Source organism: Schistocerca cancellata, unplaced genomic scaffold (assembly GCF_023864275.1).
Source record: "Schistocerca cancellata isolate TAMUIC-IGC-003103 unplaced genomic scaffold, iqSchCanc2.1 HiC_scaffold_1144, whole genome shotgun sequence".
Lineage (NCBI taxonomy): Eukaryota > Metazoa > Arthropoda > Insecta > Orthoptera > Acrididae > Schistocerca > Schistocerca cancellata.
Genome location: NW_026047143.1, coordinates 877,549 through 1,021,727, shown reverse-complemented (window position 1 = coordinate 1,021,727; position 144,179 = coordinate 877,549).

The following is a 144,179-nucleotide window of genomic DNA, read 5'->3' as shown; positions in this document are numbered from 1 at the left end:
AAGGTGCCCGAGGCAGCAATAGACCCATGGAGTCAACTCGGCTGGAGGACGATGTATTGAATCGGGACGCAATTTGCGTGGTCCATCGTCATTAGGTGGCCCTGAATGTTACAATTCACCATCAGTTTTTCGTCCGTTTCGAAAGTCTTTGACTCACAGCAGAACGGCCATAAGGTGCCCGAGGCAGCAATAGACCCATGGAGTCAAGTCGGCTGGAGGACGATGTATTGAATCGGGACGCAATTTGAGTGATCCATCGTCATTAGTAGGCCCTGAACGTTACAATTCACTATCAGTTTTTCGTCCCATTCGATAATCGAGACTCACAGCAGAACGGCCTTAAGGTGCCCGAGGCAGCAATAGACCCATGGAGACAAGTCGGCTGGAGGACGATGTATTGAATCGGGACGCAATTTGAGTGTTCCATCGTCATTAGGAGGCCCTGAACGATACAATTCACTATCACTTTTTCGTCCGATTCGAAAATCTTTGAGTCACAGCTGAACGGCCATAAGGTGCCCGAGGCTGCAATAGACCCATGGAGACAGTCTGCTGGAGGACAATGTATTGAATCGGGACGCAATTTGAGTGATCCATCGTCATTAGGAGGCCCTGAACGTTACAATTCACTATCAGTATTTCGTCCGATTCGAAAATCTTTGAGTCACAGCAGGCCTGCCATAAGGTGCCCGAGGCAGTAATAGACCCATGGAGACAAGTCTGCTGGAGGACGATATATTGAATCGGGACGCAATTTGAATGTTCCATCGTCATTAGGAGGCCCTGAACGATACAATTCACTATCACTTTTTCGTCCGATTCGAAAATCTTTGACTCACAGCAGAACGGCCATAAGGTGCCAAGGCAGCAATAGACCCATGGAGACATGTCAGCTGGAGGACGATGTATTGAATCGGGACGCAATTTGAGTGATCAATCGTCATTAGGTGGCCCTGAACGTTACAATTCACTATCAGTTTTTCGTCCGATTCGAAAATCTTTGACTCACAGCAGAACGGCCGTAAGGTGCCCGAGGCAGCAATAGACCCATGGAGACAAGTCAGCTGGAGGACGATGTATAGAATCGGGACGCAATTTGAATGTTCCATCGTCATTAAGAGGCCCTGAACGTTACAATTCACTATCAGTTTTTCGTCCGATTCGAAAATCTTTGAGTCACAGCAGGCCTGCCATAAGGTGCCCGAGGCAGCAATAGACCCATGGAGACAAGTCTGCTGGAGGACGATGTATTGAATCGGGACGCAATTTGAGTGATCCATCGTCATTAGGTGGCCCTGAACGTTACAATTCACTATCAGTTTTTCATCCCATTCTATAATCTAGACTCACAGCAGAACGGCCATAAGGTGCCCGAGGCAGCAATAGTCCCATGGAGTCAAGTCGGCTGGGGACGATGTATTGAATCGCGACGCAATTTGAGTGATCCATCGACTATAGGTGGCCCTGAACGTTACAATTCACTATCAGTTTATCGTCCCATTCGATAATCTAGATTCACAGCAGAACGGCCATAAGGTGCCCGAGGCAGCAATAGACCCATGGAGTCAACTCGGCTGGAGGACGATGTATTGAATCGGAACGCAATTTGCGTGGTCCATCGTCATTAGGTGGCCCTGAATGTTACACTTCACTATCAGTTTTTCGTCCGATTCGAAAATCTTTGACTCACAGCAGAACGGCCATTAGGTGCCCGAGGCAGCAATCGACCCATGGAGACAAGTCTGCTGGAGGACGATGTATTGAATCGGGACGCTATTTGAGTGATCCATCGTCATTAGGAGGCCCTGAACGTTACAATTCACTATCAGTTTTTCGTCCCATTCGATAATCTAGACTCACAGCAGAACGGCCATAAGGTGCCCGAGGCAGCAATAGTCCCATGGAGTCAAGTCGGCTGGGGACGATGTATTGAATCGGGACGCAATTTGAGTGATCTATCGTCATTAGGTGGCCCTGAACGTTACAATTCACTATCAGTTTTTCGTCCCATTCGATAATCTAGATTCACAGCAGAACGGCCATAAGGTGCCCGAGGCAGCAATAGACCCATGGAGTCAACTCGGCTGGAGGACGATGTATTGAAACGGGACGCAATTTGCGTGGTCCAACGTCATTAGGTGGCCCTGAATGTTACAATTCACTATCAGTTTTTCGTCCGATTCGAAAATCTTTGACTCACAGCAGAACGGCCATTAGGTGCCCGAGGCAGCAATCGACCCATGGAGACAAGTCTGCTGGAGGACGATGTATTGAATCGGGACGCAATTTGAGTGATCCATCGTCATTAGGAGGCCCTGAACGTTACAATTCACTATCAGTTTTTCGTCCGATTCGATAATCTAGACTCACAGCAGAACGGCCATAAGGTGCCCGAGGCAGCAATAGACCCATGAAGTCAAGTCTGCTGGAGGACGATGTATTGAATCAGGACGCAATTTGAGTGATCCATCGTCATTAGGTGGCCCTGAACGTTACAATTCACTATCAGTTTTTCGTCCCATTCGATAATCTAGACTCACAGCAGAACGGCCATAAGGTGCCCGAGGCAGCAATAGACCCACGGAGACAAGTCGGCTGGGGACGATGTATTGAATCGGGACGCAATTTGAGTGATCCATCGTCATTAGGTGGCCCTGAACGTTACGAATTCACTATCAGTGTTTCGTCCCATTCGATAATCTAGATTCACAGCAGAACGGCCATAAGGTGCCCGAGGCAGCAATAGACCCATGGAGTCAACTCGGCTGGAGGACGATGTATTGAATCGGGACGCAATTTGCGTGGTCCATCGTCATTAGGTGGCCCTGAATGTTACAATTCACTATCAGTTTTTCGTCCGATTCGAAAATCTTTGACTCACAGCAGAACGGCCGTTAGGTGCCCGATGCAGCAATCAACTCATGGAGACAAGTCTGCTGGAGGACGATGTATTGAATCGGGACGCAATTTGAGTGATCCATCGTCATTAGGAGGCCCTGAACGTTACAATTCACTATCAGTTTTTCGTCCCATTCGATAATCTAGACTCACAGCAGAACGGCCATAAGGTGCCCGAGGCAGCAATAGACCCATGGAGTCAAGTCGGCTGGAGGACGATGTATTGAATCGGGACGCAATTTGAGTGATCCATCGTCATTAGGAGTCCCTGAACGTTACAATTCACTATCAGTTTTTCGTCCCATTCGATAATCTAGACTCACAGCAGAACGGCCATAAGGTGCCCGAGGCAGCAATAGTCCCATGGAGTCAAGTCGGCTGGGGACGATGTATTGAATCGCGACGCAATTTGAGTGATCCATCGACTATAGGTGGCCCTGAACGTTACAATTCACTATCAGTTTATCGTCCCATTCGATAATCTAGATTCACAGCAGAACGGCCATAAGGTGCCCGAGGCAGCAATAGACCCATGGAGTCAACTCGGCTGGAGGACGATGTATTGAATCGGAACGCAATTTGCGTGGTCCATCGTCATTAGGTGGCCCTGAATGTTACACTTCACTATCAGTTTTTCGTCCGATTCGAAAATCTTTGACTCACAGCAGAACGGCCATTAGGTGCCCGAGGCAGCAATCGACCCATGGAGACAAGTCTGCTGGAGGACGATGTATTGAATCGGGACGCTATTTGAGTGATCCATCGTCATTAGGAGGCCCTGAACGTTACAATTCACTATCAGTTTTTCGTCCCATTCGATAATCTAGACTCACAGCAGAACGGCCATAAGGTGCCCGAGGCAGCAATAGTCCCATGGAGTCAAGTCGGCTGGGGACGATGTATTGAATCGGGACGCAATTTGAGTGATCTATCGTCATTAGGTGGCCCTGAACGTTACAATTCACTATCAGTTTTTCGTCCCATTCGATAATCTAGATTCACAGCAGAACGGCCATAAGGTGCCCGAGGCAGCAATAGACCCATGGAGTCAACTCGGCTGGAGGACGATGTATTGAAACGGGACGCAATTTGCGTGGTCCAACGTCATTAGGTGGCCCTGAATGTTACAATTCACTATCAGTTTTTCGTCCGATTCGAAAATCTTTGACTCACAGCAGAACGGCCATTAGGTGCCCGAGGCAGCAATCGACCCATGGAGACAAGTCTGCTGGAGGACGATGTATTGAATCGGGACGCAATTTGAGTGATCCATCGTCATTAGGAGGCCCTGAACGTTACAATTCACTATCAGTTTTTCGTCCGATTCGATAATCTAGACTCACAGCAGAACGGCCATAAGGTGCCCGAGGCAGCAATAGACCCATGAAGTCAAGTCTGCTGGAGGACGATGTATTGAATCAGGACGCAATTTGAGTGATCCATCGTCATTAGGTGGCCCTGAACGTTACAATTCACTATCAGTTTTTCGTCCCATTCGATAATCTAGACTCACAGCAGAACGGCCATAAGGTGCCCGAGGCAGCAATAGACCCACGGAGACAAGTCGGCTGGGGACGATGTATTGAATCGGGACGCAATTTGAGTGATCCATCGTCATTAGGTGGCCCTGAACGTTACGAATTCACTATCAGTGTTTCGTCCCATTCGATAATCTAGATTCACAGCAGAACGGCCATAAGGTGCCCGAGGCAGCAATAGACCCATGGAGTCAACTCGGCTGGAGGACGATGTATTGAATCGGGACGCAATTTGCGTGGTCCATCGTCATTAGGTGGCCCTGAATGTTACAATTCACTATCAGTTTTTCGTCCGATTCGAAAATCTTTGACTCACAGCAGAACGGCCGTTAGGTGCCCGATGCAGCAATCAACTCATGGAGACAAGTCTGCTGGAGGACGATGTATTGAATCGGGACGCAATTTGAGTGATCCATCGTCATTAGGAGGCCCTGAACGTTACAATTCACTATCAGTTTTTCGTCCCATTCGATAATCTAGACTCACAGCAGAACGGCCATAAGGTGCCCGAGGCAGCAATAGACCCATGGAGTCAAGTCGGCTGGAGGACGATGTATTGAATCGGGACGCAATTTGAGTGATCCATCGTCATTAGGAGTCCCTGAACGTTACAATTCACTATCAGTTTTTCGTCCCATTCGATAATCTAGACTCACAGCAGAACGGCCATAAGGTGCCCGTGGCAGCAATCGACCCATGGAGTCAAGTCTGCTGGAGGACGATGTACTGAATCGGGACGCAATTTGAGTGATCCATCGTCATTAGGAGGCCCTGAACGTTACAATTCACTATCAGTTTTTCGTCCGATTCGAAAATCTTTGACTCACAGCAGAACGGCCATAAGGTGCCCGAGGCAGCAATAGACCCATGGAGAAAAGTCTGCTGGAGGACGATGTATTGAATCTGGACGCAATTTGAGTGATCCATCGTCATTAGGTGGCCCTGAACGTTACAATTCACTATCAGTTTTTCGTCCCATCCGAAAATCTAGACTCACAGCAGAACGGCCATAAGGTGCCCGAGGCAGCAATAGACCCATGGAGTCAGGTCGGCTGGAGGACGATGTACTGAATCAGAACGCAATTTGTGTGGTCCATCGTCATTAGGTGGCCCTGAATGGTACAATTCACTATCAGTTTTTCGTCCCATTCGATAATCTAGACTCACAGCAGAACGGATATAAGGTGCCCGAGGCAGCAATAGACCCATGGAGACAAGTCTGCTGGAGGACGATGTATTGAATCGGGACGCAATTTGTGTTTTCCATCGTCATTAGGAGGCCCTGAACGTTACAATCCACTATCAGTTTTTCGTCCGATTCGAAAATCTTTGAGTCACAGCTGGACTGCCATAAGGTGCCCGAGGCAGCAATCGACCCATGGAAACAAGTCTGCTGGAGGACGATGTATTGAATCGGGACGCAATTTGAGTGATCCATCGTCATTAGGTGGCCCTGAAAGTTACAATTCACTATCAGTTTTTCGTCCCATTCGATAATCTAGACTCACAGCAGAACGGCCATAAGGAGCCCGAGGCAGCAATAGACCCATGGAGACAAGTCGGCTGGAAGACGATGTTTTGAATCGGGACGCAATTTGAGTGATCCATCGTCATTAGGTGGCCCTGAACGTTACAATTCACTACCAGTTTTTCGTCCCATTCGATAATCTAGATTCACAGCAGAACGGCCATAAGGTGCCCGAGGCAGCAATAGACCCATGGAGTCAACTCGGCTGGAGGACGATGTATTGAATCGGGACGCAATTTGCGTGGTCCATCGTCATTAGGTGGCCCTGAACGTTACAATTCACCATCAGTTTTTCGTCCGATTCGAAAGTCTTTGACTCACAGCAGAACGGCCATTACGTGCCCGAGGCAGCAATAGACCAATGGAGACAAGTCCGCTGGAGGACGATGTATTGAATCGGGACGCAATTTGAGTGTTCCATCGTCATTAGGAGGCCCTGACCGTTCCAATTTACTATCAGTTTTTCGTCCGATTCGAAAATCTTTGATTCACAGCAGAACGGCCATTAGGTGCCCGAGGCAGCATCGACCCATGGAGACAAGTCTGCTGGAGGACGATGTATTGAATCGGGACGCAATTTGAGTGATCCATCGTCATTAGGAGGCTCTGAACGTTACAATTCACTATCAGTTTTTCGTCCCATTCGATAATCTAGACTCACAGCAGAACGGCCATTAGGTGCCCGAGGCAGCAATAGACCCATGGAGTCAAGTCGGCTGGAGGACGATGTATTGAATCGGGACGCAATTTGAGTGATCCATCGTCATTAGGAGGCCCTGAACGTTACAATTCACTATCAGTTTTTCGTCCCATTCGATAATCGAGACTCACAGCAGAACGGCCATAAGGTGCCCGAGGCAGCAATAGACCCATGGAGACAAGTCGGCTGGAGGACGATGTATTGAATCGGGACGCAATTTGAGTGTTCCATCGTCATTAGGAGGCCCTGAACGATACAATTCACTATCACTTTTTCGTCCGATTCGAAAATCTTTGAGTAACAGCTGAACGGCCATAAGGTGCCCGAGGCTGCAATAGACCCATGGAGACAGTCTGCTGGAGAACAATGTATTGAATCGGGTCGCAATTTGAGTGATCCATCGTCATTAGGTGGCCCTGAACGTTACAATTCACTATCAGTTTTTCGTCCGATTCGAAAATCTTTGAGTCACAGCAGGCCTGCCATAAGGTGCCCGAGGCAGCAATAGACCCATGGAGACAAGTCTGCTGGAGGACGATGTATTGAATCGGGACGCAATTTGAGTGTTCCATCGTCATTAGGAGGCCCTGACCGTTCCAATTTACTATCAGTTTTTCGTCCGATTCGAAAATCTTTGATTCACAGCAGAACGGCCATTAGGTGCCCGAGGCAGCAATCGACCCATGGAGACAAGTCTGCTGGAGGACGATGTATTGAATCGGGACGCAATTTGAGTGATCCATCGTCATTAGGAGGCGATGAACGTTACAATTCACTATCAGTTTTTCGTCCCATTCGATAATCTAGACTCACAGCAGAACGGCCATAAGGTGCCCGAGGAAGCAATAGACCCATGGAGTCAAGTCGGCTGGAGGACGATGTATTGAATCGGGACGCAATTTGAGTGATCCATCGTCATTAGGAGGCCCTGAACGTTACAATTCACTATCAGTTTTTCGTCCCATTCGATAATCGAGACTCACAGCAGAACGGCCATAAGGTGCCCGAGGCAGCAATAGACCCATGGAGACAAGTCGGCTGGAGGACGATGTATTGAATCGGGACGCAATTTGAGTGTTCCATCGTCATTAGGAGGCCCTGAACGATACAATTCACTATCACTTTTTCGTCCGATTCGAAAATCTTTGAGTCACAGCTGAACGGCCATAAGGTGCCCGAGGCTGCAATAGACCCATGGAGACAGTCTGCTGGAGGACAATGTATTGAATCGGGTCGCAATTTGAGTGATCCATCGTCATTAGGTGGCCCTGAACGTTACAATTCACTATCAGTTTTTCGTCCGATTCGAAAATCTTTGAGTCACAGCAGGCCTGCCATAAGGTGCCCGAGGCAGCAATAGACCCATGGAGACAAGTCTGCTGGAGGACGATGTATTGAATCGGGACGCAATTTGAATGTTCCATCGTCATTAGGAGGCCCTGAACGATACAATTCACTATCACTTTTTCGTCCGATTCGAAAATCTTTGACTCACAGCAGAACGGCCATAAGGTGCCAAGGCAGCAATAGACCCATGGAGACATGTCGGCTGGAGGACGATGTATTGAATCGGGACGCAATTTGAATGTTCCATCGTCATTAAGAGGTCCTGAACGTTACAATTCACTATCAGTTTTTCGTCCGATTCGAAAATCTTTGACTCACAGCTGAACGGCCATTAGGTGCCCGAGGCAGCAATCGACCCATGGAGACAAGTCTGCTGGAGGACGATGTATTGAATCGGGACGCAATTTGAGTGATCCATCGTCATTAGGAGGCCCTGAACGTTACAATTCACTATCAGTTTTTCGTCCCATTCGATAATCTAGACTCACAGCAGAACGGCCATAAGGTGCCCGAGGCAGCAATAGACCCATGGAGACAAGTCGGCTGGGGACGATGTATTGAATCGGGACGCAATTTGAGTGATCCATCGTCATTAGGTGGCCCTGAACGTTACAATTCACTATCAGTTTTTCGTCCCATTCGATAATCTAGATTCACAGCAGAACGGCCATAAGGTGCCCGAGGCAGCAATAGACCCATGGAGACAAGTCTGCTGGTCTACGATGTATTGAATCGGGACGCAATTTGAGTGATCCATCGTCATTAGGTGGCCCTGAGAGTTACAATTCACTATCAGTTTTTCGTCCGATTCGAAAATCTTTGACACTCAGCAGAACGGCCATAAGGTGCCCGAAGCAGCAATATACCCATGGAGACAAGTCTGCTGGAGGACGATGCATTGAATCCTGACGCAATTTGAGTGATCCAACGTCATTAGGTGGCCCTGAACGTTACAATTCACTATCAGTTTTTCGTCCCATTCGATAATCTAGACTCACAGCAGTACGGCCATAAGGTGCCCGAGGCAGCAATAGACCCATGGAGTCAATTCGGCTGGAGGACGATGTACTGAATCGGGACGCAATTTGTGTGGTCCATCGTCATTAGGTGGCCCTGAATGTTACAATTCACCATCAGTTTTTCGTCCGATTCGAAAGTCTTTGACTCACAGCAGAACGGCCATTACGTGCCCGAGGCACCAATAGACCAATGGAGACAAGTCGGCTGGAGGACGATGTATTGAATCGGGACGCAATTTGAGTGATCCATCGTCATTAGGTTGCCCTGAAAGTTACAATTCACTATCAGTTTTTCGTCCGATTCGAAAATCTTTGACTCACAGCAGAACGGCCATAAGGTGCCCGAGGCAACAATAGACCCATGGAAACAAGTCTGCTGGAGGACGATATATTGAATCGGGACGCAATTTGAGTGATCCATCGTCATTAGGTGGCCCTGAACGTTACAATTCACTATCAGTTTTTCGTCCCATTCGATAATCTAGACTCAGAGCAGAACGGCCATAAGGTGCCTGAGGCAGCAATAGACCGATGGAGTCAGGTCGGCTGGAGGACGATGTACTGAATCGGGACGCAATTTGTGTGGTCCATCGTCATTAGGTGGCCCTGAATGTTACAATTCACTATCAGTTTTTTGTCCGATTCGAAAATCTTTGACTCACAGCAGAACGGCCATAAGGTGCCCGAGGCAGCAATCGACCCATGGAGACAAGTCTGCTGGAGGACGATGTATTGAATCGGGACGCAATTTGAGTGATCCATCGTCATTAGGTGGCCCTGAAAGTTACAATTCACTATCAGTTTTTCGTCCGATTCGAAAATCTTTGACTCACAGCAGAACGGCCATAAGGTGCCCGAGGCAGCAATAGACCCATGAAGTCAAGTCTGCTGGAGGACGATGTATTGAATCAGGACGCAATTTGAGTGATCCATCGCCATTACGTGGCCCTGAACGTTACAATTCACTATCAGTTTTTAGTCCCATTCGATAATCTAGACTCACAGCAGAACGGCCATAAGGTGCCCGAGGCAGCAATAGACCCATGGAGACAAGTCGGCTGGGGACGATGTATTGAATCGGGACGCAATTTGAGTGATCCATCGTCATTAGGTGGCCCTGAACGTTACAATTCACTATCAGTTTTTCGTCCCATTCGATAATCTAGATTCACAGCAGAACGGCCATAAGGTGCCCGAGGCAGCAATAGAACCATGGAGTCAACTCGGCTGGAGGACGATGTATTGAATCGGGACGCAATTTGCGTGGTCCATCGTCATTAGGTGGCCCTGAATGTTACAATTCACTATCAGTTTTTCGCCCGATTCGAAAATCTTTGACTCACAGCAGAACGGCCATTAGGTGCCCGAGGCAGCAATCGACCCATGGAGACAAGTCTGCTGGAGGACGATGTATTGAATCGGGACGCAATTTGAGTGATCCATCGTCATTAGGACGCCCTGAACGTTACAATTCACTATCAGTTTTTCGTCCCATTCGAGAATCTAGACTCACAGCAGAACGGCCATAAGGTGCCCGAGGCAGCAATAGACCCATGGAGTCAAGTCGGCTGGAGGACGATGTATTGAATCGGGACGCAATTTGAGTGATCCATCGTCATTAGGAGGCCCTGAACGTTACAATTCACTATCAGTTTTTCGTCCCATTCGATAATCTAGACTCACAGCAGAACGGCCATAAGGTGCCCGAGGCAGCAATAGACCCATGGAGTCAAGTCGGCTGGAGGACGATGTATTGAATCGGGACGCAATTTGAGAGATCCATCGTCATTAGGTGGCCCTGAACGTTACAATTCACTATTAGTTTTTAGTCCCATTCGATAATCTAGACTCACAGCAGAACGGCCATAAGGTGCCCGAGGCAGCACTAGTCCCATGGAGTCAAGTCGGCTGGGGACGATGTATTGAATCGGGACGCAATTTGAGTGATCCATCGACATTAGGTGGCCCTGAACGTTACAATTCACTATCAGTTTTTCGTCCCATTCGATAATCTAGATTCACAGCAGAACGGCCATAAGGTGCCCGAGGCAGCAATAGACCCATGGAGTCAACTCGGCTGGAGGACGATGTATTGAATCGGGACGCAATTTGCGTGGTCCATCGTCATTAGGTGGCCCTGAATGTTACAATTCACTATCAGTTTTTCGTCCGATTCGAAAATCTTTGACTCACAGCAGAACGGCCACAAGGTGCCCGAGGCAGCAATCGACCCATGGAGACAAGACTGCTGGAGGACGATGTATTGAATCGGGACGCAATTTGAGTGATCCATCGTCATTAGGTGGCCCTGAAAGTTACAATTCACTATCAGTTTTTCGTCCGATTCGAAAATCTTTGACTCACAGCAGAACGGCCATAAGGTGCCCGAGGCAGCAATAGACCCATGAAGTCCAGTCTGCTGGAGGACGATGTATTGAATCAGGACGCAATTTGAGTGATCCATCGTCATTAGGTGGCTCTGGACGTTACAATTCACTATCAGTTTTTCGTCCCATTCGATAATCTAGACTCACAGCAGAACGGCCATAAGGTGCCCGAGGCAGCAATAGACCCATGGAGTCAAGTCGGCTGGAGGACGATGTATTGAATCGGGACGCAATTTGAGTGATCCATCGTCATTAGGAGGCCCTGAACGTTACAATTCACTATCAGTTTTTCGTCCCATTCGATAATCTAGACTCACAGCAGAACGGCCATAAGGTGCCCGAGGCAGCAATAGACCCATGGAGTCAAGTCGGCTGGAGGACGATGTATTGAATCGGGACGCAATTTGAGTGATCCATCGTCATTAGGTGGCCCTGTACGTTACAATTCACTATCAGTTTTTCGTCCCATTCGATAATCTAGACTCACAGCAGAACGGCCATAAGGTGCCCGCGGCAGCAAGAGACCCATGGAGTCAAGTCGGCTGGAGGACGATGTATTGAATCGGGACGCAATTTGAGTGATCCATCGTCATTAGGTGGCCCTGAACGTTACAATTCACTATCAGTTTTTCGTCCGATTCGAAAATCTTTGACTCACAGCAGAACGGCCATAAGGTGCCAGAGGCAACAATAGACCCATGAAGTCAAGTCTGCTGGAGGACGATGTATTGAATCAGGACGCAATTTGAGAGATCCATCGTCATTAGGTGGCCCTGAACGTTACAATTCACTATCAGTTTTTCGTCCCATTCGATAATCTAGACTCACAGCAGAACGGCCATAAGGTGCCCGAGGCAGCAATAGACCCATGGAGACAAGTCGGCTGGGGACGATGTATTGAATCGGGACGCAATTTGAGTGATCCATCGTCATTAGGTGGCCCTGAACGTTACAATTCACTATCAGTTTTTCGTCCCATTCGATAATCTAGATTCACAGCAGAACGGCCATAAGGTGCCCGAGGCAGCAATAGACCCATGGAGTCAACTCGGCTGGAGGACGATGTATTGAATCGGGACGCAATTTGCGTGGTCCATCGTCATTAGGTGGCCCTGAATGTTACAATTCACTATCAGTTTTTCGTCCGATTCGAAAATCTTTGACTCACAGCAGAACGGCCATTAGGTGCCCGAGGCAACAATAGACCCATGGAAACAAGTCTGCTGGAGGACGATATATTGAACCGGGACGCAATTTGAGTGATCCATCGTCATTAGGTGGCCCTGAACGTTACAATTCACTATCAGTTTTTCGTCCCATTCGATAATCTAGACTCACAGCAGAACGGCCATAAGGTGCCTGAGGCCGCAATAGACCCATGGAGTCAGGTCGGCTGGAGGACGATGTACTGAATCGGGACGCAATTTGTGTGGTCCATCGTCATTAGGTGGCCCTGAATGTTACAATTCACTATCAGTTTTTCGTCCGATTCGAAAATCTTTGACTCACAGCAGAACGGCCATAAGGTGCCCGAGGCAGCAATAGACCCATGGAGACAAGTCTGCTGGAGGACGATGTATTGAATGGGGACGCAATTTGAGGGTTCCATCGTCATTAGGAGGCCCTGAAAGTTACAATTCACTATCAGTTTTTCGTCCGATTCGAAAATCTTTGACTCACAGCAGAACGGCCATAAGGTGCCCGAGGCAGCAATAGACGCATGGAGACAAGTCTGCTGGAGGACGATGTATTGAATCGGGACGCAATTTGAGTGTTCAATCGTCATTAGGAGGCCCTGAACGTTACAATTCACTATCAGTTTTTCGTCCGATTCGAAAATCTTTGACTCACAGCAGAACGGCCATAAGGTGCCCGAGGCAGCAATAGACCCATGGAGACAAGTCTGCTGGTCTACGATGTATTGAATCGGGACGCAATGTGAGTGATCCTCGTCATTAGGTGGCCCTGAATGTTACAAATCACTATCAGGTTTTTCGTCCGATTCGAAAATCTTTGACTCACAGCAGAACGGCCATAAGGTGCCCGAGGCAGCAATCGACCCATGGAGACAAGTCTGCTGGAGGACGATGTATTGAATCGGGACGCAATTTGAGTGATCCATCGTCATTAGGTGGCCCTGAAAGTTACAATTCACTATCAGTTTTTCGTCCCATTCGATAATCTAGACTCACAGCAGAACGGCCATAAGGAGCCCGAGGCAGCAATAGACCCATGGAGACAAGTCGGCTGGAAGACGATGTATTGAATCGGGACGCAATTTGAGTGATCCATCGTCATTAGGTGGCCCTGAACGTTACAATTCACTATCAGTTTTTCGTCCCATTCGATAATCTAGATTCACAGCAGAACGGCCATAAGGTGCCCGAGGCAGCAATAGACCCATGGAGTCAACTCGGCTGGAGGACGATGTATTGAATCGGGACGCAATTTGCGTGGTCCATCGTCATTAGGTGGCCCTGAATGTTACAATTCACTATCAGTTTTTCGTCCGATTCGAAAATCTTTGACTCACAGCAGAACGGCCATTAGGTGCCCGAGGCAACAATAGACCCATGGAAACAAGTCTGCTGGAGGACGATATATTGAACCGGGACGCAATTTGAGTGATCCATCGTCATTAGGTGGCCCTGAACGTTACAATTCACTATCAGTTTTTCGTCCCATTCGATAATCTAGACTCACAGCAGAACGGCCATAAGGTGCCTGAGGCAGCAATAGACCCATGGAGTCAGGTCGGCTGGAGGACGATGTACTGAATCGGGACGCAATTTGTGTGGTCCATCGTCATTAGGTGGCCCTGAATGTTACAATTCACTATCAGTTTTTCGTCCGATTCGAAAATCTTTGACTCACAGCAGAACGGCCATAAGGTGCCCGAGGCAGCAATAGACCCATGGAGACAAGTCTGCTGGAGGACGATGTATTGAATCGGGACGCATTTTGAGTGATCCATCGTCATTAGGTGGCCCTGAAAGTTACAATTCACTATCAGTTTTTCGTCCCATTCGATAATCTAGACTCACAGCAGAACGGCCATAAGGAGCCCGAGGCAGCAATAGACCCATGGAGACAAGTCGGCTGGAAGACGATGTATTGAATCGGGACGCAATTTGAGTGATCCATCGTCATTAGGTGGCCCTGAACGTTACAATTCACTACCAGTTTTTCGTCCCATTCGATAATCTAGATTCACAGCAGAAGGGCCATAAGGTGCCCGAGGCAGCAATAGACCCATGGAGTCAACTCGGCTGGAGGACGATGTATTGAATCGGGACGCAATTTGCGTGGTCCATCGTCACTAGGTGGCCCTAAATGTTACAATTCACCATCAGTTCTTCGTCCGATTCGAAAGTCTTTGACTCACAGCAGAACGGCCATTACGTGCCCGAGGCAGCAATACACCAATGGAGACAAGTCGGCTGGAGGCCGATGTATTGAATCGGGACGCAATTTGAGTGATCCATCGTCATTAGGTTGCCCTGAAAGTTACAATTCACTATCAGTTTTTCGTCCCATTCGTAAATCTTTGACTCACAGCAGAACGGCCATAAGGTGCCCGAAGCAACAATAGACCCATCTAAACAAGTCTGCTGGAGGACGATATATTGAATCGGGACGCAATTTGAGTGATCCATCGTCATTAGGTGGCCCTGAACGTTACAATTCACTATCAGTTTTTCGTCCCATTCGATAATCTAGACTCAGAGCAGAACGGCCATAAGGTGCCTGAGGCAGCAATAGACCCATGGAGTCAGGTCGGCTGGAGGACGATGTACTGAATCGGGACGCAATTTGTGTGGTCCATCGTCATTAGGTGGCCCTGAATGTTACAATTCACTATCAGTTTTTCGTCCGATTCGAAAATCTTTGAGTCACAGCGGAACGGCCATAAGGTGCCCGAGGCAGCAATAGACCCATGGAGACAAGTCTGCCGGAGGACGATGTATTGAATCGGGACGCAATTTGAGTGTTCCATCGTCATTAGGAGGCCCTGAACGTTACAAATCACTATCAGTTTTTCGTCCGATTCGAAAATCTTTGAGTCACAGCAGGCCTGCCATAAGGTGCCCGAGGCAGCAATAGACCCATGGAGACAAGTCTGCTGGAGGACGATGTATTGAATCGGGACGCAATTTGAGTGATCCATCGTCATTAGGTGGCCCTGAACGTTACAATTCACTATCAGTTTTTCATCCCATTCTATAATCTAGACTCACAGCAGAACGGCCATAAGGTGCCCGAGGCAGCAATAGTCCCATGGAGTCAAGTCGGCTAGTGGACGATGTACTGTATCGGGACGCAATTTGTGTGGTCCATCGTCATTAGGTGGCCCTGAATGTTACAAATCACTATCAGTTTTTCGTCCGATTCTAAAATCTTTGACTCACAGCAGAACGGCCATAAGGTGCCCGAGGCAGCAATCGACCCATGGAGACAAGTCTGCTGGAGGACGATGTATTGAATCGGGATGCAATTTGAGTGATCCATCGTCATTAGGTGGCCCTGAAAGTTACAATTCACTATCAGTTTTTCGTCCGATTCGAAAATCTTTGACTCACAGCAGAACGGCCATAAGGTGCCCGAGGCAGCAATAGACCCATGAAGTCAAGTCTGCTGGAGGACGATGTATTGAATCAGGACGCAATTTGAGTGATCCATCGTCATTAGGTGGCCCTGAACGTTACAATTCACTATCAGTTTTTCGTCCCATTCGATAATCTAGACTCACGGCAGAACGGCTATAAGGTGCCCGAGGCAGTAATAGACCCATGGAGACAAGTCGGCTGGGGACGATGTATTGAATCGGGACGCAATTTGAGTGATCCATCGTCATTAGGTGGCCCTGAACGTTACAATTCACTATCAGTTTTTCATCCCATTCAATAATCTAGATTCACAGCACAACGGCCATAAGGTGCCCGAGGCAGCAATAGACCCATGGAGTCAACTCGGCTGGAGGACGATGTATTGAATCGGGACGCAATTTGCGTGGTCCATCGTCATTAGGTGGCCCTGAATGTTACAATTCACTATCAGTTTTTCGCCCGATTCGAAAATCTTTGACTCACAGCAGAACGGCCATTAGGTGCCCGAGGCAGCAATCGGCCCATGGAGACAAGTCTGCTGGAGGACGATGTATTGAATGGGGACGCAAATTGAGGGTTCCATCGTCATTAGGAGGCCCTGAAAGTTACAATTCACTATCAGTTTTTCGTCCGATTCGAAAATCTTTGACTCACAGCAGAACGGCCATAAGGTGCCCGAGGCAGCAATAGACCCATGGAGACAAGTCTGCTGGTCTACGATGTATTGAATCGGGACGCAATGTGAGTGATCCTCGTCATTAGGTGGCCCTGAATGTTACAAATCACTATCAGGTTTTTCGTCCGATTCGAAAATCTTTGACTCACAGCAGAACGGCCATAAGGTGCCCGAGGCAGCAATCGACCCATGGAGACAAGTCTGCTGGAGGACGATGTATTGAATCGGGACGCATTTTGAGTGATCCATCGTCATTAGGTGGCCCTGAAAGTTACAATTCACTATCAGTTTTTCGTCCCATTCGATAATCTAGACTCACAGCAGAACGGCCATAAGGAGCCCGAGGCAGCAATAGACCCATGGAGACAAGTCGGCTGGAAGACGATGTATTGAATCGGGACGCAATTTGAGTGATCCATCGTCATTAGGTGGCCCTGAACGTTACAATTCACTACCAGTTTTTCGTCCCATTCGATAATCTAGATTCACAGCAGAAGGGCCATAAGGTGCCCGAGGCAGCAATAGACCCATGGAGTCAACTCGGCTGGAGGACGATGTATTGAATCGGGACGCAATTTGCGTGGTCCATCGTCACTAGGTGGCCCTAAATGTTACAATTCACCATCAGTTCTTCGTCCGATTCGAAAGTCTTTGACTCACAGCAGAACGGCCATTACGTGCCCGAGGCAGCAATACACCAATGGAGACAAGTCGGCTGGAGGCCGATGTATTGAATCGGGACGCAATTTGAGTGATCCATCGTCATTAGGTTGCCCTGAAAGTTACAATTCACTATCAGTATTTCGTCCCATTCGTAAATCTTTGACTCACAGCAGAACGGCCATAAGGTGCCCGAGGCAACAATAGACCCATCTAAACAAGTCTGCTGGAGGACGATATATTGAATCGGGACGCAATTTGAGTGATCCATCGTCATTAGGTGGCCCTGAACGTTACAATTCACTATCAGTTTTTCGTCCCATTCGATAATCTAGACTCAGAGCAGAACGGCCATAAGGTGCCTGAGGCAGCAATAGACCCATGGAGTCAGGTCGGCTGGAGGACGATGTACTGAATCGGGACGCAATTTGTGTGGTCCATCGTCATTAGGTGGCCCTGGATGTTACAATTCACTATCAGTTTTTCGTCCGATTCGAAAATCTTTGAGTCACAGCGGAACGGCCATAAGGTGCCCGAGGCAGCAATAGACCCATGGAGACAAGTCTGCCGTAGGACGATGTATTGAATCGGGACGCAATTTGAGTGTTCCATCGTCATTAGGAGGCCCTGAACGTTACAAATCACTATCAGTTTTTCGTCCGATTCGAAAATCTTTGAGTCACAGCAGGCCTGCCATAAGGTGCCCGAGGCAGCAATAGACCCATGGAGACAAGTCTGCTGGAGGACGATGTATTGAATCGGGACGCAATTTGAGTGATCCATCGTCATTAGGTGGCCCTGAACGTTACAATTCACTATCAGTTTTTCATCCCATTCTATAATCTAGACTCACAGCAGAACGGCCATAAGGTGCCCGAGGCAGCAATAGTCCCATGGAGTCAAGTCGGCTAGTGGACGATGTACTGTATCGGGACGCAATTTGTGTGGTCCATCGTCATTAGGTGGCCCTGAATGTTACAAATCACTATCAGTTTTTCGTCCGATTCTAAAATCTTTGACTCACAGCAGAACGGCCATAAGGTGCCCGAGGCAGCAATCGACCCATGGAGACAAGTCTGCTGGAGGACGATGTATTGAATCGGGATGCAATTTGAGTGATCCATCGTCATTAGGTGGCCCTGAAAGTTACAATTCACTATCAGTTTTTCGTCCGATTCGAAAATCTTTGACTCACAGCAGAACGGCCATAAGGTGCCCGAGGCAGCAATAGACCCATGAAGTCAAGTCTGCTGGAGGACGATGTATTGAATCAGGACGCAATTTGAGTGATCCATCGTCATTAGGTGGCCCTGAACGTTACAATTCACTATCAGTTTTTCGTCCCATTCGATAATCTAGACTCACGGCAGAACGGCCATAAGGTGCCCGAGGCAGTAATAGACCCATGGAGACAAGTCGGCTGGGGACGATGTATTGAATCGGGACGCAATTTGAGTGATCCATCGTCATTAGGTGGCCCTGAACGTTACAATTCACTATCAGTTTTTCATCCCATTCAATAATCTAGATTCACAGCAGAACGGCCATAAGGTGCCCGAGGCAGCAATAGACCCATGGAGTCAACTCGGCTGGAGGACGATGTATTGAATCGGGACGCAATTTGCGTGGTCCATCGTCATTAGGTGGCCCTGAATGTTACAATTCACTATCAGTTTTTCGTCCCATTCGATAATCAAGACTCACAGCTTAACGGCCATAAGGTGCCCGAGGCAGCACTAGTCCCATGGAGTCAAGTCGGCTGGGGACGATGTATTGAATCGGGACGCAATTTGAGTGATCCATCGTCATTAGGTGGCCCTGATCGTTACAATTCACTATCAGTTTTTCGTCCCATTCGATAATCTAGATTCACAGCAGAACGGCCATAAGGTGCCCGAGGCAGCAATAGACCCATGGAGTCAACTCGGCTGGAGGACGATGTATTGAATCGGGACGCAATTTGCGTGGTCCATCGTCATTAGGTGGCCCTGAATATTACAATTCACTATCAGTTTTTCGTCCGATTCGAAAATCTTTGACTCACAGCAGAACGGCCATTAGGTGCCCGAGGCAGCAATCAACCCATGGAGACAAGTCTGCTGGAGGACGATGTATTGAATCGGGACGCAATTTGAGTGATCCATCGTCATTAGGTGGCCCTGTACGTTACAATTCACTATCAGTTTTTCATCCCATTCGATAATCTAGACTCACAGCAGAACGGCCATAAGGTGCCCGAGGCAGCAATAGTCCCATGGAGTCAAGTCGGCTAGTGGACGATGTACTGAATCGGGACACAATTTGTGTGGTCCATCGTCATTAGGTGGCCCTGAATGTTACAAATCACTATCAGGTTTTTCGTCCGATTCGAAAATCTTTGACTCACAGCAGAACGGCCATAAGGAGCCCGAGGCAGCAATCGACCCATGGAGACAAGACTGCTGGAGGACGATGTATTGAATCGGGACGCAATTTGAGTGATCCATCGTCATTAGGTGGCCCTGAAAGTTACAATTCACTATCAGTTTTTCGTCCGATTCGAAAATCTTTGACTCACAGCAGAACGGCCATAAGGTGCCCGAGGCAGCAATAGACCCATGAAGTCAAGTCTGCTGGAGGACGATGTATTGAATCAGGACGCAATTTGAGTGATCCATCGTCATTAGGTGGCTCTGAACGTTACAATTCACTATCAGTTTTTCGTCCCATTCGATAATCTAGACTCACAGCAGAACGGCCATAAGGTGCCCGAGGCAGCAATAGACCCATGGAGTCAAGTCGGCTGGAGGACGATGTATTGAATCGGGACGCAATTTGAGTGATCCATCGTCATTAGGAGGCCCTGAACGTTACAATTCACTATCAGTTTTTCGTCCCATTCGATAATCTAGACTCACAGCAGAACGGCCATAAGGTGCCCGAGGCAGCAATAGACCCATGGAGTCAAGTCGGCTGGAGGACGATGTATTGAATCGGGACGCAATTTGAGTGATCCATCGTCATTAGGTGGCCCTGTACGTTACAATTCACAATCAGTTTTTCGTCCCATTCGATAATCTAGACTCACAGCAGAACGGCCATAAGGTGCCCGAGGCAGCAATAGACCCATGGAGACAAGTCCGCTGGAGGACGATGTATTGAATCGGGACGCAATTTGAGTGATCCATCGTCATTAGGAGGCCCTGAACGTTACAATTCACTATCAGTTTTTTGTCCCATTCGATAAACTAGACTCACAGCAGAACGGCCATAAGGTGCCCGCGGCAGCAAGAGACCCATGGAGTCAAGTCGGCTGGAGGACGATGTATTGAATCGGGACGCAAGTTGAGTAATCCATCGTCATTAGGTGGCCCTGAACGTTACAATTCACTATCAGTTTTTCGTCCGATTCGAAAATCTTTGACTCACAGCAGAACGGCCATAAGGTGCCAGAGGCAACAATAGACCCATGAAGTCAAGTCTGCTGGAGGACGATGTATTGAATCAGGACGCAATTTGAGTGATCCATCGTCATTAGGTGGCCCTGAACGTTACAATTCACTATCAGTTTTTCGTCCCATTCGATAATCTAGACTCACAGCAGAACGGCCATAAGGTGCCCGAGGCAGCAATAGACCCATGGAGACAAGTCGGCTGGGGACGATGTATTGAATCGGGACGCAATTTGAGTGATCCATCGTCATTAGGTGGCCCTGAACGTTACAATTCACTATCAGTTTTTCGTCCCATTCGATAATCTAGATTCACAGCAGAACGGCCATAAGGTGCCCGAGGCAGCAATAGACCCATGGAGTCAACTCGGCTGGAGGACGATGTATTGAATCGGGACGCAATTTGCGTGGTCCATCGTCATTAGGAGGCCCTGAATGTTACAATTCACTATCAGTTTTTTGTCCGATTCGAAAATCTTTGACTCACAGCAGAACGGCCATTAGGTGCCCGAGGCAGCAATCAACCCATGGAGACAAGTCTGCTGGAGGACGATGTATTGAATCGGGACGCAATTTGAGTGATCCATCGTCATTAGGTGGCCCTGTACGTTACAATTCACTATCAGTTTTTCATCCCATTCGATAATCTAGACTCACAGCAGAACGGCCATAAGGTGCCCGAGGCAGCAATAGTCCCATGGAGTCAAGTCGGCTAGTGGACGATGTACTGAATCGGGACACAATTTGTGTGGTCCATCGTCATTAGGTGGCCCTGAATGTTACAAATCACTATCAGGTTTTTCGTCCGATTCGAAAATCTTTGACTCACAGCAGAACGGCCATAAGGAGCCCGAGGCAGCAATCGACCCATGGAGACAAGTCTGCTGGAGGACGATGTATTGAATCGGGACGCAATTTGAGTGATCCATCGTCATTAGGTGGCCCTAAAAGCTACAATTCACTATCAGTTTTTCGTCCCATTCGATAATCTAGACTCACAGCAGAACGGCCATAAGGAGCCCGAGGCAGCAATAGACCCATGGAGACAAGTCGGCTGGAAGACGATGTATTGAATCGGGACGCAATTTGAGTGTTCCATCGTCATTAGGAGGCCCTGAACGTTCCAATTTACTATCAGTTTTTCGTCCGATTCGAAAATCTTTGATTCACAGCAGAACGGCCATAAGGTGCCCGAGGCAGCAATTGACCCATGGAGACAAGTCGGCTGGAGGACGATGTATTGAATCGGGACGCAATTTGAGTGATCCATCGTCATTAGGTTGCCCTGAAAGTTACAATTCACTATCAGTTTTTCGTCCGATTCGAAAATCTTTGACTCACAGCAGAACGGCCATAAGGTGCCCGAGGCAACAATAGACCCATGGAAACAAGTCTGCTGGAGGACGATATATTGAATCGGGACGCAATTTGAGTGATCCATCGTCATTAGGTGGCCCTGAACGTTAAATTCACTATCAGTTTTTCGTCCCATTCGATAATCTAGACTCACAGCAGAACGGCCATAAGGTACCTGAGGCAGCAATAGACCCATGGAGTCAGGTCGGCTGGAGGACGATGTACTGAATCGGGACGCAATTTGTGTGGTCCATCGTCATTAGGTGGCCCTGAATGTTACAATTCACTATCAGTTTTTCGTCCGATTCGAAAATCTTTGACTCACAGCAGAACGGCCATAAGGTGCCCGAGGCAGCAATAGACCCATGGAGACAAGTCTGCTGGAGGACGATGTATTGAATCGGGACGCAATTTGAGGGTTCCATCGTCATTAGGAGGCCCTGAAAGTTACAATTCACTATCAGTTTTTCGTCCGATTCGAAAATCTTTGACTCACAGCAGAACGGCCATAAGGTGCCCGAGGCAGCAATAGACGCATGGAGACAAGTCTGCTGGAGGACGATGTATTGAATCGGGACGCAATTTGAGTGTTCAATCGTCATTAGGAGGCCCTGAACGTTACAATTCACTATCAGTTTTTCGTCCGATTCGAAAATCTTTGACTCACAGCAGAACGGCCATAAGGTGCCCGAGGCAGCAATAGACGCATGGAGACAAGTCTGCTGGAGGACGATGTATTGAATCGGGACGCAATTTGAGTGTTCAATCGTCATTAGGAGGCCCTGAACGTTACAATTCACTATCAGTTTTTCGTCCGATTCGAAAATCTTTGACTCACAGCAGAACGGCCATAAGGTGCCCGAGGCAGCAATAGACCCATGGAGACAAGTCTGCTGGTCTACGATGTATTGAATCGGGACGCAATGTGAGTGAATCATCGTCATTAGGTGGCCCTGAATGTTACAAATCACTATCAGGTTTTTCGTCCGATTCGAAAATCTTTGACTCACAGCAGAACGGCCATAAGGTTCCCGAGGCAGCAATCGACCCATGGAGACAAGTCTGCTGGAGGACGATGTATTGAATCGGGACGCAATTTGAGTGATCCATCGTCATTAGGTGGCCCTGAAAGTTACAATTCACTATCAGTTTTTCGTCCCATTCGATAATCTAGACTCACAGCAGAACGGCCATAAGGAGCCCGAGGCAGCAATAGACCCATGGAGACAAGTCGGCTGGAAGACGATGTATTGAATCGGGACGCAATTTCAGTGATCCATCGTCATTAGGTGTCCCTGAACGTTACAATTCACTAACAGTTTTTCGTCCCATTCGATAATCTAGATTCACAACAGAACGGCCATAAGGTGCCCGAGGCAGCAATAGACCCATGGAGTCAACTCGGCTGGAGGACGATGTATTGAATCGGGACGCAATTTGCGTGGTCCATCGTCACTAGGTGGCCCTAAATGTTACAATTCACCATCAGTTTTTCGTCCGATTCGAAAGTCTTGACTCACAGCAGAACGGCCATTACGTGCCCGAGGCAGCAATAGACCAATGGAGACAAGTCGGCTGGAGGACGATGTATTGAATCGGCACGCAATTTGAGTGATCCATCGTCATTAGGTTGCCCTGAAAGTTACAATTCACTATCAGTTTTTCGTCCGATTCGAAAATCTTTGACTCACAGCAGAACGGCCATAAGGTGCCCGAGGCAACAATAGACCCATGGAAACAAGTCTGCTGGAGGACGATATATTGAATCGGGACGCAATTTGAGTGATCCATCGTCATTAGGTGGCCCTGAACGTTACAATTCACTATCAGTTTTTCGTCCCATTCGATAATCTAGACTCAGAGCAGAACGGCCATAAGGTGCCTGAGGCAGCAATAGACCCATGGAGTCAGGTCGGCTGGAGGACGATGTTCTGAATCGGGACGCAATTTGTGTGGTCCATCGTCATTAGGTTGCCCTGAATGTTACAATTCACTATCAGTTTTTCGTCCGATTCGAAAATCTTTGACTCACAGCAGAACGGCCATAAGGTGCCCGAGGCAGCAATCGACCCATGGAGACAAGTCTGCTGGAGGACGATGTATTGAATCGGGATGCAATTTGAGTGATCCATCGTCATTAGGTGGCCCTGAAAGTTACAATTCACTATCAGTTTTTCGTCCGATTCGAAAATCTTTGACTCACAGCAGAACGGCCATAAGGTGCCCGAGGCAGCAATAGACCCATGAAGTCAAGTCTGCTGGAGGACGATGTATTGAATCAGGACGCAATTTGAGTGATCCATCGTCATTAGGTGGCCCTGAACGTTACAATTCACTATCAGTTTTTCGTCCCATTCGATAATCTAGACTCACAGCAGAACGGCCATAAGGTGCCCGAGGCAGTAATAGACCCATGGAGACAAGTCGGCTGGGGACGATGTATTGAATCGGGACGCAATTTGAGTGATCCATCGTCATTAGGTGTCCCTGAACGTTACAATTCACTATCAGTTTTTCGTCCCATTCAATAATCTAGATTCACAGCAGAACGGCCATAAGGTGCCCGAGGCAGCAATAGACCCATGGAGTCAACTCGGCTGGAGGACGATGTATTGAATCGGGACGCAATTTGCGTGGTCCATCGTCATTAGGTGGCCCTGAATGTTACAATTCACTATCAGTTTTTCGCCCGATTCGAAAATCTTTGACTCACAGCAGAACGGCCATTAGGTGCCCGAGGCAGCAATCGACCCATGGAGACAAGTCTGCTGGAGGACGATGTATTGAATCGGGACGCAATTTGAGTGATCCATCGTCATTAGGACGCCCTGAACGTTACAATTCACTATCAGTTTTTCGTCCCATTCGATAATCTAGACTCACAGCAGAACGGCCATAAGGTGCCCGAGGCAGCAATAGACCCATGGAGTCAAGTCGGCTGGAGGACGATGTATTGAATCGGGACGCAATTTGAGTGATCCATCGTCATTAGGAGTCCCTGAACGTTACAATTCACTATCAGTTTTTCGTCCCATTCGATAATCTAGACTCACAGCAGAACGGCCATAAGGTGCCCGAGGCAGCAATAGAACCATGGAGTCATTCGGCTGGAGGACGATGTATTGAATCGGCACGCAATTTGAGAGATCCATCGTCATTAGGTGGCCCTGAACGTTACAATTCACTATCAGTTTTTCGTCCCATTCGATAATCTAGACTCACAGCAGAACGGCCATAAGGTGCCCGAGTCAGCACTAGTCCCATGGAGTCAAGTCGGCTGGGGACGATGTATTGAATCGGGACGCAATTTGAGTGATCCATCGTCATTAGGTGGCCCTGAACGTTACAATTCACTATCAGTTTTTCGTCCCATTTGATAATCTAGATTCACAGCAGAACGTCATAAGGTGCCCGAGGCAGCAATAGACCCATGGAGTCAACTGGGCTGGAGGACGATGTATTGAATCGGGACGCAATTTGCGTGGTCCATCGTCATTAGGTGGCCCTGAATGTTACAATTCACTATCAGTTTTTCGTCCGATTCGAAAATCTTTGACTCACAGCAGAACGGCCATTAGGTGCCCGAGGCAGCAATCGACCCATGGAGACAAGACTGCTGGAGGACGATGTATTGAATCGGGACGCAATTTGAGTGATCCATCGTCATTAGGTGGCCCTGAAAGTTACAATGCACTATCAGTTTTTCGTCCGATTCGAAAATCTTTGACTCACAGCAGAACGGCCATAAGGTGCTGAGGCAGCAATAGACCCATGAAGTCAAGTCTGCTGGAGGACGATGTATTGAATCAGGACGCAATTTGAGTGATCCATCGTCATTAGGTGGCCCTGAACGTTACAATTCACTATCAGTTTTTCGTCCCATTCGATAATCTAGACTCACAGCAGAACGGCCATAAGGTGCCCGAGGCAGCAATAGACCCAAGGAGTCAAGTCGGCTGGAGGACGATGTATTGAATCGGGACGCAATTTGAGTGATCCATCGTCATTAGGAGGCCCTGAACGTTACAATTCACTATCAGTTTCTCGTCCCATTCGATAATCTAGACTCACAGCACAACGGCCATAAGGTGCCCGAGGCAGCAATAGACCCATGGAGTCAAGTCGGCTGGAGGACGATGTATTGAATCGGGACGCAATTTGAGTGATCCATCGTCATTAGGTGGCCCTGTACGTTACAATTCACTATCAGTTTTTCGTCCCATTCTATAATCTAGACTCACAGCAGAACGGCCATAAGGTGCCCGAGGCAGCAATAGACCCATGGAGACAAGTCGGCTGGGGACGATGTATTGAATCGGGACGCAATTTGAGTGATCCATCGTCATTAGGTGGCCCTGAACGTTACAATTCACTATCAGTTTTTCGTCCCATTCGATAATCTAAATTCACAGCAGAACGGCCATAAGGTGCCCGAGGCAGCAATAGACCCATGGAGACAAGTCTGCTGGTCTACGATGTATTGAATCGGGACGCAATGTGATTGATCCATCGTCATTAGGTGGCCCTGAATGTTACAAATCACTATCAGGTTTTTCGTCCGATTCGAAAATCTTTGACTCACAGCAGAACGGCCATAAGGTGCCCGAGGCAGCAATCGACCCATGGAGACAAGTCTGCTGGAGGACGATGTATTGAATCGGGACGCAATTTGAGTGATCCATCGTCATTAGGTGGCCCTGAAAGTTACAATTCACTATCAGTTTTTCGTCCCATTCGATAATCTAGACTCACAGCAGAACGGCCATAAGGAGCCCGAGGCAGCAATAGACCCATGGAGACAAGTCGGCTGGAAGACGATGTATTGAATCGGGACGCAATTTGAGTGATCCATCGTCATTAGGTGTCCCTGAACGTTACAATTCACTACCAGTTTTTCGTCCCATTCGATAATCTAGATTCACAGCAGAACGGCCATAAGGTGCCCGAGGCAGCAATAGACCCATGGAGTCAACTCGGCTGGAGGACGATGTATTGAATCGGGACGCAATTTGCGTGGTCCATCGTCATTAGGTGGCCCTAAATGTTACAATTCACCATCAGTTTTTCGTCCGATTCGAAAGTCTTTGACTCACAGCAGAACGGCCATAAGGTGCCCGAGGCAGCAATAGACCCATGGAGACAAGTCTGCCGGAGGACGATGTATTGAATCGGCACGCAATTTGAGTGATCCATCGTCATTAGGTTGCCCTGAAAGTTACAATTCACTATCAGTTTTTCGTCCGATTCGAAAATCTTTGACTCACAGCAGAACGGCCATAAGGTGCCCGAGGCAACAATAGACCCATGGAAACAAGTCTGCTGGAGGACGATATATTGAATCGGGACGCAATTTGAGTGATCCATCGTCATTAGGTGGCCCTGAACGTTACAATTCACTATCAGTTTTTCGTCCCATTCGATAATCTAGACTCAGAGCAGAACGGCCATAAGGTGCCTGAGGCAGCAATAGACCCATGGAGTCAGGTCGGCTGGAGGACGATGTACTGAATCGGGACGCAATTTGTGTGGTCCATCGTCATTAGGTTGCCCTGAATGTTACAATTCACTATCAGTTTTTCGTCCGATTCGAAAATCTTTGACTCACAGCAGAACGGCCATAAGGTGCCCGAGGCAGCAATAGACCCATGGAGACAAGTCTGCCGGAGGACGATGTATTGAATCGGGACGCAATTTGAGTGTTCCATCGTCATTAGGAGGCCCTGAACGTTACAAATCACGATCAGTTTTTCGTCCGATTCGAAAATCTTTGAGTCACAGCAGGCCTGCCATAAGGTGCCCGAGGCAGCAATAGACCCATGGAGACAAGTCTGCTGGAGGACGATGTATTGAATCGGGACGCAATTTGAGTGATCCATCGTCATTAGGTGGCCCTGAACGTTACAATTCACTATCAGTTTTTCATCCCATTCTATAATCTAGACTCACAGCAGAACGGCCATAAGGTGCCCGAGGCAGCAATAGTCCCATGGAGTCAAGTCGGCTAGTGGACGATGTACTGTATCGGGACGCAATTTGTGTGGTCCATCGTCATTAGGTGGCCCTCAATGTTACAAATCACTATCAGTTTTTCGTCCGATTCTAAAATCTTTGACTCACAGCAGAACGGCCATAAGGTGCCCGAGGCAGCAATCGACCCATGGAGACAAGTCTGCTGGAGGACGATGTATTGAATCGGGATGCAATTTGAGTGATCCATCGTCATTAGGTGGCCCTGAAAGTTACAATTCACTATCAGTTTTTCGTCCGATTCGAAAATCTTTGACTCACAGCAGAACGGCCATAAGGTGCCCGAGGCAGCAATAGACCCATGAAGTCAAGTCTGCTGGAGGACGATGTATTGAATCAGGACGCAATTTGAGTGATCCATCGTCATTAGGTGGCCCTGAACGTTACAATTCACTGTCAGTTTTTCGTCCCAATCGATAATCTAGACTCACAGCAGAACGGCCATAAGGTGCCCGAGGCAGTAATAGACCCATGGAGACAAGTCGGCTGGGGACGATGTATTGAATCGGGACGCAATTTGAGTGATCCATCGTCATTAGGTGGCCCTGAACGTTACAATTCACTATCAGTTTTTCGTCCCGTTCAATAATCTAGATTCACAGCAGAACGGCCATAAGGTGCCCGAGGTAGCAATAGACCCATGGAGTCAACTCGGCTGGAGGACGATGTATTGAATCGGGACGCAATTTGCGTGGTCCATCGTCATTAGGTGGCCCTGAATGTTACAATTCACTATCAGTTTTTCGCCCGATTCGAAAATCTTTGACTCACAGCAGAACGGCCATTAGGTGCCCGAGGCAGCAATCGACCCATGGTGACAAGTCTGCTGGATGACGATGTATTGAATCGGGACGCAATTTGAGTGATCCATCGTCATTAGGACGCCCTGAACGTTACAATTCACTATCAGTTTTTCGTCCCATTCGATAATCTAGACTCACAGCAGAACGGCCATCAGGTGCCCGAGGCAGCAATAGACCCATGGAGTCAAGTCGGCTGGAGGACGATGTATTGAATCGGGACGCAATTTGAGTGATCCATCGTCATTAGGAGTCCCTGAACGTTACAATTCACTATCAGTTTTTCGTCCCATTCGATAATCTAGACTCACAGCAGAACGGCCATAAGGTGCCCGAGGCAGCAATAGACCCATGGAGTCATTCGGCTGAAGGACGATGTATTGAATCGGCACGCAATTTGAGAGATCCATCGTCATTAGGTGGCCCTGAACGTTACAATTCACTATCAGTTTTTCGTCCCATTCGATAATCTAGACTCACAGCAGAACGGCCATAAGGTGCCCGAGTCAGCACTAGTCCCATGGAGTCAAGTCGGCTAAGGACGATGTATTGAATCGGGACGCAATTTGAGTGATCCATCGTCATTAGGTGGCCCTGAACGTTACAATTCACTATCAGTTTTTCGTCCCATTTGATAATCTAGATTCACTGCAGAACGTCATAAGGTGCCCGAGGCAGCAATAGACCCATGGAGTCAACTCGGCTGGAGGACGATGTATTGAATCGGGACGCAATTTGCGTGGTCCATCGTCATTAGGTGGCCCTGAATGTTACAATTCACTATCAGTTTTTCGTCCGATTCGAAAATCTTTGACTCACAGCAGAACGGCCATTAGGTGCCCGAGGCAGCAATCAACCCATGGAGACAAGTCTGCTGGAGGACGATGTATTGAATCGGGACGCATTTTGAGTGATCCATCGTCATTAGGAGGCCCTGAACGTTACAATTCACTATCAGTTTTTCGTCCCATTCGATAATCTACACTCACAGCAGAACGGCCATAAGGTGCCCGAGGCAGCAATGGGCCCATGGAGTCAAGTCGGCTGGAGGACGATGTATTGAATCGGGACGCAATTTGAGTGATCCATCGTCATTAGGAGGCCCTGAACGTTACAATTCACTATCAGTTTTTCGTCCCATTCGATAATCTAGACTCGCAGCAGAACGGCCATAAGGTGCCCGAGGCAGCAATAGACCCATGGAGTCAAGTCGGCTGGATGACGATGTATTGAATCGGGACGCAATTTGAGTGTTCCATCGTCATTAGGAGGCCCTGAACGTTACAATTCACTATCAGTTTTTCGTCCGATTCGAAAATCTTTGAGTCACAGCAGGCCTGCCATAAGGTGCCCGAGGCAGCAATAGACCCATGGAGACAAGTCTGCTGGAGGACGATGTATTGAATCGGGACGCAATTTGAGTGATCCATCGTCATTAGGAGGCCCTGAACGTTACAATTCACTATCAGTTTTTCGTCCCATTCGATAACCTAGACTCGCAGCAGAACGGCAATAAGGTGCCCGAGGCAGCAATAGACCCATGGAGACAAGTCGGCTGGGGACGATGTATTGAATCGGGACGCAATTTGAGTGATCCATCGTCATTAGGTGGCCCTGAACGTTACAATTCACTATCAGTTTTTCGTCCCATTCGATAATCTAGATTCACAGCAGAACGACCATAAGGTGCCCGAGGCAGCAATAGACCCATGGAGTCAACTCGGCTGGAGGACGATGTATTGAATCGGGACGCAATTTGAGTGATCCATCGTCATTAGGTGGCCCTGAACGTTACAATTCACTATCAGTTTTTCGTCCCATTCGTTAATCTAGACTCACAGCAGAACGGCCATAAGGTGCCCGAGGCAGCAATAGACCCATGGAGACAAGTCCGCTGGAGGACGATGTATTGAATCGGGACGCAATTTGAGTGATCCATCGTCATTAGGAGGCCCTGAACGTTACAATTCACTATCAGTTTTTTGTCCCATTCGATAATCTAGACTCACAGCAGAACGGCCATAAGGTGCCCGAGGCAGCAATAGACCCATGGAGTCAAGTCGGCTGGAGGACGATGTATTGAATCGGGACGCAATTTGAGTGATCCATCGTCATTAGGTGGCCCTGAACGTTACAATTCACCATCAGTTTTTCGTCCGAGTCGAAAATCTTTGACTCACAGCAGAACGGCCATTATGTGCCCGAGGCAGCAATCGACCCATGGAGACAAGTCTGCTGGAGGACGATGTATTGAATCGGGACGCAATTTGAGTGATCCATCGTCATTAGGTGGCCCTGAACGTTACAATTCACTATCAGTTTTTCATCCCAATCTATAATCTAGACTCACAGCAGAACGGCCATAAGGTGCCCGAGGCAGCAATAGTCCCATGGAGTCAAGTCGGCTGTGGACGATGTATTGAATCGGGACGCAATTTGAGTGATCCATCGTCATTAGGTGGCCCTGAACGTTACAATTCACTATCAGTTTTTCGTCCCATTCGATAATCTAGATTCACAGCAGAACGGCCATAAGGTGCCCGAGGCAGCAATAGACCCATGGAGTCAACTCGGCTAGAGGACGATGTATTGAATCGGGACGCAATTTGCGTGGTCCATCGTCATTAGGTGGCCCTGAATGTTACAAATCACTATCAGTTTTTCGTCCGATTCGAAAATCTTTGACTCACAGCAGAACGGCCATAATGTGCCTGAGGCAGCAATCGACCCATGGAGACAAGACTGCTGGAGGACGATGTATTGAATCGGGACGCAATTTGAGTGATCCATCGTCATTAGGTGGCCCCCAAAGTTACAATTCACTATCAGTTTTTCGTCCGATTCGAAAATCTTTGACTCACAGCAGAACGGCCATAAGGTGCCCGAGGCAGCAATAGAGGCATGAAGTCAAGTCTGCTGGAGGACGATGTATTGAATCAGGACGCAATTTGAGTGATCCATCGTCATTAGGTGGCACTGAACGTTACAATTCACTATCAGTTTTTCGTCCCATTCGATAATCTAGACTCACAGCAGAACGGCCATAAGGTGCCCGAGGCAGCAATAGACCCATGGAGACAAGACGAATCGGGACGCAATTTGAGTGATCCATCGTCATTAGGTGGCCCTGAACGTTACAATTCACTATCAGTTTTTCGTCCCATTCGATAATCTAGATTCACAGCACTACGACCATAAGGTGCCCGAGGCAGCAATAGACCCATGGAGTCAACTGGGCTGGAGGACGATGTATTGAATCGGGACGCAATTTGAGTGATCCATCGTCATTAGGTGGCCCTGAATGTTACAATTCACTATCAGTTTTTCGTCCCATTCGAAAATCTAGACTCACAGCAGAACGGCCATAAGGTGCCCGAGGCAGCAATAGACCCATGGAGTCAAGTCGGCTGGAGGACGATGTATTGAATCGGGACGCAATTTGAGTGATCCATCGTCATTAGGAGGCCCTGAACGTTACAATTCACTATCAGTTTTTCGTCCCATTCGATAATCTAGACTCACAGCAGAACGGCCATAAGGTGCCCGAGGCAGCAATAGACCCATGGAGTCAAGTCGGCTGGAGAACGATGTATTGAATCGGGACGCAATTTGAGTGATCCATCGTCATTAGGTGGCCCTGAACGTTACTCACCATCAGTTTTTCGTCCCATTCGATAATCTAGACTCACAGCAGAACGGCCATAAGGTGCCCGAGGCAGCAATATACCCATGGAGTCAAGTCCGCTGGAGGACGATGTATTGAATCGGGACGCAATTTGAGTGATCCATCGTCATTAGGAGGCCCTGACCGTTACAATTCACTATCAGTTTTTTGTCCCATTCGATAATCTAGACTCACAGCAGAACGGCCATAAGGTGCCCGAGGCAGCAATAGACCCATGGAGTCAACTCGGCTGGAGGACGATGTATTGAATCGGGACGCAATTTGAGTGATCCATCGTCATTAGGTGGCCCTGAACGTTACAATTCACTATCAGTTTTTCGTCCCATTCGATAATCTAGACTCACAGCAGAACGGCCATAAGGTGCCCGAGGCAGCAATAGACGCATGGAGACAAGTCTGCTGGAGGACGATGTATTGAATCGGGACTCAATTTGAGTGTTCCATCGTCATTAGGAGGCCCTGAACGTTACAATTCATTATCAATTTTCTCGTCCGATTCGAAAATCTTTGAGTCACAGCAGGCCTGCCATAAGGTGCCCGAGGCAGCAATAGACCCATGGAGACAAGTCTGCTGGAGGACGATGTATTGAATCGGGACGCAATTTGAGTGATCCATCGTCATTAGGTGGCCCTGAACGTTACAATTCACTATCAGTTTTTCATCCCATTCTATAATCTAGACTCACAGCAGAACGGCCATAAGGTGCCCGAGGCAGCAATAGTCCCATGGAGTCAAGTCGGCTAGTGGACGATGTACTGAATCGGGACGCAATTTGTGTGGTCCATCGTCATTAGGCTGTCCTGAATGTTACAAATCACTATCAGTTTTTCGTCCGAAACGAAAATCTTTGACTCACAGCAGAACGGCCATAAGGTGCCCGAGGCAGCAATCGACCCATGGAGACAAGTCTGCTGGAGGACGATGTATTGAATCGGGACGCAATTTGAGTGATCCATCGTCATTAGGTGGCCCTGAAAGTTACAATTCACTATCAGTTTTTCGTCCGATTCGAAAATCTTTGACTCACAGCAGAACGGCCATACGGTGCCCGAGGGAGCAATAGACCCATGAAGTCAAGTCTGCTGGAGGACGATGTATTGAATCAGGACGCAATTTGAGTGATCCATCGTCATTAGGTGGCCCTGAACGTTACAAATCACTATCAGTTTTTCGTCCCATTCGATAATCTAGACTCACAGCAGAACGGCCATAGGGTGCCCGAGGCAGCAATAGACCCATGGAGACAAGTCGGCTGGGGACGATGTATTGAATCGGGACGCAATTTGAGGGATCCATCGTCATTAGGTGGCCCTGAACGTTACAATTCACTATCAGTTTTTCGTCCCATTCGATAATCTAGATTCACAGCAGAACGGCCATAAGGTGCCCGAGGCAGCAATAGACCCATGGAGTCAACTCGGCCGGAGGACGATGTATTGAATCGGGACGCAATTTGCGTGGTCCATCGTCATTAGGTGGCCCTGAATGTTACAATTCACTATCAGTTTTCCGTCCGATTCGAAAATCTTTGACTCACAGTAGAACGGCCATTAGGTGCCCGAGGCAGCAATCGACCCATGGAGACAAGTCTGCTATAGGACGATGTATTGAATCGGGACGCAATTTGAGTGATCCATCGCCATTAGGAGGCCCTGAACGTTACAATTCACTATCAGTTTTTCTTCCCATTCGATAATCTAGACTCACAGCAGAACGGCCATAAGGTGCCCGAGGCAGAAATAGACCCATGGAGTCTAGTCGGCTGGAGGACGATGTATTGAATCGGGACGCAATTTGAGTGATCCATCGTCATTAGGAGGCCCTGAACGTTACAATTCACTATCAGTTTTTCGTCCCATTCGATAATCTAGACTCACAGCAGAACGGCCATAAGGTGCCCGAGGCAGCAATAGACCCATGGAGACAAGACTGCTGAAGGACGATGTATTGAATCGGGACGCAATTTGAGTGATCCATCGTCATTAGGTGGCCCTGAACGTTACAATTCACTATCAGTTATTCGTCCCATTCGATAATCTAGACTCACAGCAGAACGGCCATAAGGTGCCCGAGGCAGCAATAGACCCATGGAGACAAGTCCGCTGGAGGACGATGTATTGAATCGGGACGCAATTTGAGTGATCCATCGTCATTAGGAGGCCCTGAACGTTACAATTCACTATCAGTTTTTTGTCCCATTCGATAATCTAGACTCACAGCAGAACGGCCATAAGGTGCCCGAGGCAGCAATAGACTCATGGAGTCAAGTCGGCTGGAGGACGATGTATTGAATCAGGACGCAATTTGAGTGATCCATCGTCATTAGGCGGCCGTGAATGTTACAATTCACTATCTGTTTTTCGTCCGATTCGTAAATCTTTGACTCACAGCAGAACGGCCATAAGGTGCCCGAGGCAGCAATAGACGCATGGAGACAAGTCTGCTGGAGGACGATGTATTGAATCGGGACGCAATTTGAGTGTTCCATCGTCATTAGGAGGCCCTGAACGTTACAATTCACTATCAGTTTTTCATCCGATTCGAAAATCTTTGAGTCACAGCAGGCCTGCCATAAGGTGCCCCAGGCAGCAATAGTCCCATGGAGTCAAGTCGGCTAGTGGACGATGTACTGAATCAAGACGCAATTTGTGAGGTCCATCGTCATTAGGTGGCCCTGAATGTTACAAATCACTATCAGTTTTTCGCCCGATTCGAAAATCTTTGACTCACAGCAGAACGGCCATAAGGTGCCCGAGGCAGCAATAGACCCATGTAGTCAAGTCTGCTGGAGGACGATGTATTGAATCAGGACGCAATTTGAGTGATCCATCGTCATTAGGTGGCACTGAACGTTACAATTCACTATCAGTTTTTCGTCCCATTCGATAATCTAGACTCACAGCAGAACGGCCATAAGGTGCCCGAGGCAGCAATAGACCCATGGAGACAAGTCGGCTGAGGACGATGTATTGAAACGGGACGCAATTTGATTGATCCATCGTCATTAGGTGGCCCTGAACGTTACAATTCACTATCAGTTATTCGTCCCATTCGATAATCTAGACTCACAGCAGAACGGCCATAAGGTGCCCGAGGCAGCAATAGACCCATGGAGACAAGTCCGCTGGAGGACGATGTATTGAATCGGGACGCAATTTGAGTGATCCATCGTCATTAGGAGGCCCTGAACGATACAATTCACTATCAGTTTTTTGTCCCATTCGATAATCTAGACTCACAGCAGAACGGCCATAAGGTGCCCGAGGCAGCAATAGACCCATGGAGTCAAGTCGGCTGGAGGACGATGTATTGAATCGGGACGCAATTTGAGTGATCCATCGTCATTAGGTGGCCCTGAACGTTACAATTCACTATCAGTTTTTCGTCCGATTCGTAAATCTTTGACTCACAGCAGAACGGCCATAAGGTGCCCGAGGCAGCAATAGACGCATGGAGACAAGTCTGCTGGAGGACGATGTATTGAATCGGGACGCAATTTGAGTGTTCCATCGTCATTAGGAGGCCCTGAACGTTACAATTCACTATCAGTTTTTCGTCCGATTCGAAAATCTTTGAGTCACAGCAGGCCTGCCATAAGGTGCCCGAGGCAGCAATAGACCCATGGAGACAAGTCTGCTGGAGGACGATGTATTGAATCGGGACGCAATTTGAGTGATCCATCGTCATTAGGTGGCCCTGAACGTTACAATTCACTATCAGTTTTTCGTCCGATTCGAAAATCTTTGAGTCACAGCAGGCCTGCCATAAGGTGCCCGAGGCAGCAATAGACCCATGGAGACAAGTCTGCTGGAGGACGATGTATTGAATCGGGACGCAATTTGAGTGATCCATCGTCATTAGGTGGCCCTGAACGTTACAATTCACTATCAGTTTTTCGTCCGATTCGAAAATCTTTGACTCACAGCAGAACGGCCATTAGGTGCCCGAGGCAGCAATCAACCCATGGAGACAAGTCTGCTGGAGGACGATGTATTGAATCGGGACGCATTTTGAGTGATCCATCGTCATTAGGAGGCCCTGAACGTTACAATTCACTATCAGTTTTTCGTCCCATTCGATAATCTACACTCACAGCAGAACGGCCATAAGGTGCCCGAGGCAGCAATGGACCCATGGAGTCAAGTCGGCTGGAGGACGATGTATTGAATCGGGACGAAATTTGAGTGATCCATCGTCATTAGGAGGCCCTGAACGTTACAATTCACTATCAGTTTTTCGTCCCATTCGATAATCTAGACTCACAGCAGAACGGCCATAAGGTGCCCATGGAGTCAAGTCGGCTGGATGACGATGTATTGAATCGGGACGCAGTTTGAGTGTTCCATCGTCATTAGGAGGCCCTGAACGTTACAATTCACTATCAGTTTTTCGTCCGATTCGAAAATCTTTGAGTCACAGCAGGCCTGCCATAAGGTGCCCGAGGCAGCAATAGACCCATGGAGTCAACTCGGCTGGAGGACGATGTATTGAATCGGCACGCAATTCGGGTGATCCATCGTCATTAGGTGGCCCTGTACGTTACAATTCACTATCAGTTTTTCGTCCCATTCGATAATCTAGACTCACAGCAGAACGGCCATAAGGTGCCCGAGGCAGCAATAGACCCATGGAGACAAGTCGGCTGAGGACGATGTATTGAAACGGGACGCAATTTGAGTGATCCATCGTCATTAGGTGGCCCTGAACGTTACAATTCACTATCTGTTTTTCGTCCGATTCGTAAATCTTTGACTCACAGCAGAACGGCCATAAGGTGCCCGAGGCAGCAATAGACGCATGGAGACAAGTCTGCTGGAGGACGATGTATTGAATCGGGACGCAATTTGAGTGTTCCATCGTCATTAGGAGGCCCTGAACGTTACAATTCACTATCAGTTTTTCGTCCGATTCGAAAATCTTTGAGTCACAGCAGGCCTGCCATAAGGTGCCCGAGGCAGCAATAGACCCATGGAGACAAGTCTGCTGGAGGACGATGTATTGAATCGGGACGCAATTTGAGTGATCCATCGTCATAAGGTGGCCCTGAACCTTACAATTCACTATCAGTTTTTCGTCCGATTCGGAAATCTTTGAGACACAGCAGGCCTGCCATAAGGTGCCCGAGGCAGCAATAGTCCCATGGAGTCAAGTCGGCTAGTGGACGATGTACTGAATCAAGACGCAATTTGTGAGGTCCATCGTCATTAGGTGGCCCTGAATGTTACAAATCACTATCAGTTTTTCGCCCGATTCGAAAATCTTTGACTCACAGCAGAACGGCCATAAGGTGCCCGAGGCAGCAATAGACCCATGAAGTCAAGTCTGCTGGAGGACGATGTATTGAATCAGGACGCAATTTGAGTGATCCATCGTCATTAGGTGGCACTGAACGTTACAATTCACTATCAGTTTTTCGTCCCATTCGATAATCTAGACTCACAGCAGAACGGCCATAAGGCGCCCGAGGCAGCAATAGACCCATGGAGACAAGTCGGCTGAGGACGATGTATTGAAACGGGACGCAATTTGAATGATCCATCGTCATTAGGTGGCCCTGAACGTTACAATTCACTATCAGTTATTCGTCCCATTCGATAATCTAGACTCACAGCAGAACGGCCATAAGGTGCCCGAGGCAGCAATAGACCCATGGAGACAAGTCCGCTGGAGGACGATGTATTGAATCGGGACGCAATTTGAGTGATCCATCGTCATTAGGAGGCCCTGAACGATACAATTCACTATCAGTTTTTTGTCCCATTCGATAATCTAGACTCACAGCAGAACGGCCATAAGGTGCCCGAGGCAGCAATAGACCCATGGAGTCAAGTCGGCTGGAGGACGATGTATTGAATCGGGACGCAATTTGAGTGATCCATCGTCATTAGGTGGCCCTGAACGTTACAATTCACTATCAGTTTTTCGTCCGATTCGTAAATCTTTGACTCACAGCAGAACGGCCATAAGGTGCCCGAGGCAGCAATAGACGCATGGAGACAAGTCTGCTGGAGGACGATGTATTGAATCGGGACGCAATTTGAGTGTTCCATCGTCATTAGGAGGCCCTGAACGTTACAATTCACTATCAGTTTTTCGTCCGATTCGAAAATCTTTGAGTCACAGCAGGCCTGCCATAAGGTGCCCGAGGCAGCAATAGACCCATGGAGACAAGTCTGCTGGAGGACGATGTATTGAATCGGGACGCAATTTGAGTGATCCATCGCCATTAGGTGGCCCTGAACGTTACAATTCACTATCAGTTTTTCGTCCGATTCGAAAATCTTTGACTCACAGCAGAACGGCCATTAGGTGCCCGAGGCAGCAATCAACACATGGAGACAAGTCTGCTGGAGGACGATGTATTGAATCGGGACGCATTTTGAGTGATCCATCGTCATTAGGAGGCCCTGAACGTTACAATTCACTATCAGTTTTTCGTCCCATTCGATAATCTACACTCACAGCAGAACGGCCATAAGGTGCCCGAGGCAGCAATGGACCCATGGAGTCAAGTCGGCTGGAGGACGATGTATTGAATCGGGACGCAATTTGAGTGATCCATCGTCATTAGGAGGCCCTGAACGTTACAATTCACTATCAGTTCTTCGTCCCATTCGATAATCTAGTCTCACAGCAGAACGGCCATAAGGTGCCCGAGGCAGCAATAGACCCATGGAGTCAAGTCGGCTGGATGACGATGTATTGAATCGGGACGCAATTTGGGTGTTCCATCGTCATTAGGAGGCCCTGAACGTTACAATTCACTATCAGTTTTTCGTCCGATTCGAAAATCTTTGAGTCACAGCAGGCCTGCCATAAGGTGCCCGAGGCAGCAATAGACCCATGGAGACAAGTCTGCTGGAGGACGATGTATTGAATCGGGACGCAATTCGGGTGATCCATCGTCATTAGGTGGCCCTGTACGTTACAATTCACTATCAGTTTTTCATCCCATTCGATAATCTAGATTCACAGCAGAACGGCCATAAGGTGCCCGAGGCAGCAATAGACCCATGGAGTCAACTCGGCTGGAGGACGATGTATTGAATCGGGACGCAATTTGCGTGATCTATCGTCATTAGGTGGCCCTGAATGTTACAATTCACTATCAGTTTTTCGTCCGATTCGTAAATCTTTGACTCACAGCAGAACGGCCATAAGGTGCCCGAGGCAGCAATCGACCCTTGGAGACAAGACTGCTGGAGGACGATGTATTCAATCGGGACGCAATTTGAGTGATCCATCGTCATTAGGTGGCCCTGAACGTTACAATTCACTATCAGTTTTTCGTCCGATTCGACAGCAGAACGGCCATAAGGTGCCCGAGGCAGCAATAGACCTATCAAGTCAAGTCTGCTGGAGGACGATGTATTGAATCAGGACGCAATTTGAGTGATCCATCGTCATTAGGGGGCCCTGAACGTTACAATTCACTATCAGTTTTTCGTCCCATTCGATAACCTAGACTCGCAGCAGAACGGCAATAAGGTGCCCGAGGCAGCAATAGACCAATGGAGACAAGTCGGCTGGGGACGATGTATTGAATCGGGACGCAATTTGAGTGATCCATCGTCATTAGGTGGCCCTGAACGTTACAATTCACTATCAGTTTTTCGTCCCATTCGATAATCTAGATTCACAGCAGAACGACCATAAGGTGCCCGAGGCAGCAATAGACCCATGGAGTCAACTCGGCTGGAGGACGATGTATTGAATCGGGACGCAATTTGAGTGATCCATCGTCATTAGGTGGCCCTGAACGTTACAATTCACTATCAGTTATTCGTCCCATTCGATAATCTAGACTCACAGCAGAACGGCCATAAGGTGCCCGAGGCAGCAATAGACCCATGGAGACAAGTCCGCTGGAGGACGATGTATTGAATCGGGACGCAATTTGAGTGACCCATCGTCATTAGGAGGCCCTGAACGATACAATTCACTATCAGTTTTTTGTCCCATTCGATAATCTAGATTCACAGCAGAACGGCCATAAGGTGCCCGAGGCAGCAATAGACCCATGGAGTCAACTCGGCTGGAGGACGATGTATTGAATCGGGACGCAATTTGCGTGGTCCATCGTCATTAGGTGGCCCTGAATGTTACAAATCACTATCAGTTTTTCGTCCGATTCGAAAATCTTTGACTCACAGCAGAACGGCCATAAGGTGCCCGAGGCAGCAATAGAGGCATGAAGTCAAGTCTGCTGGAGGACGATGTATTGAATCAGGACGCAATTTGAGTGATCCATCGTCATAAGGTGGCCCTGAACCTTACAATTCACTATCAGTTTTTCGTCCGATTCGGAAATCTTTGAGACACAGCAGGCCTGCCATAAGGTGCCCGAGGCAGCAATAGTCCCATGGAGTCAAGTCGGCTAGTGGACGATGTACTGAATCAAGACGCAATTTGTGAGGTCCATCGTCATTAGGTGGCCCTGAATGTTACAAATCACTATCAGTTTTTCGCCCGATTCGAAAATCTTTGACTCACAGCAGAACGGCCATAAGGTGCCCGAGGCAGCAATAGACCCATGAAGTCAAGTCTGCTGGAGGACGATGTATTGAATCAGGACGCAATTTGAGTGATCCATCGTCATTAGGTGGCACTGAACGTTACAATTCACTATCAGTTTTTCGTCCCATTCGATAATCTAGACTCACAGCAGAACGGCCATAAGGTGCCCGAGGCAGCAATAGACCCATGGAGACAAGTCGGCTGAGGACGATGTATTGAAACGGGACGCAATTTGAATGATCCATCGTCATTAGGTGGCCCTGAACGTTACAATTCACTATCAGTTATTCGTCCCATTCGATAATCTAGACTCACAGCAGAACGGCCATAAGGTGCCCGAGGCAGCAATAGACCCATGGAGACAAGTCCGCTGGAGGACGATGTATTGAATCGGGACGCAATTTGAGTGATCCATCGTCATTAGGAGGCCCTGAACGATACAATTCACTATCAGTTTTTTGTCCCATTCGATAATCTAGACTCACAGCAGAACGGCCATAAGGTGCCCGAGGCAGCAATAGACCCATGGAGTCAAGTCGGCTGGAGGACGATGTATTGAATCGGGACGCAATTTGAGTGATACATCGTCATTAGGTGGCCCTGAACGTTACAATTCACTATCAGTTTTTCGTCCGATTCGTAAATCTTTGACTCACAGCAGAACGGCCATAAGGTGCCCGAGGCAGCAATAGACGCATGGAGACAAGTCTGCTGGAGGACGATGTATTGAATCGGGACGCAATTTGAGTGTTCCATCGTCATTAGGAGGCCCTGAACGTTACAATTCACTATCAGTTTTTCGTCCGATTCGAAAATCTTTGAGTCACAGCAGGCCTGCCATAAGGTGCCCGAGGCAGCAATAGACCCATGGAGACAAGTCTGCTGGAGGACGATGTATTGAATCGGGACGCAATTTGAGTGATCCATCGTCATTAGGTGGCCCTGAACGTTACAATTCACTATCAGTTTTTCGTCCGATTCGAAAATCTTTGACTCACAGCAGAACGGCCATTAGGTGCCCGAGGCAGCAATCAACCCATGGAGACAAGTCTGCTGGAGGACGATGTATTGAATCGGGACGCATTTTGAGTGATCCATCGTCATTAGGAGGCCCTGAACGTTACAATTCACTATCAGTTTTTCGTCCGATTCGAAAATCTTTGAGTCACAGCAGGCCTGCCATAAGGTGCCCGAGGCAGCAATAGACCCATGGAGACAAGTCTGCTGGAGGACGATGTATTGAATCGGGACGCAATTCGGGTGATCCATCGTCATTAGGTGGCCCTGTACGTTACAATTCACTATCAGTTATTCATCCCATTCGATAATCTAGATTCACAGCAGAACGGCCATAAGGTGCCCGAGGCAGCAATAGACCCATGGAGTCAACTCGGCTGGAGGACGATGTATTGAATCGGGACGCAATTTGCGTGATCTATCGTCATTAGGTGGCCCTGAATGTTACAATTCACTATCAGTTTTTCGTCCGATTCGTAAATCTTTGACTCACAGCAGAACGGCCATAAGGTGCCCGAGGCAGCAATCGACCCTTGGAGACAAGACTGCTGGAGGACGATGTATTCAATCGGGACGCAATTTGAGTGATCCATCGTCATTAGGTGGCCCTGAACGTTACAATTCACTATCAGTTTTTCGTCCGATTCGACAGCAGAACGGCCATAAGGTGCCCGAGGCAGCAATAGACCCATCAAGTCAAGTCTGCTGGAGGACGATGTATTGAATCAGGACGCAATTTGAGTGATCCATCGTCATTAGGAGGCCCTGAACGTTACAATTCACTATCAGTTTTTCGTCCCATTCGATAACCTAGACTCGCAGCAGAACGGCAATAAGGTGCCCGAGGCAGCAATAGACCAATGGAGACAAGTCGGCTGGGGACGATGTATTGAATCGGGACGCAATTTGAGTGATCCATCGTCATTAGGTGGCCCTGAACGTTACAATTCACTATCAGTTTTTCGTCCCATTCGATAATCTAGATTCACAGCAGAACGGCCATAAGGTGCCCGAGGCAGCAATAGACCCATGGAGTCAACTCGGCTGGAGGACGATGTATTGAATCGGGACGCAATTTGCGTGGTCCATCGTCATTAGGTGGCCCTGAATGTTACAAATCACTATCAGTTTTTCGTCCGATTCGAAAATCTTTGACTCACAGCAGAACGGCCATAAGGTGCCCGAGGCAGCAATAGAGGCATGAAGTCAAGTCTGCTGGAGGACGATGTATTGAATCAGGACGCAATTTGAGTGATCCATCGTCATTAGGTGGCACTGAACGTTACAATTCACTATCAGTTTTTCGTCCCATTCGATAATCTAGACTCACAGCAGAACGGCCATAAGGTGCCCGAGGCAGCAATAGACCCATGGAGACAAGACGGCTGGGACGATGTATTGAATCGAGAGCAAATTTGAGTGATCCATCGTCATTAAGTGGCCCTGAACGTTACAATTCACTATCAGTTTTTCGTCCCATTCGATAATCTAGATTCACAGCACATCGACCATAAGGTGCCCGAGGCAGCAATAGACCCATGGAGTCAACTCGGCTGGAGGACGATGTATTGAATCGGGACGCAATTTGAGTGATCCATCGTCATTAGGTGGCCCTGAATGTTACAATTCACTATCAGTTTTTCTACCGATTCGAAAATCTTTGACTCACAGCAGAACGGCCATTAGGTGCCCGAGGCAGCAATCGACCCATGGAGACAAGTCTGCTGGAGGACGATGTATTGAATCGGGACGCAATTTGAGTGATCCATCGTCATTAGGAGGCCCTGAACGTTACAATTCACTATCAGTTTTTCGTCCCATTCGATTATCTAGACTCACAGCAGAACGGCCATAAGGTGCCCGAGGCAGCAATAGACCCATGGAGTCAAGTCGGCTGGAGGACGATGTATTGAATCGGGACGCAATTTGAGTGATCCATCGTCATTAGGAGGCCCTGAACGTTACAATTCACTATCAGTTTTTCGTCCCATTCGATAATCTAGACTCACAGCAGAACGGCAATAAGGTGCCCGAGGCAGCAATAGACCCATGGAGTCAAGTCGGCTGGAGGACGATGTATTGAATCGGGACGCAATTTGAGTGATCCATCGTCATTAGGTGGCCCTGAACGTTACAATTCACCATCAGTTTTTCGTCCCATTCGATAATCTAGACTCACAGCAGAACGGCCATAAGGTGCCCGAGGCAGCAATATACCCATGGAGTCAAGTCCGCTGGAGGACGATGTATTGAATCGGGACGCAATTTGAGTGATCCATCGTCATTAGGAGGCCCTGACCGTTACAATTCACTATCAGTTTTTTGTCCCATTCGATAATCTAGACTCACAGCAGAACGGCCATAAGGTGCCCGAGGCAGCAATAGACCCATGGAGTCAACTCGGCTGGAGGACGATGTATTGAATCGGGACGCAATTTGAGTGATCCATCGTCATTAGGTGGCCCTGAACGTTACAATTCACTATCAGTTTTTCGTCCGATTCGTAAATCTTTGACTCACAGCAGAACGGCCATAAGGTGCCCGAGGCAGCAATAGACGCATGGAGACAAGTCTGCTGGAGGACGATGTATTGAATCGGGACGCAATTTGAGTGATCCATCGTCATTAGGTGGCACTGAACGTTACAATTCACTATCAGTTTTTCATCCCATTCTATAATCTAGACTCACAGCAGAACGGCCATAAGGTGCCCGAGGCAGCAATAGTCCCATGGAGTCAAGTCGGCTAGTTGACGACGTACTGAATCGGGACGCAATTTGTGTGGTCCATCGTCATTAGGCTGTCCTGAATGTTACAAATCACTATCAGTTTTTCGTCCGATTCGAAAATCTTTGACTCACAGTAGAACGGCCATTAGGTGCCCGAGGCAGCAATCGACCCATGGAGACAAGTCTGCTATAGGACGATGTATTGAATCGGGACGCAATTTGAGTGATCCATCGCCATTAGGAGGCCCTGAACGTTACAATTCACTATCAGTTTTTTGTCCCATTCGATAATATAGACTCACAGCAGAACGGCCATAAGGTGCCCGAGGCAGCAATAGACTCATGGAGTCAAGTCGGCTGGAGGACGATGTATTGAATCAGGACGCAATTTGAGTGATCCATCGTCATTAGGTGGCCCTGAACGTTACAATTCACTATCAGTTTTTCGTCCGATTCGTAAATCTTTGACTCACAGCAGAACGGCCATAAGGTGCCCGAGGCAGCAATAGAGGCATGGAGACAAGTCTGCTGGAGGACGATGTATTGAATCGGGACGCAATTTGAGTGTTCCATCGTCATTAGGAGGCCCTGAACGTTACAATTCACTATCAGTTTTTCGTCTGATTCGAAAATCTTTGAGTCACAGCAGGCCTGCCATAACGTGCCCGAGGCAGCAATAGACCCATGGAGACAAGTCTGCTGGAGGACGATGTATTGAATCGGGACGCAATTTGAGTGATCCATCGTCATTAGGTGGCCCTGAACGTTACAATTCACTATCAGTTTTTCGTCCGATTCGAAAATCTTTGAGTCACAGCAGGCCTGCCATAAGGTGCCCGAGGCAGCAATAGTCCCATGGAGTCAAGTCGGCTAGTGGACGATGTACTGAATCAAGACGCTATTTGTGAGGTCCATCGTCATTAGGTGGCCCTGAATGTTACAAATCACTATCAGTTTTTCGCCCGATTCGAAAATCTTTGACTCACAGCAGAACGGCCATAAGGTGCCCGAGGGAGCAATCGACCCATGGAGACAAGTCTGCTGGAGGACGATGTATTGAATCGGGATGCAATTTGCGTGATCCATCGTCATTAGGTGGCCCTGAAAGTTACAATTCACTATCAGTTTTTCTTTTGATTCGAAAATCTTTGACTCACAGCAGAACGGCCATAAGGTGCCCGAGGCAGCAATAGACCCATGAAGTCAAGTCTGCTGGAGGACGATGTATTGAATCAGGACGCAATTTGAGTGATCCATCGTCATTAGGTGGCCCTGAACGTTACAATTCACTATCAGTTTTTCGTCCCATTCGATAATCTAGACTCACAGCAGAACGGCCATAAGGTGCCCGAGGCAGCAATAGACCCATGGAGACAAGTCGGCTGAGGACGATGTATTGAAACGGGACGCAATTTGAATGATCCATCGTCATTAGGTGGCCCTGAACGTTACAATTCACTATCAGTTATTCGTCCCATTCGATAATCTAGACTCACAGCAGAACGGCCATAAGGTGCCCGAGGCAGCAATAGACCCATGGAGACAAGTCCGCTGGAGGACGATGTATTGAATCGGGACGCAATTTGAGTGACCCATCGTCATTAGGAGGCCCTTAACGATACAATTCACTATCAGTTTTTTGTCCCATTCGATAATCTAGACTCACAGCAGAACGGCCATAAGGTGCCCGAGGCAGCAATAGACCCATGGAGTCAAGTCGGCTGGAGGACGATGTATTGAATCGGGACGCAATTTGAGTGATCCATCGTCATTAGGTGGCCCTGAACGTTACAATTCACTATCAGTTTTTCGTCCGATTCGTAAATCTTTGACTCACAGCAGAACGGCCATAAGGTGCCCGAGGCAGCAATAGAGGCATGAAGTCAAGTCTGCTGGAGGACGATGTATTGAATCAGGACGCAATTTGAGTGATCCATCGTCATTAGGTGGCACTGAACGTTACAATTCACTATCAGTTTTTCGTCCCATTCGATAATCTAGACTCACAGCAGAACGGCCATAAGGTGCCCGAGGCAGCAATAGACCCATGGAGACAAGACGGCTGGGACGATGTATTGAATCGAGACGCAATTTGAGTGATCCATCGTCATTAGGTGGCCCTGAACGTTACAATTCACTATCAGTTTTTCGTCCCATTCGATAATCTAGATTCACAGCACAACGACCATAAGGTGCCCGAGGCAGCAATAGACCCATGGAGTCAACTCGGCTGGAGGACGATGTATTGAATCGGGACGCAATTTGAGTGATCCATCGTCATTAGGTTGCCCTGAATGTTACAATTCACTATCAGTTTTTCTACCGATTCGAAAATCTTTGACTCACAGCAGAACGGCCATTAGGTGCCCGAGGCAGCAATCGACCCATGGAGACAAGTCTGCTGGAGGACGATGTATTGAATCGGGACGCAATTTGAGTGATCCATCGTCATTAGGAGGCCCTGAACGTTACAATTCACTATCAGTTTTTCGTCCCATTCGATTATCTAGACTCACAGCAGAACGGCCATAAGGTGCCCGAGGCAGCAATAGACCCATGGAGTCAAGTCGGCTGGAGGACGATGTATTGAATCGGGACGCAATTTGAGTGATCCATCGTCATTAGGAGGCCCTGAACGTTACAATTCACTATCAGTTTTTCGTCCCATTCGATAATCTAGACTCACAGCAGAACGGCCATATGGTGCTCGAGGCAGCAATAGACCCATGGAGTCAAGTCGGCTGGAGGACGATGTATTGAATCGGGACGCAATTTGAGTGATCCATCGTCATTAGGTGGCTCTGAACGTTACAATTCACTATCAGTTTTTCATCCCATTCTATAATCTAGACTCACAGCAGAACGGCCATAAGGTGCTCGAGGCAGCAATAGTACCATGGAGTCAAGTCGGCTAGTGGACGATGTACTGAATCGGGACGCAATTTGTGTGGTCCATCGTCATTAGGCTGTCCTGAATGTTACAAATCACTATCAGTTTTTCGTCCGATTCGAAAATCTTTGACTCACAGTAGAACGGCCATTAGGTGCCCGAGGCAGCAATCGACCCATGGAGACAAGTCTGCTATAGGACGATGTATTGAATCGGGACGCAATTTGAATGATCCATCGCCATTAGGAGGCCCTGAACGTTACAATTCACTATCAGTTTTTTGTCCCATTCGATAATATAGACTCACAGCAGAACGGCCATAAGGTGCCCGAGGCAGCAATAGACTCATGGAGTCAAGTCGGCTGGAGGACGATGTATTGAATCAGGACGCAATTTGAGTGTTCCATCGTCATTAGGAGGCCCTGAACGTTACAATTCACTATCAGTTTTTCGTCCGATTCGAAAATCTTTGAGTCACAGCAGGCCTGCCATAAGGTGCCCGAGGCAGCAATAGACCCATGGAGACAAGTCTGCTGGAGGACGATGTATTGAATCGGGACGCAATTTGAGTGATCCATCGTCATTAGGTGGCCCTGAACGTTACAATTCACTATCAGTTTTTCGTCCGATTCGAAAATCTTTGAGTCACAGCAGGCCTGCCATAAGGTGCCCGAGGCAGCAATAGTCCCATGGAGTCAAGTCGGCTAGTGGACGATGTACTGAATCAAGACGCAATTTGTGAGGTCCATCGTCATTAGGTGGCCCTGAATGTTACAAATCACTATCAGTTTTTCGCCCGATTCGAAAATCTTTGACTCACAGCAGAACGGCCATAAGGTGCCCGAGGCAGCAATAGACGCATGGAGACAAGTCTGCTGGAGGACGATGTATTGAATCGGGACGCAATTTGAGTGTTCCATCGTCATTAGGAGGCCCTGAACGTTACAATTCACTATCAGTTTTTCGTCCGATTCGAAAATCTTTGAGTCACAGCAGGCCTGCCATAAGGTGCCCGAGGCAGCAATAGACCCATGGAGACAAGTCTGCTGCAGGACGATGTATTGAATCGGGACGCAATTTGAGTGATCCATCGTCATTAGGTGGCCCTGAACGTTACAATTCACTATCAGTTTTTCGTCCGATTCGAAAATCTTTGAGTCACAGCAGGCCTGCCATAAGGTGCCCGAGGCAGCAATAGTCCCATGGAGTCAAGTCGGCTAGTGGACGATGTACTGAATCAAGACGCAATTTGTGAGGTCCATCGTCATTAGGTGGCCCTGAATGTTACAAATCACTATCAGTTTTTCGCCCGATTCGAAAATCTTTGACTCACAGCAGAACGGCCATAAGGTGCCCGAGGCAGCAATAGACCCATGAAGTCAAGTCTGCTGGAGGACGATGTATTGAATCAGGACGCAATTTGAGTGATCCATCGTCATTAGGTGGCCCTGAACGTTACAATTCACTATCAGTTTTTCGTCCCATTCGATAATCTAGACTCACAGCAGAACGGCCATAAGGTGCCCGAGGCAGCAATAGACCCATGGAGACAAGTCGGCTGAGGACGATGTATTGAAACGGGACGCAATTTGAATGATCCATCGTCATTAGGTGGCCCTGAACGTTACAATTCACTATCAGTTATTCGTCCCATTCGATAATCTAGACTCACAGCAGAACGGCCATAAGGTGCCCGAGGCAGCAATAGACCCATGGAGACAAGTCCGCTGGAGGACGATGTATTGAATCGGGACGCAATTTGAGTGACCCATCGTCATTAGGAGGCCCTGAACGATACAATTCACTATCAGTTTTTTGTCCCATTCGATAATCTAGACTCACAGCAGAACGGCCATAAGGTGCCCGAGGCAGCAATAGACCCATGGAGTCAAGTCGGCTGGAGGACGATGTATTGAATCGGGACGCAATTTGAGTGATCCATCGTCATTAGGTGGCCCTGAACGTTACAATTCACTATCAGTTTTTCGTCCGATTCGTAAATCTTTGACTCACAGCAGAACGGCCATAAGGTGCCCGAGGCAGCAATAGACGCATGGAGACAAGTCTGCTGGAGGACGATGTATTGAATCGGGACGCAATTTGAGTGTTCCATCGTCATTAGGAGGCCCTGAACGTTACAATTCACTATCAGTTTTTCGTCCGATTCGAAAATCTTTGAGTCACAGCAGGCCTGCCATAAGGTGCCCGAGGCAGCAATAGACCCATGGAGACAAGTCGGCTGAGGACGATGTATTGAAACGGGACGCAATTTGAATGATCCATCGTCATTAGGTGGCCCTGAACGTTACAATTCACTATCAGTTATTCGTCCCATTCGATAATCTAGACTCACAGCAGAACGGCCATAAGGTGCCCGAGGCAGCAATAGACCCATGGAGACAAGTCCGCTGGAGGACGATGTATTGAATGGGGACGCAATTTGAGTGACCCATCGTCATTAGGAGGCCCTGAACGATACAATTCACTATCAGTTTTTTGTCCCATTCGATAATCTAGACTCACAGCAGAACGGCCATAAGGTGCCCGAGGCAGCAATAGACCCATGGAGTCAAGTCGGCTGGAGGACGATGTATTGAATCGGGACGCAATTTGAGTGATCCATCGTCATTAGGTGGCCCTGAACGTTACAATTCACTATCAGTTTTTCGTCCGATTCGTAAATCTTTGACTCACAGCAGAACGGCCATAAGGTGCCCGAGGCAGCAATAGACGCATGGAGACAAGTCTGCTGGAGGACGATGTATTGAATCGGGACGCAATTTGAGTGTTCCATCGTCATTAGGAGGCCCTGAACGTTACAATTCACTATCAGTTTTTCGTCCGATTCGAAAATCTTTGAGTCACAGCAGGCCTGCCATAAGGTGCCCGAGGCAGCAATAGTCCCATGGAGTCAAGTCGGCTAGTGGACGATGTACTGAATCAAGACGCAATTTGTGAGGTCCATCGTCATTAGGTGGCCCTGAATGTTACAAATCACTATCAGTTTTTCGCCCGATTCGAAAATCTTTGACTCACAGCAGAACGGCCATAAGGTGCCCGAGGCAGCAATCGACCCATGGAGACAAGTCTGCTGGAGGACGATGCATTGAATCGTGATGAAATTTGCGTGATCCATCGTCATTAGGTGGCCCTGAAAGTTACAATTCACTATCAGTTTTTCGTCTGATTCGAAAATCTTTGACTCACAGCAGAACGGCCATAAGGTGCCCGAGGCAGCAATAGACCCATGAAGTCAAGTCTGCTGGAGGACGATGTATTGAATCAGGACGCAATTTGAGTGATCCATCGTCATTAGGTGGCCCTGAACGTTACAATTCACTATCAGTTTTTCGTCCCATTCGAGAATCTAGACTCACAGCAGAACGGCCATAAGGTGCCCGAGGCAGCAATAGACCCATGGAGACAAGTCGGCTGAGGACGATGTATTGAAACGGGACACAATTTGAATGATCCATCGTCATTAGGTGGCCCTGAACGTTACAATTCACTATCAGTTATTCGTCCCATTCGATAATCTAGACTCACAGCAGAACGGCCATAAGGTGCCCGAGGCAGCAATAGACCCATGGTGACAAGTCCGCTGGAGGACGATGTATTGAATCGGGACGCAATTTGAGTGACCCATCGTCATTAGGAGGCCCTGAACGATACAATTCACTATCACTTTTTCGTCCGAGTCGAAAATCTTTGAATCACAGCAAAACGGCCATTAGGTGCCCGAGGCAGCAATCGACCCATGGAGACAAGTCTGCTGGAGGACGATGTATTGAATCGGGACGCAATTTGAGTGATCCATCGTCATTAGGAGGCCCTGAACGTTACAATTCACTATCAGTTTTTCGTCCCATTCGATAATCTAGACTCACAGCAGAACGGCCATAAGGTGTCCGAGGCAGCAATAGACCCATGGAGTCAAGTCGGCTGGAGGACGATGTATTGAATCGGGACGCAATTTGAGTGACCCATCGTCATTAGGAGGCCCTGAACGTTACAATTCACTATCAGTTTTTCGACCCATTCGATAATCTAGACTCACAGCAGAACGGCCATAAGGTGCCCGAGGCAGCAATAGACCCATGGCGTCAAATCGGCTGGAGGACGATGTATTGAATCGGGACGCAATTTGAGTGATCCATCGTCATTAGGTGGCCCTGAACGTTACAATTCACTATCAGTTTTTCGTCCGATTCGAAAATCTTTGAGTCACAGCAGGCCTGCCATAAGGTGCCCGAGGCAGCAATAGTCCCATGGAGTCAAGTCGGCTAGTGGACGATGTACTGAATCAAGACGCAATTTGTGAGGTCCATCGTCATTAGGTGGCCCTGAATGTTACAAATCACTATCAGTTTTTCGCCCGATTCGAAAATCTTTGACTCACAGCAGAACGGCCATAAGGTGCCCGAGGCAGCAATCGACCCATGGAGACAAGTCTGCTGGAGGACGATGTATTGAATCGGGATGAAATTTGCGTGATCCATCGTCATTAGGTGGCCCTGAAAGTTACAATTCACTATCAGTTTTTCGTCTGATGCGAAAAACTTTGACTCACAGCAGAACGGCCATAAGGTGCCCGAGGCAGCAATAGACCCATGAAGTCAAGTCTGCTGGAGGACGATGTATTGAATCAGGACGCAATTTGAGTGATCCATCGTCATTAGGTGGCCCTGAACGTTACAATTCACTATCAGTTTTTCGTCCCATTCGAGAATCTAGACTCACAGCAGAACGGCCATAAGGTGCCCGAGGCAGCAATAGACCCATGGAGACAAGTCGGCTGAGGACGATGTATTGAAACGGAACGCAATTTGAATGATCAATCGTCATTAGGTGGCCCTGAACGTTACAATTCACTATCAGTTATTCGTCCCATTCGATAATCTAGACTCACAGCAGAACGGCCATAAGGTGCCCGAGGCAGCAATAGACCCATGGAGACAAGTCCGCTGGAGGACGATGTATTGAATCGGGACGCAATTTGAGTGACCCATCGTCATTAGGAGGCCCTGAACGATACAATTCACTATCAGTTTTTTGTCCCATTCGATAATCTAGACTCACAGCAGAACGGCCATAAGGTGCCCGAGGCAGCAATAGACCCATGGAGTCAAGTCGGCTGGAGGACGATGTATTGAATCGGGACGCAATTTGAGTGATCCGTCGTCATTAGGTGGCCCTGAACGTTACAATTCACAATCAGTTTTTCGTCCGATTCGTATATCTTTGACTCACAGCAGAACGGCCATAAGGTGCCCGAGGCAGCAATAGACGCATGGAGTCAACTCGGCTGGAGGACGATGTATTGAATCGGGACGAAATTTGCGTGGTCCATCGTCATTAGATGGCCCTGAATGTTACAATTCACTATCACTTTTTCGTCCGAGTCGAAAATATTTGACTCACAGCAAAACGGCCATTAGGTGCCCGAGGCAGCAGTCGACCCATGGAGACAAGTCTGCTGGAGGACGATGTATTGAATCGGGACGCAATTTGAGTGATCCATCGTCATTAGGTGGCCCTGAACGTTACAATTCACTATCAGTTTTTCGTCCCATTCGATAATCTAGACTCACAGCAGAACGGCCATAAGGTGCCCGTGGCAGCAATAGACCAATGGAGACAAGTCCGCTGGAGGACGATGTATTGAATCGGGACGTAATTTGAGTGATCCATCGTCATTAGGAGGCCCTGAACGTTACAATTCACTATCAGTTTTTCGTCCCATTCGATAATCTAGACTCACAGCAGAACGGCCATAAGGTGCCCGAGGCAGCAATAGACCCATGGAGTCAAGTCGGCTGGAGGACGATGTATTGAATCGGGACACAATTTGAGTGATCCATCACCATTAGGTGGCCCTGAACGTTACAATTCACTATCAGTTTTTCGTCCCATTCGATAATCTAGACTCACAGCAGAACGGCCATAAGGTGCCCGAGGCTGCAATAGACCCATGGAGTCAAGTCGGCTGGAGGACGATGTATTGAATCGGGACGCAATTTGAGTGATCCATCGTCATTAGGTGGCCCTGAACGTTACAATTCACTATCAGTTTTTCGTCCGATTCGTAAATCTTTGACTCACAGCAGAACGGCCCCAAGGTGCCCGAGGCAGCAATAGACGCATGGAGACAAGTCTGCTGGAGGACGATGTATTGAATCGGGACGCAATTTGAGTGTTCCATCGTCATTAGGAGGCCCTGAACGTTACAATTCACTATCAGTTTTTCGTCCCATTCGATAATCTAGACTCACAGCAGAACGGCCATAAGGTGCCCGAGGCAGCAATAGACCCATGGAGTCAAGTCGGCTGGAGGACGATGTATTGAATCGGGACACAATTTGAGTGATCCATCACCATTAGGTGGCCCTGAACGTTACAATTCACTATCAGTTTTTCGTCCCATTCGAGAATCTAGACTCACAGCAGAACGGCCATAAGGTGCCCGAGGCAGCAATAGACCCATGGAGACAAGTCTGCTGGAGGACGATGTATTGAATCGGGACGCAATTTGAGTGATCCATCGTCATTAGGTGGCCCTGAACGTTACAATTCACTATCAGTTTTTCGTCCCATTCGAGAATCTAGACTCACAGCAGAACGGCCATTAGGTGCCCGAGGCAGCAATCGACCCATGGAGACAAGTCTGCTGGAGGACGATGTATTGAATCGGGACGCAATTTGAGTGATCCATCGTCATTAGGAGGCCCTGAACGTTACAATTCACTATCAGTTTTTCGTCCCATTCGATAATCTAGACTCACAGCAGAACGGCCATAAGGTGTCCGAGGCAGCAATAGACCCATGGAGTCAAGTCGGCTGGAGGACGATGTATTGAATCGGGACGCAATTTGAGTGACCCATCGTCATTAGGAGGCCCTGAACGTTACAATTCACTATCAGTTTTTCGACCCATTCGATAATCTAGACTCACAGCAGAACGGCCATAAGGTGCCCGAGGCAGCAATAGACCCATGGCGTCAAATCGGCTGGAGGACGATGTATTGAATCGGGACGCAATTTGAGTGATCCATCGTCATTAGGTGGCCCTGAACGTTACAATTCACTATCAGTTTTTCGTCCGATTCGAAAATCTTTGAGTCACAGCAGGCCTGCCATAAGGTGCCCGAGGCAGCAATAGTCCCATGGAGTCAAGTCGGCTAGTGGACGATGTACTGAATCAAGACGCAATTTGTGAGGTCCATCGTCATTAGGTGGCCCTGAATGTTACAAATCACTATCAGTTTTTCGCCCGATTCGAAAATCTTTGACTCACAGCAGAACGGCCATAAGGTGCCCGAGGCAGCAATCGACCCATGGAGACAAGTCTGCTGGAGGACGATGTATTGAATCGGGATGAAATTTGCGTGATCCATCGTCATTAGGTGGCCCTGAAAGTTACAATTCACTATCAGTTTTTCGTCTGATGCGAAAAACTTTGACTCACAGCAGAACGGCCATAAGGTGCCCGAGGCAGCAATAGACCCATGAAGTCAAGTCTGCTGGAGGACGATGTATTGAATCAGGACGCAATTTGAGTGATCCATCGTCATTAGGTGGCCCTGAACGTTACAATTCACTATCAGTTTTTCGTCCCATTCGAGAATCTAGACTCACAGCAGAACGGCCATAAGGTGCCCGAGGCAGCAATAGACCCATGGAGACAAGTCGGCTGAGGACGATGTATTGAAACGGAACGCAATTTGAATGATCAATCGTCATTAGGTGGCCCTGAACGTTACAATTCACTATCAGTTATTCGTCCCATTCGATAATCTAGACTCACAGCAGAACGGCCATAAGGTGCCCGAGGCAGCAATAGACCCATGGAGACAAGTCCGCTGGAGGACGATGTATTGAATCGGGACGCAATTTGAGTGACCCATCGTCATTAGGAGGCCCTGAACGATACAATTCACTATCAGTTTTTTGTCCCATTCGATAATCTAGACTCACAGCAGAACGGCCATAAGGTGCCCGAGGCAGCAATAGACCCATGGAGTCAAGTCGGCTGGAGGACGATGTATTGAATCGGGACGCAATTTGAGTGATCCATCGTCATTAGGTGGCCCTGAACGTTACAATTCACAATCAGTTTTTCGTCCGATTCGTATATCTTTGACTCACAGCAGAACGGCCATAAGGTGCCCGAGGCAGCAATAGACGCATGGAGTCAACTCGGCTGGAGGACGATGTATTGAATCGGGACGAAATTTGCGTGGTCCATCGTCATTAGATGGCCCTGAATGTTACAATTCACTATCACTTTTTCGTCCGAGTCGAAATTATTTGACTCACAGCAAAACGGCCATTAGGTGCCCGAGGCAGCAGTCGACCCATGGAGACAAGTCTGCTGGAGGACGATGTATTGAATCGGGACGCAATTTGAGTGATCCATCGTCATTAGGTGGCCCTGAACGTTACAATTCACTATCAGTTTTTCGTCCCATTCGATAATCTAGACTCACAGCAGAACGGCCATAAGGTGCCCGTGGCAGCAATAGACCAATGGAGACAAGTCCGCTGGAGGACGATGTATTGAATCGGGACGTAATTTGAGTGATCCATCGTCATTAGGAGGCCCTGAACGTTACAATTCACTATCAGTTTTTCGTCCCATTCGATAATCTAGACTCACAGCAGAACGGCCATAAGGTGCCCGAGGCAGCAATAGACCCATGGAGTCAAGTCGGCTGGAGGACGATGTATTGAATCGGGACACAATTTGAGTGATCCATCACCATTAGGTGGCCCTGAACGTTACAATTCACTATCAGTTTTTCGTCCCATTCGATAATCTAGACTCACAGCAGAACGGCCATAAGGTGCCCGAGGCTGCAATAGACCCATGGAGTCAAGTCGGCTGGAGGACGATGTATTGAATCGGGACGCAATTTGAGTGATCCATCGTCATTAGGTGGCCCTGAACGTTACAATTCACTATCAGTTTTTCGTCCGATTCGTAAATCTTTGACTCACAGCAGAACGGCCCCAAGGTGCCCGAGGCAGCAATAGACGCATGGAGACAAGTCTGCTGGAGGACGATGTATTGAATCGGGACGCAATTTGAGTGTTCCATCGTCATTAGGAGGCCCTGAACGTTACAATTCACTATCAGTTTTTCGTCCGATTCGAAAATCTTTGAGTCACAGCAGGTCTGCCATAAGGTGCCCGAGGCAGCAATAGACCCATGGAGACAAGTCTGCTGGAGGACGATGTATTGAATCGGGACCCAATTTGAGTGATCCATCGTCATTAGGTGGCCCTGAACGTTACAATTCACTATCAGTTTTTCATCCCATTCGATAATCTAGACTGACAGCAGAACGGCCATAAGGTGCCCGAGGCAGCAATAGTCCCATGGAGTCAAGTCGGCTAGTGGACGATGTATTGAATCGGGACGCAATTTGAGAGATCCATCGTCATTAGGTGGCCCTGAACGTTACAATTCACTATCAGTTTTTCGTCCCATTCGATAATCTAGACTCACAGCAGAACGGCCATAAGGTGCCCGAGGCAGCAATAGACCCATGGAGACAAGTCTGCTGGAGGACGATGTATTGAATCGGGACGCAATTTGAATGATCCATCGTCATTAGGAGGCCCTACACGTTACAATTCACTATCAGTTTTTTGTCCCATTCGAGAATCTAGACTCACAGCAGAACGGCCATAGGGTGCCCGAGGCAGCAATAGACCCATGGAGTCAAGTCGGCTGGAGGACGATGTATTGAATCGTGACGCAATTTGAGTGTTCCATCGTCATTAGGAGGCCCTGAACGTTACAATTCACTATCAGTTTTTCGTCCGATTCGAAAATCTTTGAGTCACAGCAGGCCTGCCATAAGGTGCCCGAGGCAGCAATAGACCCATGGAGACAAGTCTGCTGGAGGACGATGTATTGAATCGGGACGCAATTTGAGTGATCCATCGTCATTAGGAGGCCCTGAACGTTACAATTCACTTTCAGTTTTTCGTCCCATTCGATAATCTAGACTCACAGCAGAACGGCCATAAGGTGCCCGAGGCAGCAATAGACCCATGGAGTCAAGTCGACTCGAGGACGATGTATTGAATCGGGACGCAATTTGAGTGATCCATCGTCATTAGGTGGCCCTGAACGTTACAATTCACTATCAGTTTTTCGTCGCATTCGATAATCTAGACTCACAGCAGAACGGCCATAAGTTGCCCGAGGCAGCAATAGACCCATGGAGACAAGTCTGCTGGAGGACGATGTATTGAATCGGGACGCAATTTGAGTGATCCATCGTCATTAGGTGGCCCTGAACGTTACAATTCACTATCAGTTTTTCATCCCATTCTATAATCTAGACTCACAGCAGAACGGCCATAAGGTGCCCGAGGCAGCAATAGTATCATGGAGTCAAGTCGGCTAGTGGACGATGTACTGAATCGGGACGCAATTTGTGTGGTCCATCGTCATTAGGTGTCCCTGAATGTTACAAATCACTATCAGTTTTTCGTCCGTTTCGAAAATCTTTGACTCACAGCAGAACGGTCATAAGGTGCCCAAGGCAGCAATCGACCCATGGAGACAAGTCTGCTGGTGGACGATGTATTGAATCGGGACGCAATTTGAATGATCCATCGTCATTAGGAGGCCCTGAACGTTACAATTCACTATCAGTTTTTTGTCCCATTCGAGAATCTAGACTCACAGCAGAACGGCCATAAGGTGCCCGAGGCAGCAATAGACCCATGGAGTCAAGTCGGCTGGAGGACGATGTATTGAATCGGGACGCAATTTGAGTGTTCCATCGTCATTAGGAGGCACTGAACGTTACAATTCACTATCAGTTTTTCGTCCGATTCGAAAATCTTTGAGTCACAGCAGGCCTGCCATAAGGTGCCCGAGGCAGCAATAGACCCATGGAGACAAGTCTGCTGGAGGACGATGTATTGAATCGGGACACAATTTGAGTGATCCATCACCATTAGGTGGCCCTGAACGTTACAATTCACTATCAGTTTTTCGTCCCATTCGAGAATCTAGACTCACAGCAGAACGGCCATAAGGTGCCCGAGGCAGCAATAGACCCATGGAGACAAGTCTGCTGGAGGACGATGTATTGAATCGGGACGCAATTTGAGTGATCCATCGTCATTAGGTGGCCCTGAACGTTACAATTCACTATCAGTTTTTCGTCCCATTCGAGAATCTAGACTCACAGCAGAACGGCCATTAGGTGCCCGAGGCAGCAATCGACCCATGGAGACAAGTCTGCTGGAGGACGATGTATTGAATCGGGACGCAATTTGAGTGATCCATCGTCATTAGGAGGCCCTGAACGTTACAATTCACTATCAGTTTTTCGTCCCATTCGATAATCTAGACTCACAGCAGAACGGCCATAAGGTGTCCGAGGCAGCAATAGACCCATGGAGTCAAGTCGGCTGGAGGACGATGTATTGAATCGGGACGCAATTTGAGTGACCCATCGTCATTAGGAGGCCCTGAACGTTACAATTCACTATCAGTTTTTCGACCCATTCGATAATCTAGACTCACAGCAGAACGGCCATAAGGTGCCCGAGGCAGCAATAGACCCATGGCGTCAAATCGGCTGGAGGACGATGTATTGAATCGGGACGCAATTTGAGTGATCCATCGTCATTAGGTGGCCCTGAACGTTACAATTCACTATCAGTTTTTCGTCCGATTCGAAAATCTTTGAGTCACAGCAGGCCTGCCATAAGGTGCCCGAGGCAGCAATAGTCCCATGGAGTCAAGTCGGCTAGTGGACGATGTACTGAATCAAGACGCAATTTGTGAGGTCCATCGTCATTAGGTGGCCCTGAATGTTACAAATCACTATCAGTTTTTCGCCCGATTCGAAAATCTTTGACTCACAGCAGAACGGCCATAAGGTGCCCGAGGCAGCAATCGACCCATGGAGACAAGTCTGCTGGAGGACGATGTATTGAATCGGGATGAAATTTGCGTGATCCATCGTCATTAGGTGGCCCTGAAAGTTACAATTCACTATCAGTTTTTCGTCTGATGCGAAAAACTTTGACTCACAGCAGAACGGCCATAAGGTGCCCGAGGCAGCAATAGACCCATGAAGTCAAGTCTGCTGGAGGACGATGTATTGAATCAGGACGCAATTTGAGTGATCCATCGTCATTAGGTGGCCCTGAACGTTACAATTCACTATCAGTTTTTCGTCCCATTCGAGAATCTAGACTCACAGCAGAACGGCCATAAGGTGCCCGAGGCAGCAATAGACCCATGGAGACAAGTCGGCTGAGGACGATGTATTGAAACGGAACGCAATTTGAATGATCAATCGTCATTAGGTGGCCCTGAACGTTACAATTCACTATCAGTTATTCGTCCCATTCGATAATCTAGACTCACAGCAGAACGGCCATAAGGTGCCCGAGGCAGCAATAGACCCATGGAGACAAGTCCGCTGGAGGACGATGTATTGAATCGGGACGCAATTTGAGTGACCCATCGTCATTAGGAGGCCCTGAACGATACAATTCACTATCAGTTTTTTGTCCCATTCGATAATCTAGACTCACAGCAGAACGGCCATAAGGTGCCCGAGGCAGCAATAGACCCATGGAGTCAAGTCGGCTGGAGGACGATGTATTGAATCGGGACGCAATTTGAGTGATCCATCGTCATTAGGTGGCCCTGAACGTTACAATTCACAATCAGTTTTTCGTCCGATTCGTATATCTTTGACTCACAGCAGAACGGCCATAAGGTGCCCGAGGCAGCAATAGACGCATGGAGTCAACTCGGCTGGAGGACGATGTATTGAATCGGGACGAAATTTGCGTGGTCCATCGTCATTAGATGGCCCTGAATGTTACAATTCACTATCACTTTTTCGTCCGAGTCGAAATTATTTGACTCACAGCAAAACGGCCATTAGGTGCCCGAGGCAGCAGTCGACCCATGGAGACAAGTCTGCTGGAGGACGATGTATTGAATCGGGACGCAATTTGAGTGATCCATCGTCATTAGGTGGCCCTGAACGTTACAATTCACTATCAGTTTTTCGTCCCATTCGATAATCTAGACTCACAGCAGAACGGCCATAAGGTGCCCGTGGCAGCAATAGACCAATGGAGACAAGTCCGCTGGAGGACGATGTATTGAATCGGGACGTAATTTGAGTGATCCATCGTCATTAGGAGGCCCTGAACGTTACAATTCACTATCAGTTTTTCGTCCCATTCGATAATCTAGACTCACAGCAGAACGGCCATAAGGTGCCCGAGGCAGCAATAGACCCATGGAGTCAAGTCGGCTGGAGGACGATGTATTGAATCGGGACACAATTTGAGTGATCCATCACCATTAGGTGGCCCTGAACGTTACAATTCACTATCAGTTTTTCGTCCCATTCGATAATCTAGACTCACAGCAGAACGGCCATAAGGTGCCCGAGGCTGCAATAGACCCATGGAGTCAAGTCGGCTGGAGGACGATGTATTGAATCGGGACGCAATTTGAGTGATCCATCGTCATTAGGTGGCCCTGAACGTTACAATTCACTATCAGTTTTTCGTCCGATTCGTAAATCTTTGACTCACAGCAGAACGGCCCCAAGGTGCCCGAGGCAGCAATAGACGCATGGAGACAAGTCTGCTGGAGGACGATGTATTGAATCGGGACGCAATTTGAGTGTTCCATCGTCATTAGGAGGCCCTGAACGTTACAATTCACTATCAGTTTTTCGTCCGATTCGAAAATCTTTGAGTCACAGCAGGTCTGCCATAAGGTGCCCGAGGCAGCAATAGACCCATGGAGACAAGTCTGCTGGAGGACGATGTATTGAATCGGGACCCAATTTGAGTGATCCATCGTCATTAGGTGGCCCTGAACGTTACAATTCACTATCAGTTTTTCATCCCATTCGATAATCTAGACTGACAGCAGAACGGCCATAAGGTGCCCGAGGCAGCAATAGTCCCATGGAGTCAAGTCGGCTAGTGGACGATGTATTGAATCGGGACGCAATTTGAGAGATCCATCGTCATTAGGTGGCCCTGAACGTTACAATTCACTATCAGTTTTTCGTCCCATTCGATAATCTAGACTCACAGCAGAACGGCCATAAGGTGCCCGAGGCAGCAATAGACCCATGGAGACAAGTCTGCTGGAGGACGATGTATTGAATCGGGACGCAATTTGAATGATCCATCGTCATTAGGAGGCCCTACACGTTACAATTCACTATCAGTTTTTTGTCCCATTCGAGAATCTAGACTCACAGCAGAACGGCCATAGGGTGCCCGAGGCAGCAATAGACCCATGGAGTCAAGTCGGCTGGAGGACGATGTATTGAATCGTGACGCAATTTGAGTGTTCCATCGTCATTAGGAGGCCCTGAACGTTACAATTCACTATCAGTTTTTCGTCCGATTCGAAAATCTTTGAGTCACAGCAGGCCTGCCATAAGGTGCCCGAGGCAGCAATAGACCCATGGAGACAAGTCTGCTGGAGGACGATGTATTGAATCGGGACGCAATTTGAGTGATCCATCGTCATTAGGAGGCCCTGAACGTTACAATTCACTTTCAGTTTTTCGTCCCATTCGATAATCTAGACTCACAGCAGAACGGCCATAAGGTGCCCGAGGCAGCAATAGACCCATGGAGTCAAGTCGACTCGAGGACGATGTATTGAATCGGGACGCAATTTGAGTGATCCATCGTCATTAGGTGGCCCTGAACGTTACAATTCACTATCAGTTTTTCGTCGCATTCGATAATCTAGACTCACAGCAGAACGGCCATAAGTTGCCCGAGGCAGCAATAGACCCATGGAGACAAGTCTGCTGGAGGACGATGTATTGAATCGGGACGCAATTTGAGTGATCCATCGTCATTAGGTGGCCCTGAACGTTACAATTCACTATCAGTTTTTCATCCCATTCTATAATCTAGACTCACAGCAGAACGGCCATAAGGTGCCCGAGGCAGCAATAGTATCATGGAGTCAAGTCGGCTAGTGGACGATGTACTGAATCGGGACGCAATTTGTGTGGTCCATCGTCATTAGGTGTCCCTGAATGTTACAAATCACTATCAGTTTTTCGTCCGTTTCGAAAATCTTTGACTCACAGCAGAACGGTCATAAGGTGCCCAAGGCAGCAATCGACCCATGGAGACAAGTCTGCTGGTGGACGATGTATTGAATCGGGACGCAATTTGAATGATCCATCGTCATTAGGAGGCCCTGAACGTTACAATTCACTATCAGTTTTTTGTCCCATTCGAGAATCTAGACTCACAGCAGAACGGCCATAAGGTGCCCGAGGCAGCAATAGACCCATGGAGTCAAGTCGGCTGGAGGACGATGTATTGAATCGGGACGCAATTTGAGTGTTCCATCGTCATTAGGAGGCACTGAACGTTACAATTCACTATCAGTTTTTCGTCCGATTCGAAAATCTTTGAGTCACAGCAGGCCTGCCATAAGGTGCCCGAGGCAGCAATAGACCCATGGAGACAAGTCTGCTGGAGGACGATGTATTGAATCGGGACGCAATTTGAGTGATCCATCGTCATTAGGTGGCCCTGAACGTTACAATTCACTATCAGTTTTTCATCCCATTCTATAATCTTGACTCACAGCAGAACGGCCATAAGGTGCCCGAGGCAGCAATAGTCCCATGGAGTCAAATCGGCTGGGGACGATGTATTGAATCGGGACGCAATTTGAGTGATCCATCGTCATTAGGTGGCCCTGAACGTTACAATTCACTATCAGTTTTTCGTCCCATTCGATAATCTAGATTCACAGCAGAACGGCCATAAGGTGCCCGAGGCAGCAATAGACCCATGGAGTCAACTCGGCTGGAGGACGATGTATTGAATCGGGACGCAATTTGCGTGGCCCATCGTCATTAGGTGGCCCTGAATGTTACAATTCACTATCAGTTTTTCGTCCGATTCGAAAATCTTTGACTCACAGCAGAACGGCCATTGGGTGCCCGAGGCAGCAATCGACCCATGGAGACAAGTCTACTGGAGGACGATGTATTGATTCGGGACGCAATTTGAGTGATCCATCGTCATTACGAGGCCCTGAACGTTACAATTCACTATCAGTTTTTCGTCCCATTCGATAATCTAGACTCACAGCAGAACGGCCATAAGGTGCCCGAGGCAGCAAGAGACCCATGGAGTCAAGTCGGCTGGAGGACGATGTATTGAATCGGGACGCAATTTGAGAGATCCATCGTCATTAGGTGGCCCTGAACGTTACAATTCACTATCAGTTTTTCGTCCCATTCGATAAACTAGACTCACAGCAGAACGGCCATAAGGTGCCCGAGGCAGCAATAGACCCATGGAGACAAGTCTGCTGGAGGATGATGTATTGAATCGGGACGCAATTTGAGTGATCCATCGTCATTAGGTGGCCCTGAACGTTACAATTCACTATCGGTTTTTCATCCCATTCTATAATCTAGACTCACAGCAGAACGGCCTTAAGGTGCCCGAGGCAGCAATAATCCCATGGAGTCAAGTCGGCTAGTGGACGATGTACTGAATCGGGACGCAATTTGTGTGGTCCATCGTCATTAGGTGGCCCTGAATGTTACAAATCACTATCAGTTTTTCGTCCGATTCGAAAATCTTTGACTCACAGCAGAACGGCCATAAGGTGCCCAAGGCAGCAATCGACCCATGGAGACAAGTCAGCTGGAGGACGATGTATTGAATCGGGACGCAATTTGAGTGATCCATCGTCATTAGGTGGCCCTGAAAGTTACAATTCACTATCAGTTTTTCGTCCGATTCGAAAATCTTTGACACACAGCAAAACGGCCATTAGGTGCCCGAGGCAGCAATCGACCCATGGAGACAAGTCTGCTGGAGGACGATGTATTGAATCGGGACGCAATTTGAGTGATCCATCGTCATTAGGAGGCCCTGAACGTTACAATTCACTATCAGTTTTTCGTCCCGTTCGATAATCTAGACTCACAGCAGAACGGCCATAAGGTGCCCGAGTCAGCAATAGACCCATGGAGACAAGTCGGCTGGGGACGATGTATTGAATCGGGACGCAATTTGAGTGATCCATCGTCATTAGGTGGCCCTGAACGTTACAATTCACTATCAGTTTTTCGTCCCATTCGATAATCTAGATTCACAGCAGAACGGCCATAAGGTGCCCGGGGCAGCAATAGACCCATGGAGTCAACTCGGCTGGAGGACGATGTATTGAATCGGGACGCAATTTGCGTGGTCCATCGTCATTAGGTGGCCCTGAATGTTACAATTCACTATCACTTTTTCGTCCGAGTCGAAAATCTTTGACTCACAGCAGAACGGCCATTAGGTGCCCGAGGCAGCAATCGACCCATGGAGACAAGTCTGCTGGAGGACGATGTATTGAATCGGGACGCAATTTGAGTGATCCATCGTCATTAGGAGGCCCTGAACGTTACAACTCACTATCAGTTTTTCGTCCCGTTCGATAATCTAGACTCACAGCAGAACGGCCATAAGGTGCCCCAGTCAGCAATAGACCCATGGAGACAAGTCGGCTGGGGACGGTATATTGAATCGGGACGCAATTTGAGTGATCCATCGTCATTAGGTGGCCCTGAACGTTACAATTCACTATCAGTTTTTCGTCCCATTCGATAATCTAGACTCACAGCAGAACGGCCATAAGGTGCCCGAGGCAGCAATAGACCAATGGAGACAAGTCCGCTGGAGGACGATGTATTGAATCGGGACGTAATTTGAGTGATCCATCGTCATTAGGAGGCCCTGAACGTTACAATTCACTATCAGTTTTTCGTCCCATTCGATAATCTAGACTCACAGCAGAACGGCCATAAGGTGCCCGAGGCAGCAATAGACCCATGGAGTCAAGTCGGCTGGAGGATGATGTATTGAATCGGGACACAATTTGAGTGATCCATCACCATTAGGTGGCCCTGAACGTTACAATTCACTATTAGTTTTTCGTCCCATTCGATAATCTAGACTCACAGCAGAACGGCCATAAGGTGCCCGAGGCAGCAATAGACCCATGGAGTCAAGTCGACTGGAGGACGATGTATTGAATCGGGACGCAATTTGAGTGATCCATCGTCATTAGGTGGCCCTGAACGTTACAATTCACTATCAGTTTTTCGTCGCATTCGATAATCTAGACTCACAGCAGAACGGCCATAAGGTGCCCGAGGCAGCAATAGACCCATGGAGACAAGTCTGCTGGAGGACGATGTATTGAATCGGGACGCAATTTGAGTGATCCATCGTCATTAGGTGGCCCTGAACGTTACAATTCACTATCAGTTTTTCATCCCATTCTATAATCTAGACTCACAGCAGAACGGCCATAAGGTGCCCGAGGCAGCAATAGTATCATGGAGTCAAGTCGGCTAGTGGACGATGTACTGAATCGGGACGCAATTTGTGTGGTCCATCGTCATTAGGTGTCCCTGAATGTTACAAATCACTATCAGTTTTTCGTCCGTTTCGAAAATCTTTGACTCACAGCAGAACGGTCATAAGGTGCCCAAGGCAGCAATCGACCCATGGAGACAAGTCTGCTGGTGGACGATGTATTGAATCGGGACGCAATTTGAATGATCCATCGTCATTAGGAGGCCCTGAACGTTACAATTCACTATCAGTTTTTTGTCCCATTCGAGAATCTAGACTCACAGCAGAACGGCCATAAGGTGCCCGAGGCAGCAATAGACCCATGGAGTCAAGTCGGCTGGAGGACGATGTATTGAATCGGGACGCAATTTGAGTGTTCCATCGTCATTAGGAGGCACTGAACGTTACAATTCACTATCAGTTTTTCGTCCGATTCGAAAATCTTTGAGTCACAGCAGGCCTGCCATAAGGTGCCCGAGGCAGCAATAGACCCATGGAGACAAGTCTGCTGGAGGAAGATGTATTGAATCGGGACGCAATTTGAGTGATCCATCGTCATTAGGTGGCCCTGAACGTTACAATTCACTATCAGTTTTTCATCCCATTCTATAATCTTGACTCACAGCAGAACGGCCATAAGGTGCCCGAGGCAGCAATAGTCCCATGGAGTCAAATCGGCTGGGGACGATGTATTGAATCGGGACGCAATTTGAGTGATCCATCGTTATTAGGTGGCCCTGAACGTTACAATTCACTATCAGTTTTTCGTCCCATTCGATAATCTAGATTCACAGCAGAACGGCCATAAGGTGCCCGAGGCAGCAATAGACCCATGGAGTCAACTCGGCTGGAGGACGATGTATTGAATCGGGACGCAATTTGCGTGGCCCATCGTCATTAGGTGGCCCTGAATGTTACAATTCACTATCAGTTTTTCGTCCGATTCGAAAATCTTTGACTCACAGCAGAACGGCCATTGGGTGCCCGAGGCAGCAATCGACCCATGGAGACAAGTCTACTGGAGGACGATGTATTGATTCGGGACGCAATTTGAGTGATCCATCGTCATTACGAGGCCCTGAACGTTACAATTCACTATCAGTTTTTCGTCCCATTCGATAATCTAGACTCACAGCAGAACGGCCATAAGGTGCCCGAGGCAGCAATAGACCCATGGAGTCAAGTCGGCTGGAGGACGATGTATTGAATCGGGACGCAATTTGAGAGATCCATCGTCATTAGGTGGCCCTGAACGTTACAATTCACTATCAGTTTTTCGTCCCATTCGATAAACTAGACTCACAGCAGAACGGCCATAAGGTGCCCGAGGCAGCAATAGACCCATGGAGACAAGTCTGCTGGAGGATGATGAATTGAATCGGGACGCAATTTGAGTGATCCATCGTCATTAGGTGGCCCTGAACGTTACAATTCACTATCAGTTTTTCATCCCATTCTATAATCTAGACTCACAGCAGAACGGCCTTAAGGTGCCTGAGGCAGCAATAATCCCATGGAGTCAAGTCGGCTAGTGGACGATGTACTGAATCGGGACGCAATTTGTGTGGTCCATCGTCATTAGGTGGCCCTGAATGTTACAAATCACTATCAGTTTTTCGTCCGATTCGAAAATCTTTGACTCACAGCAGAACGGCCATAAGGTGCCCAAGGCAGCAATCGACCCATGGAGACAAGTCAGCTGGAGGACGATGTATTGAATCGGGACGCAATTTGAGTGATCCATCGTCATTAGGTGGCCCTGAAAGTTACAATTCACTATCAATTTTTCGTCCGATTCGAAAATCTTTGACACACAGCAAAACGGCCATTAGGTGCCCGAGGCAGCAATCGACCCATGGAGACAAGTCTGCTGGAGGACGATGTATTGAATCGGGACGCAATTTGAGTGATCCATCGTCATTAGGAGGCCCTGAACGTTACAATTCACTATCAGTTTTTCGTCCCGTTCGATAATCTAGACTCACAGCAGAACGGCCATAAGGTGCCCGAGTCAGCAATAGACCCATGGAGACAAGTCGGCTGGGGACGATGTATTGAATCGGGACGCAATTTGAGTGATCCATCGTCATTAGGTGGCCCTGAACGTTACAATTCACTATCAGTTTTTCGTCCCATTCGATAATCTAGATTCACAGCAGAACGGCCATAAGGTGCCCGGGGCAGCAATAGACCCATGGAGTCAACTCGGCTGGAGGACGATGTATTGAATCGGGACGCAATTTGCGTGGTCCATCGTCATTAGGTGGCCCTGAATGTTACAATTCACTATCACTTTTTCGTCCGAGTCGAAAATCTTTGACTCACAGCAGAACGGCCATTAGGTGCCCGAGGCAGCAATCGACCCATGGAGACAAGTCTGCTGGAGGACGATGTATTGAATCGGGACGCAATTTGAGTGATCCATCGTCATTAGGAGGCCCTGACCGTTACAACTCACTATCAGTTTTTCGTCCCGTTCGATAATCTAGACTCACAGCAGAACGGCCATAAGGTGCCCCAGTCAGCAATAGACCCATGGAGACAAGTCGGCTGGGGACGGTATATTGAATCGGGACGCAATTTGAGTGATCCATCGTCATTAGGTGGCCCTGAACGTTACAATTCACTATCAGTTTTTCGTCCCATTCGATAATCTAGACTCACAGCAGAACGCCCATAAGGTGCCCGAGGCAGCAATAGACCAATGGAGACAAGTCCGCTGGAGGACGATGTATTGAATCGGGACGTAATTTGAGTGATCCATCGTCATTAGGAGGCCCTGAACGTTACAATTCACTATCAGTTTTTCGTCCCATTCGATAATCTAGACTCACAGCAGAACGGCCATAAGGTGCCCGAGGCAGCAATAGACCCATGGAGTCAAGTCGGCTGGAGGATGATGTATTGAATCGGGACACAATTTGAGTGATCCATCACCATTAGGTGGCCCTGAACGTTACAATTCACTATCAGTTTTTCGTCCCATTCGATAATCTAGACTCACAGCAGAACGGCAATAAGGTGCCCGAGGCAGCAATAGACCCATGGAGTCAAGTCGGCTGGAGGACGATGTATTGAATCGGGACGCAATTTGAGTGATCCATCGTCATTAGGTGGCCCTGAACGTTACAATTCACTATCAGTTTTTCGTCCGATTCGTAAATCTTTGACTCACAGCAGAACGGCCATAAGGTGCCCGAGGCAGCAATAGACGCATGGAGACAAGTCTGCTGGAGGACGATGTATTGAATCGGGACGCAATTTGAGTGTTCCATCGTCATTAGGAGGCCCTGAACGTTACAATTCACTATCAGTTTTTCGTCCGATTCGAAAATCTTTGAGTCACAGCAGGTCTCCCATAAGGTGCCCGAGGCAGCAATAGACCCATGGAGACAAGTCTGCTGGAGGACGATGTATTGAATCGGGACGCAATTTGAGTGATCCATCGTCATTAGGTGGCCCTGAACGTTACAATTCACTATCAGTTTTTCATCCCATTCGATAATCTAGACTGACAGCAGAACGGCCATAAGGTGCCCGAGGCAGCAATAGTCCCATGGAGTCAAGTCGGCTAGTGGACGATGTATTGAATCGGGACGCAATTTGAGAGATCCATCGTCATTAGGTGGCCCTGAACGTTACAATTCACTATCAGTTTTTCGTCCCATTCGATAATCTAGACTCACAGCAGAACGGCCATAAGGTGCCCGAGGCAGCAATAGACCCATGGAGACAAGTCTGCTGGAGGACGATGTATTGAATCGGGACGCAATTTGAATGATCCATCGTCATTAGGAGGCCCTGAACGTTACAATTCACTATCAGTTTTTTGTCCCATTCGAGAATCTAGACTCACAGCAGAACGGCCATAGGGTGCCCGAGGCAGCAATAGACCCATGGAGTCAAGTCGGCTGGAGGACGATGTATTGAATCGGGACGCAATTTGAGTGTTCCATCGTCATTAGGAGGCCCTGAACGTTACAATTCACTATCAGTTTATCGTCCGATTCGAAAATCTTTGAGTCACAGCAGGCCTGCCATAAGGTGCCCGAGGCAGCAATAGACCCATGGAGACAAGTCTGCTGGAGGACGATGTATTAAATCGGGACGCAATTTGAGTGATCCATCGTCATTAGGAGGCCCTGAACGTTACAATTCACTTTCAGTTTTTCGTCCCATTCGATAATCTAGACTCACAGCAGAACGGCCATAAGGTGCCCGAGGCAGCAATAGACCCATGGAGTCAAGTCGACTGGAGGACGATGTATTGAATCGGGACGCAATTTGAGTGATCCATCGTCATTAGGTGGCCCTGAACGTTACAATTCACTATCAGTTTTTCGTCGCATTCGATAATCTAGACTCACAGCAGAACGGCCATAAGGTGCCCGAGGCAGCAATAGACCCATGGAGACAAGTCTGCTGGAGGACGATGTATTGAATCGGGACGCAATTTGAGTGATCCATCGTCATTAGGTGGCCCTGAACGTTACAATTCACTATCAGTTTTTCATCCCATTCTATAATCTAGACTCACAGCAGAACGGCCATAAGGTGCCCGAGGCAGCAATAGTATCATGGAGTCAAGTCGGCTAGTGGACGATGTACTGAATCGGGACGCAATTTGTGTGGTCCATCGTCATTAGGTGTCCCTGAATGTTACAAATCACTATCAGTTTTTCGTCCGTTTCGAAAATCTTTGACTCACAGCAGAACGGCCATAAGGTGCCCAAGGCAGCAATCGACCCATGGAGACAAGTCTGCTGGTGGACGATGTATTGAATCGGGACGCAATTTGAATGATCCATCGTCATTAGGAGGCCCTGAACGTTACAATTCACTATCAGTTTTTTGTCCCATTCGAGAATCTAGACTCACAGCAGAACGGCCATAAGGTGCCCGAGGCAGCAATAGACCCATGGAGTCAAGTCGGCTGGAGGACGATGTATTGAATCGGGACGCAATTTGAGTGTTCCATCGTCATTAGGAGGCACTGAACGTTACAATCACTATCAGTTTTTCGTCCGATTCGAAAATCTTTGAGTCACAGCAGGCCTGCCATAAGGTGCCCGAGGCAGCAATAGACCCATGGAGACAAGTCTGCTGGAGGACGATGTATTGAATCGGGACGCAATTTGAGTGATCCATCGTCATTAGGTGGCCCTGAACGTTACAATTCACTATCAGTTTTTCATCCCATTCTATAATCTTGACTCACAGCAGAACGGCCATAAGGTGCCCGAGGCAGCAATAGTCCCATGGAGTCAAATCGGCTGGGGACGATGTATTGAATCGGGACGCAATTTGAGTGATCCATCGTCATTAGGTGGCCCTGAACGTTACAATTCACTATCAGTTTTTCGTCCCATTCGATAATCTAGATTCACAGCAGAACGGCCATAAGGTGCCCGAGGCAGCAATAGACCCATGGAGTCAACTCGGCTGGAGGACGATGTATTGAATCGGGACGCAATTTGCGTGGCCCATCGTCATTAGGTGGCCCTGAATGTTACAATTCACTATCAGTTTTTCGTCCGATTCGAAAATCTTTGACTCACAGCAGAACGGCCATTGGGTGCCCGAGGCAGCAATCGACCCATGGAGACAAGTCTACTGGAGGACGATGTATTGATTCGGGACGCAATTTGAGTGATCCATCGTCATTACGAGGCCCTGAACGTTACAATTCACTATCAGTTTTTCGTCCCATTCGATAATCTAGACTCACAGCAGAACGGCCATAAGGTGCCCGAGGCAGCAATAGACCCATGGAGTCAAGTCGGCTGGAGGACGATGTATTGAATCGGGACGCAATTTGAGAGATCCATCGTCATTAGGTGGCCCTGAACGTTACAATTCACTATCAGTTTTTCGTCCCATTCGATAAACTAGACTCACAGCAGAACGGCCATAAGGTGCCCGAGGCAGCAATAGACCCATGGAGACAAGTCTGCTGGAGGATGATGTATTGAATCGGGACGCAATTTGAGTGATCCATCGTCATTAGGTGGCCCTGAACGTTACAATTCACTATCAGTTTTTCATCCCATTCTATAATCTAGACTCACAGCAGAACGGCCTTAAGGTGCCCGAGGCAGCAATAATCCCATGGAGTCAAGTCGGCTAGTGGACGATGTACTGAATCGGGACGCAATTTGTGTGGTCCATCGTCATTAGGTGGCCCTGAATGTTACAAATCACTATCAGTTTTTCGTCCGATTCGAAAATCTTTGACTCACAGCAGAACGGCCATAAGGTGCCCAAGGCAGCAATCGACCCATGGAGACAAGTCTGCTGGAGGACGATGTATTGAATCGGGACGCAATTTGAGTGATCCATCGTCATTAGGTGGCCCTGAAAGTTACAATTCACTATCAGTTTTTCGTCCCGTTCGATAATCTAGACTCACAGCAGAACGGCCATAAGGTGCCCGAGTCAGCAATAGACCCATGGAGACAAGTCGGCTGGGGACGATGTATTGAATCGGGACGCAATTTGAGTGATCCATCGTCATTAGGTGGCCCTGAACGTTACAATTCACTATCAGTTTTTCGTCCCATTCGATAATCTAGATTCACAGCAGAACGGCCATAAGGTGCCCGGGGCAGCAATAGACCCATGGAGTCAACTCGGCTGGAGGACGATGTATTGAATCGGGACGCAATTTGCGTGGTCCATCGTCATTAGGTGGCCCTGAATGTTACAATTCACTATCACTTTTTCGTCCGAGTCGAAAATCTTTGACTCACAGCAGAACGGCCATTAGGTGCCCGAGGCAGCAATCGACCCATGGAGACAAGTCTGCTGGAGGACGATGTATTGAATCGGGACGCAATTTGAGTGATCCATCGTCATTAGGAGGCCCTGAACGTTACAACTCACTATCAGTTTTTCGTCCCGTTCGATAATCTAGACTCACAGCAGAACGGCCATAAGGTGCCCCAGTCAGCAATAGACCCATGGAGACAAGTCGGCTGGGGACGATATATTGAATCGGGACGCAATTTGAGTGATCCATCGTCATTAGGTGGCCCTGAACGTTACAATTCACTATCAGTTTTTCGTCCCATTCGATAATCTAGATTCACAGCAGAACGGCCATAAGGTGCCCGTGGCAGCAATAGACCCATGGAGTCAACTCGGCTGGAGGACGATGTATTGAATCGGGACGCAATTTGCGTGGTCCATCGTCATTAGGTGTCCCTGAATGTTACAATTCACTATCAGTTTTTCGTCCGAGTCGAAAATCTTTGACTCACAGCAGAACGGCCATTAGGTGCCCGAGACAGCAATCGACCCATGGAGACAAGTCTGCTGGAGGACGATGTATTGAATCGGGACGCAATTTGAGTGATCCATCGTCATTAGGAGGCCCTGAACGTTACAATTCACTATCAGTTTTTCGTCCCGTTCGATAATCTAGACTCACAGCAGAACGGCCATAAGGTGCCCGAGTCAGCAATAGACCCATGGAGACAAGTCGGCTGGGGACGATGTATTGAATCGGGACGCAATTTGAGTGATCCATCGTCATTAGGTGGCCCTGTACGTTACAATTCACTATCAGTTTTTCGTCCCATTCGATAATCTAGATTCACAGCAGAACGGCCATAAGGTGCCCGAGGCAGCAATAGACCCATGGAGTCAACTCGGCTGGAGGACGATGTATTGAAACGGGACGCAATTTGCGTGGTCCATCGTCATTAGGTGGCCCTGAATGTTACAATTCACTATCACTTTTTCGTCCGAGTCGAAAATCTTTGACTCACAGCAGAACGGCCATTAGGTGAACGAGGCAGCAATCGACCCATGGAGACAAGTCTGCTGGAGGACGATGTATTGAATCGGGACGCAATTTGAGTGATCCATCGTCATTAGGAGGCCCTGAACGTTACAACTCACTATCAGTTTTTCGTCCCGTTCGATAATCTAGACTCACAGCAGAACGGCCATAAGGTGCCCCAGTCAGCAATAGACCCATGGAGACAAGTCGGCTGGGGACGATATATTGAATCGGGACGCAATTTGAGTGATCCATCGTCATTAGGTGGCCCTGAACGTTACAATTCACTATCAGTTTTTCGTCCCATTCGATAATCTAGATTCACAGCAGAACGGCCATAAGGTGCCCGTGGCAGCAATAGACCCATGGAGTCAACACGGCTGGAGGACGATGTATTGAATCGGGACGCAATTTGCGTGGTCCATCGTCATTAGGTGTCCCTGAATGTTACAATTCACTATCAGTTTTTCGTCCGAGTCGAAAATCTTTGACTCACAGCAGAACGGCCATAAGGTGCCCGAGGCAGCAATAGACCCATGGAGTCAAGTCGGCTGGAGAACGATGTATTGAATCGGGACACAATTTGAGTGATCCATCGTCATTAGGTGGCCCTGAACGTTACAATTCACTATCAGTTTTTCGTCCCATTCGATAATCTAGACTCACAGCAGAACGGCCATAAGGTGCCCGAGGCAGCAATAGACACATGGAGTCAAGTCGGCTGGAGGACGATGTATTGAATCGGGACGCAATTTGAGTGTTCCATCGTCATTAGGAGGCCCTGAACGTTACAATTCACTATCAGTTTTTCGTCCGATTCGAAAATCTTTGAGTCACAGCAGGCCTGCCATAAGGTGCCCGAGGCAGCAATAGACCCATGGAGACAAGTCTGCTGGAGGACGATGTATTGAATCGGGACGCAATTTGAGTGATCCATCGTCATTAGGAGGCCCTGAACGTTACAATTCACTATCAGTTTTTCGTATTCGATAATCTAGACTCACAACAGAGCTGCCATAAAGTGCCCGAGGCAGCAATAGACCCATGGAGTCAAGTCGGCTGGAGGACGATGTATTGAATCGGGACGCAATTTGAGAGATCCATCGTCATTAGGTGGCCCTGAACGTTACTATTCACTATCAGTTTTTCGTCCCATTCGATAATCTAGACTCACAGCAGATCGGCCATAAGGTGCCCGAGGCAGCAATAGACCCATGAAGACAAGTCTGCTGGAGGACGATGTATTGAATCGGGACGCAATTTGAATGATCCATCGTCATTAGGAGGCCCTGAACGTTACAATTCACTATCAGTTTTTTGTCCCATTCGAGAATCTAGACTCACAGCAGAACGGCCATAAGGTGTCCGAGGCAGCAATAGACCCATGGAGTCAAGTCGGCTGGAGGACGATGTATTGAATCGGGACGCAATTTGAGTGTTCCATCGTCATTAGGAGGCCCTGATTGTTACAATTCACTATCAGTTTTTCGTCCGATTCGAAAATCTTTGAGTCACAGCAGGCCTGCCATAAGGTTGCCGAGGCAGCAATAGACCCATGGAGACAAGTCTGCTGGAGGACGATGTATTGAATCGGGACGCAATTTGAGTGATCCATCGTCATTAGGTGGCCCTGAACGTTACAATTCACTATCAGTATTTCATCCCATTCTATAATCTTGACTCACAGCAGAACGGCCATAAGGTGCCCGAGGCAGCAATAGTCCCATGGAGTCAAGTCGGCTGGGGACGATGTATTGAATCGGGACGCAATTTGAGTGATCCATCGTCATTAGGTGGCCCTGAACGTTACAATTCACTATCAGTTTTTCGTCCCATTCGATAATCTAGATTCACAGCAGAACGGCCATAAGGTGCCCGAGGCAGCAATAGACCCATGGAGTCAACTCGGCTGGAGGACGATGTATTGAATCGGGACGCAATTTGCGTGGCCCATCGTCATTAGGTGGCCCTGAATGTTACAATTCACTATCAGTTTTTCGTCCGATTCGAAAATCTTTGACTCACAGCAGAACGGCCATTAGGTGCCCGACCCATGGAGACAAGTCTGCTGGAGGACGATGTATTGAATCGGGACGCAATTTGAGTGATCCATCGTCATTAGGAGGCCCTGAACGTTACAATTCACTATCAGTTTTTCGTCCCATTCGATAATCTAGACTCACAGCAGAACGGCCATAATGTGCCCGAGGCAGCAATAGACCCATGGAGTCAAGTCGGCTGGAGGACGATGTATTGAAACGGGACGCAATTTGAGTGATCCATCGTCATTAGGAGGCCCTGAACGTTACAATTCACTATCAGTTTTTCGTCCCATTCGATAATCTAGACTCACAGCAGAACGGCCATAAGGTGCCCGAGGCAGCAATAGACCCATGGAGTCAAGTCGGCTGGAGGACGATGTATTGAATCGGGACGCAATTTGAGAGATCCAACGTCATTAGGTGGCCCTGAACGTTACAATTCACTATCAGTTTTTCGTCCCATTCGATAATCTAGACTCACAGCAGAACGGCCATAAGGTGCCCGAGGCAGCAATAGACCCATGGAGACAAGTCTGCTGGAGGACGATGTATTGAATCGGGACGCAATGTGAGTGATCCATCGTCATTAGGTGGCCCTGAACGTTACAATTCACTATCAGTTTTTCATCCCATTCTATAATCTAGACTCACAGCAGAACGGCCATAAGGTGCCCGAGGCAGCAATAGTCCCATGGAGTCAAGTCGGCTAGTGGACGATGTACTGAATCGGGACGCAATTTGTGTGGTCCATCGTCATTAGGTGGCCCTGAATGTTACAAATCACTATAAGTTTTTCGTCCGATTCGAAAATCTTTGACTCACAGCAGAACGGCCATAAGATGCCCAAGGCAGCAATCGACCCATGGAGACAAGTCTGCTGGAGGACGATGTATTGAATCGGGACGCAATTTGAGTGATCCATCGTCATTAGGTGGCCCTGAACGTTACAATTCACTATCAGTTTTTCGTCCCATTCGAAAATCTTTGACTCTCAGCAGAACGGCCATAAGGTGCCCGAGGCAGCAATAGACCCATGAAGTCAAGTCTGCTGGAGGACGATGTATTGAATCAGGACGCAATTTGAGTGATCCATCGTCATTAGGTGGCCCTGAACGTTACAATTCACTATCAGTTTTTCGTCCCATTCGATAATCTAGACTCACAGCAGAACGGCCATAAGTTGCCCGAGGCAGCAATAGACCCATGGAGACAAGTCGGCTGGGGACGATGTATTGAATCGGGACGCAATTTGAGTGATCCATCGTCATTAGGTGGCCCTGAACGTTGCAATTCACTATCAATTTTTCGTCCCATTCGATAATCTAGATTCACAGCTAAACGGCCATAAGGTGCCCGAGGCAGCAATAGACCCATGGAGTCAACTCGGCTGGAGGACGATGTATTGAATCGGGACGCAATTTGCGTGGTCCATCGTCATTAGGTGGCCCTGAATGTTACAATTCAATATCAGTTTTTCGTCCGATTCGAAAATCTTTGACTCACAGCAGAACGGCAATTAGGTGCCCGAGGCAGCAATCGACCCATGGAGACAAGTCTGCTGGAGGACGATGTATTGAATCGGGACGCAATTTGAGAGATCCATCGTCATTAGGAGGCCCTGAACGTTACAATTCACTATCAGATTTTCGTCCCATTCGATAATCTAGACTCACAGCAGAACGGCCATAAGGTGCCCGAGGCAGCAATAGACCCATGGAGTCAAGTCGGCTGGAGGACGATGTATTGAATCGGGACACAATTTGAGTGATCCATCGTCATTAGGAGGCCCTGAACGTTACAATTCACTATCAGTTTTTCGTCCCATTCGATAATCTAGACTCACAGCAGAACGGCCATAAGGTGCCCGAGGCAGCAATAGACCCATGGAGACAAGTCTGCTGGAGGACAATGTATTGAATCGGGACGCAATTTGAATGATCCATCGTCATTAGGAGGCCCTGAACGTTACAATTCACTATCAGTTTTTTGTCCCATTCGAGAATCGAGACTCACAGCAGAACGGCCATAAGGTGCCCGAGGCAGCAATAGACCCATGGAGTCAAGTCGGCTGGAGGACCATGTATTGAATCGGGACGCAATTTGAGTGTTCCATCGTCATTAGGAGGCCCTGAACGTTACAATTCACTATCAGTTTTTCGTCCGATTCGAAAATCTTTGAGTCACAGCAGGCCTGCCATATGGTGCCCGAGGCAGCAATAGACCCATGGAGTCAACTCGGCTGGAGGACGATGTATTGAATCGGGACGCAATTTGCGTGGCCCATCGTCATTAGGTGGCCCTGAATGTTACAAATCACTATCAGTTTTTCGTCCGATTCGAAAATCTTTGACTCACAGCAGAACGGCCATTAGGTGCCCGAGGCAGCAATCGACCCATGGAGACAAGTCTGTTGGAGGACGATGTATTGAATCGGGACGCAATTTGAGTGATCCATCGTCATTAGGTGACCCTGAACGTTACAATTCATTATCAGTTTTTCGTCCCATTCGATAATCTAGACTCACAGCAGAACGGCCATAAGGTGCCCGAGGCAGCAATAGACCCATGGAGTCAAGTCGGCTGGAGGACGATGTATTGAATCGGGACGCAATTTGAGAGATCCATCGTCATTAGGTGGCCCTGAACGTTACAATTCACTATCAGTTTTTCATCCCATTCGATAATCTAGACTCACAGCAGAACGGCCATAAGGTGCCCGAGGCTGGAGGACGATGTATTGAATCGGGACGCAATTTGAGTGATCCATCGTCTTTAGGTAACCCTGAACGTTACAATTCACTATCAGTTTTTCGTCCCATTCGATAATCTGGACTCACAGCAGAACGGCCATAAGGTGCCCGAGGCAGCAATAGACCCATGGAGACAAGTCTGCTGGAGGACGATGTATTGAATCGGGACGCAATTTGAGAGATCCATCGTCATTAGGAGGCCCTGAACGTTACAATTCACTATCAGATTTTCGTCCCATTCGATAATCTAGACTCACAGCAGAACGGCCATAAGGTGCCCGAGGCAGCAATAGACCCATGGAGTCAAGTCGGCTGGAGGACGATGTATTGAATCGGGACACAATTTGAGTGATCCATCGTCATTAGGAGGCCCTGAACGTTACAATTCACTATCAGTTTTTCGTACCATTCGATAATCTAGACTCACAGCAGAACGGCCATAAGGTGCCCGAGGCAGCAACAGACCCATGGAGTCAAGTCGGCTGGAGGACGATGTATTGAATCGGGACGCAATTTGAGTGATCCATCGCAATTAGGTGACCCTGAACGTTACAATTCACTATCAGTTTTTCGTCCCATTCGATAATCTAGACTCACAGCAGAACGGCCATAAGGTGCCCGAGGCAGCAATTGACCCATGGAGACAAGTCCGCTGGAGGACGATGTATTGAATCGGGACGCAATTTGAGTGATCCATCGTCATTAGGAGGCCCTGAAAGTTACAATTCACTATCAGTTTTTCGTCCCATTCGATAATCTAGACTCACAGCAGAACGGCCATAAGGTGCCCGAGGCAGCAATAGACCCATGGAGACAAGTCTGCTGGAGGACGATGTATTGAATCGGGACGCAATTTGAAAGATCCATCGTCATTAGGAGGCCCTGAACGTTACAATTCACTATCAGTTTTTTGTCCCATTCGAGAATCGAGACTCACAACAGAACGGCCATAAGGTGCCCGAGGCAGCAATAGACCCATGGAGTCAAGTCGGCTGGAGGACCATGTATTGAATCGGGACGCAATTTGAGTGTTCCATCGTCATTAAGAGGCCCTGAACGTTACAATTCACTATCAGTTTTTCGTCCGATTCGAAAATCTTTGAGTCACAGCAGGCTTGCCATAAGGTGCACGAGGCAGCGATAGACCCATGGAGTCAACTCGGCTGGAGGACGATGTATTGAATCGGGACGCAATTTGCGTGGCCCATCGTCATTAGGTGGCCCTGAATGTTACAATTCACTATCACTTTTTCGTCCGATTCGAAAATCTTTGACTCACAGCAGAACGGCCATTAGTTGCCCGAGGCAGCAATCGACCCAAGGAGACAAGTCTGCTGGAGGACGATGTATTGAATCGGGACGCAATTTGAGTGTTCCATCATCATTAGGAGGCCCTGAACGTTACAATTCACTATCAGTTTTTCGTCCCATTCGATAATCTAGACTCACAGCAGAACGGCCATAAGGTGCCCAAGGCAGCAATAGACCCATGGAGACAAGTCCGCTGGTGGACGATGTATTGAATCGGGACGCAATTTGAGTGATCCATCGTCATTAGGAGGTCCTGAAAGTTACAATTCACTATCAGTTTTTTGTCCCATTCGATAATCTAGACTCACAGCAGAACGGCCTTAAGGTGCCCGAGGCAGCAATAGACCCATGGAGTCAAGTCGGCTGGAGGACGATGTATTGAATCGGGACGCAATTTGAGTGATGGCCTTGAACGTTACAATTCACTATCAGTTTTTCGTCCGATTCGTAAATCTTTGACTCACAGCAGAACGGCCATAAGGTGCCCGAGGCAGCAATAGACGCATGGAGACAAGTCTGCTGGAGGACGATGTATTAAATCGGGACGCAATTTGAGTGTTCCATCGTCATTAGGAGGCCTTGAACGTTACAATTCACTATCAGTTTTTCGTCCGATTCGAAAATCTTTGAGTCACAGCAGGCCTGCCATAAGGTGCCCGAGGCAGCAATAGACCCATGGAGACAAGTCTGCTGGAGGACGATGTATTGAATCGGGACGCAATTTGAGTGATCCATCGTCATTAGGTGGCCCTGAACGTTACAATTCACTATCAGTTTTTCATCCCATTCTATAATCTAGACTCACAGCAGAACGGCCATCAGGTGCCCGAGGCAGCAAAAGTCCCATGGAGTCAAGTCGGCTAGTGGACGATGTACTGAATCGGGACGCAATTTCTGTGGTCCATCGTCATTAGGTGGCCCTGAATGTTACAAATGAATATCAGTTTTTCGTCCGATTCGAAAATCTTTGAGTCACTGCAGAACGGCCATATGGTGCCCGAGGCAGCAATCGACCCATGGAGACAAGTCTGCTGGAGGACGATGTATTGAATCGGGTCGCAATTTGAGTGATCCATCGTCATTAGGTGCCCTGAATGTTACAATTCACTATCAGTTTTTCGTCCGATTCGAAAATCTTTGACTCACAGCAGAACGGCCATAAGGTGCCCGAGGCAGCAATAGACCCATGGAGACAAGTCTGCTGGAGGACGATGTATTGAATCGGGACGCAATTTGAGTGATCCATCGTCATTAGGAGGCCCTGAACGTTCCAATTCACTATCAGTTTTTTGTCCCATTCGATAATCTAGACTCACAGCAGAACGGCCATAAGGTGCCCGAGGCAGCAATAGACCCACGGAGTCAAGTCGGCTGGAGGACGATGTATTGAATCGGGACGCAATTTGAGTGATCCATCGTCATTAGGTGGCCCTGAACGTTACAATTCACTATCAGTTTTTCGTCCGATTCGAAAATCTTTGACTCACAGCAGAACGGCCATTAGATGCCCGAGGCAGCAATAGACCCATGAAGTCAAGTCTGCTGGAGGCCGATGTATTGAATCGGGACGCAATTTTAGTGTTCCATCGTCATTAGGAGGCCCTGAACGTTACAATTCACTATCAGTTTTTCGTCCGATTCGATAATCTTTGAGTCACAGCTGAACGGCCATAAGGTGCCCGAGGCTGCAATAGACCCATGGAGACAGTCTGCTGGAGGACAATGTATTGAAGCGGGACGCAATTTTAGTGATCCATCGTCATTAGGTGGCCCTGAACGTTACAATTCACTACCAGTTTTTCGTCCCATCGATAATCTAGATTCACAGCAGAACGGCCATAAGGTGCCCGAGGCAGCAATAGACCCATGGAGTCAACTCGGCTGGAGGACGTTGTATTGAATCGGGACGCGATTTGTGTGGTCCATCGTCATTAGGTGGCCCTGAATGTTACAAATCACTATCAGTTTTTCGTCCGATTCGAAAATCTTTGACTCACAGCAGAACGGCCATTAGGTGCCCGAGGCAGCAATCGCCCCATGGAGACAAGTCTGCTGGAGGACGATGTATTGAAGCGGGACGCAATTTGAGTGATCCATCGTCATTAGGTGGCCCTGAACGTTACAATTCACTATCAGTTTTTCGTCCGATTCGAAAATCTTTGACTCACAGCAGAACGGCCATTAGGTGCCAAGGCAGCAATAGACCCATGGAGACATTTCGGCTGGATGACGATGTATTGAATCGGGACGCAATTTGAGTGATCCATCGTCATTAGGTGGCCCTGAACGTTACAATTCACTATCAGTTTTTCGACCGATTCGAAAATCTTTGACTCACAGCAGAACGGCCATAAGGTGCCCGAGGCAGCAATAGACCCATGGAGACAAGTCTGCTGGAGGACGATGTATTGAATCGGGACGCAATTTGAGTGTTCCATCGTCATTAGGAGGCCCTGATCGTTACAATTCACTTTCAGTTTTTCGTCCGATTCGAAAATCTTTGAGTCACAGCACTACTGCCATAAGGTGCCCGAGGCAGCAATAGACCCATGGAGACAAGTCTGCTGGAGGACGATGTATTGAATCGGGACGCAATTTGAGTGATCCATCGTCATTAGGTGGCCCTGAACGTTACAATTCACTATCAGTTTTTCATCCCATTCGATAATCTAGACTCACAGCAGAACGGCCATAAGGTGCCCGAGGCAGCAATAGACCCATGGAGACAAGACGGCTGGAGGACGATGTATTGAATCGGGACGCAATTTGAGTGATCCATCGTCATTAGGAGGCCCTGAACGTTACAATTCACTATCAGCTTTTCGTCCCATTCGATAATCTAGACTCACAGCAGAACGGCCATAAGGTGCCGAGGCAGCAATAGTCCCATGGAGTCAAGTCGGCTAGTGGACGTTGTATTGAATCGGGACGCAATTTGTGTGGTCCATCGTCATTAGGTGGCCCTGAATGTTACAAATCACTATCAGTTTTTCGTCCGATTCGAAAATCTTTGACTCACAGCAGAACGGCCATTAGGTGCCCGAGGCAGCAATAGTCCCATGGAGTCAAGTCGGCTAGTGGACGTTGTATTGAATCGGGACGCAATTTGTGTGGTCCATCGTCATTAGGTGGCCCTGAATGTTACAAATCACTATCAGTTTTTCGTCCGATTCGAAAATCTTTGACTCACAGCAGAACGGCCATTAGGTGCCCGAGGCAGCAATCGCCCCATGGAGACAAGTCTGCTGGAGGACGATGTATTGAATCGGGACGCAATTTGAGTGATCCATCGTCATTTGGAGGCCCTGAACGTTACAATTCACTATCAGTTTTTCGTCCCATTCGATAATCTAGACTCACAGCAGAACGGCCATAAGGTGCCCGAGGCAGCAATAGACCCATGGAGACAAGTCTGCTAGAGGACGATGTATTGAATCGGGACGCAATTTGAATGATCCATCGTCATTAGGAGGCCCTGAACGTTACAATTCACTATCAGTTTTTTGTCCCATTCGAGAATCTAGACTCACAGCAGAACGGCCATAAGGTGCCCGAGGCAGCAATAGACCCATGGAGTCAAGTCGGCTGGAGGACGATGTATTGAATCGGGACGCAATTTAAGTGTTCCATCGTCATTAGGAGGCCCTGAACGTTACAATTCACTATCAGTTTTTCGTCCGATTCGAAAATCTTTGAGTCACAGCAGGCCTGCCATAAGGTGCCCGAGGCAGCAATAGACCCATGGAGACAAGTCTGCTGGAGGACGATGTATTGAATCGGGACGCAATTTGAGTGATCCATCGTCATTAGGTGGCCCTGAACGTTACAATTCACTATCAGTTTTTCGTCCGATTCGAAAATCTTTGACTCACAGCAGAACGGCCATAAGGTGACCGAGGCAGCAATAGTCCCATGGAGTCAAGTCGGCTGGGGACGATGTATTGAATCGGGACGCAATTTGAGTGATCCATCGTCATTAGGTGGCCCTGAACGTTACAATTCACTATCAGTTTTTCGTCCCATTCGATTATCTAGATTCACAGCAGAACGGCCATAAGGTGCCCAGGGCAGCAATAGACCCATGGAGTCAACTCGGCTGGAGGACGATGTATTGAATCGGGACGCAATTTGCGTGGCCCATCGTCATTAGGTGGCCCTGAATGTTACAATTCACTATCAGTTTTTCGTCCGATTCGAAAATCTTTGACTCACAGCAGAACGGCCATTAGGTGCCCGAGGCAGCAATCGACCCATGGAGACAAGTCTGCTGCAGGACGATGTATTGAATCGGGACGCAAATTGAGTGATCCATCGTCATTAGGAGGCCCTGAACGTTACAATTCACTATCAGTTTTTCGTCCCATTCGATAATCTAGACTCACAGCAGAACGGCGATAAGGTGCCCGAGGCAGCAATAGACCCATGGAGTCAAGTCGGCTGGAGGACGATGTATTGAATCGGGACGCAATTTGAGTGATCCATCGTCATTAGGAGGCCCTGAACGTTACAATTCACTATCAGTTTTTCGTCCCATTCGATAATCTAGACTCATAGCAGAACGGCCATAAGGTGCCCGAGGCAGCAATAGACCCATGGAGTCAAGTCGGCTGGAGGACGATGTATTGAATCGGGACGCAATTTGAGAGATCCATCGTCATTAGGTGGCCCTGAACGTTACAATTCACTATCAGTTTTTCGTCCCATTCGATAATCTAGACTCACCGCAGAACGGCCATAAGGTGCCCGTGGCAGCAATAGACCCATGGAGACAAGTCTGCTGGAGGACGATGTATTGAATCGGGACGCAATGTGAGTGATCCATCGTCATTAGGTGGCCCTGAACGTTACAATTCACTATCAGTTTTCCATCCCATACTATAATCTAGACTCACAGCAGAACGGCCATAAGGTGCCCGAGGCAGCAATAGTCCCATGAAGTCAAGTCGGCTAGTGGACGATGTACTGAATCGGGACGCAATTTGTGTGGTCCATCGTCATTAGGTGGCCCTGAATGTTACAAACCACTATCAGTTTTTCGTCCGATTCGAAAATCTTTGACTCACAGCAGAACGGCCATAAGATGCCCAAGGCAGCAATCGACCCATGGAGACAAGTCTGCTGGAGGACGATGTATTGAATCGGGACGCAATTTGAGTGATCCATCGTCATTAGGTGGCCCTGAAAGTTACAATTCACTATCAGTTTTTCGTCCGATTCGAAAATCTTTTACTCACGGCAGAACGGCCATAAGGTGCCCGAGGCAGCAATAGACCCATGAAGTCAAGTCTGCTGGAGGACGATGTATTGAATCAGGACGCAATTTGAGTGATCCATCGTCATTAGGTGGCCCTGAACGTTGCAATTCACTATCAATTTTTCGTCCCATTCGATAATCTAGATTCACAGCTAAACGGCCATAAGGTGCCCGAGGCAGCAATAGACCCATGGAGTCAACTCGGCTGGAGGACGATGTATTGAATCGGGACGCAATTTGAGTGTTCCATCGTCATTAGGAGGCCCTGAACGTTAGAATTCACTATCAGTTTTTCGTCCGATTCAAAAATCTTTGAGTCACAGCAGGCCTGCCATAAGGTGCCCGAGGCAGCAATAGACCCATGGAGACAAGTCTGCTGGAGGACGATGTATTGAATCGGGACGCAATTTGAGTGATCCATCGTCATTAGGTGGCCCTGAACGTTACAATTCACTATCAGTTTTTCATCCCATTCTATAATCTTGACTGACAGCAGAACGGCCATAAGGTGCCCGAGGCAGCAATAGTCCCATGGAGTCAAGTCGGCTGGGGACGATGTATTGAATCGGGACGCAATTTGAGTGATCCATCGTCATTAGGTGGCCCTGAACGTTACAATTCACTATCAGTTTTTCGTCCCATTCGATAATCTAGATTCACAGCAGAACGGCCATAAGGTGCCCGAGGCAGCAATAGACCCATGGAGTCAACTCGGCTGGAGGACGATGTATTGAATCGGGACGCAATTTGCGTGGCCCATCGTCATTAGGTGGCCCTGAATGTTACAATTCACTATCAGTTTTTCGTCCGATTCGAAAATCTTTGACTCACAGCAGAACGGCCATAAGGTGCCCGAGGCAGCAATAGACCCATGAAGTCAAGTCTGCTGGAGGACGATGTATTGAATCAGGACGCAATTTGAGTGATCAATCGTCATTAGGTGGCCCTGAACGTTACAATTCACTATCGGTTTTTCGTTCCATGCGATAATCTAGACTCACAGCAGAACGGCCATCAGGTGCCCGAGGCAGCAATAGACCCATGGAGACAAGTCTGCTGGAGGACGATGTATTGAATCGGGACGCAATTTGAGTGATCCCATCGTCATTAGGAGGCCCTGAAAGTTACAATTCACTATCAGTTTTTTGTCCCATTCGAGAATCTAGACTCACAGCAGAACGGCCATAAGGTGCCCGAGGCAGCAATAGACCCATGGAGTCAAGTCGGCTGGAGGACGATGTATTGAATCGGGACGCAATTTGAGTGTTCCATCGTCATTAGGAGGCCCTGAACGTTACAATTCACTATCAGTTTTTAATCCGATTCGAAAATCTTTGAGTCACAGCAGGCCTGCCATAAGGTGCCCGAGGCAGCAATAGACCCATGGAGACAAGTCTGCTGGAGGGCGATGTATTGAATCGGGACGCAATTTGAGTGATCCATCGTCATTAGGTGGCCCTGAAGGTTACAATTCACTATCAGTTTTTCATCCCATTCAATAATCTTGACTCACAGCAGACCGGCCATAAGGTGCCCGAGGTAGCAATAGTCCCATGGAGTCAAGTCGGCTGGGGACGATGTATTGAATCGGGACGCAATTTGAGTGATCCATCGTCATTAGGTGGCCCTGAACGTTACAATTCACTATCAGTTTTTCGTCCCATTCGATTATCTAGATTCACAGCAGAACGGCCATAAGGTGCCCGAGGCAGCAATAGACCCATGGAGTCAAGTCGGCTGGAGGACGATGTATTGAATCGGGACGCAATTTGAGTGATCCATCGTCATTAGGAGGCCTTGAACGTTACAATTCACTATCAGTTTTTCGTCCCATTCGTTAATCTAGACTCACAGCAGAACGGCCATAAGGTGCCCGAGGCAGCAATAGACCCATGGAGTCAAGTCGGCTGGAGGACGATGTATTGTATCGGGACGCAATTTGAGAGATCCATCGTCATTAGGTGGCCCTGAACGTTACAATTCACTATCAGTTTTTCGTCCCATTCGATAATCTAGACTCACAGCAGAACGGCCATAAGGTGCCCGAGGCAGCAATAGACCCATGGAGACAAGTCTGCTGGAGGACGATGTATTGAATAGGGACGCAATGTGAGTGATCCATCGTCATTAGGAGGCCCTGAACGTTACAATTCACTATCAGTTTTTCGTCCGATTCGATAATCTTTGAGTCACAGCTGAACGGCCATAAGGTGCCCGAGGCTGCAATAGACCCATGGAGACAGTCTGCTGGAGGACAATGTATTGAAGCGGGACGCAATTTCAGTGATCCATCGTCATTAGGTGGCCCTGAACGTTACAATTCACTACCAGTTTTTCGTCCCATTCGATAATCTAGATTCACAGCAGAACGGCCATAAGGTGCCCGAGGCAGCAATAGACCCATGGAGTCAACTCGGCTGGAGGACGATGTATTGAATCGGGACGCAATTTGAGTGATCCATCGTCATTAGGTGGCCCTGAATGTTACAATTCACTATCAGTTTTTCGTCCGATTCGAAAGTCTTTGACTCACAGCAGAACGGCCATTAGGTGCCCGAGGCAGCAATAGACCAATGGAGACAAGTCCGCTGGAGGACGCTGTATTGACTCGGGACGCAATTTGAGTGTTCCATCGTCATTAGGAGGCCCTGAACGTTCCAATTTACTATCAGTTTTTCGTCCGATTCGAAAATCTTTGACTCACAGCAGAACGGCCATAAGGTGCCCGAGGCAGCAATAGACCCATGGAGACAAGTCGGCTGGAGGACGATGTATTGAATCGGGGTGCAATTTGAGTGATCCATCGTCATTAGGAGGCCCTGAACGTTACAATTCACTATCAGTTTTTCGTCCCATTCGATAATCTAGACTCACAGCAGAACGGCCATAAGGTGCCCGAGGCAGCAATAGTCCCATGGAGTCAAGTCGGCTAGTGGACGTTGTATTGAATCGGGACGCAATTTGTGTGGTCCATCGTCATTAGGTGGCCCTGAATGTTACAAATCACTATCAGTTTTTCGTCCGATTCGAAAATCTTTGACTCACAGCAGAACGGCCATTAGGTGCCCGAGGCAGCAATCGCCCCATGGAGACAAGTCTGCTGGAGGACGATGTATTGAAGCGGGACGCAATTTGAGTGATCCATCGTCATTAGGTGGCCTTGAACGTTACAATTCACTATCAGTTTTTCGTCCGATTCGAAAATCTTTGACTCACAGCAGAACGGCCATTAGGTGCCAAGGCAGCAATAGACCCATGGAGACATTTCGGCTGGATGACGATGTATTGAATCGGGACGCAATTTGAGTGATCCATCGTCATTAGGTGGCCCTGAACGTTACAATTCACTATCAGTTTTTCGTCCGATTCGAAAATCTTTGACTCACAGCAGAACGGCCATAAGGTGCCCGAGGCAGCAATAGACCCATGGAGACAAGTCTGCTGGAGGACGATGTATTGAATCGGGACGCAATTTGAGTGTTCCATCGTCATTAGGAGGCCCTGATCGTTACAATTCACTATCAGTTTTTCGTCCGATTCGAAAATCTTTGAGTCACAGCACTACTGCCATAAGGTGCCCGAGGCAGCAATAGACCCATGGAGACAAGTCTGCTGGAGGACGATGTATTGAATCGGGACGCAATTTGAGTGATCCATCGTCATTAGGTGGCCCTGAACGTTACAATTCACTTTCAGTTTTTCATCCCATTCGATAATCTAGACTCACAGCAGAACGGCCATAAGGTGCCCGAGGCAGCAATAGACCCATGGAGACAAGACGGCTGGAGGACGATGTATTGAATCGGGACGCAATTTGAGTGATCCATCGTCATTAGGAGGCCCTGAACGTTACAATTCACTATCAGTTTTTCGTCCCATTCGATAATCTAGACTCACAGCAGAACGGCCATAAGGTGCCGAGGCAGCAATAGTCCCATGGAGTCAAGTCGGCTAGTGGACGTTGTATTGAATCGGGACGCAATTTGTGTGGTCCATCGTCATTAGGTGGCCCTGAGTGTTACAAATCACTATCAGTTTTTCGTCCGATTCGAAAATCTTTGACTCACAGCAGAACGGCCATTAGGTGCCCGAGGCAGCAATCGCCCCATGGAGACAAGTCTGCTGGAGGACGATGTATTGAATCGGGACGCAATTTGAGTGATCCATCGTCATTAGGAGGCCCTGAACGTTACAATTCACTATCAGTTTTTCGTCCCATTCGATAATCTAGACTCACAGCAGAACGGCCATAAGGTGCCCGAGGCAGCAATAGACCCATGGAGTCAAGTCGGTTGGAGGACGATGTATTGAATCGGGACGCAATTTGAGAGATCCATCGTCATTAGGTGGCCCTGAACGTTACTATTCACTATCAGTTTTTCGTCCCATTCGATAATCTAGACTCACAGCAGAACGGCCATAAGGTGCCCGAGGCAGCAATAGACCCATGGAGACAAGTCTACTGGAGGACGATGTATTGAATCGGGACGCAATTTGAATGATCCATCGTCATTAGGAGGCCCTGAACGTTACAATTCACTATCAGATTTTTGTCCCATTCGAGAATCTAGACTCACAGCAGAACGGCCATAAGGTGCCCGAGGCAGCAATAGACCCATGGAGTCAAGTCGGCTGGAGGACGATGTATTGAATCGGGACGCAATTTGAGTGTTCCATCGTCATTAGGAGGCCCTGAACGTTACAATTCACTATCAGTTTTTCGTCCGATTCGAAAATCTTTGAGTCACAGCAGGCCTGCCATAAGGTGCCCGAGGCAGCAATAGACCCATGGAGACAAGTCTGCTGGAGGACGATGTATTGAATCGGGACGCAATTTGAGTGATCCATCGTCATTAGGTGGCCTTGAACGTTACAATTCACTATCAGTTTTTCATCCCATTCTATAATCTTGACTCACAGCAGAACGGCCATAAGGTGCCCGAGGCAGCAATAGTCCCATGGAGTCAAGTCGGCTGGGGACGATGTATTGAATCGGGACGCAATTTGAGTGATCCATCGTCATTAGGTGGCCCTGAACGTTACAATTCACTATCAGTTTTTCGTCCCATTCGATTATCTAGATTCACAGCAGAACGGCCATAAGGTGCCCGAGGCAGCAATAGACCCATGGAGTCAACTCGGCTGGAGGACGATGTATTGAATCGGGACGCAATTTGCGTGGCCCATCGTCATTAGGTGGCCCTGAATGTTACAATTCACTATCAGTTTTTCGTCCGTTTCGAAAATCTTTGACTCACACCAGAACGGCCATTAGGTGCCCGAGGCAGCAATCGACCCATGGAGACAAGTCTGCTGGAGGACGATGTATTGAATCGGGACGCAATTTGAGTGATCCATCGTCATTAGGAGGCCCTGAACGTTACAATTCACTATCAGTTTTTCGTCCCATTCGATAATCTAGACTCACAGCAGAACGGCGATAAGGTGCCCGAGGCAGCAATAGACCCATGGAGTCAAGTCGGCTGGAGGACGATGTATTGAATCGGGACGCAATTTGAGTGATCCATCGTCATTAGGAGGCCCTGAACGTTACAATTCACTATCAGTTTTTCGTCCCATTCGATAATCTAGACTCACAGCAGAACGGCCATAAGGTGCCCGAGGCAGCAATAGACCCATGGAGACAAGTCGGCTGGAGGACGATGTATTGAATCGGGACGCAATTTGAGAGATCCATCGTCATTAGGTGGCCCTGAACGTTACAATTCACTATCAGTTTTTCGTCCCATTCGATAATCTAGACTCACAGCAGAACGGCCATAAGGTGCCCGAGGCAGCAATAGACCCATGGAGACAAGTCTGCTGGAGGACGATGTATTGAATCGGGACGCAATGTGAGTGATCCATCGTCATTAGGTGGCCCTGAACGTTACAATTCACTATCAGTTTTTCATCCCATTCTATAATCTAGACTCACAGCAGAACGGCCATAAGGTGCCCGAGGCAGCAATAGTCCCATGGAGTCAAGTCGGCTAGTGGACGATGTACTGAATTGGGACGCAATTTGTGTGGTCCATTGTCATTAGGTGGCCCTGAATGTTACAAATCACTATCAGTTTTTCGTCCGATTCGAAAATCTTTGACTCACAGCAGAACGGCCATAAGATGCCCAAGGCAGCAATCGACCCATGGAGACAAGTCTGCTGGAGGACGATGTATTGAATCGGGACGCAATTTGAGTGATCCATCGTCATTAGGTGGCCCTGAAAGTTACAATTCACTATCAGTTTTTCGTCCGATTCGAAAATCTTTTACTCACAGCAGAACGGCCATAAGGTGCCCGAGGCAGCAATAGACCCATGAAGTCAAGTCTGCTGGAGGACGATGTATTGAATCAGGACGCAATTTGAGTGATCCATCGTCATTAGGTGGCCCTGAACGTTACAATTCACTATCAGTTTTTCGTCCCATTCGATAATCTAGACTCACAGCAGAACGGCCATAAGGTGCCCGAGGCAGCAATAGACTCATGGAGACAAGTCGGCTGGGGACGATGTATTGAATCGGGACGCAATTTGAGTGATCCATCGTCATTAGGTGGCCCTGAACGTTGCAATTCACTATCAATTTTTCGTCCCATTCGATAATCTAGATTCACAGCTAAACGGCCATAAGGTGCCCGAGGCAGCAATAGACCCATGGAGTCAAGTCGGCTAGTGGACGATGTACTGAATCGGGACGCAATTTGTGTGGTCCATCGTCATTAGGTGGCAATGAATGTTACAAATCACTATCAGGTTTTTCGTCCGATTCGAAAATCTTTGACTCACAGCAGAACGGCCATTAGGTGCCCGAGGCAGCAATAGACCAATGGAGACAAGTCCGCTGGAGGACGATGTATTGAATCGGGACGCAATTTGAGTGTTCCAGTGTCATTAGGAGGCCCTGAACGTTCCAATTTACTATCAGTTTTTCGTCCCATTCGATAATCTAGACTCACAGCAGAACGGCCATAAGGTGCCGAGGCAGCAATAGTCCCATGGAGTCAAGTCGGCTAGTGGACGTTGTATTGAATCGGGACGCAATTTGTGTGGTCCATCGTCATTAGATGGCCCTGAATGTTACAAATCACTATCAGTTTTTCGTCCGATTCGAAAATCTTTGACTCACAGCAGAACGGCCATTAGGTGCCCGAGGCAGCAATCGCCCCATGGAGACAAGTCTGCTGGAGGACGATGTATTGAATCGGGACGCAATTTGAGTGATCCATCGTCATTAGGTGGCCCTGAACGTTACAATTCACTATCAGTTTTTCATCCCATTCTATAATCTTGACTCACAGCAGCACGGCCATAAGGTGCCCGAGGCAGCAATAGTCCCATGGAGTCAAGTCGGCTGGGGACGATGTATTGAATCGGGACGCAATTTGAGTGATCCATCGTCATTAGGTGGCCCTGAACGTTACAATTCACTATCAGTTTTTCGTCCCATTCGATAATCTAGATTCACAGCAGAACGGCCATAAGGTGCCCGAGGCAGCAATAGACCCATGGAGTCAACTCGGCTGGAGGACGATGTATTGAATCGGGACGCAATTTGCGTGGCCCATCGTCATTAGGTGGCCCTGAATGTTACAATTCACTATCAGTTTTTGGTCCGATTCGAAAATCTTTGACTCACAGCAGAACGGCCATAAGGTGCCCGAGGCAGCAATAGACCCATGAAGTCAAGTCTGCTGGAGGACGATGTATTGAATCAGGACGCAATTTGAGTGATCAATCGTCATTAGGTGGCCCTGAACGTTACAATTCACTATCAGTTTTTCGTTCCATTCGATAATCTAGACTCACAGCAGAACGGCCATCAGGTGCCCGAGGCAGCAATAGACCCATGGAGACAAGTCTGCTGGAGGACGATGTATTGAATCGGGACGCAATTTGAGTGATCCATCGTCATTAGGTGGCCCTGAACGTTACAATTCACTATCAGTTTTTCATCCCATTCTATAATCTTGACTCACAGCAGAACGGCCATAAGGTGCCCGAGGCAGCAATAGTCCCATGGAGTCAAGTCGGCTGGGGACGATGTATTGAATCGGGACGCAATTTGAGTGATCCATCGTCATTAGGTGGCCCTGAACGTTACAATTCACTATCAGTTTTTCGTCCCATTCGATTATCTAGATTCACAGCAGAACGGCCATAAGGTGCCCGAGGCAGCAATAGACCCATGGAGTCAACTCGGCTGGAGGACGATGTATTGAATCGGGACGCAATTTGCGTGGCCCATCGTCATTAGGTGGCCCTGAATGTTACAATTCACTATCAGTTTTTCGTCCGTTTCGAAAATCTTTGACTCACAGCAGAACGGCCATTAGGTGCCCGAGGCAGCAATCGACCCATGGAGACAAGTCTGCTGGAGGACGATGTATTGAATCGGGACGCAATTTGAGTGATCCATCGTCATTAGGAGGCCCTGAACGTTACAATTCACTATCAGTTTTTCGTCCCATTCGATAATCTAGACTCACAGCAGAACGGCCATAAGGTGCCCGAGGCAGCAATAGACCCATGGAGTCAAGTCGGCTGGAGGACGATGTATTGAATCGGGACGCAATTTGAGTGATCCATCGTCATTAGGAGGCCCTGAACGTTACAATTCACTATCAGTTTTTCGTCCCATTCGATAATCTAGACTCACAGCAGAACGGCCATAAGGTGCCCGAGGCAGCAATAGACCCATGGAGTCAAGTCGGCTGGAGGACGATGTATTGAATCGGGACGCAATTTGAGAGATCCATCGTCATTAGGTGGCCCTGAACGTTACAATTCACTATCAGTTTTTCGTCCCATTCGATAATCTAGACTCACAGCAGAACGGCCATAAGGTGCCCGAGGCAGCAATAGACCCATGGAGACAAGTCTGCTGGAGGACGATGTATTGAATCGGGACGCAATGTGAGTGATCCATCGTCATTAGGTGGCCCTGAACGTTACAATTCACTATCAGTTTTTCATCCCATTCTATAATCTAGACTCACAGCAGAACGGCCATAAGGTGCCCGAGGCAGCAATAGTCCCATGGAGTCAAGTCGGCTAGTGGACGATGTACTGAATTGGGACGCAATTTGTGTGGTCCATTGTCATTAGGTGGCCCTGAATGTTACAAATCACTATCAGTTTTTCGTCCGATTCGAAAATCTTTGACTCACAGCAGAACGGCCATAAGATGCCCAAGGCAGCAATCGACCCATGGAGACAAGTCTGCTGGAGGACGATGTATTGAATCGGGACGCAATTTGAGTGATCCATCGTCATTAGGTGGCCCTGAAAGTTACAATTCACTATCAGTTTTTCGTCCGATTCGAAAATCTTTGACTCACAGCAGAACGGCCATAAGGTGCCCGAGGCAGCAATAGACCCATGAAGTCAAGTCTGCTGGAGGACGATGTATTGAATCAGGACGCAATTTGAGTGATCCATCGTCATTAGGTGGCCCTGAACGTTACAATTCACTATCAGTTTTTCGTCCCATTCGATAATCTAGACTCACAGCAGAACGGCCATAAGGTGCCCGAGGCAGCAATAGACTCATGGAGACAAGTCGGCTGGGGACGATGTATTGAATCGGGACGGAATTTGAGTGATCCATCGTCATTAGGTGGCCCTGAACGTTGCAATTCACTATCAATTTTTCGTCCCATTCGATAATCTAGATTCACAGCTAAACGGCCATAAGGTGCCCGAGGCAGCAATAGACCCATGGAGTCAAGTCGGCTAGTGGACGATGTACTGAATCGGGACGCAATTTGTGTGGTCCATCGTCATTAGGTGGCAATGAATGTTACAAATCACTATCAGGTTTTTCGTCCGATTCGAAAATCTTTGACTCACAGCAGAACGGCCATTAGGTGCCCGAGGCAGCAATAGACCAATGGAGACAAGTCCGCTGGAGGACGATGTATTGAATCGGGACGCAATTTGAGTGTTCCAGTGTCATTAGGAGGCCCTGAACGTTCCAATTTACTATCAGTTTTTCGTCCCATTCGATAATCTAGACTCACAGCAGAACGGCCATAAGGTGCCGAGGCAGCAATAGTCCCATGGAGTCAAGTCGGCTAGTGGACGTTGTATTGAATCGGGACGCAATTTGTGTGGTCCATCGTCATTAGGTGGCCCTGAATGTTACAAATCACTATCAGTTTTTCGTCCGATTCGAAAATCTTTGACTCACAGCAGAACGGCCATTAGGTGCCCGAGGCAGCAATCGCCCCATGGAGACAAGTCTGCTGGAGGACGATGTATTGAATCGGGACGCAATTTGAGTGATCCATCGTCATTAGGAGGCCCTGAACGTTACAATTCACTGTCAGTTTTTCGTCCCATTCGATAATCTAGACTCACAGCAGAACGGCCATAAGGTGCCCGAGGCAGCAATAGAACCATGGAGTCAAGTCGGCTGGAGGACGATGTATTGAATCGGGACGCAATTTGAGAGATCCATCGTCATTAGGTGGCCCTGAACGTTACTATTCACTATCAGTTTTTCGTCCCATTCGATAATCTAGACTCACAGCAGAACGGCCATAAGGTGCCCGAGGCAGCAATAGACCCATGGAGACAAGTCTGCTGGAGGACGATGTATTGAATCGGGACGCAATTTGAATGATCCATCGTCATTAGGAGGCCCTGAACGTTACAATTCACTATCAGTTTTTTGTCCCATTCGAGAATCTAGACTCACAGCAGAACGGCCATAAGGTGCCCGAGGCAGCAATAGACCCATGGAGTCAAGTCGGCTGGAGGACGATGTATTGAATCGGGACGCAATTTGAGTGTTCCATCGTCATTAAGAGGCCCTGAACGTTACAATTCACTATCAGTTTTTAATCCGATTCGAAAATCTTTGAGTCACAGCAGGCCTGCCATAAGGTGCCCGAGGCAGCAATAGACCCATGGAGACAAGTCTGCTGGAGGGCGATGTATTGAATCGGGACGCAATTTGAGTGATCCATCGTCATTAGGTGGCCCTGAAGGTTACAATTCACTATCAGTTTTTCATCCCATTCAATAATCTTGACTCACAGCAGACCGGCCATAAGGTGCCCGAGGCAGCAATAGTCCCATGGAGTCAAGTCGGCTGGGGACGATGTATTGAATCGGGACGCAATTTGAGTGATCCATCGTCATTAGGTGGCCCTGAACGTTACAATTCACTATCAGTTTTTCGTCCCATTCGATTATCTAGATTCACAGCAGAACGGCCATAAGGTGCCCGAGGCAGCAATAGACCCATGGAGTCAACTCGGCTGGAGGACGATGTATTGAATCGGGACGCAATTTGCGTGGCCCATCGTCATTAGGTGGCCCTGAATGTTACAATTCACTATCAGTTTTTCGTCCGATTCGAAAATCTTTGACTCACAGCAGAACGGCCAATAGGTGCCCGAGGCAGCAATCGACCCATGGAGACAAGTCTGCTGGAGGACGATGTATTGAATCGGGACGCAATTTGAGTGATCCATCGTCATTAGGAGGCCCTGAACGTTACAATTCACTATCAGTTTTTCGTCCCATTCGATAATCTAGACTCACAGCAAAACGGCGATAAGGTGCTCGAGGCAGCAATAGACCCATGGAGTCAAGTCGGCTGGAGGACGATGTATTGAATCGGGACGCAATTTGAGTGATCCATCGTCATTAGGAGGCCCTGAACGTTACAATTCACTATCAGTTTTTCGTCCCATTCGATAATCTAGACTCACAGCAGAACGGCCATAAGGTGCCCGAGGCAGCAATAGACCCATGGAGTCAAGTCGGCTGGAGGACGATATATTGAATCGGGACGCAATTTGAGAGATCCATCGTCATTAGGTGGCCCTGAAGGTTACTATTCACTATCAGTTTTTCGTCCCATTCGATAATCTAGACTCACAGCAGAACGGCCATAAGGTGCCCGAGGCAGCAATAGACCCATGGAGACAAGTCTGCTGGAGGACGATGTATTGAATCGGGACGCAATTTGAATGATCCATCGTCATTAGGAGGCCCTGAACGTTACAATTCAGTATCAGTTTTTTGTCCCATTCGAGAATCTAGACTCACAGCAGAACGGCCATAAGGTGCCCGAGGCAGCAATAGACCCATGGAGTCAAGTCGGCTGGAGGACGATGTATTGAATCGGGACGCAATTTGAGTGTTCCATCGTCATTAGGAGGCCCTGAACGTTACAATTCACTATCAGTTTTTCGTCCCATTCGATAATCTAGACTCACAGCAGAACGGCCATAAGGTGCCCGAGGCAGCAATAGACCCATGGAGACAAGTCTGCTGGAGGACGATGTATTGAATCGGGACGCAATGTGAGTGATCCATCGTCATTAGGTGGCCCTGAACGTTACAATTCACTATCAGTTTTTCATCCCATTCTATAATCTAGACTCACAGCAGAACGGCCATAAGGTGCCCGAGGCAGCAATAGTCCCATGGAGTCAAGTCGGCTAGTGGACGATGTACTGAATCGGGACGCAATTTGTGTGGTCCATCGTCATTAGGTGGCCCTGAATGTTACAAATCACTATCAGTTTTTCGTCCGATTCGAAAATCTTTGACTCACAGCAGAACGGCCATAAGATGCCCAAGGCAGCAATCGACCCATGGAGACAAGTCTGCTGGAGGACGATGTATTGAATCGGGACGCAATTTGAGTGATCCATCGTCATTAGGTGGCCCTGAAAGTTACAATTCACTATCAGTTTTTCGTCCGATTCGAAAATCATTGACTCACAGCAGAACGGCCATAAGGTGCCCGAGGCAGCAATAGACCCATTAAGTCAAGTCTGCTGGAGGACGATGTATTGAATCGGGACGCAATTTGAGTGATCCATCGTCATTAGGTGGCCCTGAACGTTGCAATTCACTATCAATTTTTCGTCCCATTCGATAATCTAGATTCACAGCTAAACGGCCATAAGGTGCCCGAGGCAGCAATAGACCCATGGAGTCAACTCGGCTGGAGGACGATGTATTGAATCGGGACGCAATTTGAGTGTTCCATCGTCATTAGGAGGCCCTGAACGTTAGAATTCACTATCAGTTTTTCGTCCGATTCGAAAATCTTTGAGTCACAGCAGGCCTGCCATAAGGTGCCCGAGGCAGCAATAGACCCATGGAGACAAGTCTGCTGGAGGACGATGTATTGAATCGGGACGCAATTTGAGTGATCCATCGTCATTAGGTGGCCCTGAACGTTACAATTCACTATCAGTTTTTCATCCCATTCTATAATCTTGACTCACAGCAGAACGGCCATAAGGTGCCCGAGGCAGCAATAGTCCCATGGAGTCAAGTCGGCTGGGGACGATGTATTGAATCGGGACGCAATTTGAGTGATCCATCGTCATTAGGTGGCCCTGAACGTTACAATTCACTATCAGTTTTTCGTCCCATTCGATAATCTAGATTCACAGCAGAACGGCCATAAGGTGCCCGAGGCAGCAATAGACCCATGGAGTCAACTCGGCTGGAGGACGATGTATTGAATCGGGACGCAATTTGCGTGGCCCATCGTCATTAGGTGGCCCTGAATGTTACAATTCACTATCAGTTTTTGGTCCGATTCGAAAATCTTTGACTCACAGCAGAACGGCCATAAGGTGCCCGAGGCAGCAATAGACCCATGAAGTCAAGTCTGCTGGAGGACGATGTATTGAATCAGGACGCAATTTGAGTGATCAATCGTCATTAGGTGGCCCTGAACGTTACAATTCACTATCAGTTTTTCGTTCCATTCGATAATCTAGACTCACAGCAGAACGGCCATCAGGTGCCCGAGGCAGCAATAGACCCATGGAGACAAGTCTGCTGGAGGACGATGTATTGAATCGGGACGCAATTTGAGTGATCCATCGTCATTAGGTGGCCCTGAACGTTACAATTCACTATCAGTTTTTCATCCCATTCTATAATCTTGACTCACAGCAGAACGGCCATAAGGTGCCCGAGGCAGCAATAGTCCCATGGAGTCAAGTCGGCTGGGGACGATGTATTGAAACGGGACGCAATTTGAGTGATCCATTGTCATTAGGTGGCCCTGAACGTTACAATTCACTATCAGTTTTTCGTCCCATTCGATTATCTAGATTCACAGCAGAACGGCCATAAGGTGCCCGAGGCAGCAATAGACCCATGGAGTCAACTCGGCTGGAGGACGATGTATTGAATCGGGACGCAATTTGCGTGGCCCATCGTCATTAGGTGGCCCTGAATGTTACAATTCACTATCAGTTTTTCGTCCGATTCGAAAATCTTTGACTCACAGCAGAACGGCCATTAGGTGCCCGAGGCAGCAATCGACCCATGGAGACAAGTCTGCTGGAGGACGATGTATTGAATCGGGACGCAATTTGAGTGATCCATCGTCATTAGGAGGCCCTGAACGTTACAATTCACTATCAGTTTTTCGTCCCATTCGATAATCTAGACTCACAGCAGAACGGCGATAAGGTGCCCGAGGCAGCAATAGACCAATGGAGTCAAGTCGGCTGGAGGACGATGTATTGAATCGGGACGCAATTTGAGTGATCCATCGTCATTAGGAGGCCCTGAACGTTACAATTCACTATCAGTTTTTCGTCCCATTCGATAATCTAGACTCACAGCAGAACGGCCATAAGGTGCCCGAGGCAGCAATAGACCCATGGAGTCAAGTCGGCTGGAGGAAGATGTATTGAATCGGGACGCAATTTGAGAGATCCATCGTCATTAGGTGGCCCTGAACGTTACAATTCACTATCAGTTTTTCGTCCCATTCGATAATCTAGACTCACAGCAGAACGGCCATAAGGTGCCCGAGGCAGCAATAGACCCATGGAGACAAGTCTGCTGGAGGACGATGTATTGAATCGGGACGCAATGTGAGTGATCCATCGTCATTAGGTGGCCCTGAACGTTACAATTCACTATCAGTTTTTCATCCCATTCTATAATCTAGACTCACAGCAGAACGGACATAAGGTGCCCGAGGCAGCAATAGTCCCATGGAGTCAAGTCGGCTAGTGGACGATGTACTGAATCGGGACGCAATTTGTGTGGTCCATCGTCATTAGGTGGCCCTGAATGTTACAAATCACTATCAGTTTTTCGTCCGATTCGAAAATCTTTGACTCACAGCAGAACGGCCATAAGATGACCAAGGCAGCAATCGACCCATGGAGACAAGTCTGCTGGAGGACGATGTATTGAATCGGGACGCAATTTGAGTGATCCATCGTCATTAGGTGGCCCTGAAAGTTGCAATTCACTATCAGTTTTTCGTCCGATTCGAAAATCTTTGACTCACAGCAGAACGGCCATAAGGTGCCCGAGGCAGCAATAGACCCATGAAGTCAAGTCTGCTGGAGGACGATGTATTGAATCAGGACGCAATTTGAGTGATCCATCGTCATTAGGTGGCCCTGAACGTTACAATTCACTATCAGTTTTTCGTCCCATTCGATAATCTAGACTCACAGCAGAACGGCCATAAGGTGCCCGAGGCAGCAATAGACTCATGGAGACAAGTCGGCTGGGGACGTTGTATTGAATCGGGACGCAATTTGAGTGATCCATCGTCATTAGGTGGCCCTGAACGTTGCAATTCACTATCAATTTTTCGTCCCATTCGATAATCTAGATTCACAGCTAAACGGCCATAAGGTGCCCGAGGCAGCAATAGACCCATGGAGTCAACTCGGCTGGAGGACGATGTATTGAATCGGGACCCAATTTGCGTGGTCCATCGTCATTAGGTGGCCCTGAATGTTACAATTCAATATCAGTTTTTCGTCCGATTCGAAAATCTTTGACTCACAGCAGAATGGCAATTAGGTGCCCGAGGCAGCAATCGACCCATGGAGACAAGTCTGCTGGAGGACGATGTATTGAATCGGGACGCAATTTGAGAGATCCATCGTCATTAGGAGGCCCTGAACGTTACAATTCACTATCAGATTTTCGTCCCATTCGATAATATAGACTCACAGCAGAACGGCCATAAGGTGCCCGAGGCAGCAATAGACCCATGGAGTCAAGTCGGCTGGAGGACGATGTATTGAATCGGGACACAATTTGAGTGATCCATCGTCATTAGGAGGCCCTAAACGTTACAATTCACTATCAGTTTTTCGTCCCATTCGATAATCTAGAATCACAGCAGAACGGCCATAAGGTGCCCGAGGCAGCAATAGACCCATGGAGTCAAGTCGGCTGGAGGACGATGTATTGAATCGGGACGCAATTTGTCTGGTCCATCGTCATTAGGAGGCCCTGAACGTTACAATTCACTATCAGATTTTCGTCCCATTCGATAATATAGACTCACAGCAGAACGGCCATAAGGTGCCCGAGGCAGCAATAGACCCATGGAGTCAAGTCGGCTGGAGGACGATGTATTGAATCGGGACACAATTTGAGTGATCCATCGTCATTAGGAGGCCCTGAACGTTACAATTCACTATCAGTTTTTCGTCCGATTCGAAATTCTTTGACTCACAGCAGAACGTTCATTAGGTGCCCGAGGCAGCAATCGACCCATGGAGACAAGTCTGCTGGAGGACGATGTATTGAATCGGGACGCAATTTGAGTGTTCCATCGTCATTAGGAGGCCCTGAACGTTACAATTCACTATCAGTTTTTCGTCCCATTCGATAATCTAGACTCACAGCAGAACGGCCATAAGGTGCCCGAGGCAGCAATAGACCCATGGAGTCAAGTCGGCTGGAGGACGATGTATTGAATCGGGACGCAATTTGAGAGATCCATCGTCATTAGGTGGCCCTGAACGTTACAATTCACTATCAGTTTAGGGTCCCATTCGATAATCTAGACTCACAGCAGAACGGCCATAAGGTGCCCGAGGCAGCAATAGACCCATGGAGACAAGTCTGCTGGAGGACGATGTATTGAATCGGGACGCAATTTGAATGATCCATCGTCATTAGGAGGCCCTGAACGTTACAATTCACTATCAGTTTTTTGTCCCATTCGAGAATCGAGACTCGCAGCAGAACGGCCATAAGGTGCCCGAGGCAGCAATAGACCCATGGAGTCAAGTCGGCTGGAGGACGATGTATTGAATCGGGACGCAATTTGAGTGTTCCATCGTCATTAGGAGGCCCTGAACGTTAGAATTCACTATCAGTTTTTCGTCCGATTCGAAAATCTTTGAGTCACAGCAGGCCTGCCATAAGGTGCCCGAGGCAGCAATAGACCCATGGAGACAAGTCTGCTGGAGGACGATGTATTGAATCGGGACGCAATTTGAGTGATCCATCGTCATTAGGTGGCATTGAACGTTACAATTCACTATCAGTTTTTCATCCCATTCTATAATCTTGACTCACAGCAGAACGGCCATAAGGTGCCCGAGGCAGCAATAGTCCCATGGAGTCAAGTCGGCTGGGGACGATGTATTGAATCGGGACGCAATTTGAGTGATCCATCGTCATTAGGTGGCCCTGAACGTTACAATTCACTATCAGTTTTTCGTCCCATTCGATAATCTAGATTCACAGCAGAACGGCCATAAGGTGCCCGAGGCAGCAATAGACCCATGGAGTCAACTCGGCTGGAGGACGATGTATTGAATCGGGACGCAATTTGCGTGGCCCATCGTCATTAGGTGGCCCTGAATGTTACAATTCACTATCAGTTTTTCGTCCGATTCGAAAATCTTTGACTCACAGCAGAACGGCCATAAGGTGCCCGAGGCAGCAATAGACCCATGAAGTCAAGTCTGCTGGAGGACGATGTATTGAATCAGGACGCAATTTGAGTGATCAATCGTCATTAGGTGGCCCTGAACGTTACAATTCACTATCAGTTTTTCGTTCCATTCGATAATCTAGACTCACAGCAGAACGGCCATCAGGTGCCCGAGGCAGCAATAGACCCATGGAGACAAGTCGGCTGGGGACGATGTATTGAATCGGGACGCAATTTGAGTGATCCATCGTCATTAGGAGGCCCTGAACGTTACAATTCACTATCAGATTTTCGTCCCATTCGATAATCTAGACTCACAGCAGAACGGCCATAAGGTGCCCGAGGCAGCAATAGACCCATGGAGTCAAGTCGGCTGGAACGCGATGTATTGAATCGGGACGCAATTTGAGTGATCCATCGTCATTAGGAGGCCCTGAACGTTACAATTCACTTCAGTTTTTCGTCCCATTCGATAATCTAGACTCACAGCAGAACGGCCATAAGGTGCCCGAGGCTGGAGGACGATGTATTGAATCGGGACGCAATTTGAGTGATCCATCGTTATTAGGTAACCCTGAAGGTTACAATTCACTATCAGTTTTTCGTCCCATTCGATAATCTAGACTCACAGCAGAACGGCCATAAGGTGCCCGAGGCAGCAATAGACCCATGGAGACAAGTCCGCTGGAGGACGATGTATTGAATCGGGACGCAATTTGAGTGATCCATCGTCATTAGCAGGCCCTGAAAGTTACAATTCACTATCAGTTTTTCGTCGGATTCGTAAATCTTTGAATCACAGCAGAACGGCCATAAGGTGCCCGAGGCAGCAATAGACGCATGGAGACAAGTCTGCTGGAGGACGATGTATTAAATCGGGACGCAATTTGAGTGTTCCATCGTCATTAGGAGGCCTTGAACGTTACAATTCACTATCAGTTTTTCGTCCGATTCGAAAATCTTTGAGTCACAGCAGGCCTGCCATAAGGTGCCCGAGGCAGCAATAGACCCATGGAGACAAGTCTGCTGGAGGACGATGTATTGAATCGGGACGCAATTTTAGTGATCCATCGTCATTAGGTGGCCCTGAACGTTACAATTCACTATCAGTTTTTCATCCCATTCTAAAACTAGACTCACAGCAGAACGGCCATAAGGTGCCCGAGGCAGCAATAGTCCCATGGAGTCAAGTCGGCTAGTGGACGATGTACTGAATCGGGACGCAATTTGTGTGGTCCATCGTCATTAGGTGGCCCTGAATGTTACAAATGGATATCAGTTTTTCGTCCGATTCGAAAATCTTTGACTCACTGCAGAACGGCCATAAGGTGCCCGAGGCAGCAATCGACCCATGGAGACAAGTCTGCTGGAGGACGATGTATTGAATCGGGTCGCAATTTGAGTGATCCATCGTCATTAGGTGCCCTGAAAGTTACAATTCACTATCAGTTTTTCGTCCGATTAGAAAATCTTTGACTCACAGCAGAACGGCCATAAGGTGCCCGAGGCAGCAATAGACCCATGGAGTCAAGTCTGCTGGAGGACGATGTATTGAATCAGGACGCAATTTGAGTGATCCATCGTCATTAGGTGGCCCTGAACGTTACAATTCACTATCAGTTTTTCGTCCCATTCGATAATCTAGACTCACAGCAAAACGGCCATAAGGTGCCCGAGGCAGCAATAGACCCATGGAGACAAGTCGGCTGGGGACGATGTATTGAATCGGGACGCAATTTGAGTGATCCATCATCATTAGGTGGCCTGAACGTTACAATTCACTATCAGTTTTTCGTCCCATTCGATAATCTAGATTCACAGCAGTACGGCCATAAGGTGCCCGTGGCAGCAATAGACCCATGGAGTCAACTCGGCTGGAGGACGATGTATTGAATCGGGACGCAATTTGCGTGGTCCATCGTCATTAGGTGGCCCTGAATGTTACAATTCACTATCAGTTTTTCGTCCGAGTCGAAAATCTTTGACTCACAGCAGAACGGCCATTAGGTGCCCGAGGCAGCAATCGACCCATGGAGACAAGTCTGCTGGAGGACGATGTATTGAATCGGGACGCAATTTGAGTGATCCATCGTCATTAGGAGGCCCTGAACGTTACAATTCACTATCAGTTTTTTGTCCCATTCGATAATCTAGACTCCCAGCAGAACGGCCATAAGGTGCCCGAGGCAGCAATAGACCCATGGAGTCAAGTCGGCTGGGGACGATGTATTGAATCGGGACGCAATTTGAGTGATCCATCATCATTAGGTGGCCTGAACGTTACAATTCACTATCAGTTTTTCGTCCCATTCGATAATCTAGATTCACAGCAGAACGGCCATCAGGTGCCCGAGGCAGCAATAGACCCATGGAGACAAGTCGGCTGGGGACGATGTATTGAATCGGGACGCAATTTGAGTGATCCATCGTCATTAGGAGGCCCTGAACGTTACAATTCACTATCAGATTTTCGTCCCATTCGATAACCTAGACTCACAGCAGAACGGCCATAAGGTGCCCGAGGCAGCAATAGACCCATGGAGTCAAGTCGGCTGGAACGCGATGTATTGAATCGGGACGCAATTTGAGTGATCCATCGTCATTAGGAGGCCCTGAACGTTACAATTCACTACAGTTTTTCGTCCCATTCGATAATCTAGACTCACAGCAGAACGGCCATAAGGTGCCCGAGGCTGGAGGACGATGTATTGAATCGGGACGCAATTTGAGTGATCCATCGTCATTAGGTAACCCTGAACGTTACAATTCACTATCAGTTTTTCGTCCCATTCGATAATCTAGACTCACAGCAGAACGGCCATAAGGAGCCCGAGGCAGCAATAGACCCATGGAGACAAGTCCGCTGGAGGACGATGTATTGAATCGGGACGCAATTTGAGTGATCCATCGTCATTAGCAGGCCCTGAAAGTTACAATTCACTATCAGTTTTTTGTCCCATTCGATAATCTAGACTCAAAGCAGAACGGCCATAATGTGCCCGAGGCAGCAATAGACCCATGGAGTCAAGTCGGCTGGAGGACGATGTATTGAATCGGGACGCAATTTGAGTGATCCATCGTCATTAGGTGGCCTTGAACGTTACAAATCACTATCAGTTTTTCGTCCGATTCGTAAATCTTTGACTCACAGCAGAACGGCCATAAGGTGCCCGAGGCAGCAATAGACGCATGGAGACAAGTCTGCTGGAGGTCGATGTATTAAATCGGGACGCAATTTGAGTGTTCCATCGTCATTAGGAGGCCTTGAACGTTACAATTCACTATCAGTTTTTCGTCCGATTCGAAAATCTTTGAGTCACAGCAGGCCTGCCATAAGGTGCGCGAGGCAGCAATAGACCCATGGAGACAAGTCTGCTGGAGGACGATGTATTGAATCGGGTCGCAATTTGAGTGATCCATCGTCATTAGGTGCCCTGAAATTTACAATTCACTATCAGTTTTTCGTCCGATTAGAAAATCTTTGACTCACAGCAGAACGGCCATAAGGTGCCCGAGGCAGCAATAGTCCCATGGAGTCAAGTCGGCTAGTGGACGATGTACTGAATCGGGACGCAATTTGTGTGGTCCATCGTCATTAGGTGGCCCTGAATGTTACAAATGGATATCAGTTTTTCGTCCGATTCGAAAATCATTGACTCACTGCAGAACGGCCATAAGGTGCCCGAGGCAGCAATCGACCCATGGAGACAAGTCTGCTGGAGGACGATGTATTGAATCGGGTCGCAATTTGAGTGATCCATCGTCATTAGGTGCCCTGAAAGTTACAATTCACTATCAGTTTTTCGTCCGATTAGAAAATCTTTGACTCACAGCAGAACGGCCATAAGGTGCCCGAGGCAGCAATAGACCCATGGAGTCAAGTCTGCTGGAGGACGATGTATTGAATCAGGACGCAATTTGAGTGATCCATCGTCATTAGGTGGCCCTGAACGTTACAATTCACTATCAGTTTTTCGTCCCATTCGATAATCTAGACTCACAGCAAAACGGCTATAAGGTGCCCGAGGCAGCAATAGACCCATGGAGACAAGTCGGCTGGGGACGATGTATTGAATCAGGACGCAATTTGAGTGTTCCATCATCATTAGGTGGCCTGAACGTTACAATTCACTATCAGTTTTTCGTCCCATTCGATAATCTAGATTCACAGCAGTACGGCCATAAGGTGCCCGTGGCAGCAATAGACCCATGGAGTCAACTCGGCTGGAGGACCATGTATTGAATCGGGACGCAATTTGCGTGGTCCATCGTCATTAGGTGGCCCTGAATGTTACAATTCACTATCAGTTTTTCGTCCGATTCGAAAATCTTTGACTCACAGCAGAACGGCCATTAGGTGCCCGAGGCAGCAATCGACCCATGGAGACAAGTCTGCTGGAGGACGATGTATTGAATCGGGACGCAATTTGAGTGATCCATCGTCATTAGGAGGCCCTGAACGTTACAATTCACTATCAGTTTTTTGTCCCATTCGATAATCTAGACTCCCAGCAGAACGGCCATAAGGTGCCCGAGGCAGCAATAGACCCATGGAGTCAAGTCGGCTGGGGACGATGTATTGAATCGGGACGCAATTTGAGTGATCCATCATCATTAGGTGGCCTGAACGTTACAATTCACTATCAGTTTTTCGTCCCATTCGATAATCTAGATTCACAGCAGTACGGCCATAAGGTGCCCGTGGCAGCAATAGACCCATGGAGTCAACTCGGCTGGAGGACGATGTATTGAATCGGGACGCAATTTGCGTGGTCCATCGTCATTAGGTGGCCCTGAATGTTACAATTCACTATCAGTTTTTCGTCCGAGTCGAAAATCTTTGACTCACAGCAGAACGGCCATTAGGTGCCCGAGGCAGCAATCGACCCATGGAGAAAAGTCTGCTGGAGGACGATGTATTGAATCGGGACGCAATTTGAGTGATCCATCGTCATTAGGAGGCCCTGAACGTTACAATTCACTATCAGTTTTTTGTCCCATTCGATAATCTAGACTCCCAGCAGAACGGACATAAGGTGCCCGAGGCAGCAATAGACCCACGGAGTCAAGTCGGCTGGAGGACGATGTATTGAATCGGGACGCAATTTGAGTGATCCATCGTCATTAGGTGGCCCTGAACGTTACAATTCACTATCAGTTTTTCGTCCGATTCGAAAATCTTTGACTCACAGCAGAACGGCCATAAGATGCCCGAGGCAGCAATAGACCCATGAAGTCAAGTCTGCTGGAGGCCGATGTATTGAATCGGGACGCAATTTTAGTGTTCCATCGTCATTAGGAGGCCCTGAACGTTACAATCCACTATCAGTTTTTCGTCCGATTCGAAAATCTTTGATTCACAGCTGAACGGCCATAAGGTGCCCGAGGCTGCAATAGACCCATGGAGACAGTCTGTTGGAGGACAATGTATTGAAGCGGGACGCAATTTGAGTGATCCATCGTCATTAGGTGGCCCTGAACGCTACAATTCACTATCAGTTTTTCGTCCGATTCGAAAATCTTTGACTCACAGCAGAACGGCCATTAGGTGCCAAGGCAGCAATAGACCCATGGAGACATTTCGGCTGGAGGACGATGTATTGAATCGGGACGCAATTTGAGTGATCCATCGTCATTAGGTGGCCCTGAACGTTACAATTCGCTATCAGTTTTTCGTCCGATTCGAAAATCTTTGACTCACAGCAGAACGGCCATAAGGTGCCCGAGGCAGCAATAGACCCATGGAGACAAGTCTGCTGGAGGACGATGTATTGAATCGGGACGCAATTTGAGTGTTCCATCGTCATTAGGAGGCCCTGAACGTTACAATTCACTATCAGTTTTTCGTCCGATTCTAAAATCTTTGAGTCACAGCAGAACGGCCATAAGGTGCCCGAGGCAGCAATAGACCCATGGAGTCAAGTCTGCTGGAGGACGATGTATTGAATCAGGACGCAATTTGAGTGATCCATCGTCATTAGGTGGCCCTGAACGTTACAATTCACTATCAGTTTTTCGTCCCATTCGATAATCTAGACTCACAGCAAAACGGCTATAAGGTGCCCGAGGCAGCAATAGACCCATGGAGACAAGTCGGCTGGGGACGATGTATTGAATCAGGACGCAATTTGAGTGTTCCATCATCATTAGGTGGCCTGAACGTTACAATTCACTATCAGTTTTTCGTCCCATTCGATAATCTAGATTCACAGCAGTACGGCCATAAGGTGCCCGTGGCAGCAATAGACCCATGGAGTCAACTCGGCTGGAGGACCATGTATTGAATCGGGACGCAATTTGCGTGGTCCATCGTCATTAGGTGGCCCTGAATGTTACAATTCACTATCAGTTTTTCGTCCGATTCGAAAATCTTTGACTCACAGCAGAACGGCCATAAGGTGCCCGAGGCAGCAATAGACCCATGGAGTCAAGTCGGCTGGGGACGATGTATTGAATCGGGACGCAATTTGAGTGATCCATCATCATTAGGTGGCCTGAACGTTACAATTCACTATCAGTTTTTCGTCCCATTCGATAATCTAGATTCACAGCAGTACGGCCATAAGGTGCCCGTGGCAGCAATAGACCCATGGAGTCAACTCGGCTGGAGGACGATGTATTGAATCGGGACGCAATTTGCGTGGTCCATCGTCATTAGGTGGCCCTGAATGTTACAATTCACTATCAGTTTTTCGTCCGAGTCGAAAATCTTTGACTCACAGCAGAACGGCCATTAGGTGCCCGAGGCAGCAATCGACCCATGGAGAAAAGTCTGCTGGAGGACGATGTATTGAATCGGGACGCAATTTGAGTGATCCATCGTCATTAGGAGGCCCTGAACGTTACAATTCACTATCAGTTTTTTGTCCCATTCGATAATCTAGACTCCCAGCAGAACGGACATAAGGTGCCCGAGGCAGCAATAGACCCACGGAGTCAAGTCGGCTGGAGGACGATGTATTGAATCGGGACGCAATTTGAGTGATCCATCGTCATTAGGTGGCCCTGAACGTTACAATTCACTATCAGTTTTTCGTCCGATTCGAAAATCTTTGACTCACAGCAGAACGGCCATAAGATGCCCGAGGCAGCAATAGACCCATGAAGTCAAGTCTGCTGGAGGCCGATGTATTGAATCGGGACGCAATTTTAGTGTTCCATCGTCATTAGGAGGCCCTGAACGTTACAATCCACTATCAGTTTTTCGTCCGATTCGAAAATCTTTGATTCACAGCTGAACGGCCATAAGGTGCCCGAGGCTGCAATAGACCCATGGAGACAGTCTGCTGGAGGACAATGTATTGAAGCGGGACGCAATTTGAGTGATCCATCGTCATTAGGTGGCCCTGAACGTTACAATTCACTATCAGTTTTTCGTCCGATTCGAAAATCTTTGACTCACAGCAGAACGGCCATTAGGTGCCAAGGCAGCAATAGACCCATGGAGACATTTCGGCTGGAGGACGATGTATTGAATCGGGACGCAATTTGAGTGATCCATCGTCATTAGGTGGCCCTGAACGTTACAATTCGCTATCAGTTTTTCGTCCGATTCGAAAATCTTTGACTCACAGCAGAACGGCCATAAGGTGCCCGAGGCAGCAATAGACCCATGGAGACAAGTCTGCTGGAGGACGATGTATTGAATCGGGACGCAATTTGAGTGTTCCATCGTCATTAGGAGGCCCTGAACGTTACAATTCACTATCAGTTTTTCGTCCGATTCTAAAATCTTTGAGTCACAGCGCTACTGCCATAAGGTGCCCGAGGCAGCAATAGACCTATGGAGACACGTCTGCTGGAGGACGATGTATTGAATCGGGACGCAATTTGAGTGATCCATCGTCATTAGGTGGCCCTGAACGTTACAATTCACTATCAGTTTTTCATCCCATTCGATAATCTAGACTCACAGCAGAACGGCCATAAGGTGCCCGAGGCAGCAATAGTCCCATGGAGTCAAGTCGGCTAGTGGACGATGTACTGAATCGGGACGTAATTTGTGTGGTCCATCGTCATTAGGTGGCACTGAATGTTACAAATCACTATCAGGTTTTTCGTCCGATTCGAAAATCTTTGACTCACAGCAGAACGGCCATAAGGTGCCCGAGGCAGCAATCGACCCATGGAGACAAGTCTGCTGGAGGACGATGTATTGAATCGGGACGCAATTTCAGTGATCCATCGTCATTAGGTGGCCCTGAACGTTACAATTCACTATCAGTTTTTCGTCCCATTCGATAATCTAGACTCACAGCAGAACGGCCATAAGGAGCCCGAGGCAGCAATAGACCCATGGGGTCAAGTCGGCTGGAGGACGATGTATTGAATCGGGACGCAATTTGAGAGATCCATCGTCATTAGGTGGCCCTGAACGTTACAATTCACTATCAGTTTTTCGTCCTATTCGATAATCTAGACTCACAGCAGAACGGCCATAAGGTGCCCGAGGCAGCAATAGACCCATGGAGACAAGTCTGCTGGAGGACGATGTATTGAATCGGGACGCAATTTGAGTGATCCATCGTCATTAGGTGGCCCTGAACGTTACAATTCACTATCAGTTTTTCGTCCCATTCGATAATCTAGACTCACAGCAGAACGGCCATAAGGTGCCCAAGGCAGCAATAGACCCATGGAGTCAAGTCGGCTGGAGGACGATGTATTGAATCGGGACGCAATTTGAGAGATCCATCGTCATTAGGTGGCCCTGAACGTTACAATTCACTATCAGTTTTTCGTCCCATTCGACAATCTAGACTCACGGCCATAAGGTGCCCGAGGCAGCAATAGACCCATGGAGACAAGTCTGCTGGAGGACGATGTATTGAATCGGGACGCAATTTGAGTGATCCATCATCATTAGGTGGCCTGAACGTTACAATTCACTATCAGTTTTTCGTCCCATTCGATAATCTAGATTCACAGCAGTACGGCCATAAGGTGCCCGTGGCAGCAATAGACCCATGGAGTCAACTCGGCTGGAGGACGATGTATTGAATCGGGACGCAATTTGCGTGGTCCATCGTCATTAGGTGGCCCTGAATGTTACAATTCACTATCAGTTTTTCGTCCGAGTCGAAAATCTTTGACTCACAGCAGAACGGCCATTAGGTGCCCGAGGCAGCAATCGACCCATGGAGAAAAGTCTGCTGGAGGACGATGTATTGAATCGGGACGCAATTTGAGTGATCCATCGTCATTAGGAGGCCCTGAACGTTACAATTCACTATCAGTTTTTTGTCCCATTCGATAATCTAGACTCCCAGCAGAACGGACATAAGGTGCCCGAGGCAGCAATAGACCCACGGAGTCAAGTCGGCTGGAGGACGATGTATTGAATCGGGACGCAATTTGAGTGATCCATCGTCATTAGGTGGCCCTGAACGTTACAATTCACTATCAGTTTTTCGTCCGATTCGAAAATCTTTGACTCACAGCAGAACGGCCATAAGATGCCCGAGGCAGCAATAGACCCATGAAGTCAAGTCTGCTGGAGGCCGATGTATTGAATCGGGACGCAATTTTAGTGTTCCATCGTCATTAGGAGGCCCTGAACGTTACAATCCACTATCAGTTTTTCGTCCGATTCGAAAATCTTTGATTCACAGCTGAACGGCCATAAGGTGCCCGAGGCTGCAATAGACCCATGGAGACAGTCTGCTGGAGGACAATGTATTGAAGCGGGACGCAATTTGAGTGATCCATCGTCATTAGGTGGCCCTGAAAGTTACAATTCACTATCAGTTTTTCGTCCGATTCGAAAATCTTTGACTCACAGCAGAACGGCCATTAGGTGCCAAGGCAGCAATAGACCCATGGAGACATTTCGGCTGGAGGACGATGTATTGAATCGGGACGCAATTTGAGTGATCCATCGTCATTAGGTGGCCCTGAACGTTACAATTCGCTATCAGTTTTTCGTCCGATTCGAAAATCTTTGACTCACAGCAGAACGGCCATAAGGTGCCCGAGGCAGCAATAGACCCATGGAGACAAGTCTGCTGGAGGACGATGTATTGAATCGGGACGCAATTTGAGTGTTCCATCGTCATTAGGAGGCCCTGAACGTTACAATTCACTATCAGTTTTTCGTCCGATTCTAAAATCTTTGAGTCACAGCGCTACTGCCATAAGGTGCCCGAGGCAGCAATAGACCTATGGAGACACATCTGCTGGAGGACGATGTATTGAATCGGGACGCAATTTGAGTGATCCATCGTCATTAGGTGGCCCTGAACGTTACAATTCACTATCAGTTTTTCATCCCATTCGATAATCTAGACTCACAGCAGAACGGCCATAAGGTGCCCGAGGCAGCAATAGTCCCATGGAGTCAAGTCGGCTAGTGGACGATGTACTGAATCGGGACGTAATTTGTGTGGTCCATCGTCATTAGGTGGCACTGAATGTTACAAATCACTATCAGGTTTTTCGTCCGATTCGAAAATCTTTGACTCACAGCAGAACGGCCATAAGGTGCCCGAGGCAGCAATCGACCCATGGAGACAAGTCTGCTGGAGGACGATGTATTGAATCGGGACGCAATTTCAGTGATCCATCGTCATTAGGAGGCCCTGAACGTTACAATTCACTATCAGTTTTTCGTCCCATTCGATAATCTAGACTCACAGCAGAACGGCCATAAGGAGCCCGAGGCAGCAATAGACCCATGGGGTCAAGTCGGCTGGAGGACGATGTATTGAATCGGGACGCAATTTGAGAGATCCATCGTCATTAGGTGGCCCTGAACGTTACAATTCACTATCAGTTTTTCGTCCTATTCGATAATCTAGACTCACAGCAGAACGGCCATAAGGTGCCCGAGGCAGCAATAGACCCATGGAGACAAGTCTGCTGGAGGACGATGTATTGAATCGGGACGCAATTTGAGTGATCCATCGTCATTAGGTGGCCCTGAACGTTACAATTCACTATCAGTTTTTCGTCCCATTCGATAATCTAGACTCACAGCAGAACGGCCATAAGGTGCCCAAGGCAGCAATAGACCCATGGAGTCAAGTCGGCTGGAGGACGATGTATTGAATCGGGACGCAATTTGAGAGATCCATCGTCATTAGGTGGCCCTGAACGTTACAATTCACTATCAGTTTTTCGTCCCATTCGACAATCTAGACTCACGGCCATAAGGTGCCCGAGGCAGCAATAGACCCATGGAGACAAGTCTGCTGGAGGACGATGTATTGAATCGGGATGCAATTTGAGTGATCCATCGTCATTAGGTGGCCCTGAACGTTGCAATTCACTATCAGTTTTTCATCCCATTCTATAATCTAGACTCACAGCAGAACGGCCATAAGGTGCCCGAGGCAGCAATAGTCCCATAGAGTCAAGTCGGCTAGTGGACGATGTACTGAATCGGGACGCAATTTGTGTGGTCCATCGTCATTAGGTGGCCCTGAATGTTACAAATCACTATCAGTTTTTCGTCCGATTCGAAAATCTTTCACTCACAGCAGAACGGCCATAAGGTGCCCAAGGCAGCAATCGACCCATGGAGACAAGTCTGCTGGAGGACGATGTATTGAATCGGGACGCAATTTGAGTGATCCATCGTCATTAGGTGGCCCTGAAAGTTACAATTCACTATCAGTTTTTCGTCCGATTCGAAAATCTTTGACTCACAGCAGAACGGCCATAAGGTGCCCGAGGCAGCAATAGACCCATGAAGTCAAGTCTGCTGGAGGACGATGTATTGAATCAGGACGCAATTTGAGTGATCCATCGTCATTAGGAGGCCCTGAAAGTTACAATTCACTATCAGTTTCTTGTCCCATTCGATAATCTAGACTCACAGCAAAACGGCCATAAGGTGCCCGAGGCAGCAATAGACCCATGGAGTCAAGTCGGCTGGAGGACGATATATTGAATCGGGACGCAATTTGAGTGATCCATCGTCATTAGGTGGCCTTGAACGTTACAATTCACTATCAGTTTTTCGTCCGATTCGTAAATCTTTGACTCACAGCAGAACGGCCATAAGGTGCCCGAGGCAGCAATAGACGCATGGAGACAAGTCTGCTGGAGGACGATGTATTAAATCGGGACGCAATTTGAGTGTTCCATCGTCATTAGGAGGCCTTGAACGTTACAATTCACTATCAGTTTTTTGTCCCATTCGATAATCTAGACTCACAGCAGAACGGCCATAAGGTGCCCGAGGCAGCAATAGTCCCATGGAGTCAAGTCGGCTAGTGGACGATGTACTGAATCGGGACGCAATTTGTGTAGTCCATCGTCATTAGGTGGCCCTGAATGTTACAAATGGATATCAGTTTTTCGTCCGATTCGAAAATCTTTGACTCACTGCAGAACGGCCATAAGGTGCCCGAGGCAGCAATCGACCCATGGGGACAAGTCTGCTGGAGGACGATGTATTGAATCGGGTCGCAATTTGAGTGATCCATCGTCATTAGGTGCCCTGAAAGTTACAATTCACTATCAGTTTTTCGTCCGATTTGAAAATCTTTGACTCACAGCAGAACGGCCATAAGGTTCCCGAGGCAGCAATAGACCCATGGAGTCAAGTCTGCTGGAGGACGATGTATTGAATCAGGACGCAATTTGAGTGATCCATCGTCATTAGGTGGCCCTGAACGTTACAATTCACTATGTGTTTTTCGTCCCATTCGATAATCTAGACTCACAGCAAAACGGCCATAAGGTGCCCGAGGCAGCAATAGACCCATGGAGACAAGTCGGCTGGGGACGATGTATTGAATCGGGACGCAATTTGAGTGATCCATCATCATTAGGTGGCCTGAACGTTACAATTCATTATCAGTTTTTCGTCCCATTCGATAATCTAGATTCACAGCAGTACGGCCATAAGGTGCCCGTGGCAGCAATAGACCCATGGAGTCAAGTCGGCTGGAGGACGATGTATTGAATCGGGACGCAATTTGTGTGGTCCATCGTCATTAGGTGGCCCTGAATGTTACAATTCACTATCAGTTTTTCGTCCGAGTCGAAAATCTTTGACTCACAGCAGAACGGCCATTAGGTGCCTGAGGCAGCAATCGACCCATGGAGACAAGTCTGCTGGAGGACGATGTATTGAATCGGGACGCAATTTGAGTGATCCATCGTCATTAGGAGGCCCTGAACGTTACAATTCACTATCAGTTTTTTGTCCCATTCGATAATCTAGACTCACAGCAGAACGGCCATAAGGTGCCCGAGGCAGCAATAGACCCATGGAGACAAGTCTGCTGGAGGACGATGTATTGAATCGGGACGCAATTTGAGTGATCCATCGTCATTAGGAGGCCCTGAACGTTACAATTCACTATCAGTTTTTTGTCCCATTCGATAATCTAGACTCACAGCAGAACTGCCATAAGGTGCCCGAGGCAGCAATAGACCCACGGAGTCAAGTCGGCTGGAGGACGATGTATTGAATCGGGACGCAATTTGAGTGATCCATCGTCATTAGGTGGCCCTGAACGTTACAATTCACTATCAGTTTTTCGTCCGATTCGAAAATCTTTGACTCACAGCAGAACGGCCATAAGATGCCCGAGGCAGCAATAGACCCATGAAGTCAAGTCTGCTGGAGGACGATGTATTGAATCTGGACGCAATTTGAGTGTTCCATCGTCATTAGGAGGCCCTGAACGTTACAATTCACTATCAGTTTTTCGTCCGATTCGAAAATCTTTGAGTCACAGCACTACTGCCATAAGGTGCCCGAGGCAGCAATAGACCCATGGAGACAAGTCTGCTGGAGGACGATGTATTGAATCGGGACGCAATTTGAGTGATCCATCGTCATTAGGTGGCCCTGAACGTTACAATTCACTATCAGTTTTTCATCCCATTCGATAATCTAGACTCACAGCAGAACGGCCATAAGGTGCCCGAGGCAGCAATAGTCCCATGGAGTCAAGTCGGCTAGTGGACGATGTACTGAATCGGGACGCAATTTGTGTGGTCCATCGTCATTAGGTGGCACTGAATGTTACAAATCACTATCAGGTTTTTCGTCCGATTCGAAATTCTTTGACTCACAGCAGAACGGCCATAAGGTGCCCGAGGCAGCAATCGACCCATGGAGACAAGTCTGCTGGAGGACGATGTATTGAATCGGGACGCAATTTGAGTGATCCATCGTCATTAGGTGGCCCTGAAAGTTACAATTCACTATCAGTTTTTCGTCCCATTCGATAATCTAGACTCACAGCAGAACGGCCATAAGGTGCCCGAGGCAGCAATAGACCCATGGAGACAAGTCGGCTGGAGGACGATGTATTGAATCGGGACGCAATTTGAGTGATCCATCGTCATTAGGTGGCCCTGAACGTTACAATTCACTACCAGTTTTTCGTCCCATTCGATAATCTAGATTCACAGCAGAACGGCCATAAGGTGCCCGAGGCAGCAATAGACCCATGGAGTCAACTCGGCTGGAGGACGATGTATTGAATCGGGACGCAATTTGAGTGATCCATCGTCATTAGGTGGCCCTGAATGTTACAATTCACTATCAGTTTTTCGTCCGATTCGAAAGTCTTTGACTCACAGCAGAACGGCCATTAGGTGCCCGAGGCAGCAATAGACCCATGGAGACAAGTCGGCTGGAGGACGATGTATTGAATCGGGACGCAATTTGAGTGATCCATCGTCATTAGGTTGCCCTGCAAGTTACAATTCACTATCAGTTTTTCGTCCGATTCGAAAATCTTTGACTCACAGCAGAACGGTCAACAGGTGCCCGAGGCAACAATAGACCCATGGAAACAAGTCTGCTAAAGGACGATATATTGAATCGGGACGCAATTTGAGTGATCCATCGTCATTAGGTGGCCCTGAACGTTACAATTCACTATCAGTTTTTCGTCCCATTCGATAATCTAGACTCACAGCAGAACGGCCATAAGGTGCCTGAGGCAGCAATAGACCCATGGAGTCAGGTCGGCTGGAGGACGATGTACTGAATCGGGACGCAATTTGTGTGGTCCATCGTCATTAGGTGGCCCTGAATGTTACAATTCACTATCAGTTTTTCGTCCGATTCGAAAATCTTTGACTCACAGCAGAACGGCCATAAGGTGCCCGAGGCAGCAATAGACCCATGGAGACAAGTCTGCTGGAGGACGATGTATTGAATCGGGACGCAATTTGAGTGTTCCATCGTCATTAGGTGGCCTTGAACGTTACAATTCACTATCAGTTTTTCGTCCGATTCGTAAATCTTTGACTCACAGCAGAACGGCCATAAGGTGCCCGAGGCAGCAATAGACGCATGGAGACAAGTCTGCTGGAGGTCGATGTATTAAATCGCGACGCAATTTGAGTGTTCCATCGTCATTAGGAGGCCTTGAACGTTACAATTCACTATCAGTTTTTCGTCCGATTCGAAAATCTTTGAGTCACAGCAGGCCTGCCATAAGGTGCGCGAGGCAGCAATAGACCCATGGAGACATGTCTGCTGGAGGACGATGTATTGAATCGGGTCGCAATTTGAGTGATCCATCGTCATTAGGTGCCCTGAAAGTTACAATTCACTATCAGTTTTTCGTCCGATTAGAAAATCTTTGACTCACAGCAGAACGGCCATAAGGTGCCCGAGGCAGCAATAGTCCCATGGAGTCAAGTCGGCTAGTGGACGATGTACTGAATCGGGACGCAATTTGTGTGGTCCATCGTCATTAGGTGGCCCTGAATGTTACAAATGGATATCAGTTTTTCGTCCGATTCGAAAATCATTGACTCACTGCAGAACGGCCATAAGGTGCCCGAGGCAGCAATCGACCCATGGAGACAAGTCTGCTGGAGGACGATGTATTGAATCGGGTCGCAATTTGAGTGATCCATCGTCATTAGGTGCCCTGAAAGTTACAATTCACTATCAGTTTTTCGTCCGATTAGAAAATCTTTGACTCACAGCAGAACGGCCATAAGGTGCCCGAGGCAGCAATAGACCCATGGAGTCAAGTCTGCTGGAGGACGATGTATTGAATCAGGACGCAATTTGAGTGATCCATCGTCATTAGGTGGCCCTGAACGTTACAATTCACTATCAGTTTTTCGTCCCATTCGATAATCTAGACTCACAGCAAAACGGCTATAAGGTGCCCGAGGCAGCAATAGACCCATGGAGACAAGTCGGCTGGGGACGATGTATTGAATCAGGACGCAATTTGAGTGTTCCATCATCATTAGGTGGCCTGAACGTTACAATTCACTATCAGTTTTTCGTCCCATTCGATAATCTAGATTCACAGCAGTACGGCCATAAGGTGCCCGTGGCAGCAATAGACCCATGGAGTCAACTCGGCTGGAGGACCATGTATTGAATCGGGACGCAATTTGCGTGGTCCATCGTCATTAGGTGGCCCTGAATGTTACAATTCACTATCAGTTTTTCGTCCGATTCGTAAATCTTTGACTCACAGCAGAACGGCCATAAGGTGCCCGAGGCAGCAATAGACGCATGGAGACAAGTCTGCTGGAGGTCGATGTATTAAATCGGGACGCAATTTGAGTGTTCCATCGTCATTAGGAGGCCTTGAACGTTACAATTCACTATCAGTTTTTCGTCCGATTCGAAAATCTTTGAGTCACAGCAGGCCTGCCATAAGGTGCGCGAGGCAGCAATAGACCCATGGAGACATGTCTGCTGGAGGACGATGTATTGAATCGGGTCGCAATTTGAGTGATCCATCGTCATTAGGTGCCCTGAAAGTTACAATTCACTATCAGTTTTTCGTCCGATTAGAAAATCTTTGACTCACAGCAGAACGGCCATAAGGTGCCCGAGGCAGCAATAGTCCCATGGAGTCAAGTCGGCTAGTGGACGATGTACTGAATCGGGACGCAATTTGTGTGGTCCATCGTCATTAGGTGGCCCTGAATGTTACAAATGGATATCAGTTTTTCGTCCGATTCGAAAATCATTGACTCACTGCAGAACGGCCATAAGGTGCCCGAGGCAGCAATCGACCCATGGAGACAAGTCTGCTGGAGGACGATGTATTGAATCGGGTCGCAATTTGAGTGATCCATCGTCATTAGGTGGCCCTGAACGTTACAATTCACTATCAGTTTTTCGTCCGATTCGAAAATCTTTGACTCACAGCAGAACGGCCATAAGATGCCCGAGGCAGCAATAGACCCATGAAGTCAAGTCTGCTGGAGGCCGATGTATTGAATCGGGACGCAATTTTAGTGTTCCATCGTCATTAGGAGGCCCTGAACGTTACAATCCACTATCAGTTTTTCGTCCGATTCGAAAATCTTTGATTCACAGCTGAACGGCCATAAGGTGCCCGAGGCTGCAATAGACCCATGGAGACAGTCTGCTGGAGGACAATGTATTGAAGCGGGACGCAATTTGAGTGATCCATCGTCATTAGGTGGCCCTGAACGTTACAATTCACTATCAGTTTTTCGTCCGATTCGAAAATCTTTGACTCACAGCAGAACGGCCATTAGGTGCCAAGGCAGCAATAGACCCATGGAGACATTTCGGCTGGAGGACGATGTATTGAATCGGGACGCAATTTGAGTGATCCATCGTCATTAGGAGGCCCTGAACGTTACAATTCGCTATCAGTTTTTCGTCCGATTCGAAAATCTTTGACTCACAGCAGAACGGCCATAAGGTGCCCGAGGCAGCAATAGACCCATGGAGACAAGTCTGCTGGAGGACGATGTATTGAATCGGGACGCAATTTGAGTGTTCCATCGTCATTAGGAGGCCCTGAACGTTACAATTCACTATCAGTTTTTCGTCCGATTCTAAAATCTTTGAGTCACAGCAGAACGGCCATAAGGTGCCCGAGGCAGCAATAGACCCATGGAGTCAAGTCTGCTGGAGGACGATGTATTGAATCAGGACGCAATTTGAGTGATCCATCGTCATTAGGTGGCCCTGAACGTTACAATTCACTATCAGTTTTTCGTCCCATTCGATAATCTAGATTCACAGCAGTACGGCCATAAGGTGCCCGTGGCAGCAATAGACCCATGGAGTCAACTCGGCTGGAGGACCATGTATTGAATCGGGACGCAATTTGCGTGGTCCATCGTCATTAGGTGGCCCTGAATGTTACAATTCACTATCAGTTTTTCGTCCGATTCGAAAATCTTTGACTCACAGCAGAACGGCCATTAGGTGCCCGAGGCAGCAATCGACCCATGGAGACAAGTCTGCTGGAGGACGATGTATTGAATCGGGACGCAATTTGAGTGATCCATCGTCATTAGGAGGCCCTGAACGTTACAATTCACTATCAGTTTTTTGTCCCATTCGATAATCTAGACTCCCAGCAGAACGGCCATAAGGTGCCCGAGGCAGCAATAGACCCATGGAGTCAAGTCGGCTGGGGACGATGTATTGAATCGGGACGCAATTTGAGTGATCCATCATCATTAGGTGGCCTGAACGTTACAATTCACTATCAGTTTTTCGTCCCATTCGATAATCTAGATTCACAGCAGTACGGCCATAAGGTGCCCGTGGCAGCAATAGACCCATGGAGTCAACTCGCCTGGAGGACGATGTATTGAATCGGGACGCAATTTGCGTGGTCCATCGTCATTAGGTGGCCCTGAATGTTACAATTCACTATCAGTTTTTCGTCCGAGTCGAAAATCTTTGACTCACAGCAGAACGGCCATTAGGTGCCCGAGGCAGCAATCGACCCATGGAGAAAAGTCTGCTGGAGGACGATGTATTGAATCGGGACGCAATTTGAGTGATCCATCGTCATTAGGAGGCCCTGAACGTTACAATTCACTATCAGTTTTTTGTCCCATTCGATAATCTAGACTCCCAGCAGAACGGACATAAGGTGCCCGAGGCAGCAATAGACCCACGGAGTCAAGTCGGCTGGAGGACGATGTATTGAATCGGGACGCAATTTGAGTGATCCATCGTCATTAGGTGGCCCTGAACGTTACAATTCACTATCAGTTTTTCGTCCGATTCGAAAATCTTTGACTCACAGCAGAACGGCCATAAGATGCCCGAGGCAGCAATAGACCCATGAAGTCAAGTCTGCTGGAGGCCGATGTATTGAATCGGGACGCAATTTTAGTGTTCCATCGTCATTAGGAGGCCCTGAACGTTACAATCCACTATCAGTTTTTCGTCCGATTCGAAAATCTTTGATTCACAGCTGAACGGCCATAAGGTGCCCGAGGCTGCAATAGACCCATGGAGACAGTCTGCTGGAGGACAATGTATTGAAGCGGGACGCAATTTGAGTGATCCATCGTCATTAGGTGGCCCTGAACGTTACAATTCACTATCAGTTTTTCGTCCGATTCGAAAATCTTTGACTCACAGCAGAACGGCCATTAGGTGCCAAGGCAGCAATAGACCCATGGAGACATTTCGGCTGGAGGACGATGTATTGAATCGGGACGCAATTTGAGTGATCCATCGTCATTAGGTGGCCCTGAACGTTACAATTCGCTATCAGTTTTTCGTCCGATTCGAAAATCTTTGACTCACAGCAGAACGGCCATAAGGTGCCCGAGGCAGCAATAGACCCATGGAGACAAGTCTGCTGGAGGACGATGTATTGAATCGGGACGCAATTTGAGTGTTCCATCGTCATTAGGAGGCCCTGAACGTTACAATTCACTATCAGTTTTTCGTCCGATTCTAAAATCTTTGAGTCACAGCGCTACTGCCATAAGGTGCCCGAGGCAGCAATAGACCTATGGAGACACGTCTGCTGGAGGACGATGTATTGAATCGGGACGCAATTTGAGTGATCCATCGTCATTAGGTGGCCCTGAACGTTACAATTCACTATCAGTTTTTCATCCCATTCGATAATCTAGACTCACAGCAGAACGGCCATAAGGTGCCCGAGGCAGCAATAGTCCCATGGAGTCAAGTCGGCTAGTGGACGATGTACTGAATCGGGACGTAATTTGTGTGGTCCATCGTCATTAGGTGGCACTGAATGTTACAAATCACTATCAGGTTTTTCGTCCGATTCGAAAATCTTTGACTCACAGCAGAACGGCCATAAGGTGCCCGAGGCAGCAATCGACCCATGGAGACAAGTCTGCTGGAGGACGATGTATTGAATCGGGACGCAATTTCAGTGATCCATCGTCATTAGGAGGCCCTGAACGTTACAATTCACTATCAGTTTTTCGTCCCATTCGATAATCTAGACTCACAGCAGAACGGCCATAAGGAGCCCGAGGCAGCAATAGACCCATGGGGTCAAGTCGGCTGGAGGACGATGTATTGAATCGGGACGCAATTTGAGAGATCCATCGTCATTAGGTGGCCCTGAACGTTACAATTCACTATCAGTTTTTCGTCCTATTCGATAATCTAGACTCACAGCAGAACGGCCATAAGGTGCCCGAGGCAGCAATAGACCCATGGAGACAAGTCTGCTGGAGGACGATGTATTGAATCGGGACGCAATTTGAGTGATCCATCGTCATTAGGTGGCCCTGAACGTTACAATTCACTATCAGTTTTTCGTCCCATTCGATAATCTAGACTCACAGCAGAACGGCCATAAGGTGCCCAAGGCAGCAATAGACCCATGGAGTCAAGTCGGCTGGAGGACGATGTATTGAATCGGGACGCAATTTGAGAGATCCATCGTCATTAGGTGGCCCTGAACGTTACAATTCACTATCAGTTTTTCGTCCCATTCGACAATCTAGACTCACAGCAGAACGGCCATAAGGTGCCCGAGGCAGCAATAGACCCATGGAGACAAGTCTGCTGGAGGACGATGTATTGAATCGGGATGCAATTTGAGTGATCCATCGTCATTAGGTGGCCCTGAACGTTGCAATTCACTATCAGTTTTTCATCCCATTCTATAATCTAGACTCACAGCAGAACGGCCATAAGGTGCCCGAGGCAGCAATAGTCCCATGGAGTCAAGTCGGCTAGTGGACGATGTACTGAATCGGGACGCAATTTGTGTGGTCCATCGTCATTAGGTGGCCCTGAATGTTACAAATCACTATCAGTTTTTCGTCCGATTCGAAAATCTTTCACTCACAGCAGAACGGCCATAAGGTGCCCAAGGCAGCAATCGACCCATGGAGACAAGTCTGCTGGAGGACGATGTATTGAATCGGGACGCAATTTGAGTGATCCATCGTCATTAGGTGGCCCTGAAAGTTACAATTCACTATCAGTTTTTCGTCCGATTCGAAAATCTTTGACTCACAGCAGAACGGCCATAAGGTGCCCGAGGCAGCAATAGACCCATGAAGTCAAGTCTGCTGGAGGACGATGTATTGAATCAGGACGCAATTTGAGTGATCCATCGTCATTAGGAGGCCCTGAAAGTTACAATTCACTATCAGTTTCTTGTCCCATTCGATAATCTAGACTCACAGCAAAACGGCCATAAGGTGCCCGAGGCAGCAATAGACCCATGGAGTCAAGTCGGCTGGAGGACGATATATTGAATCGGGACGCAATTTGAGTGATCCATCGTCATTAGGTGGCCTTGAACGTTACAATTCACTATCAGTTTTTCGTCCGATTCGTAAATCTTTGACTCACAGCAGAACGGCCATAAGGTGCCCGAGGCAGCAATAGACGCATGGAGACAAGTCTGCTGGAGGACGATGTATTAAATCGGGACGCAATTTGAGTGTTCCATCGTCATTAGGAGGCCTTGAACGTTACAATTCACTATCAGTTTTTTGTCCCATTCGATAATCTAGACTCACAGCAGAACGGCCATAAGGTGCCCGAGGCAGCAATAGTCCCATGGAGTCAAGTCGGCTAGTGGACGATGTACTGAATCGGGACGCAATTTGTGTAGTCCATCGTCATTAGGTGGCCCTGAATGTTACAAATGGATATCAGTTTTTCGTCCGATTCGAAAATCTTTGACTCACTGCAGAACGGCCATAAGGTGCCCGAGGCAGCAATCGACCCATGGGGACAAGTCTGCTGGAGGACGATGTATTGAATCGGGTCGCAATTTGAGTGATCCATCGTCATTAGGTGCCCTGAAAGTTACAATTCACTATCAGTTTTTCGTCCGATTTGAAAATCTTTGACTCACAGCAGAACGGCCATAAGGTTCCCGAGGCAGCAATAGACCCATGGAGTCAAGTCTGCTGGAGGACGATGTATTGAATCAGGACGCAATTTGAGTGATCCATCGTCATTAGGTGGCCCTGAACGTTACAATTCACTATCAGTTTTTCGTCCCATTCGATAATCTAGACTCACAGCAAAACGGCCATAAGGTGCCCGAGGCAGCAATAGACCCATGGTGACAAGTCGGCTGGGGACGATGTATTGAATCGGGACGCAATTTGAGTGATCCATCATCATTAGGTGGCCTGAACGTTACAATTCACTATCAGTTTTTCGTCCCATTCGATAATCTAGATTCACAGCAGTACGGCCATAAGGTGCCCGTGGCAGCAATAGACCCATGGAGTCAAGTCGGCTGGAGGACGATGTATTGAATCGGGACGCAATTTGTGTGGTCCATCGTCATTAGGTGGCCCTGAATGTTACAATTCACTATCAGTTTTTCGTCCGAGTCGAAAATCTTTGACTCACAGCAGAACGGCCATTAGGTGCCCGAGGCAGCAATCGACCCATGGAGACAAGTCTGCTGGAGGACGATGTATTGAATCGGGACGCAATTTGAGTGATCCATCGTCATTAGGAGGCCCTGAACGTTACAATTCACTATCAGTTTTTTGTCCCATTCGATAATCTAGACTCACAGCAGAACGGCCATAAGGTGCCCGAGGCAGCAATAGACCCATGGAGACAAGTCTGCTGGAGGACGATGTATTGAATCGGGACGCAATTTGAGTGATCCATCGTCATTAGGAGGCCCTGAACGTTACAATTCACTATCAGTTTTTTGTCCCATTCGATAATCTAGACTCACAGCAGAACTGCCATAAGGTGCCCGAGGCAGCAATAGACCCACGGAGTCAAGTCGGCTGGAGGACGATGTATTGAATCGGGACGCAATTTGAGTGATCCATCGTCATTAGGTGGCCCTGAACGTTACAATTCACTATCAGTTTTTCGTCCGATTCGAAAATCTTTGACTCACAGCAGAACGGCCATAAGATGCCCGAGGCAGCAATAGACCCATGAAGTCAAGTCTGCTGGAGGACGATGTATTGAATCTGGACGCAATTTGAGTGTTCCATCGTCATTAGGAGGCCCTGAACGTTACAATTCACTATCAGTTTTTCGTCCGATTCGAAAATCTTTGAGTCACAGCACTACTGCCATAAGGTGCCCGAGGCAGCAATAGACCCATGGAGACAAGTCTGCTGGAGGACGATGTATTGAATCGGGACGCAATTTGAGTGATCCATCGTCATTAGGTGGCCCTGAACGTTACAATTCACTATCAGTTTTTCATCCCATTCGATAATCTAGACTCACAGCAGAACGGCCATAAGGTGCCCGAGGCAGCAATAGTCCCATGGAGTCAAGTCGGCTAGTGGACGATGTACTGAATCGGGACGCAATTTGTGTGGTCCATCGTCATTAGGTGGCACTGAATGTTACAAATCACTATCAGGTTTTTCGTCCGATTCGAAATTCTTTGACTCACAGCAGAACGGCCATAAGGTGCCCGAGGCAGCAATCGACCCATGGAGACAAGTCTGCTGGAGGACGATGTATTGAATCGGGACGCAATTTGAGTGATCCAACGTCATTAGGTGGCCCTGAAAGTTACAATTCACTATCAGTTTTTCGTCCCATTCGATAATCTAGACTCACAGCAGAACGGCCATAAGGTGCCCGAGGCAGCAATAGACCCATGGAGACAAGTCGGCTGGAGGACGATGTATTGAATCGGGACGCAATTTGAGTGATCCATCGTCATTAGGTGGCCCTGAACGTTACAATTCACTACCAGTTTTTCGTCCCATTCGATAATCTAGATTCACAGCAGAACGGCCATAAGGTGCCCGAGGCAGCAATAGACCCATGGAGTCAACTCGGCTGGAGGACGATGTATTGAATCGGGACGCAATTTGAGTGATCCATCGTCATTAGGTGGCCCTGAATGTTACAATTCACTATCAGTTTTTCGTCCGATTCGAAAGTCTTTGACTCACAGCAGAACGGCCATTAGGTGCCCGAGGCAGCAATCGACCCATGGAGAAAAGTCTGCTGGAGGACGATGTATTGAATCGGGACGCAATTTGTGTGATCCATCGTCATTAGGAGGCCCTGAACGTTACAATTCACTATCAGTTTTTTGTCCCATTCGATAATCTAGACTCCCAGCAGAACGGACATAAGGTGCCCGAGGCAGCAATAGACCCACGGAGTCAAGTCGGCTGGAGGACGATGTATTGAATCGGGACGCAATTTGAGTGATCCATCGTCATTAGGTGGCCCTGAACGTTACAATTCACTATCAGTTTTTCGTCCGATTCGAAAATCTTTGACTCACAGCAGAACGGCCATAAGATGCCCGAGGCAGCAATAGACCCATGAAGTCAAGTCTGCTGGAGGCCGATGTATTGAATCGGGACGCAATTTTAGTGTTCCATCGTCATTAAGAGGCCCTGAACGTTACAATCCACTATCAGTTTTTCGTCCGATTCGAAAATCTTTGATTCACAGCTGAACGGCCATAAGGTGCCCGAGGCTGCAATAGACCCATGGAGACAGTCTGCTGGAGGACAATGTATTGAAGCGGGACGCAATTTGAGTGATCCATCGTCATTAGGTGGCCCTGAACGTTACAATTCACTATCAGTTTTTCGTCCGATTCGAAAATCTTTGACTCACAGCAGAACGGCCATTAGGTGCCAAGGCAGCAATAGACCCATGGAGACATTTCGGCTGGAGGACGATGTATTGAATCGGGACGCAATTTGAGTGATCCATCGTCATTAGGTGGCCCTGAACGTTACAATTCGCTATCAGTTTTTCGTCCGATTCGAAAATCTATGACTCACAGCAGAACGGCCATAAGGTGCCCGAGGCAGCAATAGACCCATGGAGACAAGTCTGCTGGAGGACGATGTATTGAATCGGGACGCAATTTGAGTGTTCCATCGTCATTAGGAGGCCCTGAACGTTACAATTCACTATCAGTTTTTCGTCCGATTCTAAAATCTTTGTGTCACAGCAGAACGGCCATAAGGTGCCCGAGGCAGCAATAGACCCATGGAGTCAAGTCTGCTGGAGGACGATGTATTGAATCAGGACGCAATTTGAGTGATCCATCGTCATTAGGTGGCCCTGAACGTTACAATTCACTATCAGTTTTTCGTCCCATTCGATAATCTAGACTCACAGCAAAACGGCTATAAGGTGCCCGAGGCAGCAATAGACCCATGGAGACAAGTCGGCTGGGGACGATGTATTGAATCAGGACGCAATTTGGGTGTTCCATCATCATTAGGTGGCCTGAACGTTACAATTCACTATCAGTTTTTCGTCCCATTCGATAATCTAGATTCACAGCAGTACGGCCATAAGGTGCCCGTGGCAGCAATAGACCCATGGAGTCAACTCGGCTGGAGGACCATGTATTGAATCGGGACGCAATTTGCGTGGTCCATCGTCATTAGGTGGCCCTGAATGTTACAATTCACTATCAGTTTTTCGTCCGATTCGAAAATCTTTGACTCACAGCAGAACGGCCATTAGGTGCCCGAGGCAGCAATCGACCCATGGAGACAAGTCTGCTGGAGGACGATGTATTGAATCGGGACGCAATTTGAGTGATCCATCGTCATTAGGAGGCCCTGAACGTTACAATTCACTATCAGTTTTTTGTCCCATTCGATAATCTAGACTCCCAGCAGAACGGCCATAAGGTGCCCGAGGCAGCAATAGACCCATGGAGTCAAGTCGGCTGGGGACGATGTATTGAATCGGGACGCAATTTGAGTGATCCATCATCATTAGGTGGCCTGAACGTTACAATTCACTATCAGTTTTTCGTCCCATTCGATAATCTAGATTCACAGCAGTACGGCCATAAGGTGCCCGTGGCAGCAATAGACCCATGGAGTCAACTCGGCTGGAGGACGATGTATTGAATCGGGACGCAATTTGCGTGGTCCATCGTCATTAGGTGGCCCTGAATGTTACAATTCACTATCAGTTTTTCGTCCGAGTCGAAAATCTTTGACTCACAGCAGAACGGCCATTAGGTGCCCGAGGCAGCAATCGACCCATGGAGAAAAGTCTGCTGGAGGACGATGTATTGAATCGGGACGCAATTTGAGTGATCCATCGTCATTAGGAGGCCCTGAACGTTACAATTCACTATCAGTTTTTTGTCCCATTCGATAATCTAGACTCCCAGCAGAACGGACATAAGGTGCCCGAGGCAGCAATAGACCCACGGAGTCAAGTCGGCTGGAGGACGATGTATTGAATCGGGACGCAATTTGAGTGATCCATCGTCATTAGGTGGCCCTGAACGTTACAATTCACTATCAGTTTTTCGTCCGATTCGAAAATCTTTGACTCACAGCAGAACGGCCATAAGATGCCCGAGGCAGCAATAGACCCATGAAGTCAAGTCTGCTGGAGGCCGATGTATTGAATCGGGACGCAATTTTAGTGTTCCATCGTCATTAGGAGGCCCTGAACGTTACAATCCACTATCAGTTTTTCGTCCGATTCGAAAATCTTTGATTCACAGCTGAACGGCCATAAGGTGCCCGAGGCTGCAATAGACCCATGGAGACAGTCTGCTGGAGGACAATGTATTGAAGCGGGACGCAATTTGAGTGATCCATCGTCATTAGGTGGCCCTGAACGTTACAATTCGCTATCAGTTTTTCGTCCGATTCGAAAATCTTTGACTCACAGCAGAACGGCCATTAGGTGCCCGAGGCAGCAATAGACCCATGGAGACAAGTCTGCTGGAGGACGATGTATTGAATCGGGACGCAATTTGAGTGTTCCATCGTCATTAGGAGGCCCTGAACGTTACAATTCACTATCAGTTTTTCGTCCGATTCTAAAATCTTTGAGTCACAGCGCTACTGCCATAAGGTGCCCGAGGCAGCAATAGACCTATGGAGACACGTCTGCTGGAGGACGATGTATTGAATCGGGACGCAATTTGAGTGATCCATCGTCATTAGGTGGCCCTGAACGTTACAATTCACTATCAGTTTTTCATCCCATTCGATAATCTAGACTCACAGCAGAACGGCCATAAGGTGCCCGAGGCAGCAATAGTCCCATGGAGTCAAGTCGGCTAGTGGACGATGTACTGAATCGGGACGTAATTTGTGTGGTCCATCGTCATTAGGTGGCACTGAATGTTACAAATCACTATCAGGTTTTTCGTCCGATTCGAAAATCTTTGACTCACAGCAGAACGGCCATAAGGTGCCCGAGGCAGCAATCGACCCATGGAGACAAGTCTGCTGGAGGACGATGTATTGAATCGGGACGCAATTTCAGTGATCCATCGTCATTAGGAGGCCCTGAACGTTACAATTCACTATCAGTTTTTCGTCCCATTCGATAATCTAGACTCACAGCAGAACGGCCATAAGGAGCCCGAGGCAGCAATAGACCCATGGGGTCAAGTCGGCTGGAGGACGATGTATTGAATCGGGACGCAATTTGAGAGATCCATCGTCATTAGGTGGCCCTGAACGTTACAATTCACTATCAGTTTTTCGTCCTATTCGATAATCTAGACTCACAGCAGAACGGCCATAAGGTGCCCGAGGCAGCAATAGACCCATGGAGACAAGTCTGCTGGAGGACGATGTATTGAATCGGGACGCAATTTGAGTGATCCATCGTCATTAGGTGGCCCTGAACGTTACAATTCACTATCAGTTTTTCGTCCCATTCGATAATCTAGACTCACAGCAGAACGGCCATAAGGTGCCCAAGGCAGCAATAGACCCATGGAGTCAAGTCGGCTGGAGGACGATGTATTGAATCGGGACGCAATTTGAGAGATCCATCGTCATTAGGTGGCCCTGAACGTTACAATTCACTATCAGTTTTTCGTCCCATTCGACAATCTAGACTCACAGCAGAACGGCCATAAGGTGCCCGAGGCAGCAATAGACCCATGGAGACAAGTCTGCTGGAGGACGATGTATTGAATCGGGATGCAATTTGAGTGATCCATCGTCATTAGGTGGCCCTGAACGTTGCAATTCACTATCAGTTTTTCATCCCATTCTATAATCTAGACTCACAGCAGAACGGCCATAAGGTGCCCGAGGCAGCAATAGTCCCATGGAGTCAAGTCGGCTAGTGGACGATGTACTGAATCGGGACGCAATTTGTGTGGTCCATCGTCATTAGGTGGCCCTGAATGTTACAAATCACTATCAGTTTTTCGTCCGATTCGAAAATCTTTCACTCACAGCAGAACGGCCATAAGGTGCCCAAGGCAGCAATCGACCCATGGAGACAAGTCTGCTGGAGGACGATGTATTGAATCGGGACGCAATTTGAGTGATCCATCGTCATTAGGTGGCCCTGAAAGTTACAATTCACTATCAGTTTTTCGTCCGAATCGAAAATCTTTGACTCACAGCAGAACGGCCATAAGGTGCCCGAGGCAGCAATAGACCCATGAAGTCAAGTCTGCTGGAGGACGATGTATTGAATCAGGACGCAATTTGAGTGATCCATCGTCATTAGGAGGCCCTGAAAGTTACAATTCACTATCAGTTTCTTGTCCCATTCGATAATCTAGACTCACAGCAAAACGGCCATAAGGTGCCCGAGGCAGCAATAGACCCATGGAGTCAAGTCGGCTGGAGGACGATATATTGAATCGGGACGCAATTTGAGTGATCCATCGTCATTAGGTGGCCTTGAACGTTACAATTCACTATCAGTTTTTCGTCCGATTCGTAAATCTTTGACTCACAGCAGAACGGCCATAAGGTGCCCGAGGCAGCAATAGACGCATGGAGACAAGTCTGCTGGAGGACGATGTATTAAATCGGGACGCAATTTGAGTGTTCCATCGTCATTAGGAGGCCTTGAACGTTACAATTCACTATCAGTTTTTTGTCCCATTCGATAATCTAGACTCACAGCAGAACGGCCATAAGGTGCCCGAGGCAGCAATAGTCCCATGGAGTCAAGTCGGCTAGTGGACGATGTACTGAATCGGGACGCAATTTGTGTAGTCCATCGTCATTAGGTGGCCCTGAATGTTACAAATGGATATCAGTTTTTCGTCCGATTCGAAAATCTTTGACTCACTGCAGAACGGCCATAAGGTGCCCGAGGCAGCAATCGACCCATGGGGACAAGTCTGCTGGAGGACGATGTATTGAATCGGGTCGCAATTTGAGTGATCCATCGTCATTAGGTGCCCTGAAAGTTACAATTCACTATCAGTTTTTCGTCCGATTTGAAAATCTTTGACTCACAGCAGAAAGGCCATAAGGTTCCCGAGGCAGCAATAGACCCATGGAGTCAAGTCTGCTGGAGGACGATGTATTGAATCAGGACGCAATTTGAGTGATCCATCGTCATTAGGTGGCCCTGAACGTTACAATTCACTATCAGTTTTTCGTCCCATTCGATAATCTAGACTCACAGCAAAACGGCCATAAGGTGCCCGAGGCAGCAATAGACCCATGGAGACAAGTCGGCTGGGGACGATGTATTGAATCGGGACGCAATTTGAGTGATCCATCATCATTAGGTGGCCTGAACGTTACAATTCACTATCAGTTTTTCGTCCCATTCGATAATCTAGATTCACAGCAGTACGGCCATAAGGTGCCCGTGGCAGCAATAGACCCATGGAGTCAAGTCGGCTGGAGGACGATGTATTGAATCGGGACGCAATTTGTGTGGTCCATCGTCATTAGGTGGCCCTGAATGTTACAATTCACTATCAGTTTTTCGTCCGAGTCGAAAATCTTTGACTCACAGCAGAACGGCCATTAGGTGCCCGAGGCAGCAATCGACCCATGGAGACAAGTCTGCTGGAGGACGATGTATTGAATCGGGACGCAATTTGAGTGATCCATCGTCATTAGGAGGCCCTGAACGTTACAATTCACTATCAGTTTTTTGTCCCATTCGATAATCTAGACTCACAGCAGAACGGCCATAAGGTGCCCGAGGCAGCAATAGACCCATGGAGACAAGTCTGCTGGAGGACGATGTATTGAATCGGGACGCAATTTGAGTGATCCATCGTCATTAGGAGGCCCTGAACGTTACAATTCACTATCAGTTTTTTGTCCCATTCGATAATCTAGACTCACAGCAGAACTGCCATAAGGTGCCCGAGGCAGCAATAGACCCACGGAGTCAAGTCGGCTGGAGGACGATGTATTGAATCGGGACGCAATTTGAGTGATCCATCGTCATTAGGTGGCCCTGAACGTTACAATTCACTATCAGTTTTTCGTCCGATTCGAAAATCTTTGACTCACAGCAGAACGGCCATAAGATGCCCGAGGCAGCAATAGACCCATGAAGTCAAGTCTGCTGGAGGACGATGTATTGAATCTGGACGCAATTTGAGTGTTCCATCGTCATTAGGAGGCCCTGAACGTTACAATTCACTATCAGTTTTTCGTCCGATTCGAAAATCTTTGAGTCACAGCACTACTGCCATAAGGTGCCCGAGGCAGCAATAGACCCATGGAGACAAGTCTGCTGGAGGACGATGTATTGAATCGGGACGCAATTTGAGTGATCCATCGTCATTAGGTGGCCCTGAACGTTACAATTCACTATCAGTTTTTCATCCCATTCGATAATCTAGACTCACAGCAGAACGGCCATAAGGTGCCCGAGGCAGCAATAGTCCCATGGAGTCAAGTCGGCTAGTGGACGATGTACTGAATCGGGACGCAATTTGTGTGGTCCATCGTCATTAGGTGGCACTGAATGTTACAAATCACTATCAGGTTTTTCGTCCGATTCGAAATTCTTTGACTCACAGCAGAACGGCCATAAGGTGCCCGAGGCAGCAATCGACCCATGGAGACAAGTCTGCTGGAGGACGATGTATTGAATCGGGACGCAATTTGAGTGATCCATCGTCATTAGGTGGCCCTGAAAGTTACAATTCACTATCAGTTTTTCGTCCCATTCGATAATCTAGACTCACAGCAGAACGGCCATAAGGTGCCCGAGGCAGCAATAGACCCATGGAGACAAGTCGGCTGGAGGACGATGTATTGAATCGGGACGCAATTTGAGTGATCCATCGTCATTAGGTGGCCCTGAACGTTACAATTCACTACCAGTTTTTCGTCCCATTCGATAATCTAGATTCACAGCAGAACGGCCATAAGGTGCCCGAGGCAGCAATAGACCCATGGAGTCAACTCGGCTGGAGGACGATGTATTGAATCGGGACGCAATTTGAGTGATCCATCGTCATTAGGTGGCCCTGAATGTTACAATTCACTATCAGTTTTTCGTCCGATTCGAAAGTCTTTGACTCACAGCAGAACGGCCATTAGGTGCCCGAGGCAGCAATAGACCCATGGAGACAAGTCGGCTGGAGGACGATGTATTGAATCGGGACGCAATTTGAGTGATCCATCGTCATTAGGTTGCACTGCAAGTTACAATTCACTATCAGTTTTTCGTCCGATTCGAAAATCTTTGACTCACAGCAGAACGGTCAACAGGTGCCCGAGGCAACAATAGACCCATGGAAACAAGTCTGCTAAAGGACGATATATTGAATCGGGACGCAATTTGAGTGATCCATCGTCATTAGGTGGCCCTGAACGTTACAATTCACTATCAGTTTTTCGTCCCATTCGATAATCTAGACTCACAGCAGAACGGCCATAAGGTGCCTGAGGCAGCAATAGACCCATGGAGTCAGGTCGGCTGGAGGACGATGTACTGAATCGGGACGCAATTTGTGTGGTCCATCGTCATTAGGTGGCCCTGAATGTTACAATTCACTATCAGTTTTTCGTCCGATTCGAAAATCTTTGACTCACAGCAGAACGGCCATAAGGTGCCCGAGGCAGCAATAGACCCATGGAGACAAGTCTGCTGGAGGACGATGTATTGAATCGGGACGCAATTTGAGTGTTCCATCGTCATTAGGAGGCCCTGAACGTTACAATTCACTATCAGTTTTTCGTCCGATTCGAAAATCTTTGAGTCACAGCAGGCCTGCCGTAAGGTGCCCGAGGCAGCAATAGACCCATGGAGATAAGTCTGCTGGAGGACGATGTATTGAATCGGGACGCAATTTGAGTGATCCATCGTCATTAGGTGGCCCTGAACGTTACAATTCACTATCAGTTTTTCATCCCATTCTATAATCTAGACTCACAGCAGAACGGCCATAAGGTGCCCGAGACAGCAATAGTCCCATGGAGTCAAGTCGGCTAGTGGACGATGTACTGAATCGGGACGCAATTTGTGTGGTCCATCGTCATTAGGTGGCCCTGAATGTTACAAATCACTATCAATTTTTTGTCCGATTCGAAAATCTTTGACTCACAGCAGAACGGCCATAATGTGCCCGAGGCAGCAACCGACCCATGGGAACAAGTCTGCTGGAGGACGATGTATTGAATCGGGACGCAATTTGAGTGATCCATCGTTATTAGGTGGCCCTGAAAGTTACAATTCACTATCAGTTTTTCGTCCCATTCGATAATCTAGACTCACAGCAGAACGGCCATAAGGTGCCCGAGGCAGCAATAGACCCATGGAGACAAGTCTGCTGGAGGACGATGTATTGAATCGGGACGCAATTTGAGTGATCCATCGTCATTAGGAGGCCCTGAACGTTACAATTCACTATCAGTTTTTTGTCCCATTCGATAATCTAGACTCACAGCAGAACGGCCATAACGTGCCCGAGGCAGCAATAGACCCATGGAGACAAGTCTGCTGGAGGACGATGTATTGAATCGGGGCGCAATTTGAGTGATCCATCGTCATTAGGAGGCCCTGAACGTTACAATTCACTATCAGTTTTTTGTCCCATTCGATAATCTAGACTCACAGCAGAACTGCCATAAGGTGCCCGAGGCAGCAATAGACCCACGGAGTCAAGTCGGCTGGAGGGCGATGTATTGAATCGGGACGCAATTTGAGTGATCCATCGTCATTAGGTGGCCCTGAACGTTACAATTCACTATCAGTTTTTCGTCCGATTCGAAAATCTTTGACTCACAGCAGAACGGCCATAAGATGCCCGAGGCAGCAATAGACCCATGAAGTCAAGTCTGCTGGAGGCCGATGTATTGAATCGGGACGCAATGTTAGTGTTCCATCGTCATTAGGAGGCCCTGAACGTTACAATTCACTATCAGTTTTTCGTCCGATTCGAAAATTTTTGAGTCACAGCTGAACGGCCATAAGGTGCCCGAGGCTACAATAGACCCATGGAGAAAGTCTGCTGGAGGACAATGTATTGAAGCGGGACGCAATTTGAGTGATCCATCGTCATTAGGTGGCCCTGAACGTTACAATTCACTATCAGTTTTTCGTCCGATTCGAAAATCTTTGACTCACAGCAGAACGGCCATTAGGTGCCAAGGCAGCAATAAACCCATGGAGACATTTCGGCTGGAGGACGATGTATTGAATCGGGACGCAATTTGAGTGATCCATCGTCATTAGGTGGCCCTGAACGTTACAATTCGCTATCAGTTTTTCGTCCGATTCTAAAATCTTTGACTCACAGCAGAACGGCCATAAGGTGCCCGAGGCAGCAATAGACCCATGGAGACAAGTCTGCTGGAGGACGATGTATTGAATCTGGACGCAATTTGAGTGTTCCATCGTCATTAGGAGGCCCTGAACGTTACAATTCACTATCAGTTTTTCGTCCGATTCGAAAATCTTTGAGTCACAGCACTACTGCCATAAGGTTGCCGAGGCAGCAATAGACCCATGGAGACAAGTCTGCTGGAGGACGATGTATTGAATCGGGACGCAATTTGAGTGATCCATCGTCATTAGGTGGCCCTGAACGTTACAATTCACTATCAGTTTTTCATCCCATTCGATAATCTAGACTCACAGCAGAACGGCCATAAGGTGCCCGAGGCAGCAATAGTCCCATGGAGTCAAGTCGGCTAGTGGACGATGTACTGAATCGGGACGCAATTTGTGTGGTCCATCGTCATTAGGTGGCACTGAATGTTACAAATCACTATCAGGTTTTTCGTCCGATTCGAAAATCTTTGACTCACAGCAGAACGGCCATAAGGTGCCCGAGGCAGCAATAGACCCATGGAGACAAGTCGGCTGGAGGACGATGTATTGAATCGGGACGCAATTTGAGTGATCCATCGTCATTAGGTGGCCCTGAACGTTACAATTCACTACCAGTTTTTCGTCCCATTCGATAATCTAGATTCACAGCAGAACGGCCATAAGGTGCCCGAGGCAGCAATAGACCCATGGAGTCAACTCGGCTGGAGGACGATGTATTGAATCGGGACGCAATTTGAGTGATCCATCGTCATTAGGTGGCCCTGAATGTTACAATTCACTATCAGTTTTTCGTCCGATTCGAAAGTCTTTGACTCACAGCAGAACGGCCATTAGGTGCCCGAGGCAGCAATAGACCAATGGAGACAAGTCCGCTGGAGGACGATGTATTGAATCGGGACGCAATTTGAGTGTTCCATCGTCATTAGGAGGCCCAGAACGTTCCAATTTACTATCAGTTTTTCGTCCGATTCGAAAATCTTTGACTCACAGCAGAACGGCCATAAGGTGCCCGAGGCAGCAATAGACCCATGGAGACAAGTCGGCTGGAGGACGATGTATTGAATCGGGACGCAATTTGAGTGATCCATCGTCATTAGGTTGCCCTGCAAGTTACAATTCACTATCAGTTTTTCGTCCGATTCGAAAATCTTTGACTCACAGCAGAACGGCCAACAGGTGCCCGAGGCAACAATAGACCCATGGAAACAAGTCTGCTGGAGGACGATATATTGAATCGGGACGCAATTTGAGTGATCCATCGTCATTAGGTGGCCCTGAACGTTACAATTCACTATCAGTTTTTCGTCCCATTCGATAATCTAGACTCACAGCAGAACGGCCATAAGGTGCCTGAGGCAGAAATAGACCCATGGAGTCAGGTCGGCTGGAGGACGATGTACTGAATCGGGACGCAATTTGTGTGGTCCATCGTCATTAGGTGGCCCTGAATGTTACAATTCACTATCAGTTTTTCGTCCGATTCGAAAATCTTTGACTCACAGCAGAACGGCCATAAGGTGCCCGAGGCAGCAATAGACCCATGGAGACAAGTCTGCTGGAGGACGATGTATTGAATCGGGACGCAATTTGAGTGTTCCATCGTCATTAGGAGGCCCTGAACGTTACAATTCACTATCAGTTTTTCGTCCGATTCGAAAATCTTTGAGTCACAGCAGGCCTGCCATAAGGTGCCCGAGGCAGCAATAGACCCATGGAGATAAGTCTGCTGGAGGACGATGTATTGAATCGGGACGCAATTTGAGTGATCCATCGTCATTAGGAGGCCCTGAACGTTACAATTCACTATCAGTTTTTTGTCCCATTCGATAATCTAGACTCACAGCAGAACTGCCATAAGGTGCCCGAGGCAGCAATAGACCCACGGAGTCAAGTCGGCTGGAGGACGATGTATTGAATCGGGACGCCATTTGAGTGATCCATCGTCATTAGGTGGCCCTGAACGTTACAATTCACTATCAGTTTTTCGTCCGATTCGAAAATCTTTGACTCACAGCAGAACGGCCATAAGATGCCCGAGGCAGCAATAGACCCATGAAGTCAAGTCTGCTGGAGGACGATGTATTGAATCTGGACGCAATTTGAGTGTTCCATCGTCATTAGGAGGCCCTGAACGTTACAATTCACTATCAGTTTTTCGTCCGATTCGAAAATCTTTGAGTCACAGCACTACTGCCATAAGGTGCCCGAGGCAGCAATAGACCCATGGAGACAAGTCTGCTGGAGGACGATGTATTGAATCGGGACGCAATTTGAGTGATCCATCGTCATTAGGTGGCCCTGAACGTTACAATTCACTATCAGTTTTTCATCCCATTCGATAATCTAGACTCACAGCAGAACGGCCATAAGGTGCCCGAGGCAGCAATAGTCCCATGGAGTCAAGTCGGCTAGTGGACGATGTACTGAATCGGGACGCAATTTGTGTGGTCCATCGTCATTAGGTGGCACTGAATGTTACAAATCACTATCAGGTTTTTCGTCCGATTCGAAATTCTTTGACTCACAGCAGAACGGCCATAAGGTGCCCGAGGCAGCAATCGACCCATGGAGACAAGTCTGCTGGAGGACTATGTATTGAATCGGGACGCAATTTGAGTGATCCATCGTCATTAGGTGGCCCTGAAAGTTACAATTCACTATCAGTTTTTCGTCCCATTCGATAATCTAGACTCACAGCAGAACGGCCATAAGGTGCCCGAGGCAGCAATAGACCCATGGAGACAAGTCGGCTGGAGGACGATGTATTGAATCGGGACGCAATTTGAGTAATCCATCGTCATTAGGTGGTCCTGAACGTTACAATTCACTACCAGTTTTTCGTCCCATTCGATAATCTAGATTCACAGCAGAACGGCCATAAGGTGCCCGAGGCAGCAATAGACCCATGGAGTCAACTCGGCTGGAGGACGATGTATTGAATCGGGACGCAATTTGAGTGATCCATCGTCATTAGGTGGCCCTGAATGTTACAATTCACTATCAGTTTTTCGTCCGATTCGAAAGTCTTTGACTCACAGCAGAACGGCCATTAGGTGCCCGAGGCAGCAATAGACCCATGGAGACAAGTCGGCTGGAGGACGATGTATTGAATCGGGACGCAATTTGAGTGATCCATCGTCATTAGGTTGCCCTGCAAGTTACAATTCACTATCAGTTTTTCGTCCGATTCGAAAATCTTTGACTCACAGCAGAACGGTCAACAGGTGCCCGAGGCAACAATAGACCCATGGAAACAAGTCTGCTGGAGGACGATATATTGAATCGGGACGCAATTTGAGTGATCCATCGTCATTAGGTGGCCCTGAACGTTACAATTCACTATCAGTTTTTCGTCCCATTCGATAATCTAGACTCACAGCAGAACGGCCATAAGGTGCCTGAGGCAGCAATAGACCCATGGAGTCAGGTCGGCTGGAGGACGATGTACTGAATCGGGACGCAATTTGTGTGGTCCATCGTCATTAGGTGGCCCTGAATGTTACAATTCACTATCAGTTTTTCGTCCGATTCGAAAATCTTTGACTCACAGCAGAACGGCCATAAGGTGCCCGAGGCAGCAATAGACCCATGGAGACAAGTCTGCTGGAGGACGATGTATTGAATCGGGACGCAATTTGAGTGTTCCATCGTCATTAGGAGGCCCTGAACGTTACAATTCACTATCAGTTTTTCGTCCGATTCGAAAATCTTTGAGTCACAGCAGGCCTGCCATAAGGTGCCCGAGGCAGCAATAGACCCATGGAGATAAGTCTGCTGGAGGACGATGTATTGAATCGGGACGCAATTGGAGTGATCCATCGTCATTAGGTGTCCCTGAACGTTACAATTCACTATCAGTTTTTCATCCCATTCTATAATCTAGACTCACAGCAGAACGGCCATAAGGTGCCCGAGACAGCAATAGTCCCATGGAGTCAAGTCGGCTAGTGGACGATGTACTGAATCGGGACGCAATTTGTGTGGTCCATCGTCATTAGGTGGCCCTGAATGTTACAAATCACTATCAATTTTTTGTCCGATTCGAAAATCTTTGACTCACAGCAGAACGGCCATAATGTGCCCGAGGCAGCAACCGACCCATGGGAACAAGTCTGCTGGAGGACGATGTATTGAATCGGGACGCAATTTGAGTGATCCATCGTTATTAGGTGGCCCTGAAAGTTACAATTCACTATCAGTTTTTCGTCCCATTCGATAATCTAGACTCACAGCAGAACGGCCATAAGGTGCCCGAGGCAGCAATAGACCCATGGAGACAAGTCTGCTGGAGGACGATGTATTGAATCGGGACGCAATTTGAGTGATCCATCGTCATTAGGAGGCCCTGAACGTTACAATTCACTATCAGTTTTTTGTCCCATTCGATAATCTAGACTCACAGCAGAACTGCCATAAGGTTCCCGAGGCAGCAATAGACCCACGGAGTCAAGTCGGCTGGAGGACGATGTATTGAATCGGGACGCAATTTGAGTGATCCATCGTCATTAGGTGGCCCTGAACGTTACAATTCACTATCAGTTTTTCGTCCGATTCGAAAATCTTTGACTCACAGCAGAACGGCCATAAGATGCCCGAGGCAGCAATAGACCCAAGAAGTCAAGTCTGCTGGAGGCCGATGTATTGAATCGGGACGCAATGTTAGTGTTCCATCGTCATTAGGAGGCCCTGAACGTTACAATTCACTATCAGTTTTTCGTCCGATTCGAAAATTTTTGAGTCACAGCTGAACGGCCATAAGGTGCCCGAGGCTACAATAGACCCATGGAGAAAGTCTGCTGGAGGTCAATGTATTGAAGCGGGACGCAATTTGAGTGATCCATCGTCATTAGGTGGCCCTGAACGTTACAATTCACTATCAGTTTTTCGTCCGATTCGAAAATCTTTGACTCACAGCAGAACGGCCATTAGGTGCCAAGGCAGCAATAAACCCATGGAGACATTTCGGCTGGAGGACGATGTATTGAATCGGGACGCAATTTGAGTGATCCATCGTCATTAGGTGGCCCTGAACGTTACAATTCGCTATCAGTTTTTCGTCCGATTCGAAAATCTTTGACTCACAGCAGAACGGCCATAAGGTGCCCGAGGCAGCAATAGACCCATGGAGACAAGTCTGCTGGAGGACGATGTATTGAATCTGGACGCAATTTGAGTGTTCCATCGTCATTAGGAGGCCCTGAACGTTACAATTCACTATCAGTTTTTCGTCCGATTCGAAAATCTTTGAGTCACAGCACTACTGCCATAAGGTGCCCGAGGCAGCAATAGACCCATGGAGACAAGTCTGCTGGAGGACGATGTATTGAATCGGGACGCAATTTGAGTGATCCATCGTCATTAGGTGGCCCTGAACGTTACAATTCACTATCAGTTTTTCATCCCATTCGATAATCTAGACTCACAGCAGAACGGCCATAAGGTGCCCGAGGCAGCAATAGTCCCATGGAGTCAAGTCGGCTAGTGGACGATGTACTGAATCGGGACGCAATTTGTGTGGTCCATCGTCATTAGGTGGCACTGAATGTTACAAATCACTATCAGGTTTTTCGTCCGATTCGAAAATCTTTGACTCACAGCAGAACGGCCATAAGGTGCCCGAGGCAGCAATCGACCCATGGAGACAAGTCTGCTGGAGGACGATGTATTGAATCGGGACGCAATTTGAGTGATCCATCGTCATTAGGTGGCCCTGAAAGTTACAATTCACTATCAGTTTTTCGTCCCATTCGATAATCTAGACTCACAGCAGAACGGCCATAAGGTGCCCGAGGCAGCAATAGACCCATGGAGACAAGTCGGCTGGAGGACGATGTATTGAATCGGGACGCAATTTGAGTGATCCATCGTGATTAGGTGGCCCTGAACGTTACAATTCACTACCAGTTTTTCGTCCCATTCGATAATCTAGATTCACAGCAGAACGGCCATAAGGTGCCCGAGGCAGCAATAGACCCATGGAGTCAACTCGGCTGGAGGACGATGTATTGAATCGGGACGCAATTTGAGTGATCCATCGTCATTAGGTGGCCCTGAATGTTACAATTCACTATCAGTTTTTCGTCCGATTCGAAAGTCTTTGACTCACAGCAGAACGGCCATTAGGTGCCCGAGGCAGCAATAGACCAATGGAGACCAGTCCGCTGGAGGACGATGTATTGAATCGGGACGCAATTTGAGTGTTCCATCGTCATTAGGAGGCCCAGAACGTTCCAATTTACTATCAGTTTTTCGTCCGATTCGAAAATCTTTGACTCACAGCAGAACGGCCATAAGGTGCCCGAGGCAGCAATAGACCCATGGAGACAAGTCGGCTGGAGGACGATGTATTGAATCGGGACGCAATTTGAGTGATCCATCGTCATTAGGTTGCCCTGCAAGTTACAATTCACTATCAGTTTTTCGTCCGATTCGAAAATCTTTGACTCACAGCAGAACGGCCAACAGGTGCCCGAGGCAACAATAGACCCATGGAAACAAGTCTGCTGGAGGACGATATATTGAATCGGGACGCAATTTGAGTGATCCATCGTCATTAGGTGGCCCTGAACGTTACAATTCACTATCAGTTTTTCGTCCCATTCGATAATCTAGACTCACAGCAGAACGGCCATAAGGTGCCTGAGGCAGCAATAGACCCATGGAGTCAGGTCGGCTGGAGGACGATGTACTGAATCGGGACGCAATTTGTGTGGTCCATCGTCATTAGGTGGCCCTGAATGTTACAATTCACTATCAGTTTTTCGTCCGATTCGAAAATCTTTGACTCACAGCAGAACGGCCATAAGGTGCCCGAGGCAGCAATAGACCCATGGAGACAAGTCTGCTGGAGGACGATGTATTGAATCGGGACGCAATTTGAGTGTTCCATCGTCATTAGGAGGCCCTGAACGTTACAATTCACTATCAGTTTTTCGTCCGATTCGAAAATCTTTGAGTCACAGCAGGCCTGCCATAAGGTGCCCGAGGCAGCAATAGACCCATGGAGATAAGTCTGCTGGAGGACGATGTATTGAATCGGGACGCAATTTGAGTGATCCATCGTCATTAGGTGGCCCTGAACGTTACAATTAACTATCAGTTTTTCATCCCATTCTATAATCTAGACTCACAGCAGAACGGCCATAAGGTGCCCGAGACAGCAATAGTCCCATGGAGTCAAGTCGGCTAGTGGACGATGTACTGAATCGGGACGCAATTTGTGTGGTCCATCGTCATTAGGTTGCCCTGAATGTTACAAATCACTATCAATTTTTTGTCCGATTCGAAAATCTTTGACTCACAGCAGAACGGCCATAATGAGCCTGAGGCAGCAACCGACCCATGGGAACAAGTCTGCTGGAGGACGATGTATTGAATCGGGACGCAATTTGAGTGATCCATCGTTATTAGGTGGCCCTGAAAGTTACAATTCACCATCAGTT